General features: G+C 35.8%; 5 protein-coding genes, 1 non-coding gene and 1 pseudogene across 21 annotated transcripts in view; 4 read left to right on the forward strand and 3 right to left on the reverse strand.

The window, feature by feature from the left end:
• Nucleotides 1-311: 311 nt before the first annotated feature.
• hmg20b (high mobility group 20B) lies at nt 312-7387 on the reverse strand. The gene is made up of 9 exons (XM_051094083.1): nt 7300-7387; nt 6584-6680; nt 6195-6416; nt 3724-3844; nt 3565-3620; nt 3382-3448; nt 3064-3279; nt 2855-2987; nt 312-775 (listed from the first exon to the last, which is right to left on the reverse strand). Exons 2-9 carry the CDS (start codon nt 6659-6661, stop codon nt 763-765), a joined length of 906 nt encoding a protein of 301 aa, XP_050950040.1. The 5' UTR covers nt 6662-6680; nt 7300-7387; the 3' UTR covers nt 312-762.
• Nucleotides 7388-9906: 2519 nt separating this feature from the next.
• btbd2a (BTB (POZ) domain containing 2a) lies at nt 9907-18025 on the forward strand. Of its 3 annotated transcripts, none has more exons than XM_051094908.1 (9): nt 9907-10505; nt 10704-10823; nt 12835-12991; nt 13221-13326; nt 13415-13612; nt 13740-13932; nt 14047-14134; nt 14392-14538; nt 17023-18025. In XM_051094908.1, the coding sequence occupies exons 1-9, from the start codon at nt 9907-9909 to the stop codon at nt 17182-17184; spliced, it is 1770 nt and encodes a 589-aa protein (XP_050950865.1). In that variant the 3' UTR covers nt 17185-18025. The 3 variants fall into 3 exon arrangements, with proteins under 3 accessions (XP_050950865.1, XP_050950866.1, XP_050950867.1); XM_051094909.1 differs by having other exon boundaries at nt 9907-10415; XM_051094910.1 differs by lacking the exon at nt 10704-10823 and having other exon boundaries at nt 9927-10415.
• Nucleotides 18026-18447: 422 nt separating this feature from the next.
• On the reverse strand, nt 18448-26492 carry LOC127153381 (elongation factor 2-like; annotated as a pseudogene).
• Nucleotides 20530-20594, reverse strand: LOC127154251 (small nucleolar RNA SNORD37). The gene has a single exon (XR_007825466.1). It is a non-coding gene; the product is annotated as a small nucleolar RNA SNORD37 (small nucleolar RNA).
• A 4139-nt stretch (nt 26493-30631) lies between the features above and the next one.
• On the forward strand, nt 30632-39622 carry creb3l3a (cAMP responsive element binding protein 3-like 3a). Its single transcript, XM_051095496.1, has 10 exons — nt 30632-30784; nt 31043-31156; nt 32905-33139; nt 33341-33474; nt 33639-33749; nt 33839-33945; nt 34169-34237; nt 34322-34406; nt 36078-36174; nt 38199-39622. Exons 1-10 carry the CDS (start codon nt 30764-30766, stop codon nt 38486-38488), a joined length of 1263 nt encoding a protein of 420 aa, XP_050951453.1. The 5' UTR covers nt 30632-30763; the 3' UTR covers nt 38489-39622.
• A 4021-nt stretch (nt 39623-43643) lies between these two features.
• On the forward strand, nt 43644-47965 carry rxfp3.2b (relaxin family peptide receptor 3.2b). Its single transcript, XM_051094208.1, has one exon. The coding sequence runs from the start codon at nt 43806-43808 to the stop codon at nt 45006-45008; it is 1203 nt and encodes a 400-aa protein (XP_050950165.1). The 5' UTR covers nt 43644-43805; the 3' UTR covers nt 45009-47965.
• A 58902-nt stretch (nt 47966-106867) lies between these two features.
• celf5a (cugbp, Elav-like family member 5a) overlaps nt 106868-144179 on the forward strand; it is a 281579-nt gene continuing 244267 nt past the window's right edge. For 8 of the 14 annotated variants that reach the window (XM_051094404.1, XM_051094405.1, XM_051094409.1 and 5 more), the window contains exons 1-2: nt 106869-107315; nt 126861-126943. In XM_051094404.1, coding sequence (XP_050950361.1) covers nt 106904-107315; nt 126861-126943 — 495 coding nt within the window. In that variant the 5' untranslated portion in view covers nt 106869-106903. Of the gene's footprint in view, nt 107316-126860; nt 126944-144179 lie in introns of all 14 variants that reach the window. The other 6 variants (XM_051094408.1, XM_051094413.1, XM_051094416.1 and 3 more) reach the window with 2 other exon arrangements.

Raw genomic sequence — 144179 nt, forward strand, 5'->3', positions numbered from 1 at the left:
GTTGTGGCCAATGTCACCCTCTACTGGATAAACATACAATTCAAAGCTGGAAAAAAAAAAAAAAAGTAAAATAATTCTTGCCAGATTTTATTATCTTTTTTCACCACAAACCTTTTGCATATTAAAATAACTAACAATCCAAAAAAATTAAAATACAAAATAAAAAAAAATGCATTCAAGTACATAACTAAAGCAGTGTAAACTCTTGACACCTGAAATATCTTAATGATTCTTATTGCTAGAATTCATCACGCTTTGCAGTGCCAACAGACTTATGATTTGTTCAAAAGGGAATGCATACAAAACCAACATTATTTATCAGTTTTAATTCAGAAAACATAATGATTAGGAATGTTACTCAATGTTCAGAGTACAATTCATTGCGCAATTCTCATGATCTTGCAATCCAAAGGTCACCAAGTGTAAGATGCTTCACTTTAGATTCTATTACAACATCTTAGTAAAGACAATATTATCTTGTAAAAATCGTAGCATGCTTTTAAACCATGCTTACCATGATTCTAAATGGACTTAGTCTTTCGATGAGCTGCTGTAATCTCAAAACAGCAATAATTCGATGCATTAGATTACGTCAATGAGTTTCGAATCCGCCAGCACCAGTGTTACAATTTAGCTTATTGACGAGTTAAAATTTCAAATTAAACCGAATGGCCCGTTACACCTTGAAAGGCAGAGCTTGAGGGTCCCAGGCCTTCCAAATGTTTGGGACGTTTAGATCCCACCACAGCTGTAGACACGTTTTCAAAGCTTCTCACTAGAGGAAAATGAAGAAAAATAAATAGGTGACTATCAGATAATCTCCACACTAATCTTTCTTCAGAACAACTTGAGGGTGAGAAAATGACCATTTTTATTTTGGGGTGAACATTTAAAGAGATAGGTCACCCAAAAGTGAAAATTCAGTAATTAATTGCTCATCCTCATGACATTCCAAACCTGTAAGAACACAAAATAAGATAAAAGACAGGTAAAGAATTCTCATAACTTCGTAAAATTATGGTTTAATCACTGATGTGGACTATTTTAATCACACATGGACTATTTTAATGCTTTCCTTACTACCTTACTGGGCCTTGAACGTATCAGTTATGTGGCTGTCTATGCAGTGCAACGGTATGCAGATCTTAATTTGTGTCCTGAAGATGAACAAAGGTCTTACGGGTTTGGAACGACATGAGGGTGAGTAATTAATAACAGAATTTTAATTTTTGGGTGAACTATCCCTTTAAGTACTTTTCAAGAGTTCACCTGCTCATCCAGTCCTGATGGTCAACATTAAACAAACTTGGCTTGCTGCCTTCAACAGAAACTCGAACCTGAGACTCGGCTTGAGCTCCGAGTTCAGCCCCCCCACTGCGGTACTACATAGAGGGAGAATAACAGAAATACAGGAGGAGCTGGGGAGGTGGAGGGATGCTGGAAAAAACTGACACTGGGACGGTGGAATGAGTACTGCTTATACGGGCTATTCTACAGAATTGTTCCAAATGGCTGTCCCACAACCAAAAAAAAATACTTTTAATTAAATTTATTATCTATTGAAACCCACAATAATATTTAAAATATCAGTAAGCTTAATATATATAAAATCATAATTTATTGGGTACTTGCGATTGGGAGGTGGCTGTCCCAAACCCTAACCCCTAAATTTCAAATAATGAAAATGATATTGAAATAATTTTTGCATTTTATTCCATTGTTGTTGTTGTTTTTTTTTTTTATTTTTAATTAATTTAATTAATTAATTTAATTAAATTTTTTTTTTTTTTTTTTTTAAGTGAAGTTTTTTGTTTGACATTTTTGTTTTTTTGGGTGTTATCCCATAAAATTGTCACCACCGAAACATTTGGTGGCATTTCAGTAGTGACATCTTTGTTTTTTTGGTGTCATCCCGTAAAACTGTCACGACCAAAACATTTGGTGGCATTTCGGTAGTGACATCTTTGTTTTTTTTGGGTGTCATCCCATAAAACTGTCACTACTGACACAGTCACGACCAAAACGTCATCATTGTTTTGGTAGTGACAAAAAGGGAACACAAATTCCTTTATCTGAGGGAAATAAACAATTGCAGTACAGTTATAAAAAAAATTTGTATTTTAGTATGTTTTGGTAGCGTCTAAGTATGCAAGTTAAAATTCTGTAACGTGATGTGATCCCTACCACTACTAAAAATGTGCTGTCACGACCAAAACATGGGATGTTTTGTCAAAAAATATATTAAATTTTAATAAATAAAAAATAATTTAAATTCTTAAATCAGTATGATCAACTTTTTAGTTTTTACAAAGTAAAATTGTTAAAATTGTAACTGTTATTGAACTACATCTGAAAACTTTTTAATAAAATAGAAAAATATATATATTTACAAGTAAGATGTAAGCAAAATCTTAACATCTTAAAATCTTTACCCTTCTTATTAAATTATATATTACTGTGTTTTGGTAGTGACAAATTTGGGGAGTGGACAAATATTTCAAAACTTTCAGAAAATACAATATGAGAATTAACTGCACAATTACTAGAAATGTGTACCTTGGATATTATACAATTTGCATACGTACAAATTTTGTGAAAAAACGCCATTATTTTCAAGACGTTTCCAACTTTGACTTCGAACCAATTCTGCAGAATGGCCCATATGGGCTTATAATGATGACTGACAGGACTGAATGAATAGGCTCCTCCCGAACCTACATTTGAAACTTCATTTGTAGTTTAACTCCTTTGCTGGAGTAAAATTTTATAACGGAATCTGTACTTGTACTCAAGTACTTTGACTACCACTGGTCTTATGGTACATAGTATTCACAAACCATAAGCAGAAGCTCACCTGTCTACGTGAGCTAAAAGCTCTTGCAGCTTGAGGACTAGGGCGCGATGCTCATGAGGCCTGCTCTCTAAAGCACCACTCAAGCGACTTAGGTACGAGTCCAGCGTTCCAATCGATGGCGTCTCGCCCGTGCCTGAAAAAGAAACAGTTGTTTCCCACTGCGACCAAGGATGATAGTACTGGTATTATGGGTACAGTACAATACTGACCTGGCAAAGGCACAGTGGCTAGGCTGTTGACCAGTGTCTGTTTGATTGCCTGTAGGTGGCGCTGGAGAGCTTGCGTGCGAAGCTCATCCTGGCCCAGTTCAGCCTCCAGTCGCTCTTTGGCGCTGAACATGTCGGCAATATGCTTCTGGAGAACCGCATTCTGCTCTTCGAACTCCACGTTAGCCTTGCGCAGTCGCCGCAGCTCCGCTTCTCGCGCTGGGAAACATGATTTCATTTTTAGGTGAACTATCCCTTTAAGAAATAGCTTTCCATGTTGATGTTTTTTGCTTGTTTTAAGAAAGAAAACAAACAACTTACCTTTGTTTTGGTCCAAAAATTCTTCTGTGAATATAGGAACATCAAATCTGGCCGTTAAGTCTGAGTTCTAAAAGAAAATTTCTTCATGAGGCAGGTTGCAAGAATAATTTCCGCACTTAAAAGTTTCTACTACAAAAATGGGGTGGGAATGTTTTTAGGAATTCAGGCTTTGCTCGTGTTTACCTTAAAACCTGTAGATCCTGAACTGTTGGCGTTGATAATAACAGAAGTCAACTCCTCTGTAAAACAAACATTTCTCATTTTTAATAGCAAATTATAGCATACTCATTAAAAAATGACCACCTGAAAAAGTGTGGAAAAAAATAGTGAGTGCATTCTTACCTCTCTTAATTCTCTTGTCCTGAACTTTTGCACATGTGATCTGATAAGCTTCACTTTTTTGGTACTCCCTGAGTTCTCGTGCATACTGCATTTTGTCTCTTTCAGCTTCGTCGAGGTACCGCTGTTAAAAAAAAAAAAAAAAAATAATAATCAGAAGGATGACATTCCAAGAAACAGTTCACCTAAAAATGAAAGATAAAGGCAAGTTTGTTTCTTCATCCAAACAGATTTGGAGAAATGTAGCACTACATCACTTGCTAGTAAATGGGTGCCGTCAGAATGAGAGTCCAAACAGCTGATGAAAACATCGCAATAATCCACAACACGAATCCAGTCCATCAATTAACATCTTGTGAAGTGAAAAGCAGCATGTTTGTAAAAAACAAAGCTATCATCAAGTCACTTTTAAGTTGAAACCGGCCAAAACATGAGTCCATAATCCATATTAACTCTTCATCCAGTGAAAAAGTCCATCCCTTGTTTTCTTCTAGCATCAAAACCCACCAACATATTTACTTAAAACCAGTGTTGGGGAGTAACTAGTTACATGTAACGGAATTACGTAATTTAATTACAAAATAAATGTAATTGTAATTAGTTACAGTTTCTGAGAAAAAATGTGTAATTAAATTACAGTTACTTTTGAAAAATGCCAGTGATTACAAAGGGGATTACATCTGAATTTTTTCACACACCCACCCCCACTTACAGATTTAATTTACTTCTTTCATAAATTGCACTGACTGCTCTAAAATGAGACACCAATGTTTCAGGAGTTTAGGACACAGAATAGGACACATGCTTATTTGATAACTGTTTTATTTCCTATTTAGGTTTATACATAAACTTTATTTTTTAAAATTGTTTTTTCCAAGGCATTGTTAGATGCTAGTGTTTTCTGTCATAACTATGCAAACATTTGATTTCAAACCCAGTACCCCAGCTATTAAACTATTTCTTGTTATGATTTCAAATCTGTATTTAACCTCGCAATGATTTTCTGAATTTGGGGCGTTGGTGCCAATAGCCTCATGGTTAGTGTGCCGACGTATTTCCCATCTTGAGGCCCTTCCCTCTCTCCTCCCAGCTCTTTCCTGTCATCTCTCTACTGTCCTATCACAATAAAAGGCATAAAAGCCCCAAAAAATGAGTAAAAAAAGAAAGTCTGAATTTGTGGTGGCTGTGTTTTAAATTAAATTATTACACGGCTCTGTGGAATGCTTGATTCTGATTGGTCAGTCAGGACATTCCAAGGTGTGTTATTCCCTGATAACAACTGGTAAAAACGAATAACTCAGACTCATTCAGGGCAGCTTAAGTCATTGTTATATGCTGGATAGTTTTTCTTGGCTGAAGCTTTGGGTTTGATTAGCTAATAACATGTTAAAGCTTAACTCATTATGTAGACAATTTCTTAATTCTGTCATCCTGGTATTGTGGACTTGCTCTATTGTTTCATACAAACGCAGCTGCTGCCATTTTTTTTTTTTTTTTTTTTTGTACACTGTAATGGATTATAAGATAACTAACAAACTAGTACTACTACTTCATTATTTATGTGGTGAAATGTTGTGTAAGCAAAGTGGTATGACTGCACTGTATCCCTAAAATGTCTAGTTTGAACTTGCCGTTTGCTAGCAACTGATTTCTTCATGGAAGCTTTGCGTTCAATTATTTCAACTCAGATCAGTGCTTCGTGTCTAATTATTTTGACACAAAACATCTAAATAATCTATCAAGCAGCTGTGTAATAAGTGGGATAATGTACATCCAGCCAGTTGTTATCGCAAAATAAAGATGTATGTTATCCCTTGCTTATTATAATCTTAATACAAGTGATAAAGGATTTTGAAAGTCTGACAGTAATCCGTGTTGAGTGCTACTGTAAGGTTAACTCTGCCTGGTTTAAATGTTTCAGAATGAACAAAAGTAATCAAAAAGTAATTAAAAGTAATAAGTTACATTACTTTAATAAAGTAATTGAAAAGTTACACTGCTTACTACATTTTAAATCAAGTAACTTGTAATCTGTAACCTGTTACATTTCCAAAGTAACCTTCCCAACACTGCTTAAAACTGTTTTTGCTTGTAAACTGCTTGATCAGTGCATATTTTGCTCCTGATTCAGACGAGAGGTAATATTGTAGAACACAATATTATGGACAGAAGATTTATATTTTAGCCAGAAGCAAATGCTTTTCACTTCACAAGACATTAATTGGTGAATTGGAGTTGTGTAGATTACTATTACTTTTTTTTACTCATTCTGACGGCACCCATTCACTGCAAAGGATCCACTGGTGAGCAAGTAGTGTAATGCTAAATTTCTCCAAATCTGTTCTGATGAAGAAACAAACTCATCTACATCTTGGATGTCCTGAGGGTGAGTGTATATTTGGCAAATTTTCATTTTGGCTGAAATGTTCCTTTAAAAGGAAACAACTGGACAGTCAATTCACACACACAAATACCTGTTTATCATGAGGAGCCAGACGGCTCCATTCTGCTCCGAGTCTCTTGGTGATTTCTGGGAAGGGAAGATCCGGGTGAAGTGCTCGGATGTGTTCCCGTCTCTCATTCAAGAAACGCACGTAACCAGTAACTGGAGCCTTGGGGCCGTTTGGTAACACCTTCTTTCTCTTCTTCCCTTTTGGCCAGCCTCTCTTCTTTACTGGCTGGGAAGTCGACTGGTTCTGTAACAAATCGATTCAAATTGATATGAATCAAATTTGGGAGGAGTGTATGAGGAAAATATGAGTGTGCTTGACTATGCTGACCACAAAAACCTTTTAGAATGATTCAGTTACATAGAAGTGATATATAATAGACAACGTTTTTTTGAAAAAAGTCTTGCTCTTACCTCCTCTTGTGCAGTATCTGTGAGTTGAGAGTCTTTAGATGCAGGAGCATCAGTTTGCTCTTGCTTTACACCACCCATTACATGAATTTAGAAAATTCTGGGACACACACACACAAACATATTAGAACAGAAACATATTTTGTTACTTGAAACATAATAAACGTTATTTTATCTCAGTTATTTTTCTAGACAAAACTAAAACTGAAATAAAAACTATACAGATCTATTTAAAAATAATCTAATAAACAAAATTACTTAAAAACTAACTAGAATTAATAAAGAAAATTTAAAATACGGAAAAAAAATTCAGTTTGTTAATAAATGCTACTAAAATAATACTGTTGGGCAGCACAGCCGCAAAATGCTGTCTAGATAGACATAACGTTTGGAAACACTCCTATTATGAAATCGATCGCTGGCTTATTTACTACGTGTTTTGTTTGCATAAAAAATGTATTAAGCTGTAAATGTGCAAACACACATGCATGTGAGTTGGAGCTTTAAGTGCATTAATGTTTAAAAAAAGACTTTTCTCTGCATCACCGGTTATTATTATTAGCTAAAGTAGCATATTTGGCTAACTAGCCTCTGTTGAAGCTCAGATAAAATAAATGAATCGCGCCTTCATTACGAGAGATTATTTATTTATATTTATACATATCTATTTGTATTTATTAAAATCTCCCGTGAGTTTAATATACAATATTTCCACTTACCTAAATTATTGCCTGTTTTCTGAACTCAAACGCTAGCCCAGCGACGAAACGTTGGTTTGATTGACAGTTCCTTGGTGGTTTTGATTGGTTTGTGGGTTTGGGTAGGCGGGGCGAATGGCAACGCGCTTTATTTGCATTGCGCATGACTGGAAATAAAAGTTATTTTTAAAGCAGTTGTCCATTTTCTGTTATGACTACACAGTTCTGTTTAACATTTAGGCAACTAATTATTAAGTAAATAAATAATGATATTGATATATGAATCAATGAAGTTTGATTTTCGTGCAGGCACCCTTTATTTTCAAAGTTATTTTTTAATCAAACTTAAATGCTCTTTAAAACGTAAATGTGTCACATAAATAAATATCTAGTGATTTTCCTTGACTTTACCAGCATCCTTCCAGTATTTTATGAATATGTAGTATTAAATCATTTTATAGGCTAGAGATAGTTGGGAATTTACATTTATGTCTGATACAAATTCTTGGAATTTTATTAAACACTTAATAGTGTCTTCCAAGTGTTTTACTACAGTAACTATGGCTTAACTGTTTTTTTTATTTTATTTATTTTTTTGCCGTAAAATCACAGTAACTACAAACTTAACCTTGGTTTTGTTACACTTACAGTAATTATAACAGCACCTATGATCTAATTATGGCTTTGTAGAAAAATCATAGTAGATTAATAATCTAATACAAAACGTATTAATAATGTGGGAGAAATACTTAAGCATGGTTTTGTAAAGAAAACATTTAATTCCAAAATTAGCCTAAATAATTGGCATTTATTGTCACTGTACTGAAGTCAAGGCAAATTATTATTAAGATCAGCAATATATTGTTTACACCACTCCATTATGTTAATCAGATATTTTTAATAATTATTTGTATCTATGTTTGTATTAGATTATTTCATTATCGTTAACAGAAAGAAATATCTAGCCAATTTATACATATAAATACAGTGATTTATGATTTCATCTAATTCAAAATTTTAACATTTTCCTTAACTGTGGGGACTGTCAAAGTTATGTCATAGATTAATAAAAGAAAAAAATGCTATATATTAAATATATTATAGTGCTGTCAAGCGATTAATCGTGATTAAGTGCATCCAGAATAAGTTTTTGTTTACATGTGTGTGCGTGTGTATATTTTTTATGTATATATAAATACACACATGCAAGTATATATTTAAGAAAAACATGTTTATATATTAAAAATATGTAAATATGATAATAATTATATGAATGTAAATATATAAGTGCTGTTCAAACGATTAATCGTGATTAACTGCATCCAAACTAAAAGTTTTTGTTTATATATGTGTGTACTGTTTATATTTATGTATATTTTTAATATGAATATTTATATATATGATATAAATATATTTACTGTATAAACATCTTAAATATTTGTGTGCATGTGTGCATTTATATATACATAATAAATATACACAGTACACACACACATATACTATGTACACAAAAACTTTTATTTTGGATGCGATTAATCGCGATTAATCATTGCCCAGCACTAAAATACATAAATGTAAAAACACGTGAATAGTTTTAAAATATATACTGTATGTGTGTGTATTTATATAAACGCAATAAATATACACAATATAAACCTACATTATGTAAACAAAAACTTTTATTTTGGATGCGATTAATCGCGATTAATCATTGCCCAGCACTAAAATACATAAATGTAAATACACATGAATAGTTTCAAAATATATACTGTGTGTGTATTTATATATACATAATAAATATACACAGTACACACACATATACATGTATTTTACTATGTTAATCATTGCAAAAAATACTTTTATTTTTAAAATATATACTGGTGTGTGTATTTATATAAACGCGAAATATACACAATATAAACTTACATTATGTAAACAAAAACTTTTATTTTGGATGCGATTAATCGCGATTAATCATTGCCCAGCACTAAAATACATAAATGTAAATACACGTGAATAGTTTCAAAATATATACTGTATTTGTGTGTATTTATATATACATAATAAATATACACAGTACACACACACATATACTATGTACACAAAAACTTTTATTTTGGATTGCCCAGCACTAAAATACATAAATGTAAAAACACGTGAGTAGTTTTAAAATATATACTGTATGTGTGGGTATTTATATATACGTAATAAATATACACAATATAAACATACATTATGTAAACAAAAACTTTTTTTTTGGATGCGATTAATCGCATTTACATATATTAAAAAAACAAGAACCTGTAAAATTGCACTCGTTGATTGATCCTACGGTTATTTAATGTAACCAGTTACACTTATTAAATGGTTAAACTTTAATAAAGCTCTTAATTTTTGCCATGTGGGAAAAGTTGCTCTCCTAGTTTAATGCCTCTTTCGACAGACACACTTCCTTGAATGAAACATTTCCACGAACACCTGCCTCTGTCTCTAATAAAGCATTGGCTAGAGAATAAAAACATGAAAACTAAAATGAATTGTAGTCAGTTTGGCCAAGTTAATTAAAAGGGGCTCGATGAAGTTCGAGTCTCTCGTGGGAAGGCAGTCATTTGGCCAGTATTTCTGGTTATGCGCTGTTGTGTATGTTTATTCCAGCAAAGCCTGCAGTGTTCACCATCCAAGATGGCTGCGGGTGAAAGCAATAGCCGATCGTCATGTCTAAACTTGTCTAATTCGGGGCCACTTGGCAATGCACCGCCGAGCAACAGCGCCCATTCCTCGCCCGCAAGCAACGGGGGAGCCGTGGGTGCAGCCGCGGGAATGAACCGGAGCGCGGGGAATTCGAACCCCCAGTCGGGCCCGGAGAACGGCGGAGGCGCCGAGTCTGCGGTGAGAAGCACGCCGAGCGCGCAGAACCCTCCCCGGCAGTCGGTCGGTCAGAGCGGAGCGACTTCAGGCGCTGCGTCAAACATGACGGCGACATCATCATCATCATCATCCTCATCCGCGTCTACCGCATCCTCCTCTGCCGACGCGTCCGCTGCCGTCGCCTCGCTTCCCAGCAGCCCGGCTTCGGTTTTGGTTTATCGAGAGCCGGTCTACAACTGGCAAGCGACAAAAAGTACAGTGAAAGAAAGGTTTGCATTTTTGTTTAACAACGAAGTGCTAAGTGACGTCCATTTTTTGGTTGGGAAGGGAATGGGAGTGCAGCGCATTCCAGCGCACAGGTAGGGATGAATAGCGGTATGTTTGTCTGTTTTACTGGAGTCATTTTTCAATCATTCTGTATATTGCACTAAACTAAGCTTATGGCAACCTCTCCCGCTCGATGAATATAAACTAAATCATTTGTTTCGGCGAGGATAAAATCCATATTTGATCCTCAAATGGCCGTATTTACAGTCGGGTCCCGTTGCTCTTCGCAGATTTGCTCTCGCTGTGGGAAGTGCCGTGTTTGATGCCATGTTCAACGGTGGCATGGCAACAACGTCGACCGAAATTGAACTGCCAGATGTGGAACCGGCTGCATTTCTAGCCCTTCTCAAGTAAGAATGGGCCGCGGAATGCTTCGCTGCACGCTTACTGCTCTGTACTGCTCTTCTGTGTGTTGACCCCTGTTGTCATAACGTCCTTCAGGTGCCCTCTGCCATGTAACTGCAGTCAGCAGACCCTTGCAAACGGTTACCATGGTATATACACGTGTTTCTGCCAATATAGCATGCAGTTTCTGTTCCTGGTTGTGTCCTTAAAACAGTGCTTTCGAGTAAGCTTTCGAATTCTTTCTTAGTTTTTGAGTGATTCTGGTGGCTAGAGCCATCATATTTTGGCGGAAATAAACTGTTACCGTGGTAAATGTTTGTAATAAACCAAAACATTGAATTGTACTAGACATTGTGGACAGAAGCTATAACTAGTCTCAAACCAACAATAACACAGGGATCAATAATATCTGTCAGTCAGTCTGCTTAGGTCTTTATGCCTGACTATCTATCTGTCTATCTATTGTCTATCTATCTATCTATCATCTGTCTGTCTGTCTGTCTGTCTATCTATCTGTCTATCTGAGTATCGTCTGTCTGCTTTATCTATCTGTCTATCTATCTATCTATCTTTCTATCTACTTGTCTATCTGTCTATAGTCTGTCTGCTTATCTATCTATCTATCTATCTATCTATCTATCTATCTATCCATTATATATCTATCTGTCTGTCTATTTGTCCATCTGTCTATCTGTCTATTGTATGTCTGCTTATCTATCTATCTATTTATCCATCTATCTATCTACTTGTCTATCTGTCTGTAGTCTGTCTGCTTATCTATCTATCTATCCATTTATATATCTATCTGTCTGTCTATTTGTCCATCTGTCTATCTGTCTATCGTATATCTGCTTATCTATCTTTCTATCTACTTGTCTATCTGTCTATAGTCTGTCTGCTTATCTATCTATCTATCCATTTATATATCTATCTGTCTGTCTATTTGTCCATCTGTCTACCTGTCTATCGTATGTCTGCTTATCTATCTATCTATTTATCTATCTTTCTATCTACTTGTCTATCTGTCTATAGTCTGTCTGCTTATCTATCTATCCATTTATATATCTATCTGTCTGTCTATTTGTCCATCTGTCTATCTGTCTATCGTATGTCTGCCTATCTATCTATCTATCTATCCACTTGTCTATCTGTCTATCGTATGTCTGCTTATCTATCTATCTATCTATCTATCTATCCACTTGTCTATCTGTCTATCGTATGTCTGCTTATCTATCTATCTATCTATCCATTTATATATCTATCTGTCTGTCTATTTGTCCATCTGTCTACCTGTCTATCGTATGTCTGCTTATCTATCTATCTATTTATCTATCTTTCTATCTACTTGTCTATCTGTCTATAGTCTGTCTGCTTATCTATCTATCCATTTATATATCTATCTGTCTGTCTATTTGTCCATCTGTCTATCGTATATCTGCTTATCTATCTATCTATCTACTTGTCTATCTGTCTATAGTCTGTCTGCTTATCTATCTATCTATCCATTTATATATCTATCTGTCTGTCTATTTGTCCATCTGTCTATCTGTCTATCATATGTCTGCTTATCTATCTATCTATCTATCTATCTATCTATCTATCTACTTGTCTATCTGTCTATCGTATGTCTGCTTATCTGTCTATCTGTTTATCTATCTTTCTGTCTACTTGTCTATCTGTCTATAGTCTGTCTGCTTATCTATCTATCCATTTATCTGTCTATCTATCTATCTGTCTATTTGTCCATCTGTCTACCTGTCTATCGTATGTCTGCTTATCTATCTATCCATTTATCTATCCATTTATCTATCAGTCTATCTATCTGTCTATCTACATGTCTGTCTGTGTATCGTCTGTCTGCTTTATCTATCTATCTATCTATATATATCTGTCTATCTGCCTGTCTATCTATCTGTCTGACAAGCAATCAATCTTAAGGCCTGTCTGTCTCTCTAACATCTTATTTATGTGTTTCTGTCAATCTGTAAGTCTTTTTTGTTTCTTTTGCCATTGCAGATTTTTATACTCTGATGAAGTGCAAATTGGACCAGAGACCGTTATGACCACGCTATACACAGCCAAAAAGTATGCAGTACCTGCGCTCGAGGCCCACTGCGTCGAATTCTTAAAGAAAAACCTACGTGCTGACAATGCTTTTATGCTGCTTACTCAGGTAATCACAGGGATTTGAATCTGATTTGATATTGGCACTAGGAACTGACATATTGACGGCTCCATTGTTTCAAGTTTGTTCCCCAGCCATCTTGAGTTCCCATGTTTGACAGCTCCCTTTCAAATCCTAGCAAACAGCACCTCAAGCTTATTGAGTGTGTTTGTTGTCTGCTTTTTTTGCGTGCAGTCTATTATAGATTATATGAAAACACGGTTCCTTTTGCTTGCAGGCACGGCTCTTTGACGAGCCCCAGCTGGCTAGTCTCTGTTTAGAAAATATCGACAAGAACACAGCTGATGCGCTAGCCGCCGAGGGCTTCACGGATATCGACCTCGGTACTGTTCTTAAGTATCAAATATCACAACAAAATACAATCAGAAGAGTGAGTCAGAAATAGACCGTCTTATGTTCCCTTCTGTGCAGACACCCTCGTGGCAGTCCTGGAGAGAGACACGCTAGGTGTACGGGAAGTGCGTCTCTTCGGGGCTGCGGTTCGCTGGGCGGACGCCGAGGCCCAAAGGCAACAGTTACAGCCCACGCCGGAGAACAAGCGTAGAGTGTTGGGAAAAGCACTTTCGCTTATTCGCTTCCCGCTCATGACTATTGAAGAGTTTGCAGCAGGTAATTTTCATCAGATCAAAATGGATCGGCAGTATTTCATTTGACCGTCTAAGCTAAAAGACTAGTCATCGCTGCTGTAGTGAGTGGCGCTAGCCATCACGCTAAACCTTGTGTATGTGTGCGATAGGTCCGGCTCAGTCTGGTATACTCACAGACCGGGAGGTGGTCAGTCTGTTCCTGCATTTTACCGTCAATCCGAAGCCTCATGTGGAGTTTATTGACCGGCCTCGCTGTTGCCTCCGGGGGAAAGAGTGTAGCATCACACGTTTCAGTCAAGTGGAGAGCCGCTGGGGCTACAGCGGAACAAGTGACCGCATCCGGTAAGCGTTTTTTTTTTTTTTTAAACCATTGATTCAGGAAGTGCTGAGACATTGAATGGGAACATGACGTATCTAATATAGGTGGAACACTAAAAGCTTTTTCATTTTCCTCAGGTTTTCTGTAAACCGCAGAATATTTGTGGTTGGATTTGGGCTCTATGGGTCCATACATGGTCCAACTGACTATCAGGTCAACATCCAGGTGAGAACCAAGCTTTTTTTTGGTCAAAAAAAATCATATTTCAATCATAAACTGCCTGCAGTATGTTCACTGACATTCTAACAGATGGTCTTCCTGTCTAAGTGGGCGATTCTTGGCCAGAATCAGTTGCAATAAGCACCAGATTTTTAAGCAACAAGTCAAGTGTTACGACTAATCATTTTTGTAGTTTTGCACTTGGAAGTGTGAAAATGTGGCAGTATGTGAGCGGTAATGGAGCATGTTTTCCTCTAATCTAGATCATACATACAGACAGCAACACAGTTCTCGGTCAGAACGATACAGGCTTTAGCTGCGACGGAACGGCTAGTACCTTTCGAGTAATGTTCAAGGAGCCTGTGGAGATTCTTCCAAGCGTCAACTACATTGCCTGCGCCACTCTCAAGGTAAAACAGACTGAAAATTTGAGTATTAGTCCATTTATATGCTAAAATGGTATTTGAGTTTGTACAAGGTGCTTAAAGTGCTTGAAGTACTTGACTTTTTAAGGCTTGAAAACCCATGAAATTAGCAATGTTCCTGAAGAGGTACCTGAAAAGTGTTGAAACTGATGAATCTATGAAATAAGTGTTTAATTTTGTCGATAAGCATGTATCTTTTCACTCAATTAAAAAAAAAATACCCTTTTTGCTAATTTCAGTTAATGTCTGAAAACAATCAAGCTAAGCAAGTAGTAGTACTGACACTGTTGTGTAAACGTGGCTGAAGATGTGAAAAGAACAATTTATTGGTTTTAGCTTGTGACTTCGATCATTCATTTCAAGCGATTCACTAGCAAAAACCAGATCAATTTAAAAGAGCTGTTCATATTTGAATTTCAACATCGCTTGTTATTTCGACATCGCATGATTTTAAAAAGCACAACCACAGCCAATGTTAAACCACTGCATTGCAGAAATTATTTACTTATTTACCACTCCAAATGGATTGCGTATCGCAAATCATTTGTTTCAGATTGAAACTTCAAATCACATATCATGAATAATTTGATTTAGATCGGAAAGGGTTTGTGAATCATTTCGTGAATTAAATAATTCAAATCAAATGATTCGCGATACGCAAAGTTGTGATTTAAGTCAAATGATTGAGTCCTGATCTGAAACAATGGTTCGTGAATCATTATTTTGATCAGGATTTCAGAGCGTGGATCACGAATCATTTGCTTTTTATCAGAACTTTGGAGCACGGATTGCGAATCCTATGACTTAGATCGGGACTTTGAGTATTGTGAATAATTTGATTCAGATAGGGACTTTGTGTATCGTGAATCATTTGATTTAGATTGGAATGGGTTCGTAAATCATTTCGCGAATTGAAAAATGCAAATCAAATGATTTGCAATATGTGGTTTGAAGTCCAATACGCAAAGTTGCAATTTAAGTCAAATGATTCACGCTCCGAGTCCTGATCTGAAATGCTGGTTCATGGATCATTATACTAATCGGGACTTCAGAGTGTGAATTGCAAATGATTTGATTTAGATCAGAACTTAGTAGCGCGGATTGCAAATCATTTTCTTTAGACCAGGACTTCGGAGCAAATGATTCTTGCTCCGCACTCCAAGTCCTGATCTGAAATGATGGTTTGTGAATCATTATTCCGATCAGGACTTCAATCGCAAATCATTTGATGCAGATCTGGACTTTCTGTATCACAAATCACTTAATTCAGATTGGGACTTCGGAGCACGCATCGCAAATCATTTCATTTACATCGGAATGGGTTCATGAATCATTTTGCATATTGAATTATTTAAATCAAATGATTTGCGATACGCGATCTGAAATCCTGTTCTAAACCAAATGATTTGCGATATGCAAAGTTGCAATCTAAATCAAATGATTTGCTCTGTGCTCCGAGTCCTGATCTGAAATGATGGTTCACGAATCGTTATTCAGAGCGGGACTTAAGAGTGTGGATTGTGAATAATTTGATTCAGATTGGAACTTCGGAGTGCGGATCGCAAATCATTTGACGCAGATTGAAACTTTGTGTGTATCACGAATCACTTAATTCATATTGGGACTTAGGAGCGTGCATCTCAAATAATTTCATTTAGATCAGAATGGGTTCATGAATCATTTTGCATACTGAATAATTCAAACCAAATGATTCGCGATATGCAACGTTGCAATTTAAGTCAAGTGATTTGCGCTCCGTGCTCCCGATCTGAAATGATGGTTCGTGAATCGTTGTTCAGATCGGGACTTCAGCGTGGATCGCAAATAATTTGATTTAGATCTGAACTTCGTGGGTGCCGATCGCAAATCATTTAATTCAGATTTAGTAGCACTTCCTGATCTACACAAAATGATTCGCAATATTCGCTAAGTCAAATGATTTGTGCTCACGCTCCGAGTCCTGATGTGAAGTGATGGTTTGTGAAGACTTATTGCGATAGGGACTTCAGAGAGTGGATCGCGAATAATTTGGTTTAGATCGGAACGTGTTCATGAATCATTTTGTGAATTGAATAATTAAAGTGAAATGATTTGAAGTCCTGATTTAAATCAAATAATTTTGTGATACGCAAAGTTGCGATCTAAGTCAAATGATTTTGACTTATGATGTCTTCAGTTGCGCTAATACTTAACTAAAGTCTACTGGCTATTAATTTTCATAGGAATCCATGGTATGTGGAATTTTGTGTAAGAGTGAAAGATTTTCCCACATAGATTTTGCATTAGGTTCAAGTTTGAATTCATTGCATTTACTAAGAGGAAGCTGCTTGGTTTTAAAAGTGTCTATTGGACAGTGGACCTTTTTTGACCGCACATGTAGTTCTCTTGAAACAATCATTAAATCAGTATCATTTAATACAGTTTTCCATGAATTATAAATGAACCATTGATGGATTGCTGCTTTTGCAGGGACCAGATTCTCATTACGGGACCAAGGGAATGCGTAAGGTCACCCACGAAGCTCCTGCTACTGGTACCAAGACCTGCTTTACATTCTGCTACGCTGCAGGCAATAACAACGGCACTTCCGTAGAGGATGGACAAATCCCAGAGGTCATCTTCTACACATAATGACCAAGCAGAATCATCTCACGATCGAGGACTCTCGCATTGCATTTTGTGGCCAATTCACCGGTCTCCATGTAGGCCGGCGACCAAATACTGATCTCTCATTTCTAAAGGTTTAGTTTCTAAGATTTGAAGCATGAGAATTCAGTCCTTTCCAAGTGTACTTAGGGTACAGATTCTGTTTCTACCCAAGTAGCACCACGTAGTACCACCTTGATGTTATGACCGGCCAATGTCATTGCTAATTAACGAACAAATAGGTGAACTTCGTCATGCTCTACTACAGGTACCGTTCAACTCTAGAGGGTAACTCTCTTCCATTCGTACATTTATTTGAATGTTGACGATGTCTTTTGGTTCCACCTTTGACCCTTGATTGTTTAATGCTCATCGGTCCCTCAAATCACACTAATGCACTTCAGCCCCACAGTAAGATTGGGGGAAAATACACTACATCTAAAGACGTCAATTCATTGTAAAATGGACTGTTATGTACCCGTTTTGAGTGGCCTGCACCCCTTGCTAGAGGTGAAACTCCATTTCTTTGACAGCAGTGTGAACAGTAGATGTTTAAAAGGTGTTGTTTTACCATAGTTGCCCTTCTTGTAGTGATAAGCCACAAGAGCACTTGCATTCACAATGCCACTATGTATAAAAGCTCTTAAGTATTGCAGTGAACATTTCTGTTACCGATTCTGGATATTTTTTTCTTGAGGTGTTGATATAAGGAAGACGAACAGGAAACAGCTTCATGAATGTACCAATGCTTACCTTGTAAGCGCTGTAAATATAATGTCCTTGTCTTGTTTCTGTATGTAATTAAAGTCTGCACCCCTAGTATGGATCACAATGGATAAATTTATGCAGCATACACCATTGCTCATACAACTTAAATGTTTTTTTTTTTGACTCTCAGAAGTCAAATAAGGCTGACCTTCAAATTTAGGGTTTCTTCTTAAAAGGCTTTACGACTTTTGCCCAACAAGTTAGGCTGCTTTTTAACTAGTGCACCTCACATTCACTTATTCTTGTTCCAACCACAAATGTTTGGACAAGTATAGAGTGCTGAAGTTTAATACTTCAAACATGCACTAATAATTGCCTGAGTAGGCAATGTTAATTAGAGTTGACATGCAATCAATCAACTTTAACTGATGAACCTTAGTCATAATAGCTGGCATATTTAATGTGGCACAAGTGGAAAAAATAAAAACAGGAGGGATGGAACTACTTAGCACACACACAAAAAAAAGCAGAAACATTACATTGCTGATCAAGTTTGATTTATATTTCACGCTTACAAAACATGAGTCTTCAAGAAGTATACATTTCTTACTTTGACATAAATTGTTAATATCATCTGATATTGCATTAAACACAGAATACCCATGTGTATTAGTATACAGGTTATGTACATAGTGCAATTCATTACACTTGACTCCGAAAAGTCACCATTTGCCTGTTGGTTCATGAGACAGATGAGAGGTGGCATCTTAAAGCAATGGTCAAGTTTTGATTTTACTGTTTGAATTAATGTAAACAATCTCCTGTAGTGTTCTTGCCTGGTCCCTTTTTATGAGGGAGGAAGATAAGTGCAACACTATAAGCAAATCTACAATTTGTCCAAGTAGTTGTCTAAAGCTGGAATGCCTTCTTTGAGCCCCTTGCGCTTTTGAGTGTCAACCACAATCTGGGCAGGCTTGGGGTCTCCAGGAAGGATCTGCCATTGGTCACACACTGTGGGAAAGCTTGACCAGATGTGTTGGAGCAATGGTCAGCAGTGAAACCTGTGTAAGGATACAAGTTTAGGCCTTGCAACTTAAAATACACTAAAGGGAGAAGACAACAAAAGGTTTTTTGATTCACTCACCAAATGATTAATTGACAGGCAAGTAGGCTGACCACAAACATGGGTGTTCCTATAACCTGGGACTCCTCAAATACAAGTCCATGCTTGCTGTTCAGTACACCATAGATGCCACTGACTCTGGGCACTGTAAGTGGATGACATAAAGTTAAAAGTATGGTAGAAAACACCAACTGTAGTTGCACAGATGACTGCTTGCCTACCTCAATGTCAACCAGGTACATAGGCTCAAAAAGCCTGAGCTCAGCTGTGAGCCGACAGGCGTAAAGGAATGATCTGACCACCACCATGGTGGATGGCGTCAATGTGCAGGGTCAAATCATGAAGGTCGAAGCGAAGGCCATGTATGTTCTCCTTGCACAAGACTCCCTAAAAAGTACAAACACTTTTAGAAACAGCTCCAAGACACAAAAATCAACTAAATCGGGGTGCCCAAACCCAGTACTGAAGTTGTCCTGCAGAGTTTAGCTCCAACCCCAATAAGACACACCTGAATGACATAATCAAGTGCTTACTAGGCATACTAGAAACTTCCTGGCAGGTGTGTTGAAGCAAGTTGGAGCTAAACTCTACAGGACACCAGCCCTCCATGACTGAGTTTGGGCACCCCTGAACTAATCCAAGGGTGCCCAGTCTTGCTCCTGGTGGGCCACCTTCTTGCAGAATTCAGCTCCAACCCCAACCTCAATTAAACACACCAGCTTCAAGGCCTTCATAAAGGTTTTCAAGACTCGAAAGTTCCAGGAAGGTTTACAGGAGCAAAACTCTTCAAGAAGGTGGCCTTCACACCTGAACAAGCTAATCCATATCTTCAAGATCATTAGAAAGCTACTAGCAGGTGTGTTTGATTAGGGTTAGAGCTAAACTCTGCAGGACAGTGGTCTCCAGGACTGAAGTTGTCCAGCCCTACCTTAGAGGAACAGGAGAGGACACTCTAGGTCAGGGGCACCCAAACTCAGTCCTGGAGGGCTGGTGTCCCACACAGTTTAGCTCCAACATGCCTCAACATACCTACTGGGATGTTTCTAGTATGCCTAGTAAGAGCTTGATTAGCTGGTTCAGGTGTGTCTAATTTGAGTTGGAGCTAAATTTTGCAGTCCAGAAAAGCAATTCCTAGCTCCATTCATGTATATTCCAAGACCTACAACATACCCATGGCAGCCTCGTCATCTCTAGGTCCTTCATAAAGCAGCTCACAACGGTACTTCTGAGCAGCAACTAGTGAGGGCAGGTGAATGGTGATCATCTGAACCAAAGCTTCTCCTGCTGGCAGCCAGCGGCGCATCACAGCCTTCAGCAGGGGCTTGCCCTCCTTGTCCTCAGGATCTAATTTGATGTCCAGTTTTTCCAATCAGCTTAGCGGTTTCCTCCTCCTTGAAGTTCATGATGGCATCAAATATCTACATAGTGGGAAAAGTTATAGCTTCGTAAAATATCCATATGCACAAGGCAATTACAAGGCAAGTAATTGACAACGGCCATATCAGACTCAATTTTTCATCAAGGTAATCAGGTCAAAGTGAAGAAATTTTAAATCATCATTAATGGCTTGGAAAGCAACTATAATATTATCACTCATAGTGCAGATTACTTACTTTGAAGAGGGGGTCCAGGATGAGTTGGGCAAAAGTCCTAGGGAGCTTTTTCTCCTAGGCAGAAGTCACCGTGCCCAGGGGAGTCGATCAGGTTGTAGAGGAAGCCTGAGCCATCTCTGCACTGCTTAATGAAGGCCAAATCATTATCAGTGAACACCATCGCCTGCGAGTTGATGGTGATGCAACAATCCTGCTCGTCCTTCCTCACATCTGTGAAGCGGATTTCTCTGGCACGGGCTGAGGCGATGCTACCAGCTTTGACACTAGAGAGACTGTCAAAGTGGACTTGCCGTGATCGACGTGCGTAATAACAGACATGTTATGGATATTGGACTTCTTGTCCATGATGGCACGAATCTGGTCTACTGTGAAATCCACCTGGAGGAAAAGCAGGACATTCAAAATAATATACTTAAAATACGCTTCACCTAAATGTGCACTCAGTGCCAAAAAAACAATGGTTTTAGACTATAGAGTGTTTTCACAACACATCAACTGGCCATATCAATGGCACTGAACATAAACAATGCCACTGAACCGAATGAAACTCACATATTTTGCTGATTATTACTGCTGAAAATGGTCAGATATGGTCATGTTTTGGGCTGTACTAATTGGTCGGATTGGGAAAAACATTGAGTACTATAGACAAATCAAGTAGAAGAGTGGGGGGGAAAAAAAAAAAACAAAAACAAAAAACCTGCATTTGTTCAAACTGAACCAGGATTTCCAGGGCAAGAATCTTGACAACATTCGTGTTTGTTCTGTTCATTAGACATTAGTTACGCTAATGTCTTAAGTAATACTGCTCGTACGCATCTCTACCACCTATTAACTTTAGTTTGTCAAATTATTGTGCTTTTTCCTGCTTACGGAGTCCTTCTCTATGATTTAGCAGCTTCCACAAGTTTTTTCTGTGGTTTACAAGCAGAAATTACCAGTACACCCAAAGTTCTGGTTTGTTTTAGTAAAATGTACATTGTGTTTTAGTTCAATGACTAGTAACACTAAGAGCTCATGTAGTCATGTGATCTCAAAATGGCAGCACCCATGAGGGGGCATGAAAAATTAAACTCTACAGCATTGATAAAGTAATATACAGTAATCCTGTTATGTTACTGTACATTTAAATATATCTTAGTCTCGTTAACGTGTTCAAAATTTTATTTGCAAAAACAAACAACTGCAAAACAATGTGCAAAGGCAAATATTACAAAAACTGTCTTGTTTACACAACATGTGAGAATCAATACAGCTGACAATAGACTTTAACCCTTTCATGCATGCATTATGGAAAACATTATCTAGATTTTTTTATGATTCTTTTTATTATTTTAATATGACGCTAAAATTGAAATCCTGAAAATTCAGTTTTATTAAAAAAATATTTACCTGACATCATGGAACAAAGGAGAAAAATGGGACATAAAGCCACAGCTGACAATATGTAATAATGTGTTTTTTTAATGGCATGTTATGCTATTTATATCAGTTCAGTTATTAAAAACAATAATATTACAATATAATAACAATAAAACACATATTGTAGGAAGTGGAACAATAACAGTAGTTACATATATGCAGAAACCTATTAGCAATATAGGCAAATCATAAAATCAAATCAAAAATTGCTGATATTAAGATCTTATTATATTTTCATCCTTATCTTACTTCCACTGTCCTCTGGGATATTCTCTATTATTCTGTACTAACTCCTTGAGCTGTGCTGTACTTGATTGGCAGGCAAAATGCAAATCTGTCTCCATATGTATGTGTAAAGTGGCCATTTAATGTTATAATAATACATTTTATGTTGATATATTTGTTATAATAAAATATAATTTATAGCATCTTTGGAAAAAATTGAACAGATATACTAGCAGATTACAGAAATCAGACTTTATGGAATTTGACTCCACTGTTGAATGACGTCCACATACTTGGACAGTTGGTTTTTGTTGAATAAAAACTACATTTTGCTCAAATATTTTAGTTTATAAAATACTGACATATCACTCTAAATGGAGTTAAATAACTGTCCACAAATGTGGACACCATGCATGAAAGGCTTAATAAATTAAGGGTAACCAGGCCAGGCAGCACAATGGGTAAAAAGCAAAGTATAAAGTGCACCATGACATCTGTTTATCATTTCACTGCAAACAATGTATTAAAAATGATGATCAATTCATCTAACATGTCACACAAACTTCTAGACTAGGTAGAATTTAATTCATATACTGGTCAGGGTTTCAGAAGTGTCTTGTACAGCATCCTCACTACTAAATCAAATTCACCAACTCTAAACCTTTAAATCGTGATAAAAATTCAAACTTTAGAAGATTATTAACGCATAGTGTAAACACCATCATCTACGACTTACCATTTTGCCCGATGTTTTTGGATTCGTTTAATGCTGAACTCCGTTTTACACCACACAACACGCTGAGAAACAGGCGGGTAAAAGACCGAGGAGTTCAACTCTCATGAATATATATCAAGCACGCAGCGACGTATTGTACGTGATGACGTCGAGCCACGACTCCCATTTAAAGGTGTAGTATGCTGATTGCTGTCTGAGGAATGACAGAAAATGTTGTGAGCTGGGTATACGATAACATATAATTTAATAACAGTAAATAGGCACATGAAATTATACAAAATGAAAGAATCTGATAATTTAAACTTATTCCCTTCATATCGATTCAGAATCAAATAGACATTCAACCAGCAGGTGGCGCCTCATTACTAAATTCACAAAGATTCTGCTACAACCTCTCTAAAGACTTTCAAACTTTGATTTACACACTCTCAATCACTTAATAAGTCTCTCATGCGGTTGTGATTGGATAGCAAGGAACTGTGGGGGAAATTTAATACTAACGGTGATGGGATGGGGTGTATATTTAACAGATAATGCACCATTAGTAGCCTGTTATTAACGGTGATACTGTTTCTGTGTTTTGGCTGGAATTAATCAAAGCCTCAATGTGCATATCCACCCTATCTGCCCTAAATAGTATTGAAATTTACTAGTATCACATAGGATTTAGGGTGGATTGTATGCACATTGGGACGCAGGGTAAATCTACTTTGCTTTATCAGGTTAGGCCATATTGAATTTAACGTGAATGTAAACGAGGCTCTTTCATAACTGTTTTATGAAGGTTTTGCCTGCTTAAAATTCTTCAGAAAGACGTTTTGTCAGCTATACCTTCGGTATGCTGTTGAAAAACAGTATGCAGTAAGTGCACAACCAGTCAAAAGTTTTTGAACAGTAAGATTTTCAGCTGAAGCCTGCATTTTTTTGATCCAAAGTACAGCAAAAACAGTACAATATTTTTCCTGTTTAAAATAACTGCTTTCTATTTGAATATATTTAAAAATGTAATTTATTCCTGTGAATTCAACGCTGAATTTTCAGCATCATTACTCCAGTCTTTAGTCACATGATCCTTTAGAAATTATTCTAATATGGTGATTTGCTGTGTAAGAAACATTTTCTATTATTATTATTATCAATATTTAAAACAGTTGAGTACACATTTTTTTTCAAGATGATGAATAGAAAGATCTAAAGATCATTTATCTGAAATAAAAAGCTTTTATAACATTATACACTATATTATATTATAAAAGCTTGGGGTCAGTTATTTTTATTTATTTTATTTTATTTGGAAAGAAATGATAGAAATTAATACCTGTATTTAGCTATGACGCTTTAAATTGATTAAAAGTAATGATAAAGACATTTATAATGTTACAAAAGAGTTCCATTTCAGATAAATGCTCTTCTTTTGAACTTTTTATTCATTAGAGAAATCTGAAAAAATTCTTCTCAGCTGTTTTTATCAGAATAATACTAATAATGTTTTCTGAGCAGCAAATCAGAATATTAGAAGGATTTATGAAGGATCATGTGACTGGAGTAATGATGCTAAAAATTCAGCTTTGAAATCAGGAATAAATTACATTTTGAAATATATTCAAATAGAAAACAGATATTTTCAATAGTATAAATATTGAAAAATTTTACTGTTTTTGCTGTATTTGGGATAAAATAAATGCAGCCTTGATGAGCAGAAGACTTCTTTTGACAAAAAAAAAAAAATACTGTTCAAAAACTGTTGACTGGTAGTGTATGTCTTGTCAAATCAAACATGCAGGAGGGAGTTTTTTGTCGTGACAGGAAAAACACAAAACATTTATCTTGAAATCTACCTTTGACATATTTGCGAAAGGTCAGTATCTGTTCGGGTCTAATGGAGTACGTGTAAGAAAAGAAAACCTTCATTACATTGATGGAATTTATGAAAATGTTTGAAAACTTCAAAATAAAGATTAAGCTTATATTTCACTTACAGTGACTCCTTTTTGAAAATAGTGTAAACATTTTTTGAAAATGTATACAATTTGTACAGTACTGTGCAAAAGTCTTAGGCCACTAGTATTTTCATCAGCTAAAACATGGTTTAAAGTCAGTTAAAGTCTGTCTGTTGCTGTAGTGTGTCAGTAGGAAATATCAGTTTACATTTCTAAACATTCATTTTGCCATTAATTATAATAATCCAGTGAGATTTTTGTATGGAGCACAGGCTGTTGTCAGACTCCTTGTGCAAACAGAGATCTGATCTCTCCATCATTCAATCCAGTCTGTCTTAAGAAACAGAAAAAACGGAGAACAGACTAAATCCAGAAGAACTGTGGCAACATCTCCAAGATGCTTTAAGAGACCTACACCTACAAAGCTACAGTACTGTTAACATTTTTAGGCAGTTAGGCACATAAAATGAGGATGCTGTCAAAAACAATGTCATAAATAGATTTTCTTTATGAATTAACTTCTATTAACTAAAATAAATAAGCATTTGATGTGACCATCCTTTGCGTTTAAAGTAGCTTTTGCCCTAGGTGCACTTATGCAGAGTTTTTCTGGTAGCTTTGCAGATAGGTTATTTGAAACATCTTGGAGATGTTGAAACAGTTCTTCTGGATTTAGTCTGTCTCAGTTTTTCTGTGTCTTCATGTCACTCCAGAGACAGATGTCTGTGTGGAGCACTGGCTGTTGTCAGACCGCCTGTGCAAACAAAAATCTCACTAGATTATTACAATTAATGGCAAACAGAATGTTTGGAAATGTAAACGGATGTTTCCTACTGACACACTACAGCAAAAATTAGAAATAACTCACTTTAAACCATTTTTTAGCTGGTGAAAATACTAGTGGCTTAAGACTTTTGCACAGTACTGTATAAAAACATTTCTAAGAACTTTACAAACTGAAATTTTAAAAGATTTCACCTTCGTATAATCATAGACATCCTTATTCATCAATGACCTTTTATTCTCAGGGAGTTTAATGCCCCTCAAACATCACTGTAGAACTGGTCCTGCCTGCAAGATTGGCATTCAGTGGCACTTCTGTAACCCGCCAAAGCTTGCAGATAAACAGTACGTTACAACTGGATTGAATATGTAATTCAGCACATTGCATGCTTTGGCTCAGGTCATGCATTTGCTTTGAAGCCAAGGGCATAAGAGCAGCTTGATGCATGCACTCAACTATAATGACAGATTTTGCACTTCAGAGCGAGAATGTGTCATTTCTAAACACTTCGTGCTCTATTTTTGTTTGTCTTGCAGGCTATTCTACAGGTTCGTAGGGCCAGTGCATCCAGATGGCTACAGTGCCCACGCGGATTGCATGTGAAGTAGAGAAAAAAAGTATACAGTTGCATTTGTGCTCTTACCGTCTGCGCGACAACAATCTTCACTGTTGTTAAGAGGTGTGCGAGAGGAAGAAGAGACTGCAAACACGCCAAGGTCATGGGTTCACTGAATGCAACCATTTTAACCGAACCGAGAACAGACGGTTTTTGACAGTGACACAATAGGACACCATCAGTCTGAGATGAAATCAAAGTGACAGAAAAGAGCAACTTGGTCAGGCGCATGAGCCTTCAAACCGTCTGAGTGGCACAAAAGTATCAGTCAATAAATGAAGTGAGCTGAAAATATCTATTTTTTTCAGTCGGCGCATTTATGGCATGATGGTTGCTGCCGCTGATTCTTAGTTAAGTACTTTTAAGTGTCACTGGCTATAAAGCGATCATGATTTTAACCCCAAGGAATAACAGTCAATTTTATTACGGTTACTTCTTTTAAATTAAAACATCATTGATGACGTATGCAGCCTGAATGGTCATGTGACATGCGTTTTCGGTTGTGTAGTGTAGACTGAGATCGCTTCACAAACGCAGTGAAAACGTCAGTGTAGATGAGGATTGTTTTCCTTTTAAAACCCCGTTTTAAAACGCATTAGTGTAAACAGGGCCTCAGAAACTATGTCCATCCACACTACACAACTGAAAACGCACATCACATGACCATTCATAATGAGCATGATGTTATTGTTTATATGGGATCTTAAAGGATATGCAGAGCGTATGTGGGCAGTCATGCCATCGTTTTCAGATATCTCCATTTTGGTTCGTTTACACTGAAATGCAACCCCAAAGTTTTCTAACTAAAACAGAGTCTGCAGCATTTTCGAAAGTCTCAGTTTTTGAGGGTTGAAAATGCCAGAGTAGTGTAAACGACAGGCGTAACCGTAGCAAAAGTTATGCCTGTTAAAACAGAAATGCACTAATATAAATGTAGCCTGAAATGCAACCTTAGAGTTTTCAAACTAAAACTGGGTCTACAGCATTTTTGAAAGTCTCTGTTTTTGAGGTTTGAAAATGCCGGAGTTATGTAAACGACAGGCATAACCATAGCAAAAGTTATGCGTTTTAAAACGAAAATGCATTAGCGTAAACATAGCCTCAGGCCCCGTTTACATTAGAGCAAATGTGGGCAGCCACACCATCGTTTTCAAAAGTTTCCATTTTAGTCCGTTTACACTGAAATACAACACTGGAATTTTCAAACTAAAACGGGGTCTGCAACGTTTTGAAGTCTCAAAAACTGCCGAGCAGTGTAAACGACAGGCATAAACGTAACAAAAGTTATATAACATAGACTTAGGCCCTGTTTACATTAGTGTGTTTTTGTTTTAAAACAGCATTTTAAAATGAAAACGATCCTTGTCTACACTGGCGTTTTCACTGCGTTTCAGAAACAATCTCTGTTCCACACTACTCATCCGAAAATGCATGTCACATGACCATTCATAATGATGTTATTGTTTAGACCGTCATCAAGGATATGCAGAGCGAATGTGGGCAGCCATGCCATCGTTTTCAAAAATCTCTGTTTTAGTCTGTTTACACTGAAACACAACCACGGAGTTTACAAACTAAAACAGGTTCTGAAGCGTTTTTGAAAGTCTCTGTTTTGAGTGTTGAAAACAGCCATGCCATTTTTGTTTTAAAACAGCGTTTTAAAATGTAAATGATTCAAAAGTCTCAGTTTTAGTCTGTTTAAACTGAAACACATCAAAAGTCTCAGTTTTAGTCTGTTTAAACTGAAACACATCACCGAAATTTGCACCGGGGTCCACAGCGTTTTCAAGTCTCGAAAACGCCAGAGTAGTGTAAACGACAGGCGTAACTGTATCAAAAGTTATGCATTTTAAATCTAAAACACACTAGTGTAAACGTAGCCTTAGGGTTTTATATTACATTACAACTAAAAAAAATGTGTTAAGTTTTGCTAACATTCCAATTAAGTTACGAAAACGTAATTTTTGAATGTTCTCAGTGTGCAGTTTTTCAATGTTCTCAATATTCAAAATGTCATGTTTTCTTCAAAATGTTAAAGTTTTTTTTAGTTATGCAATTTCATTTGATCATGTTGCAAACATTATAAGAATGTTTTTTGAATGTTCTGAAACAAGTAGTAACATTTAAAAAATGTTAGACGAACATCCAACTGAAACGTTTCGAAAAAAAAAAAACATTCCATAAACGAAGTATAAATAATGTTTTGAGAACAGTATTAATGATCACATTTCTTTGAACGAACATTGTATTAACATTACTCTCAAAACGTTCCTAAACGTGTCATGTTCCAAACCTGTACGACCTTTGTTCATTTTCGGAACACAAATTAAGATATTTTTGATGAAATCCAGGAGCTTTCTGACCTTGCATAAACAGCAACACAACTGACACGTTCAAGGCCCAGAAGGGTAATAAGGACATCGTTTAAATAGTCCATGTGACATCAGTGGTTCAACCGGAATTTTACGCAGCAGTGAGAATACTTTTTGTGCACAAAGTAAACAAAAATAACTTTATTTAACAGTTTCTTCGCTTCCTAATTAATGACAGAATGTCATTTTATTGTATAAATTTAAGTTCAGTAACTTAAAATGTTGTGTAAAATGTGGAAAAAGTGTTACTTGTAAAGCAGCAAAGGTGTCCTTGCCCGAGTGATTAGGGCTTAATAGAAACGGTGCGGAAAAATCTGTGCATCACATTCGAAGCCTCGTAATTTGCCATTGATTTTTATCTAACTGTGATGTTTCAGAATGGCTTTCGCCTGTGTAAACAATGCTTTTATAAGAAAAAGACATTGACTTATTGAAGAAGAGGGGAAAACATACAGGAAAACCATCCGTCCTTCAGTTTTCCTTCAAACTTTCCCCGAAATTGACACTCCATGTAGGAATTCCGCCGTCTAATTATGTCTCTTGTGGAGAGGTACGTGAGTGCTCTGTAAAACACCGGCTGGTGCTTTGAACCGTGTGCGTGACGCTGCTAACTTTGATGGTGAGTAAGCGCAGTGGACATAACTTAAATCCGACGGTGCCATTAATGCCTGTTTAAAGTTTCCCTGCATACAAATGACACTCTGCCTTAATTGATGACTGAATTTTCGCTTGCTAACTAAGTGTAAGCAAAGATACGCCTCTGGTAAATTTCAACGAAGCCTGATGCACGATAGATCTACCCTGAGAATGAGAAATGATTTTTTAAAGCTGCAGTCTACACAATAGATGATTTCTCGTAAATCACGATAGCTTTCGAAGTTGGATGGGCCTGTTCAGCTTCAAACTTTTGTGTGGCAGGTGATGAAATAAGAGTAGATGGAGATATACTTGCTTTAAGAGAAGACACACTGTGCCTGATGAGCTGATAGTTGTTCCTGCGTGACTCAAAGCCGCTCTGACGTCAAGAACAGGTTCAGAAATGGATTTTAAAAATTCAGTCGTACACAACAGTCAAATCTCGTCAACACAGACAAGCAGTAGGCTAAGGTAGGCAAAGTCTAATTGTAAAAATAACAGATGGCAACAGATCCTTACCATTCAAAAATACAATAAATAATAGTCTGGTGAAGTCTGAGAAGCAGTTTGACTAATAACAGAATTATGGTTCATTCAAATTATTAAAAACTAAATAAAAATGAGTCAAAAGTATTTTACATATATGCATATATACATGATTCAAAACAGCCCAGATGTCAAGAAACAGATCTTTACCATTCAAAAACAATAAATAAATAAAAATAAATCCAAAATGTAAAAATAGTAATACTGATTCTAATGTTTATAATGTGTTTCTGTATTATCAGAACTGTGTGAAAGGTCAAATTACCTCAGACAGAGAAAATACGATCTTTGAACTGGCTCTGCATCATGTGTTTTCCCATAACAAATGCCTGAAACTACTTGTGAGCGCACTGAAACACTAAAGTAACTTCCAGGGAAGTGCAGTACACTCTTGGGGGACAATATGTGCAAAAATAATAACTTCTAGTAGTAAATGGGAAAAAAAACAAGGTTTCACCATTATATTTTAGATGTGAGGTTGCTCTTTTGATGCACTTTACCTGATATGACTTTAGTTTTACTACATGGAGTCGATTTTATGAATGCTATAGATTTTTACTTTATATAGTCTACTGCAGAAGTGGAAATATGTTTGGTTGAAATACAAACTGCACTGTTTCTCCAGGGTGTTCCTATGTTTTTTTTTTATCTTACATCCCAAGAACAGCCAATCAAATGGAGCCCTGAGGATGATGACCTGATTGTTGCGTTGGAGTTCGAACTTTGTCCTGGGTGAGCAGAGGGACACAGACTAAGTACGGATAGACAGATATTTTTGTTTTGTCCCATTTTTTGGCCTTTTTTCAAGGATATTTTAGACTGCGTTACCCCTGGGTCACGACAATGGAGCACTATTCGGACCAGGTAGGTCCTAATGTTTTGAATTGTACTGGTTTTGCATGAGAAATTAGTATTTAACGTAGCCTATGTTATCTAGCCTGTCTGTGTAATATCTCATACAGAGCAAAGTTCAGAAAAATGGAAAAATTATCTTTTCCGTCTTCTTGTTTCAACATTTGCATTCAACTGTTTTGGAGCTTTGCTCCATTTTCTGTCTTGTATTTTCCATTGAATCCCACTGGGAACAAATGATACGTACAGCAAATATTTTCACTATCTCAGGGTGGTGAAGGGTTAGAACTCCTCGATTTGCTCTTTGATAAGAATGACGGCATCTTACGGCATGAGACTATGGGACCACAAAGCGATCAGCTTTGGCCAGTTCAAGATCCTCAAGTAAGTCTGGCTCCTTCCAAGTTTCTTCAGTTCTTCTGATGTTAACATATCAAAAGGGAAAATTCACCCATAAATGAAAATGATCATTTACTTACCCTCATGTCATTACAAATCTTTTTGACTTTGTTCCTTGTGCAAAACACAAAAGAAGATATTCTAAAGAAAGTTTTTGTCCATATCATAGGGATTTCGCACTGCAAATAAATGTTGTTTACACACAGTCTACAAGAGAAAATAATAGTTGAATTTAAAATATAAAAATGACCCTGTTCAAAAGCTTACATACACTTGATTCTTAATACTGTGTTGTTACCTGAATGATCCACAGCTGTTTTTTTTTTTAGTGACAGTTGTTCATGAGTCCCAGACAGTTAAACTACCTGCTGTTCTTCAGAAAAATCCTTAAAGTCCCAAAAATTCTTTGATTTTCCAGCATTTTTGTTTATTTGAACCCTTTCCAACAATGACTATATGACTTTAAAATCCATCTTTTCACACTGAGGACAACTGAGGGACTCATATTCAACTATTACAAAAGGTTCAAAAGCTCACTGATGCTCCAGAAGCAGGGGGTGAAAACTTTTGAACAGAATAAAGATGTGTACATTTTTCTTATTTTGCCTAAATATCATATTTTTTTTTTTCATTTAGTACTGCCCTTAAGAAGCTACAGAAGACACTTACATGTTTTCCAGACAACATAAAAATAAGTTAAAATTACCCTGATCTTCAAATTCAAAAAGTTTTCACCCCCCGGCTCTTAATGCATCGAGTTTCCTTCTGACGCAACATTGACCGTTTGAAGCTTCTGTAATAGTTTAGTGCCTCAGTTGTCCTCAGTGTGAAAAGATGGATCTGAAAATTATACAGTCATTGCTGGAAAGGGTTCAAATACACAAAAATGCTGAAAAACCAAAGAATTTGTGGGACCTGAAGGATTTTACTGAAGAACAGCAGCAGGTAAACTGTTCAGGACAAACAGAGTTGCCAGTTTTTCAAAACAAAACCTGCCCAATTTCTACTCAAAACTAACCCAAAAGTAGCATAATTGCATTACGAGGGAGGTTCCTCAGTAAAAATTGCGTTACAAGGGGTAAAATAAATGTTTTTTGGTGGCGTTCCTCTGGTAAAATTAGCATTCCAGGGGCTAAATATTACATTAAAAACAACCCGCGGCAACAGTATGAAAGTAGCCCAATTCTGCGGGAAAACCATGCACTTGGCAACACTGAGGACAAACAAGGAACTCATAAACAACTATCACTAAACAAACAAACAAATAAACAGCTGTGGATCATTCAGGTAACAACACACTTAAGAATTAAGTATATGTAAACCTTTCAAAAAGGGTCATTTTTATAAACTCTATTTTTTTCTCTTGTGAAATATCTTATTCAGGTCAGTACTAAATAAAAAATAACACACATTTTGTATGACCCCTCTTATTTTGATAAAATAATTAACATTTTTTGCAAGGTGTATGTAAACTTTTGACCTCAACTGTATATCATATATCATCAATGATATACAATATGATATGAATCCCACGACACAACCAAAACAGCTCCGATCACGGCATCCTCAATTCACCAGTTGGTGATATCTGTAAATGCTGCAAATAAAGATGTCGCAGTTTCCAAAATTTGGACACCATTGACTTTCATTGAATGGACAAAAACATTTCTTCGAAATTCTTCAGAATATCATCGGGTTCCATTTCAATATCTCACCATATTTTTAATCACCAGATGATGATGCCTGCCCAGGGTAATGAGGACTTCTTCAACGCACTTTTAGGTGGGTACGACTCTGTTTCCGGCTCTCCAGTTTGGTCGCCCTCTCCCAGCGACAGTGGAATTAGCGAAGATCCTCATTCGGATCACATTGACAGCCCGCCGCCAACCGCAAGCCCTACTATGGAGCCTCACGTGGTTGCATCCCAAGCGCGACACAATCTCGACACCAACTTCCCATTTAATTTCAGTGAGTATCAGGTATTCATAAACCAAACCTTCCTGGTAACTCAAGACTCTGTAAACACAGATGATTAGCCTCCCACTTATTGATTCCCTGCATCGTGTGCTGTTTCGCTACACGTCCTGAGGATAAGCCCCAATTCCTGAGCTTTGTGAATCTCTCCACACGCAAACAAAGAAGGATAAATAGTATTATCTGTTGCTGCAGATGGCTGGGAGACTGGCTTCTTCCCAGAGAGGGCTGGAGGGATGCAGCGCACATCTGAAACGCCACAGGCACAACCGACCACTGGATTCCCCCTAACTGTCAAGGACCTGCTGCTATCTGGCACACCAGAGCCTGTGAGTATGCACTCAGGCGTGAAGCTAGGTAAAACACACAAGGCAGAATAGGGAAAAGGTGAACCTGAGCGGGGATGAAAGGTGAACTCGATAGGTTTCTGACCATCCGAGCACATAGAGACGTTGATTGGATTTGTTACTTTCATGTCCGTTTGATATTCTAGGCCACAAAGGTGACCCAGCAGTCGTACCAGGAGCTGGTTCTCACAGAGGATGAGAAACGACTACTTGTCAAGGAAGGAGTGACTCTGCCAAATCAGTTCCCGCTCACCAAGGTACGGTCAGGTGGCAGTTACACCACAATAGTAGAGCCCAGCCGATTGTCTTTGTAGCTCAGTGTTTCTGCTTCCCTCCCGTGATCAAGTACGAGGAAAGGATTCTGAAGAAAATCCGCCGAAAGATCCGCAACAAGCAGTCGGCCCAAGAGAGCAGGAAGAAGAAGAAAGAATACATCGATGGCTTGGAGAGCAGGTATCGACTGTTGCGATCAAACAAATGAAGCACAAGCGGAAGCTACGTGCGTCGAGTAAAAATCATAATCTGAGTTGATGAAATTTGCAGCTACTGAACACAAACTGCCCTGGCAATATACCAGGTGGAAGTTCACCGCTGTGTCTCAGAGTGAACTTGAGAGTGGATTTGATTACGACCTGTTTTCTTTTACATGATTCTTATGGGAAATCTGTTTTTGTAGGATGGCGGCGTGCAGCGCGCACAACCAGGAGCTGCAGAGGAAAGTCTTCCAGCTGGAGAAATGCAACATGTGAGGGAATCATTTACTTGGTAATCTTCACAGTCCATACAGGCTCATGAAATTGAACTTTTTACCCCGCTTCCTTCATTTCAGCTCCCTGATGGAACAACTGCGTCGGCTGCAGGCGCTAGTCATGAATGGATCCAACAAACCGGCCCAGACTGGGACCTGCATTCTGGTGAGGGTTAAAAGAAGTGATATTAGCACATGAAAGATCCAGGCATGCAGTAATCATGCTTTGGGCATTTAAAATCACACATACATACACATTTTCTTTGGCACTTGCCGCTGTTTTTTCTTAGCGCAAGTCGATGTGTTTTCACCACAAACATCTTTAAATCAACACAAAACCAAAACGGACTCAGAACATGTTCTTGGTCTTTTTTGAATGATTTATCAGTACATGTTTTACCTAAGAAACAGAAAAGTAAAAAAGAAAATTTTTGCATCTTGTCAAACTTTTTTAACTGTTCCTGTGCTAGTATATATATATATATATATATATATTCAATATATATATATATATATATTCATACAGACCAATTTATACTGCGTAAGAAAAATAAGGAGCATGTTTGCAAAATGATTATTCTTTAATGAGTTAAACTGGATTACAATGAATTATTGAAGAATGGTCTGGAAAACATTATCTATGCCTTTAGATGTATAACCCATAAGAGAAACATTTTCAATTTAAATCAATTATTCACAGATTCATAAATATTGTTCCAAAGCATTTTAACAAAAAACAAATGCCTTACACCCACCTTAAGCAATCCAAATTCTGTGCCAAGAAAAATTCCCTTGAAAGATGCAAAACAAAAACAAACCGTACACTGTAAGGAGGGAAAGATGAAACAAGACTCATTTAGATTTATTAACATTCCAAGATTTTTCTCCATACAGTGGTGGCTAATGGGTTGAAGGTCCAAACTGCAGTTTCAGTGGACCTTCGAAGGGCTCTACTCGATCCCAGTTGAGAAATAAGGGTCTTATCTAAGGAAACGATTGATAATTTTTAAAAGAAAAATACAAATTTATATACTTTTTAACCACAAATGCTCATCTTGCACCAGCTCGACTACGCAATCACGCACGCGTGGCTTAGGCGGAAGTACGGACCCAGTGTTTACAAATGCGAACATGTAAAGAAAGTCAAATGCCCTTTACATAAAAAAAGGTAAAACAACGATGTTGGGTGATTTTGAAGTTGGAGGAGACAATAAGATAGAGTTTTTCCACCTTATCCCTAGCTTGGTAACCCAGAAAAAGAACAAACCGCGTGTGACTTTTCCAACATAATTACGTAATGCATTGAAGAGCTAGTGCTAGATGAACATTTGTGGTTAAAAAGTATATACATTTTTATTTTTTAAGAAAATGAGAGATAGTTTCACTAGATAAGACCCTTATTCCTCGGCTGGGATCATGTAGAGCCTTTGAAGCTGCATTGAAACGGCAAATTGGACCTTCAACCCGTTGATCACCATTTAAGTCCACAATATGGAGAAACATCATGGAATGTTTTTCTCAAAAAACGGAATTTCTTTTTGACTGAAGAAAGAAAAACATCTTGGATGACATGGGGGTGAGTAAATTATCAGGAAATTTTCATTCTGGAAGTGAACTTTATAAGCACAAGACTTTAACTGACAAATGCTCTTAAAGCCATCACCAATGTTCCTCACCATGAAGGAGGCTGGGGAACTAAATTATCACGTAACAAGGAACTCCAATCTACAACTACTTGAGAACATACATCAAAAGCGGCTGTTACTTCAATGTTGTGCTTCACTAATGGCCTTCCGTGCTGCTACGCTCAAGCCTTCCATCTGCTTCTGTCCCTCAGGTGCTGCTTCTGTCTTTCACCTTGATTCTGCTGCCCAATCTGAAGCCCTTCACAGATACCAAGGTCAGCCAACATGAAGACTTCAGCCCACTGAGAGGTGAGTTTTCTGGCTGAAACATCTTTTCTATCCAGTCCTTGAGGGGGAAAACCCATTAGAACTATTTTATATCCTCTCGTAGCAAACTTGAGGAAAATGTCATGCTTGAAGAACAAGGAGTTCTTGAATCTGTGTAATGTATCATATGGTTGACAAGCCATTAGGCTTGGAATGAAACCTTGTGACAGTTATTGGAAGTAGTGAGAGAGGTAGCGACGACTGGAAGAATGGCAAACAGCTTAGTCATGTTTCCTACACGTTGAATCAACGGCGTGGAAGAAAAGCTGTAATTTGTCCTCATCAAACAGCTGTCAGTGTTTCTGAAGGGAATCAATTCTTATTCTGCAGGCTAAGCGTAGGTCATGGTTAAAGTTTGGCACACTTGGTCACAGTCTTGTTCGATTAAGGTCCTGTTGAGCACCGCAGCTCTTTTGAAGTGGATGGTTGAAGTTTAGAAAGAAAAGAACAAGGGGAAAACGAGTCACAGCGTGACCTGTCTGTGTTTATTTCCTCCGCAGACATAAAATAGCTAGAAATTCACATTCTACTACCTGAAGCTAGTCAAAACCAAGGTCAAGAGTTTGATTATGAGGGACTGACAATATGTACAGTCAAACCAAAATTTATTCAGACACCTTTAAAATTTCTCACTTTCTCACAGTTTAGAAAATGCTAATAAAATGTGACAAGAACTCAAGAGTTAAACTGTTTTAGCACAAATTCATCTTGATAATGTCAGATAACTTTGATATAAAGGTCAGACAACTGTTAGTATGACAATATTTACATAACTATCAATACTTTGTTCACCAGTTACCAAGCAATGCGTAATTTTGTTCACTCTGTGGTGTAAAAGGGTCGCATTTCCAATTTAAAAAAAAACGCTTAAGCAAAACATGGTCAGGTCAAAGTGTCTGAATTATTTTTGGTACCAAATGGTGTCTAAACCATTTTTGGTTTGATTGTATATATTAAAAAGAGTTTTTGTATTATGGGTGTTTCCTAAACTTAGAGCGCTTTTATGTCATAAAGGTTTAGTAAAAACAGATTTCAATTTTCTAGTCTATGAAGGTCACAAAAACAAAAGTTTAATCATGCTGTTGTAAATTATTTTTTGCAAATTTTCAAATGCCATTTATGTACACATTTTTAACCCTTGTCAAATTTCCAAAATGTGAATACAATCTGTCATAAAACTACACAGAAAAATATTATAATCTTAATAAATATTGAAATAACAGTTAACTTTGTGTAAAATGTTTTCTATCATTTACAACCACTTTTTTTTTAAGTTGACTATAATGTCAGTAAAATGCTTAAGATAAAATATGAGACATCATGTATGAAGAAACTAAAGAGAAATTAAGTTAAATATCATTTGTGAACATAATATTTTCAGTCCGCATCATTTCCAATGAGCAAATGAAGCAAAACGTGTGAAAATACTATTTTTGTGTAGCCTATTTAAACTGCTATCTCAGAAATTAGCCTTAGCAAGTCAAAGGGAGTTTGTTATTTTATTTACAAAAACAAAATGTTTACAACGTAATTTCCTATATGAAAATTAACCACGGTTTTACTACAGTTAAAACCAAAAAAACACCATGGTAGCCACAAATAAACCATGTTTTTTTTTTATACTAATTATAGTTTAATCATGGTATTTGTAGTACAACTGTGGTTATACAAATGGTAGTGGTTACTACACTTTTACTGTAACAAAACCATGGTAATTTTCGTTAGAGTTACGTTACAAAATCTAATTAAACGCAAAATGCAATGTGGTGTTGTTTTGGAAATTACACTGTGGCGGGAATTTGATTAAAACGATGACGGAATCCTTTCGTGATCTGTGCATAGATTTACAGTTATTCATTACTTAAACTAATGAGAGTCTACATCTATATTCTAAACGTCTAAAAGTGCAAAAATATCAAGTAGCGTTTAAGAAAGATAGCACAGACATACGTTTCACAAGATGTTGTTTGAAGTCACTTTCTTACATTTTCCTTAACCCCTTTCAGTTCATTCTTCCCGCGTGCTGCGCGCCCTCGAGCATCCGTTCTCCGTGTCAGAAGACTCCAAAATGCTCCCGCGCTTCTCTGAGGATAAAAGTATGGCGGAGATAGCATCGCTTCTGGGAAGACTTCACAGGAGACCGGAATTCACCAATTACGACCCTGAATCTCACAACCACAGTTTAGACCAGCATGACGACCATCACCATGGAGACCCCATCACTGGGCATGTAGCGACAGTGACCTTGAATCCACGACGTGGCTCAAGGCGGAGTCCTCATGCTGATGATATTTGAAGGGCAGAAGGGGATTTACCCGGGGATTTGTCAAAACTCCTTCAACAGCGCTTTTGAAGACGGGAGCCAGCTAACAGATTGCTGGAAGCTCTTCTTTCTGCTGAAGTAATTTTTAAGAGATACAGAAAGCTGCTTATTTATATATTATCAAACTTTGGATGAAATAACAAGTCCAATTTTATCTGTTGATTTGGAATGCTGCAAATGCATTTTCTCTCATTTTTAAGCTTGCCAGAAGCGCATAATATTTCTTTTTTCCTAAAAATGCAGTGGGGTCCAAACGAAAATGTGTTTTTTTTTAAAACGAGGCATAATTATTTTTGCTAGAATAACTGGCCGACTGAACACTATCGCGCTTGTTACAAGGCTACAGGCTATAAAATACTGATATTAATTAATTTCATAAACTTACCTGTATATTATCTTAAAATCTCCGCTTTGAAGAAATAGTCCACTACAACGTACAAAACAATCGGACTAGCAACGAGACGAATGCTGAAACAATATTCCTACGATATTAATAATGCTCTGAGATAAAAAAGCTGAGGTATTTTTTTACTACAATCGATAACTGAGACGCAAGATGGCGACAGCTGCGTTTGTCAATTAACCATGGCTTTACTATAGTAAAAGTGTGGAAAAGTGTATTTTTTTTTAGCGTACTGATTTGTATAACCTCAGTTTTACAACAAATACCTTGTTTAAACAATGGTTAGTGTAGCAAAACTGTGGTTTAACTATAGTAACTGTGTTTTTATGGTTATATTGGTTGTAAAACCATTGTTAATTTTCGTAAGAGGCGCGAGAAAAAGTAGCGCCGGTTTCATTTAAGCAGATGAGCGGAGTGATACACAGCGGTGCCATAGAAAATATCAGGCCCCTGGATGACGAATCAGAATCAATTCCAGAGCGTTGTGGAATAAAATCTACATAAAAATATTGTCATAATTTGAGTGACAATAATAATAATAATATGATCTTATAAATCTGACCGTTAATATGATCTTATAAATCTGACCGCGTTAGTACAAATTAATTAAAGAGGTCAGGTTTAAAATGTTAAATATTTTATAGCTATTTAACTTTTTTCATATTACAGGTTATTAAATATCATGAAAAAAAAAAAAAAAAAAATCCCAGATGTGGCATCACACTTTTGGACTCCACTGTATATCACTAGAAGTTTGAACCATCTGCTCTGCCCATGTTTTTGCACTACAGCTGAGGTGAATAATAATACAAAATCCGCTCATTCCAATTCATGAATTTTACATTTTGAATCCTTCAGCAAGTTTGTCCTAAAGTGCTGCTTTGTGTTTGTCCCCTCTTTGAAGACCGTTTTGCTTTATGGGTATTAATCTGAAGGCTGAGGTAATTTTTTATGGACTAAGAACAAGTTAGTGTGCGTAAATTGCTTTTGATAACAAATGTGCTTTTTCAATAAAACTCTGTGTTGAATTGCCTTTCAGCCTATTTTAGGGGGTTGCTTTGTTGCTGCTTTTTCCAATAAATGTTCTAAAGTACGTCTTATGAAATGGACAACTCTCTGTCTTCAACGCCGGGTCGACGTCAACGCATAAATGCCTTTCAGCACAATTTGGATGTCACGAGAGACAGAATGAGGCCAGAGCAGATGAGAAGAACAGGTGAACAATCTCAGTTAAAAAAATGAAAATAAATAAAGCATCCAGTTTTTATGTGACTAGACCACTTATCAATGTAAAGTCAAATATGAAAGCAGTAGTTTGTGTAGAATTCTATAATATACAAACAAATCAATATGTAAATGTCAACTTGTTTTTTTCTTTGACAATTTAGTGTCTGTAAAGTGAATAACCTTCAGTGCTCAGAAATGAGAAAACAGTGTAGGAGGTACTTCAAGTCACTTTCAGTTACAAAAACTTAGAAAAAAATAGTATAGATTATGCATAATTTTTCTATAGTGCTCAGTAATAATATTCAAATGTAACAGGTTCAGCAGGTTTCTGACTATTTTTCAGGAAGGTTTCCATCTTATTCAGTGCCTCTTTAATCACACAGAGAGATAAACTCAAATCTTTCATCCACAGGACTGTGGTGTGTCTCTTCTCTTTGACGTCTCCCTTGGGCCCCTAGCCTCAAGGTCTGCACGTCTATCACACCTGTCAGAGAGACGCTTTTTTTACTTGATTAATCTGGTGCTGATTTGATGCACGAAGTTTGTACAAATAAATTTCAGACTCTCTGCTCCTCAAGGCAAAAACTGAGCAATTCTTGGCTCGGTAATCTTCTAAATTAACCCAACAACTAAGATGAAAGACTCCATAGTCTGAAATCAATAAGTTATCACTTTCATTGTGTGGATTTCTAAGTTTTTTTTTCAAGATTTGTGGAATGTAATTAAAAGTCTGTGAATGTGGAAAAAAAAAAAAGATTATGTGTGACCGAAGAGTTATCAGGGATGGAAAGATAAAGTTTGAAATAAATTCAAGTAATTGAATTGGACTGAACTGAATTGGAGGTGGGCTCAGCATAGAGAGTAAGAGAGAAGAAGTGTGTGTGTGTGTGAGAGAGAGAAAGAGAGAGAGCGCAATATATTTTAACGTGTGTGTGTGTGTGTGTGTATGTGTGAGAAGTGACTATAGTATGACAAAACATTATTTCAACTTTCTTAACAGTGAAATAGTGTGACAGATCTTATATTTTCAATATTGTGTAAGAAAATTAAGACTAATTCAAAAAGTACTCAAAAGCTGAAGCACAACATGTAAACACTATAGGTCCCGGACCTCCCATAAGCATTAAGGTACCCCCCATAACACCCAAAATATATACCTGGGGGTCCCCTGTTTTTTCAATAAAAATATAATACTTAAAACATAAAACTAGTGAAAATGGAAATGAAATTTGGAAAGATTCGATTGCTGTATTAAATTTAGACCTGATCACGCTAAATCATATTTTATTTCTACGCGTTTTTACAGCGTTATAACCAATCACACAAGACTCTGTTGAGCTTAGAATGTAGTGGCCAATCAGAGGCGTTCAGAACAATCATTGCTGAAACCTGGAGTTTTGTTCAGATTGAACTCGCGAATTCCCTCATCATAAGCAACAAAGTGCAGATGTACGAACTATGTAAGTGAGATTTTTTTTTTTTTTTAATCATACAGTGTATGGACAGCTTCATTGATTATAAGAAGTGTATTGAGTGCTTAAACACTAGCTAGACTGACTGTGCTCATTTAGAATGCGTTCTTTCACTGCGTGATTCAGTCTATTTAAAATGCAAAATTCAGGATATGTGGGCAGAAAATGTATATTTATATCATTTCATATAGTTAATCAGTATCACACGTTTTTGTTTTTCACAAAGGACAGATGTTCACAAATATTGATTTTATACAACAGTTCAATAAACCAGAAGATATTATTAAGAGACTTAAGTTATAAACACCATAGCCTATTTTTGCTCTATTTCGCCAACAAAAATCATACCGAACACAGCCACTGCACTGTTTTGCGTCTCTAAACAACATGAAAGGTGTTTCTTTCCTGAATGAATCAAACGTTTAAATGATTCGATTCAATCGCAATGACTCACTTAATTAATTAAAAATAATTAACTGTGACTTACTAACACCTACTGGCGGTTGTAATTCCACATTTGAAGTACCTTTTCAAACCCCCCAAGAGCTTTGACACAATTCGAACACTGGTTGTGATTGGTTCATGTGATAAATCCCGCCTCTTGTGTTCAAGTGTTTCTTGTTCCGCGGTTTTCCGGCGGAATTCCGCTACTTTTGCCGCGGGTTGTTTTGATGGCCGCGGGTTGAAGCGACCGCAATAAAGTCATATTTAGCCTCTGAAATACGAATTTACCAGGGGAACACTGACTAAAAAACGTGTATTTTATCCCCGGAACACGATTTTTAACAGGGGATCCCCTTTGAAAGTGGTTGGGCTAGTTTTGAGCAGCAATTGGCCGCGTTTTGGTGTAAAAACCTGGCAACCCTGGTTGTGCGTTATGCGTTCGCGAATCTGTTTGAATGAACAATATAATGGCATTAATGGGAAGACTAATTTAAAAAAGTAAGTAAACAACTCACACACTTAGATATATCCGTGTTTTTACGTCAAAATGAAACTTAAAAAGTCATGAAAACATGACCTGTAGAGTTTTAAGTGAGTAATCAGCTTGGTGAAATTTAAAGTAAATCTCTGTTTCTGTGACCAATAGGCCTATTTACCGAGCTTTGATGACTGATACGAAAAATTCAGAAATAGTTAAAAGTTATCTATTAAAAGGAATAGCTGAACATACATTTACAAATAAAATATGTGTCCTTGGACCACAAAACCATTTATTAGGGCAGGGGTGGGGGCCGGTGTCTCTACAGAGTTTAGCTCCAACCCTAATCAAACACACCTGAACAAGCTAATCAAGGTTTTCAGGATACAGGTTGAATCAAGATTCCCCACCCCTGCATTAGGGGATTTGTACATCATGAAAGCTGAATAAATAAGCTTTCTATTGATGTATGATTTGTTAGGATATGACAGTATTTGGCCGAGAACTATTTGAAAGTCTGGAAAAAAAAGAAAATATTGAGAAAATCACCTTTAAAGTTGTCCAAATGAAGTTCTTAGCAATGCATATTACTTATCAAAAATTAAGTTTTGATATATTTATGGTAGGAAATTTATCAAAATATGTTCATGGTGCATGATCTTTACTTAATATCCTGAAGATTTTTGGCATAAAAGAAAAATCGATTATTTTGACCCGTGCAGTGTATTGTTGGCTATTGCTACAAATATACCCGTCCTACTTAAGACTGGTTTTGTGGTCCAGGGTCACATAAATAGTTTAATTTGCTACTGCCTTAAATTGTTATTTTGGAATAAATCTAAAATGCTTACACACACTAACTTGATAGTGTAAGTAATATTTATTTAACCAAGAAAATGTGACTGGGGCATGAATGATTTAACAAAAGAAAAAAAAACTTTGATCAGTTTGCCTTCTCCTCTCAGATCACCACCGTACACCACCGGTATGTATGCAACTGACATAAAAGCGGCGCGTGCCTCAGCAGCGCGCGAGCGCACGTCATGCTCATCGGAGTATAAAAGAATGTGCGCGCGCTGCAGAGCGCACAGAGGTGCGCGGGAGAGAGGGACTGATGAGACCGCGCTCTCGCTGCCAGTGAAGTAATTATACATGCCGGCAGTCAAGGTGCGGTGGTCGCAGTGAACTTGAGATAAATTACATGAATGGATTTGTTTCTCCATTTGCATCACTTCACCATGACAACGGACTGAGTGGGAGCCTGCCATGGAGAGGAATAACACCACACAAACTCTGGAGCTGGGAGAATGTGAGCACACACTGGACACCAGTGCGGCGCTGGACAACTGCACGGATGCCGCCAGCGGGAACCTGTCTTTACGTTGCTGGCTGCATTTGTTGACTAAGGAGTCTAGTTCAACTCTACAAGGTGATGGGTCTAGTTTGGCTGTGCGTGTGATGATCGCCCTCATTTATTCAGTGGTGTGCGCTTTGGGACTTGTAGGCAACTCTCTGGCGCTGTACCTGCTGCATTCGCGTTACCGGCAGAAGCAGTCTTCTATCAACTGCTTTGTGATGGGTCTGGCTCTAACTGACCTGCAGTTCGTCCTAACTCTGCCGTTCTGGGCCGTCGACACTGCATTGGACTTCCGTTGGCCATTCGGCAAAGTTATGTGCAAAATCATCAGCTCGGTCACCACTATGAACATGTACGCCAGCGTTTTTTTCTTGACCGCCATGAGCGTGGCCAGGTACTATTCCATTGTGTCCTCGTTGAAGATGCACAGCCGCAGAGCGGCGGCGGCTGCGGCCAAATGGATCAGCTTGGGCATTTGGGTCATATCCCTGATAGCAACTCTTCCACATGCGATTTATTCCACAATAGCCCAAGTTGCGACAGACGAGGAGCTGTGCTTGGTCCGCTTCCCTGAGACGGGAAGCTGGGACCCGCAGTTGCTGCTAGGACTGTACCAGTTGCAAAAAGTCCTGCTTGGGTTTGTGATCCCACTGGTGGTGATTACCGTTTGCTATCTCTTACTTTTAAGAATCGTGCTGAGTCGTAGGATTAGCGGCGTGGCTGGCTCTGAAAGTGAGCAGGGGCGGCACAAGCGACGCTCGAAGGTCACCAAATCCGTTGTGATCGTTGTCCTGTCGTTCTTCTTGTGCTGGTTGCCCAATCAGGCCTTGACTCTGTGGGGCGTCCTTATAAAGTTCGACCTGGTGCCCTTCAGCAAGGCCTTCTACAATGCCCAGGCATATGCTTTCCCGCTGACTGTGTGCTTGGCCCACACAAACAGCTGCCTGAACCCTGTGCTCTATTGTCTGATCCGACGCGAATTCCGGGCCGGACTCAAAGAGCTCCTGCTGAGGGCCACCCCGTCCTACCGAAGCCTTGCCCGGCTGCTCCCACGCAAGGCCAAAGTAGCCGAGGCACCTCCCGTACTGGTTCTCGTGCAGATGGATGTTTGAAAAAACGGATCCTTCACGTTCATCTTTGTTTTTGATTGACAGGACGAAGCAGGCGTGAGGAACGTCCTTTGGGAGCTGCCCCACTTTTCCTTCCGCTCATTCAGAAACACTTTTGCGCATTTGTCTTTCTCTCTCAACTTCCACGTACCTTTTGACGCGCGACTGCTTTCACATGCACCTCCGGTCATCAGAGCGGCTAGGGAATTCTGGACCCATTCACCTTTGTTTGCTTTGGTGCATATTAGTAGGATTTTTTTTCCCGAGACAGCCTTCAAGGGAGCGATAAATTATCCATGTGTGTTTTTCAGGCTTTGAAAAAAAAGAAGAAAAAAATGTTGAGATGTAGAGGGGTCTAGTCTTCTCTTTGTATGAGATATAAAAATAAGTATGTGGGGGATCACTGGTTAGTCCATCCATCATTTAATACACTGTCAGTTATGAATTCACTTGCAGTTGTGTAGAATTTAATGAAGTTTCTAACTCTGGTTTGTCTTTTGGTGTATTTATGTTGTGCAAAAGGCTAAACTAATAAAATACCTAATTGTAGTTAACTTACAAAATAACCATTTTGTGAATTACCATTGACCAGTCAAACTGTGCAAGTGATGATTGTGATCATTTCCTTTCTGATTTGAAAGAGAAATTATTTTCTTTTCTCTTTTCAATTTCACACACAAATATGTGCTTCTAAATGTGATCCTGGACCACAAAACCAGTCATAGGTTTCCATTTTTTAATGAAATTGAGATTTATACATCATATAAAGGCTGAATAAATAAGATCCACTGATGTACGGTTTGTTAGGATAGGACAATATTTGGCTGAGATCTGTCAAATCTGTAATCCGAGAGTGCACAATTCAAAATATTGAGAAAATCGCCTTTAAAGTTGTCCAAATAAAGTTCTTAGCAATGCATATTACTAATCAAAAATTAAGTTTTAATATATTATGGGGCAGGAAATTTACAAAATATCTTAATGGAACATGATCTTTACTTAATATCCCAGTGATTTTTGGCATAAAAGACAAATCGATAATTTTGAACCATACAAATATACCCGTGCTACCTACGACTGGTTTTGTGGTCCAGGGTCACAAATCAGTTAAATTATTATAAAAACACCACAACAGAATACCATATTTGAGCTATTAAGGTATAGTTTACAATAAAAAAAAATCTATTTACTCACCCTCATATCATTTTAGAAAACACTAAAAGAGATGTTTAGCAGAATGTTCAAGCTGCTCTCTTTTTCAAACTGTAAACGACTGTTGACCATGGTTAAATAAGGGAAAAAGCAACGTAAAGCATCATAAAATGTGTCCATAAGCCTTTTTAAGTCATATCAAAAACTTTAAATTTAAGTCAGTGCACATTGATAGTGCATTGAAAAAAAGTTTTGAAAGACATGAGGTGAAGCAAATAACAAAGCCTTCTTATGTACTATATCCTCAGGGACATCATCAAAAAATACAGCTTTGGCATCAAATATCTTTGTAGGAATATACTATACAATAAATCGTTTTGGGACTCAAATTCCCATTCTTAAGCCATCAAACAGAATAAAAAATTCAGTCTGAGATAATTAGTTATATGGGTTTATTGACAACCAAATATAAGGCAGAGCTAAAGAGTGTTAGCTCCATATTGACATTGTTTATTTGTTTTTGTTTATATTTGCCAGTTATTCTTTCGTCCTAAATATATTCTTGCATTATTTCACAGTCAATATATGTTACAGTGCTGTGGTAGGCTTTATGGCTTTAGTGATTTGGTACCATCTAATACACACATCTAATCTTGTACATGCCTTGCACGCAGGGAGAATATCTTATTGTAAAACGATTTTAGCCTGGCATCATTAATCATTAGTCCTACAATCTTTTGAAACTCTTCCAAGGACATTGTTTCTCTGATTGAACTTTTTCAGATGAGATAGGTTTGATGGTTTGAGCCACTCTCAATGGTTTATCTTCTCAATGACAATGCCAGGTCATGATTTAAGAAGGACTGGGGCAAGCTGTCACACTTATTACAGTGGACATTTTTATCATTATGGTGCAGAGGAAAAGACACCGTTCATTAAACACATACTGACCTTTTGATTTAAAATTTAAGGACACTATATTAAAACCGAATTTTAAGATAAATATATACTAAATATCATTTTGGTATATACATAACAGTTACTTAGCACCAAATAAAAAAAAACACGATCATAACTATTGTCATTGTCAAATATTAATAATAACCTGTACATTTATACCACTTCCATGCATGTGACAGCTTGCACCAACCTTAATGATTTGACCCTCATTGTGGTGAAAACCCTCCTGTGACCGATGGATACTGTGGCTACATGTTCAATTATTAATCTATGACTTGTTACCATAAATTATTATATAAAGAGCTCATATCTGTAAGAGAGAATCACCCCAGCTGTGAGATTCTCTTTCTAGGTGTTCAGGGCATGTAGATGAGCTGTGCGAGAGACCATTAATGAGCCAAACTGATTTAAAGATCTGAATCTGAACTGAACTGTGCTCTATAATTACTCGCGGTGACATTTTGGCCCAATGTCGGAGTCGGTGATGTGCTTTGTTGTCAGTATATTGAAGCCCTTTGGGTGTGTTTTTGCTTGCTGAACTTACTTTAATGTCTGTATGAAGTGTTATAATATAATGTTGTTTGTAAAAATATATATTATACTAACTAAATTTGCAAAAAGCTCTTTTAGACCAAAATAAATCTTGCATACATTTTGATAAAACAAGGTTTTAAATGATTTCTTATGGTGTAATTTACCTCAGTTTTACACAAAAAAAACTTTTTTTTAAAAAACGGTTTTATAAACACAAAACTCCAGTCATATCAGCCTAATAAAAAAGTCTCTTGTTGATTATGGCAATCTCTAAAGTGATGCGGGTAACATGATGCTATAATATCTCTTGTTGCTTACGGCTACAACATTTCATAAAATGAAACTGGTAATTGAAAACTTATATGAGTTGCTACATCCACGCCACTAGGTGTCAGTATCAGTCCAGGATGCACTTCGCTTCCTGTCAACTCTGATCTGTCCTATCATAACAAATGCGATAATGTCAAAAATAAAAATCTTACAAAAAGAAACTCTTGCAAGATGCTACATCCACACCACTAGGTGTCAGTATCAGTTCAAGACAACTTCAATATTAGCCAGTGCAGCCAAGAGAGTCATATCATTCAAATCAACTGAATTAAAAAATATCTCTTGTTGATTAAGGCTACAGTGTTTCTAAAACGACGCAGGTGATTGAAAACTTCTATAAGGTCGGCACCAATAGCCTTGTGGGCAGCGCGCTGACATAAAGTGTTGTTTTGCTATGAGCGTCCCGAGTTTGAATCCCGACTGGAGGACCTTTTCTGATCCCCTCCCCTGCTCTCTTCCACTTTGCTTCCTGTCAAATCTGATCTGTCCTATCATAATGAAGGCAAAAATAAAAATATAAAACTTCTGTAAGATGCTACATCCACTCCACTAGGTGTCAGCATCACTTTAAGACAACTTCAATATCAGCCAGTTCAGCCAAGAGAGTCATATCATTCAAACGAATTAAAAAAATATCGCTTGTTGATTAAGGCTACAACATTTCTGAAATGACACTAGTAATGGAAAACTTTTGTGAGGTCGACGCCAATTGCCTTGTGGGCAGCACGCTGACATAAAGTGACGTTTTGCTACGGACGTCCCGAGTTTGAATCCTGACTCGAGGACCTTTCTGGATCTCGCCCCCCTCTCCCTCCCACTTTACTTCCTGTCAATTCTGATCTGTCCTATCATAATAAAGGCAAAAGAAAACTTTTTTACGAGATGCTACATCCACACCACTAGGTGTCAGTTCAAAACAACTTCAAGATTAGCCAGTCCAGCCAAGAAAGACATTCAATTCAAATCAGTCTAATATGTCTACAGCATTTCGAAAATAACACTGGTAATTGAAAACATTTGTAAGATGCTACATCCACGCCACTAGGTATCAGTATCAGATCAAGACAACTTCAAAATTAGCCAGTTCAACCAAGAGAGTCATATCATTCAAATCAACCGAATTAAAAAATATCTCTACATATCTACAGCATTTCTAAAATTACACTGGCAGTTGAAAACTTCTGTGAGTTCAGGGCCAATAGCCTTGTGGGCAGCGCGCCAACATAAAGCGCTGTTGTACATCATCATAACGCAAAAATAAAAATCTTAAAAATAGAAAACTTCTGTGAGATGCTACATCCATACCACTAGGTGTCAGCATCAGTTCAAGACAACTTCAACATTAGCCAGTGCAGCTAAGAAAGTAGTATAATTCAAATCAACCTAATTAAAGATATCTCTTGTTGATTACGGCTACATTCTTTCCAAAACAACACTGGTAATTAAAAACGTTTCTAAGATGCCCAATATGCCTGTTTCCCTACTACGTAGTAGGTAAAAAACACTATGCGAACAAAGTAGTCTGAATTTATATTTCTTAAAATAGCGGGCGAAAAGTACTCAAATGATGTAGAGATTCTTAAGTGCGCATCCAATAACCTCATCACTATTCCATGAGGCTACAAAACTGATGCTGTAGGTCACATGACAATGACAAGGCAAATGTAGTACATCCAGAATTAATTAATGCTACACATTCATACTGTATAGTACATACTTTTTTAAAGGTGTCATCGGATGCTAAGTTCACTTTTACATGTTGTTTGAACATTAATGTGTGTTGTCAGTGTATGTACAAATCTACCCTATAATGATAAAAATCCATGAAGTGGTTTTAAATTAATCTGTAAAAATAATATTTCCTTTTTCAAATCGAGCCATTCTCAGATGCCTGTCGTTGTGGCGTCACACCCACAGAGGCCGCTCCCATGATAGTGGATTGACATGAGCGTCTTACCTCAGATCAGCTGTAACAGTCCAACCTCCATGTTTTGATGCTGGAGCAGGGATGTAAGTTAGACAAGAAATGAGCTATTGAAGTGTTGTGTTGCTGGTGTAATAATGAACGTAGTGGTCGTCATTTACTCCCGACATCTGAGCTGCTGAAGATGCAGTGGATTATGTTTGTTTGTGAAGGGAATGTGCCTCACGATCTACGTATATCCGTATATGTTCACGCGAATCATTCATGATCCTTACAGCAGAAGTGAGTATAAAGGTTTTTTATGAATCTTTGCGATCCCCTTTCCTAATAATGTGCTAGTTAGCAAGTTTAGTGGCTAAACACAGCTAAAGTAAACAGGCTCGTCACTCCACAGAGAGAAGAGAGGGGCGGGGCGAGCAGAGCTCATTTGCATTTAAAGCAGCCTCGACCAGAATGGGATGATTTTGGCAGAGCTGATTTTGGCAATTCAAAAAGGGTGTTGTTTTACACTACCATTGAGAATTTTTAACCAAAGTATATTATAGACTTTTCATTAAGACCCTAAAGAATCATATCAGCTTGTGGAAAATGGACATCCGATGACCCCTTTAACAGTCGCGAATTCCGTTCTTCATCAAATGTAGTACGTACTTAGTTTGTCGCAAAGTTTGTTTTTTATCAAATGTAATAGGCGTATCTACTTTAACAATATTGGAATTTACATGCACCTTATACTATGATCTATTAGCATTAGCATTTAGCATTAGACATTTACATTATTAGCATTTAGAAACATTCGTGGTTCCAAGGAGACTGTTTGTTTTTGTTTGCTTTGTAAGAGTTCGGCACAAACGCGATTCATTCATTAAAGTCCCTGGTGAAAAAACCAGCATATGCTGGTAGGTATGTTTTGATGCTGGAATGCTGGTTAGGTAGGTTTTAATGCTGGTTTAAGCTGGTCCTTAGCTGGTTTATGCTGGTCCTTAGCTGGTTTATGCTGGTCCTTAGCTGGTTTATGCTGGTCCTTTGCTGGTTTATGCTGGTCCTTTGCTGGTTTATGCTGGTCCTTTGCTGGTTTATGCTGGTCCTTTGCTGGTTTATGCTGGTCCTTTGCTGGTTCATGCTGGTCCTTAGCTGGTTTATGCTGGTCCTTAGCTGGTTTATGCTGGTCCTTAGCTGGTTTATGCTGGTCCTTTGCTGGTTTATGCTGGTCCTTTGCTGGTTTATGCTGGCTGGTTTATGCTGGTCCTTTGCTGGTTCGTGCTGGTCCTTTGCTGGTTTATGCTGGTCCTTTGCTGGTTTATGCTGGTCCTTTGCTGGTTTGCTGGTCCTTAGCTGGTTTATGCTGGTCCTTTGCTGGTTTATGCTGGTCCTTTGCTGGTTCGTGCTGGTCCTTTGCTGGTTTATGCTGGTCCTTTGCTGGTTCATGCTGGTCCTTAGCTGGTTTATGCTGGTCCTTAGCTGGTTTATGCTGGTCCTTTGCTGGTTTATGCTGGTCCTTTGCTGGTTTATGCTGGTCCTTTGCTGGTTCATGCTGGTCCTTTGCTGGTTCATGCTGGTCCTTAGCTGGTTTATGCTGGTCCTTTGCTGGTTTATGCTGGTCCTTTGCTGGTTCGTGCTGGTCCTGGTCCTTTGCTGGTTTATGGGTCCTTTGCTGGTTCATGCTGGTCCTTTGCTGGTTTATGCTGGTCCTTTGCTGGTTTATGCTGGTCCTTTGCTGGTTCATGCTGGTCCTTTGCTGGTTCATGCTGGTCCTTGACCAGCAACATGACCAGCAAAAACCAGCAAAGGACCAGCATAAACCAGCATCAAAACATACCTACCAGCATATGCTGGTTTTTTCACCAGGGGTGCGTGTAGTGGTTTTTACAACTCCACTGCCTCCTTGACGCAACCCATCAAAAGGATTATAAACGCGGCAAAATAAGCCTTAAAAGGTTAATAGAGGTGCAACAGCGCGTTCGTATATATGCTTTCAATGCAGAGTGCAAATGGCCGTGCATTTGTTTATGTTGTTAACTCAATGTGAGCGAAATGAAACTGTCTGTCTGAACCCGAAGTTGACTCTTTCCCCTCTTCCCCCTCCGCAGCGCACCACGCCCACTTTTGAAGCATTTTTTAAAACTGTGGTGAGAACTAACCAGTGCTGAAATAGGGGGGTTTCATGACCCTTTAAAGCATCTGCCATGAGCAGCTAGCATGGCTATGCTAACAGGCTTAGCTCCTTTGAAACTTTAAAGGGATAGTTCACCCAAAAATGAATATTCTGTCGTTAATTACTCACCCTACAGACTATTTTATCAGTGTCCTTCCAACCATTCTGGGCCTTAAATGTGTCAGTGTTGCTGTCTATGCAGGGACAGAAAGCTCTTGGATTTCATCAAAAACATCTTAATTTGTGTTTTGAAGATGAACGAAGGTCTTACAGGTTTGGAAAGACATAAGGGTGGGTAATAATGAGAGAACTTTCATTTTTGGGTTAACTATACCTTTAAAACTCGTGCAAAATGGACTTACAGTCCCACTGTAATCATTAAACTTGAGCAAAAGCAAACCAACAAAGTATGCACTTAAGAAAAGTGTGCACTTAACTTTGAAGAGGACTCAAAAATAATGAACACTCGCTCCCCAAAGCAGAACCTGGATATGAGGCTGAAGATAATGGCTTTCTATTCTTTTGACAGGGGCTACACACACTCTCCAGGCATGGCTAATTGCATAGTGTGTTATTATGGGATGGACCAGAGGTTCAGTTCCCTAGCAACAGGCATTTTAATTTTTCAGCTGGACCCAAAAAATCAGCCCCAGCACCTAGTTTGAGGGTAAAACCACCCTCCTTTCTGTAATTGAATTTCGCCTGCTGGATGTAAAATAAATGGCTGATCTATTTTTCTCTTTTGTGTTAAAAAGTTTCAAAATCACACAAGCGATAAATACGGTGTGTGCGCCTTTCACGGCTTTGGATTCTGGATTTTTTTGTTATGCGTTTTGATTTCCTGCTGAGGGAGATAAAAACAGCACTCAATCAAACATTTGTATGCTCTATTTTCCAGTTGGATTTGTCAGAACACTAGGTGTCACATGTTCAGTTTAACAATTCAGTAAACAATGTGAATCTATCTGGAAAAAAAAGTTTTATATTGTTTTCTGGGGCCTTTTTTTTTTGGAGATTTAGCTTTAGTTGATGAGAAAAACACTGAAATAATAATGAATAAGTCGAAATATTATTGTGTTGGTTTATTTAAATAAACTGAAAGATAAATTTAGAGTAAAAATGCAAAGGGGAGACTTTGAAAAAAATATTTTAATATTATTTATATATGACTATGATATAAAGAAAATTTGAAATTAGCTTTAATTTTTTATATTTTCATTTTGTTCACTAATTTAATTTATTTTTACATTTGTTTTTTCATATTTTTTGTATTTTTAGTAATTTAGTAATTTTACTATATCAGTTAAGCTTCAATTACCTTTTTCTTCTAATATTTATGTTTCATTTTATTTCAACTTTTGTTTTTTTTTAACGTTTTGATTTTTAATACCTTTGAAAATAATATCTTAGTATTATTTATATTTGACTATGATACAAAGAGCAGTATTTATTAAAAATTTAAATTAGCTTTTATTTTTATGTTTTCATTTTTCAATTTGTGTTTAACTAATTTAATTTTACTTTTTTTTTTTTTACGGTTTTGTATTTTTAGTAATTTAATAATTTTACTATATCAGTCCTGGTTTAATTACGTTGTTTCATCTAATATTTATATTACATTTTATTTCACCTTTTTAGTTTTTTAATTTTCATTTTTAATAGTTTTTTTGACTTTGAAAATAATATTTTAGTATTAATTATATATGACTATGCGGTACTTATTAAAATTTTTAATTAGCTTTATTTTTATATTTTCATTTTCAATTTGTGTTTAATTTGTTTACTTTTGTATTTTTAGTAATTTTATGACTTCAGTTCAGCAAGGTTTTTCATCTAACATTTATATTTCATTTTGTTTCAGCTTTCTTTTTTTACATTTAATTTTTAATAGTTTAGTTGAAAAAAAAACACTGATATATTAATGAAAAAGTGTAAATATTATTGTGTTGGTTCATTTAAAGATTATGTAAATATAAAAATAAACTGGAACTGGAAGAACAATTTACATCAAAAAGGTTCTTTTCAGAACCACCATTCTAGACATTCAAATGAACATTTCAATTTGGACAAAATGATTATTATGATCTTGGCAGTTAGGGGAGCCAATAATGGCCACCCCGAGACGCCTCCTGAGGCGCTACAGTGGAGAACCACAGCAGGATTCACATCCTCATGTCTCAAAATCTGAAAACTAGCTGCTGGTGTCCTTATTCTTTATGAAAGTCTATACTATGATTCATTTATAGACCTCTGTGCAGCACTGCAATCATTGAAATTCAACGAAATGATGAATTATGAAATCTGTCTGCGCCTAGTTGAGGTAAAATGTAAAGGGGGGAACAACTTTTGTGTTAATGAGGCAAACTTTGTGAGGTTTAAGCGCCAGAAAATGAAAGAGGGAGAGAAGGGAGCATACCGAGCATGAGAAAATCAGAGATAAAAAGAAAATCAAAGGTGATTCAGCACTGTGTAACGTCAAGTTTTGATTCGGGGTCCATCAGTCAGAGATGAAGGCGAAGACCTTCTGGTTTTAAGTTGGAGTTGATTACTCAAAACGGTTGCAGCATTCTTGTTATCTACTGATTCTGGCTTGTTCTCAGTGTATGTGGATAAAGGCATATATCGCTGAACCTCCTGCCTGTGACCTTTCATTAGGTCTGTTTGAGCTGCTGGGAGCATTACGATGGTTAATTGTTTCTCATTAATGGCTGATTAGGACCTTCGAGGGGAACCAGGAGAAAACTGACATGCTGGACGCATGTGCACTTAATTAAGTATACAGTAATTAAGACTGGGGCTAGTTGTCACAGTTTGCTGCAGTGACTGTTTCTCAGGGTAGGTTTATTGTTAGGAGTCATTTGTTTGAAAGTCTTGGCTACAAACAAAGCTATTGAACATTTCCATGTTTATTGAGCAGGAATAAAAAAGATACAGTTTATTTGACGCCCTGATCAATAGCGGGTCACAATGAAGCTTGCCATTAAACAGCCTGTTATAAGCTTCTGGCTACACGAACAGGTAAAGTGCTAAAAAAAAACAAAGGCAACTAATATTTAAATTAAATAACTAAATGTATAAATAAGTTTTTGTATGAATTGCTTTCTAATAAATAAGTTCCCCCCACAAATTAAGACGAAATTAAAAAACTAAATGTATGACATATAAAAATGTATTATATATATATTACTTTAAATAAACAATTTAAAATAAAGAATCATTTTTATGCTCAATTATTTTTTTATTATAATTTAATTAAAATTATACACCCACACCCATATATATATATATATATATATGAAATAGAATAAATATATTTAATTTTAAATATATAATTAAAGTCATTTTATGCTCAATTTATTTTGTATCATAATTCAATTACAATTATATACCTATATATATATACACACACACACACACACACACATATATATATATATATATATAAATGATAGTAAATATAAAATTAACCCATTTATCATTTTTATGCTTTTTAAAAATATTTTTAAATAATTTCTAAAACTAATTCTTAATTGTAATTTAACTATATAAAAATGTGCTATATTTTTACACACACACACACACACACACACAAATATGTAAGTTCATATATTTTTACTTTTTAATATATTATTTAGTATATAAGTTCAACATTAACAGCAAAAATGTAAATGATATACGAAGAAATATTTAATTTAACAATGTATAGTTTTACATTTAATTTATTTTTAATTGTGACAAATATATTATACATATTTAATATATCATACATATTTTATATTTTATATATTTATATTGATTATAATTTTTTTGCTATACTATTAAAATAAAATTAAACAATTGTAAAAAAAAAATAAATAAATAATAGTAAATATAAAATGCATCATGTTTATGCTTTTTAATAATATTTAAAAAAATATATTTTAATGTTTTATAATTTATAAAAAAAAAATATTGTAACTGAACTATATAATAAATATGATATATTTATACAAACACACAAATATATGAGACATGTATATTTTTACTTTTTAATATATTTAGTATGTAATTTAAATAAGGTAAACATTAATAGCAAACAATGTAAATGATACAAATAAATATATAATTCAACTGTATAACTTTTACATTTACTTTACTTATAATTGTGACAAATATATATATATATATATATAAAATTATTTATGAATTTATAAAAATAAAAAGACATTTTTAAAATTAGATAGATAAATAGATATTGTCATTTTTATTAGTTTCTGTTCGTTTTTTAAATAATCATGATGTTATGTATTTATAGTATGTTACGTATTTATAGTTAACATGATATATTATATCATTTTTTATTATTATAGTTTTAGTCATTTAGGTACATAAAGTTAAACTAAATAAAAAATTTGAAATGTTGCCTTGGCAACAAGCTGAAATAAAATAAGTATTTAAATATTATTTTTAATATATATGTGTATATATGTATATATATATATATATATTATAGTTTCTGTTTTTTTTAAATATGTCTATATAATGTTTAGTCATATGTTCACTTCTAGTTATAGCCATTAAAGTACATTGTTGCCTTGGCCACAAGCTGAAATAAAGTTTATTTATTTATTTGTTTGTTAGTTATAGTTTAATAGTTTAATGTTTTTAGTATTATTTAAACATAAATGCTCACTCAGTGACAGACTTTCCTACATTTTTGACCACACACCTGAATTCACGCAAACCCCCATCAAACATTTCAATCTCGACCCCCAGACAAGGTCCTAAACTTAATCTGACACGTGAGCCTGTGGGATCTATTGAAGGCAAGACAGAGCCACGCTCTTTGGAGACCCAGACGATACGCTTCGACATAAGTGGATCATGTGAAGGAGATCCGTCAGGCGAAGCTCAATAGGATTGCCCGCTTCACAGATACTCAAAGTCACTCAAAAATCAAGACGCAACTCGCCGCTACTTAGCTTTCCAACCAAGAGGTGTCAATGATAAATGCTATCTGCCGTGACCCAGCCTAATGCACTCAATGGCAGCCTTTTCACAGTCCCGATTATTTGGCGAGGCGGCTGATTTCCGCAATGCGTCCTGAATGCCGCATCCCTCCTTCGTCTGTCGCGCCCGCACCGGCGAAGTCCGAAAACCCCCAGAAGTCCAGGAGGAAATTCAATTACTTCCTCTCGGCTCGAAGAATGAGCTCATCTCCATATTTATTAGGACACTGACCAAGCCAAAGCCTCTGCGTTCAATTACGTTTATTATTCAATAATGTGTTCCCACAAACTCTTTTCATTTCCAGTGTGACACAGACGCTCGACTATCGCCGTCCCTCTCGAGATTTCTCAAGGGCCCTGAGAGGAACTTTGATGGGGCTTGAAATGAAAACCTCAACGGTTTTCAAAGAAGTATAGCGACAAGCTCCTTTATCCCACACACTCCTACCTACTCCGGCTGAGTGGGAGAGAAGCCATGATCAGCCAAGACATGAGGGCTCTGTGACTCAGAAAGCCTTTCTAGCGCCAGTGATTTCAGGCGGCTTTCTTCTCCTGAATGCATCCGTATCTAAAAACAAGCTTTCGTCGGAGTGCGTCTTTTATAGTCTGATGATATGAAACGCTGCAATAACGAACGAACGGAGGAGGAGAATGGAGCGATATTTCTCTGCTCTGCCCTATTTTCACGTCAATTGCGCCGAGTCTTCGCTTTTTCTGAGATGCGGGCTCACAATTACCATGTGTCAGTCAGGCATGGCGAGGAAGACTCATTCAATCAATCACCTCTACAGCAAACGGTCTAAAAAAATCCCTAAGCAGGTGGAAACAAAGACTTTGAAGATGCTACTGAGTAGCCTTGCGAGCAGGTGCTCAGAACCGTTAAGTCCATTTAAACTGATATATTTCAGCCAGGTGGATTTTGTTTAAAAAGGATAGAGCTCTTTCAAAATAGACAAATGCTATGACAGAAATCACAATTAACATGTCTATTTGGTTCAAACAGTACGCATTATGCAAGGAATAACTGACTTCGTTGAATGCACTACTCCCGCGTTCTTCTTGTTTCGGCTCGGGAGTTTCCGGTTAGCGCTCAGCGCACCTACATACAGACAGTTTCTCATGAGAACGCAGATTATTGCTACATTTTAGGACTGGCATTTCTTTAAAAAACTATTAATCATATTCTCTGCATTAACATTAATCATCTTCAACCTGCTGAAATGTTACTATAAATTTTCCTTCTGTATGTGCATTCTGAATAATTAATAAATATATTTCCCCACTAACCCGCCGCATTCTCATAAACAGTATTTTTCTTTTACTGATCATATTTCATACCTGATGGATGTACAGTTTTGTTGCAGTAAAACCATGGCTAATTTGTTTGTATGCGCTGGTGCTCTTTTTCCAAGCCCATACTGCTTATTCCATTGTTTAAAACGGCTGAATGAATGTGTGGTAACTGCCTTATTTAACGTTGTTAAACATTTAAATAATTTTAACAGTAACACCACAGTGCGACTATTGAATATTCATATTTTGGCATAAGGCTACATACAGTGAAACTATGATAGAATATGACATGGAATAGTGACTAACATATTTAATACAGATAAATAAAGGTTCATTATGATCTTATTTATCAGATCTCACAAACTGCAGCGTCGCGATTAGGCCACTACAGAGCACTGACACCCTGTGGTGAACAATCACGTATAACTACCAGCCACCGCTTTCTCAGATCGGTTTATGTTGCAATAAAACTTAACGTTCCGTTGAGTTTGGAAAATTCTGTACTCAGTAATCATCCGAATATGTCTTCTCCTGTCTCTGAACATGTCAGAATTTGAAATCATCCCACGAAATCTAATTTTATCAGGCGTTTAAGTCAACTAGATGATTACAGCGCATTAAAAATGTACCGGAAATAACTGACCCGCAAGATTTCAAAACGGATGTGCTTCGTGAGGCTCAGTACAAGTAGTCCATTCTTCAAAAATAATGCACATCTGAGGTGGTGATGCGGCCGTACATGGGTGTGCATTATTTTCGAAGAATTCAACGGACCGAAGTCAATTATTTACAATTTTGCATTACTCCCTGAAAAAGTAACTTATTACGTTACGTAGTTACTTTTTATGGAAAGTAATGCTTTACGTTACTTTTGCGTTACTTTTTAAATCTGGGCAGGGCCTAATGTAATGCCCTTTTACACCAAAAGTGAAATTAATTCACCTCAGGCTGAAAGAAAAGTACATTTATGCAGGAGATCACTCTTCAGCTAGGAAAAAATTAAGCACAAATGTTAGTTTATCTAAAGTAGTTTTTTGTGAGTGAGATGAATTAATGCATGTTCACATTTAGTCTATACTGAATACAGTAACATCATGTTTACTCCCAATTTCCTGACAGGAGACTTGTCAATCAATAAATGGGGAAAAAAGTAACTGGCGTTATTTATTTGAAAAACTAACTCAGATGTTTTGTTAAAAATTCAAAAGTTTTGCATTAATTTACTAGTTACTTGAAAAAAGTAATATTATTGCGTAACTTGTGTTACTTGTAATGCGTTACCCCCAACACTGGTTACCACACCTCAAGACCATCCAAGATTATATATTTCAAGGCATTCGTCCGTTTTTGTTTTTTTTTGTCCTTAAAACGCTATTGTGAGTAGGATTAATTTCCTATAGGCATCTCATCCAATTCCAAAACGTCATTTTAGACCTCTTTGAGCCGTTGATAGCAGAATAACGCTGTTGATAATTTAAGTTTAGTCAGACAGACAAGCAGACCGACGGAAAGAGAGAGAGAGAGAGAGATGAATTACCTCTCTGTGCTTCTCTCAAAAGTGATCGGCAGCAGTGTCTCTACTAACAGTGGAACTTTAAGATCATTTTCTTCAGGAACAGCGCCGTTGTTAACTCGCTTGAGAAAAATGTCACGTAGTTTTTAAGTTGTTAATCGCCAGAGCAGTGTTAACAACATTAGGTATGCTAACATGTGTGCAAACTGTATGTGTGTGTGTCTGTAAGGGAGAAAGAGTGGGAGAAATAAAGTATGTGCCTTCCGTACATAATAAAACGTAATTTTGAGGTAAAACCATGGAAATAATCTTTCCTTTTTATCTTATTGTTTACTATATTTATTTATTTGGCCAGTGTAGTTGTGAGTTTCGGTTAATTTGCTGTTTTAGGCTGTAAGGACCTTTGAAATAACTGAAATCATAAGCATTCAATGGCCCCATATTATAAATAATAAAGCAATAATCTTTATTGCATTATATAATAAAGCAATAAGCTTTACTGACTTTATTACAGCTAGGGGCGTTGTTATAGCCTAAAAAACCCTTGGCTGTTAAATTCACTGTAAACTACGGCTTCACGGGGCTTACTGCTTTTAAAACGGTTATTCCATTTATGTAGTAAGGTTTCACAAAATAAAACGGAGCAAATAAAGTATAATGATGGTAATAAAAACATTATTCTTCCACCAAGCAATGTAGTTCCTCAGAAACAGTTGTGGTTGCAACAAAGTGGTTGACCAGCAACACACAAGCGTAAACAAAGGTGTATGTTTGCGGCTCAACCAATCAGAATCAAGGACCAGAATCTGTTTTATAATGTATCATTTAATATCAAATTTATTTACATGTATAATATTTCACGTTTTTTAAAAATAAATTAAGTTTAATTATAAAACTGATAGTTCCTTGATTCTGATTGGTTGAGCTGCGTTCAAAGCTGTTGTAAATTACTCTACAAACATACACCTCTGTTTACATTTGTGTGTTGCTCTGCAACCACTTTGTTGCAACTACAACCGTTTCTAAGGAACTACATTGTTTGGCGGAAGAATAATGTTTGTATTAATATCATTACACTTTATTTGCTCTGTTTTATTTTGTGAAACCTTTCTACGCATATGGAAAAACCATTTTATAAAAGCAATAAGCCTGGTGAAGCCGTGGTTTACAGTGGATTTAGAACAGCCTCGCATCGTGCCTAACAATGCCCCAGCTGTCATAAATTTTACTTTAAACCATGGCTTATATATATATATATAAATCAGACACACACACACCAGTGTTATTTCAGTATATTGAGATACTATTTTATTAATATTTTTAATTACCTTTTTATTTTTTTGAAATATTTTTTTGTTTTCATTTATTTTATTTTGTTTAGTTTTAGTAAAATTACATTTTTAGTAGGTTATGTTTTTTTTTAAATGACTGTTTATTAATTTTTTAAGTTTTAGTCATTTAAGTACATCAAGTTTAACTAAATAAAAAATGTTAAATAATGTAATTAGAAATTATATGTGAAATTATTTTTTATATATATATATATATATATATATATATATATATATATATATTTTTTTTTTGAGAAAGTCATGGGAGGGATAGATTTCCTTGTAATGGACAATTGCCCAGGGACTTTCATTCAATAACTTCCCATTGTCGAACTGTCATTAAACTGTTCCCAAGGATCAACAATCAGACATTACGGCTGTGCGCATACAAGGCATCTGCAAAATTACTTTAGCCTCATTAGGTTCATAAATAATGTATCTTAACACTGGCCTATTTGGCAGAGCAGTGGGAAGCTGACCTTTCTCGGCTGCCCCCGGCGTCGATAACGATCGTGTCCAGCACAAAGACAATAACAGGGCTGAAATATCACCCAGTGTCCCTGCCTTATCTTCGTCTCTCACCGTGCTATGAGTCGAACGCAAAAGTCACCATCAGCAAAGACAGCACAGCCTTCACGACGGATATCAGGCCCGGTTAAGTCAGAAGAGAGAAGACAAAACCAAGCGAATCTGCCACTCCTGTGGCGACCTGGTATCTCTCTGCAGTATTCAAGCTGTAAATGGCTAGTCTGGTGCTTTGTGTGATTGCTTGACCTCTGGGCTCGTGCCAGCAGGGAGCGAATCTTCCTACGCTAGCGCGAACATCCAGCGGAAATGACAGTGGGCGGAAAGTTGGTACACATCAGGCTGATTAGCTGTGACTTGCTGAGAGCGTTTTGCAGTGCTAAGGTGTTCAGCTAGTTTAATCACATAGTACAGTGACGAATATGGAGGAGTGGAGCTTGACTAACTTATATAGCGTGCTAGCGACTGGCGTGAGGATGTAAATGAGTAAATATAAGTGCTTGTTCTGTATTTATTTAGACATTGAAATGGTTGAAAAAAACCTGTAGAAAATTCTGTCAATGTATATTCACCCCGCATGTTGTTCCAGACCCACATCACTGTCTTTCTTCTGAGGAACACGGGAGAAGACATTCTGAAGATTAAAGCTTCCACTCTTCAAAAGAAAATACCATGTGGTCTGTGCAAAGCCTATGGATGGAAACATAAGGAGTTTAACGATTCTGGTTCCTTGGTTCCTTTAAAAATATCTTTGAATCTAAGGGAAAATCCCTGCTTAAAAAAACATTTCACAGAAATGCTTATGGTTTCCACTACAAATACCATCACAAACCTTCAAGTATTAACTATTAAAACCATTAAAAATGATTTCCTGTAGTGTGTTTTGGGACATGGCATTTTCACTGTCCCACAAGATAAAAATGAATATTATTCAAATTTTAAATGCAGTAAATTGTTAAACATTTCTTTGTCCTACATGGACCTGTTGTTATAAATGCTGCAGTGTTATTCAATTTTTTACATTTTTGAGCCAAATCTCAAGCATGAAGCACAGAAGTTGCTGCTAGTGTGAACGCAGAAATACGGTGTATTTCCACTACAGCGTGGCGAGTGGAGCGGAGCGTTTTCCATTCATTCCTTTGGAAGCTGAGCGTAAACACTCTTGAGGTGCATTATGGGATTGAAAGCGACACGGAGAAAGCGTTGAGAGCAGCTGAGAGCGTTGAAAAGGTGGGGCATTCCCGAACTTTATGCAGATCTCGAGCGCAAACGCCAGGCGTCAACCAACCGTTTTGAAAAGTAGATTCTGACGCATGCTTCCAAGTGTTTGCGGAACTGGTGGATTACTAAGCTGAAATCACATATCATTGAACAAATCATGCAAAAGTAAATGCACTTTGCATGCTTTCATTATATGCTAGTGTTTAGTTTGCAAGACCGCCATTAAAAGTTGAAGATGAAACATAAACAGGGTGTAAACATTGTTTTCAGAGGCGTGCTTTGCATTAAATTTCACATGCCCCAAAGCAGTGGCGTTGTAGTGTTGCCGGCAACAAAATACAGTAGAACCAATGATGCTGTCTACACTGGATGCAGCGCGGCTCTGATGACCACATAAACTGTTCCACGTTTGGCCATGATTGGCCACACAAAGTTCAAATGATTTGCACGTGTGTTTTGGGTTTATTCTAACATCTTCAAGTCCGATAATGCTGACAAATCTGTGTTTTTAGTGTAGTAAAAGTGTTTTAACTGTAGTTGCAATGTTATATTGAGTCAGATTTATCGTAAAACACGGATAAAAGCATATATAACCCCACTGCTATTAGTATTTAAATAGTATGTTTATGTTTATCAGCCTTCTTGTTCAGCTGGCGCTGTATTGGATGTCCAGCTCCACCTTTCTGTGAACTAATGGGTGGAGTTATTTTTAAAGTCGGTGGGTATTTGATAAATATTGCATTTAATTCACTTCATCTGTGATATCTCCACCCAAACACCTCCAGCGAGGGGGAGCTAAAGCTCCGCTTGAGGCCTGTTTTCAACTCTGCCCCGAGACTGCTCTCGGCTACACGCCGTATTTGATTTCATCTTCGTCTGTAGTCGTAAATGAAGTCGAACACACCTATAGTTTTCTTATAGCTTTGCATTAAATTTCACACGCCCCAAAGCAGTGGCGTTGTAGCGTTGCTGGCGGCACTGAGCGTGGTTTTGATGATGTGTGATTACAACTAACCAATACACCAGTTCCGAGTGGCACTCAGCAGCAAAATACATTAGAACCAATGATGCTGTCCACACTGGATGCGGCGCGGCACGACAAATTCCCCACAGTAAACTGCTGCAGAGTTCTATTTATGAAGTGCTCATTTGAAAAAGTTCAAATGACGCCACTGCTTTGGGGCGTGTGAAATTTAGGGCAGAGCACGCCTCTGTTTACACCATATTTGCGTTTCATCTTCGTCTTTTAATGGCGGATCGCAAACTAAACACCAGCATATAATGAAAGCATGCAAAGTACATTTACTTTTGCATGAGTTGTTCAATGATGTGTGATTACAACTTAGTATTACACCAGTTCCGCAAACACTCGGAAGCATACGTCATCTACTTTTCACAGCGATTGGTTGACGCCCGGCGTTTTGCGCTCGAGATTTGAATAAAGCACGCCTCTGCCCATCCTTTTTTACACTCCCAGCCGTTGTCAACGTTTCATCTTCATCTTTTAATGGCACCCGTGAACTAAACACTAGTATATAATGAAAGGATGAAAAGTGCATTTACTTTTGCATGACTTTGTCAATCATATGTGATTTCAGCTTAGAAATCCACCAGTTCCGCAAACACTCGGAAGCATACGTCATCTAATTTTCACAGCGATTGGTTGACGCCCGGCGTTTTGCGCTCAACAATTTGAATAAAGTTGAGGAATGCCCATCTACCAATAGAAAACAATTAAAAAAAGTTGTCAACGCTTTGTCCGCGCCGCTTTCAAATCCCATAATGCACTGTAGTGGAAATACGCGTTTACGCTCAACGTTCCACTAGGAATGAATAAAAAACCCTCTTAAGTTTGACAGGAACACTAAGGATAAAAGGCTATTAAAAGCACAGTTAAAACAGTTCATCCCACAGAGAAACTCTTCTGTTAGCAGTGAATCCTCTGATTCATTGGACTTTGGAAAAATACAATACTGCAATCACTCAGACCGTCAGGAGATAAAAACATTAAATGAAGGGGTCTCAGGTATGTGCTACGTCTTCACAACTTAGATTAGCATTAGATTACAGGGTTGAACACTAGGACAGTGCTTATTGGAAGAGTCATTTGTTGTAGAGGGCAAAGAGGAGATACAGATTTCAGACACTGTGATTTCAGGCAATGACTGAACAGACTCATTATTCTAAATGAATGGTCGCTTTAACCTTCATTTGGTGACTTTTATTTTTTTTTAAAGAGAGAAATGAAAAGATAAGATAAAGTGTTTGGGAATGAGATGGTTGGATTTGCAGACTTCTGTAGGTCAAAGAGGATCTGGCACTCAAATGGACGTTCGCGCAAGCATAGTAGATTAAACTTGGGGGTCATGCTGTCTTGCTTGGGGGTCATGCTGTTTGATCAGGCCATGCCTGATCAAATATATGGAAATGCATTCCCCACAGCTCGAGCTTCTGCTTTTGCTTGCATCTTCTAGCCGTTCAAGGCCGAGATGTCATTTCCTAACTTTTCCACTTATTTTCAGAACAGAATTTCATATAAGACTGCAGGGATTTAGAAAAAAAAAAATAAATGAAATAGGGGACTAATTTAACAGCAGGGAGAGTTGGTTTTCAATTTTACACTTACAGGTGTCCAAACTAAATAAAATATGTGGTGAGCGCTCTCCACATCTTTTTCATATTCCGAAGGCAACACTCGATCAACACCAGTTATTTTCCCATTGTTTGCATGGGGACAGCTGAGGATAATGAGAACCAGTTGAGCAGACATTTTTTGATAAATACACATGTTAACGTGGATTCACCAGCCATGGTTTATTAATGTCTTGTTTGTCTCATTAAAAAAATATGAAGCTGCTTCAGCCTCAACAAACATGAATGATTATTGCTCTATATTAGGTATGTAAATCGAATCAAATTTTTAATTGAACATGGTACTGGCTGTGAAAACCCCCAAAATTAATACAGTTTTAAAGAGGTTACATTATTGAAGCAGGCATACACACTGAACAATTACAACTTTAAAAGACATTTTAGAAAGCAATATATTGTTTTTATGTCATCTCACTGGCGTACAGCCACCTATTTTTAAGCTTCAGTCTGTTTCTTACGCAAAGCTAGTTTAAGCAAAAAATACAGTTGGCCCAGTGAAGTCCGATTCGTGAGTGAATGACTCTTATGAACCGGTTCTTCTAAGTGGATCAAAACACCCAGAGTGGCCAGTAAAATCCGATTCGTGAGTGACTCTTATCAACCGGTTCTTTAAGTGAATTAAAACAAGTCCGATTTGCGAGCGAATGCCGGATCTTTTTAGTGAATCAAAAGTGCTACGAGTGAAGCGAATGACTCTTATGAGCTGTTTCTTTTTAATAAATAACGAGTTTTGAATCTGTTGAACAGTTAGTTACTCAGTTATTTCTCAGTCACTGGTTTACTTAAAAACGAGTCATATTTGTCGAGTGGATAAACCAAGAACTGCTGCTGTGTGAGATTCAAATCGTTGTAGTTACTGAGTGTTTGTTCACTATAGCAATATGTAGATATAAAAATAGAAAAGAAGATGAATAAGTAAACTACTGGTTACCTTTTTTGTTTTTAAATAATCATACCTGCTAACAAACAAACAAACAAACAAACAAAAACAATAGAAACCATTAAAACATTTGTAATGGTTTTACTGGCTATAGGAATTGAATTGGTTTTAATGCTTGTTAAAACCACTAAATCCTAATGGAATATGTGAGTAGTTGACAAATAGGAGGTAGAAAATGTTTATTTTGTAAAAGACGAAAATGTTTGAAGAAGAAATGCATATATTTCTGTAGTGTGAAGTCTGATCTTTGAGAAAGGGTCACTACTTTCATCAATTCTTTCACTGTTTTATTTATTTATTTATTTATTTATTACATTTATTACTGAACGGTACTATAAATTTGTCCTATGGTGTGACAGCAAAAATTAAGAAAAACAACTTTTAATATTATATAAATAGCATAAGAGAGATTTATCTACATTGTTTGACACTTATTTTCATGTACTTTTTATTTTATTAAATTAAATTAAATTAAATTAAATTATAATTAACATTCTTTTCCCCCATGATTTGTTAGACAATTTCAAGACAAACTCACAAAAAGACAAACTTTGCTGTCATCCCTTCAACACTGCTGAAAATTATACAATTTTAAGATGAGTGATATTTATATCTCCCCTATTGCACTACTCACCTTTTTTTAAAAAATATAATTTGAGATAAAATCAAATCTGTGCTTCTTTTATGTGTGTCACACCATAGGACATTATGTCACACTAAAGGGCAGTAACAGTTATATTTTAAATATTTAAAATATTTCTATTTAATTTTGAACATGTCAAAGGAGAAAGAAAGTTTCATTTTGATACAAACAATATCAACGTTTTTTTTTTTTTTATTAAAATACAAATAATTTTCATCAGTATGTTACTAAAAGTCTTCTAGCCCAGCTAAATATAATTGATTTTCAAACTATATTCATTAAAGTATGAATAATTTTTTTTTTTTTTTTAACTATATGTCTACTCTTTTTAAGGCATCGTTTTGATTCTATTTACTTACTGTATTGTTCTCTTAGGATCTCCTCCCTTCTGGTGGATCCCTGTTAATTTTCTGTCTATATTTCCGTGTCCTCTCACTTCCACTAATTTCTCTCCCTCAGTTCTTTCTGTTTCAAGAAAAGTATCATATTTTATACTGACTTTAATGACACTGTATAACAGTACAAGTTTTCTGCAAAAACCTTAATTAATTATCTAAAATCCTTCTTAAAGGCACCTGACATCTTTATCCTACGGTGTGACGTATCACACCGGAGGACATTTTCTGTCACAACAAAGGATGATTTAGCATTTTGTGTCAATTTATGACCTTGCTGTTCGAAGTTAACCTGTCATTAATAGTTAGCAAGACACATTTGAATTCATTTTCCATGGTAGTTTAACTTTCAGTTTTTAATTTAAAAATAGAATTTAGGGGTGTCACACCAAAGGACAACAATTCGTAACGCTTTTGTAGTGGTTCCAAAAAAAAAGTTAAATATGTGAACAATTCTGAGAGAAAAAGGGGCTTCAGTAACATGATAATGACTAGGGTCCTTCAACTAATTAAAGTTTTTTCTGGAATTGGCACATTTAAAGTCAGGATATGGTGTCACACCAATGGACATAGTTTTCAAAGACAAAAAGTATTAAGTTCCTGCGCTTTCAGAAATATGTATAGATGAAAATAATGATTGCCATTTACCAAAATAGACACTTGTAGAATTATTCTGGAGGTATTTATTAACATTTTTATGCTTGTCAAGCGCAATGATCGGTTATTTTCTAAAAAAAAAAAAAAATACAGTTAATATAATTTTAAACCTTAAACGCTCATCTTGTTTAGCTCTGTGTGAACTGTTTTTTCCGATCATGACAGTAAGGGTACGTCTAAAAACTCCCGTCTTATTTTCTCATCCAATTTTAAAATCGTCATACATCGCTGTTTTTACCTTTTTTTGTTTTTTCGAAAAGGGTGTTTAATCTTCTTTGCATGTTCACTTTATAAACTCTGGGTTGGTACTTCTGCAGCGATGTAGGACGATTTTAATGTTGAGATGGGAAAATGAGAAAATGGGAGTTTTTAGATGTGCTTTAACTGTTATGATAGGAAAAAACTGTTCACACAGAGCTAGACGAGACAAGCGTTTAAGGTTAAAAAGTATATAAATTGTAATAAAAAAAAAATAACGTTTCGCTAGGTAAGACCATTTTTCCTTGGGTGGGATTGTTTAGAGCCCTTTAAAGCTGCATTTAAACTGCATTTTGGAAGTTCAAATTTGGGGGCACCATAGAAGTCAAATACATTTGCAATCCACTGCACTGCACCTCCACTGTTTTTCTATATAAACATGCACTGTGCAGACATGTTTGACTGTTGTGCTTGTGTCTTGCATATTTTCCAGCATCTCATGCATGACATGTTGTCATAAAAACACAACACTCAATTTAAAAGTAGTTAAAATTGTAAACTTTCAGATCGCTGTAACTTGTGTTTTTTTCTGTGTATGTGTTCCACTGCCCTGCATCTCGCAGTTTGAAAAAACATGCTTGTGTTTTTTCATTCCACTACCGTGCATCTCATCTCATGTTTTTAAGCGTGAAAACACATCCTGTGTAAATCCGTCCTTAGTGATTTTGATCTTTCATGTTTACGCTTCTTAGTATATAGCTTATATCTACAAGTCTACGCTCTTCTAGACTTCACAGTAATGTAAGGATTAGGGCTGATTTAGAAATGATATTTTTTACTTTGACGTCTGCCATCTTCAGAAGATTTGCTTTTCTGCTGTACATCCACTCTGCAGCCATTGATCAAGATATGAAAAGATGTTTTCACTCAATGAGTTATTAATATTTTATCACAGTGAATCATTTATAAATTATGCATGGCCCAGAATGCTCAGAATGTCCTAACTTGTGTCTGTCAGATGATTCATGGTGTACGTAAATGTAGGACGCAATCTAGTGTACCAAAACTAACATCACATAAACAAATATATGGAGTGACAGATTATCTCCATGCGTGATAAAGAACTTAATTCAAATTTCCTGTGGTTTTAAATTAGTGCATAAATTGAACAGATTAATGATGCTGTCTGACAGTGTGTTGAAACGTACCATGGAAAAAGATAAAAACAGGACAAAAATAAATAAAATTGTTGAGGTTGTACTGGTGACAATGGCTTGAAAATAGAGAAGACTGAAATTGTTGTGACATTACAGTGTCATTCAATGTAGCCATTTTACCATCCATTAGAGAGAATGAGTTCCATCATCAAAAAAGGAAAGTGTAGAGGATTGTCACTGCTTCTGCAAGCACTGAAAGTGCCACCAAATTTCAATGTAGCCTTAATGGTCTATGGGGAAAAAAAACCCCAAACTAAACCAGGAATCAAATTTGGAGGTCTTTTAGAGGTCTTTGTATCATTAAAACATCTCGCAAGTTTCAAAGCTTAAAACATCCTTATTATAAACAAAGCATTTATTTAATTTGTTTAGATCTGAGGTCCAAGATGATGTCACCTGGGCACAAACATATGCATAAACACCGCCTCCAGAGCAAGAAATCGACGGATAGTCTTCCTCTCACTATAGGCCCCGCCCACCGGTGTTCACTAGCTTAACGGCTGACACGCTGAAGGCAAGTGTTGCGTTGTCTATGTTGTCTACACTGGGTACAGTATACAGATGCACGTTCGCTTTCTGACGCAGTCCACGCGCTTAAGTCTGTCATCAATAGGACAAATGGAGTGAAAGAACGTTTGTTTTTTGATGCATTTGGCATGAACAGCTCGTTCACATCTTTGTACAGATATCAGAAGCATCCCAGGGTAAGGAATGAGTGGATAGTTCATTTTTAATAGCATACCAGATTGTCTCTGAGTATTGATTTGAGCATGTTGTTTTGTAAACGAGGCACAGTGTCATGGGGAGTTCACGATGAAGCAGTACTAGATCTGACTGCAGCTGCATCACAAATGGTAAGTAAATGATTTCATAATGCTTTGTCTGGAAAAAACTGTTTTATTTTGATCATGTTGTCAAAACTCTCACGTGCAATGTCAAGGGAGTGTTGATACTGTTTCCTATGTAATAATGTTAGCCAATCATAAAACAGTGGCGGATTCCTGACCAGCCTTAAAGGAGAAGTACATTTCCAGAACAACAATTTACAGATAATGTACTCACCCCCTTTTCATCCAAGATGTTCATGTCTTTCTTTCTTCAGTCGTAAAGAAATTGTGTATTTTGAGGAAAACATTTCAGGATTTTTCTCCATGTAATGGACTGATATGGTGCGCCGAGTTTGAACTTCCAAAATGCAGTTTAAATGTGGCTTCAAACGATCCCAAATGCGGTTGTAAACAATCCCAGCCAAGGAAGAAGGATCTTATCTAGCGAAATGATCAGTTATTTTCATTTAAAAAACACTGTTTAAATGCTTTTTAATCTCAAACGCTCGTCTTGTTTTACTCTCCCGCTCAAGACAGTTATGGTATGTCGAAAAACTCAGACCGTATTTTCTCCGTCAACTTCAAAAATCATTTCAAAATCATCCTACATCACTGCAGAAGTTTAGACCCAGTCTTTGCAAAGTGAACTTGCAAAGAAGATCAAACATCCTTAACAAAAAAGGTAAAACAGTGATATAGGACCATTTTGAAGTTGAGGGAGAACATGAGATGGGAGTTTTTCAACATATCCTAACTGTCATGAGCTAAAATTCACAGGGAGAGTAAGACAAGACGAGCGTTTGACATTAAAAAGTATATAAATTCTATTATTTTTTATGAAAATAACTGATCGTTTTTTTTCCATTATCCATTATATGGAGAAAAATCCTGAAATATTTTCCTCAAAAGACATAATTTCTTTACGACTGAGGACAGAAAGACATGAACATCTTGGATGACAAGGGGGTGAGTATATTATTTGTAAAATGTTGTTCTGGAAGTGAACTTCTCCTTTAAAGGAACCCGCCCCTTAAAACAGGTCGTTTTAGACAGAGGGGCAGAATGAGGGTTGAAAATGTTTATTTTTCACACATATTTATTTGTGTTTTTTTTTTTTGTGCAAAAAACTTTATTAACATTATAAGTAAACCTCAAAGAACGTATAAAAATAATTTTAAAAAATCCATGTCATGACCACTTTAAACATCATGGAATAGCAATGGTTGAGATTATGTTTTCAGACTCAAAAACCAAAAAGTGTTGCTTGTTCGATTAATAAAATGAACTGTTTTGGAACATTTAGTAACAACATAATCTCATTTGGTGCAATCCACTTACATTTGTAACATAAAAGCCTACTTTATCCAGTTGTATTGGAACCGCATTAGTAATTCTTCTTGGCACAAACTACCACTCAGCAGGGCATTGCCAGTTCCCAGCATACTTTGCATGCAAATGGATAGGAAGAGTAAATGTTGAAATTAAGTTTTATTTGGTGGTTTTGAGCAACATTAAAAAAGAGGCTTGGAAACTTGTGAGTATTGAATGTTTGCATATATATATATATATATATTAAATGTAATAGATTACAGATTACAAGTTACCCTATTTGAAATTTAATAAGAAGTGTAACTATTTCAATTACTTTATTAAAGTAATGTAACAGAGTACTTTTTGATTGCTTTTCTAAATTTCTAACAAATGTTTTCATCTCTTAAATTAAGATTTTAATAATTTAATTTTAAAGCACAGAAGCCACAAAATCAGACTTTAACACCTCTTTTTACGTTGTGATTGTTCTGAGGTTAAACACAGATTTAAAAGCATAACAAGAAATAGTAAATATTAATACAAGTAGTATTCAGATGTAACCCCCATTGTAATCAGTAACTAATGGATTACAGTTACTCCAACACTTTTCACATACAATAATTTAATAATTAAAAAAATACTGTTAATAATTTCACACCTCATGGAAAAGCTGAAATACTCCAACTTTCCCATCTCTGGTCCCTTGCGTTGGTTTTCGGTGCAGATTTAGAACAAACATGAAAAGCCAGGGTGAGGAAGTAGAAAGAGAAAGTTAAAGGTGGGTTGGAGAGAACGCCGGGTCTCTGGGGAGAGGAAAAGGGGGCAGAGATGTGTAGCGTCTGGATGGATGCTTGGCAAAGAAAAAAGATTAGAGCAAAAAGGATGAAAAAAAAAAAAACGAAACAACAACAGAGCTGCATTCATTTTCTTAATGGTGCCTGAGCCTCTGACCCAGGGCAAACCCGTTGGGGTTTCAGGGGGAAAACAAGGCCTCCAAAACCAATACTGATGGACCATCTCTCCCTCGTCACTTTGGCAGGACATCAGCGGTGGCGGTTAACCTTTTCGTCGTGCCTAAAGGCGGCAGAGGTTTGCTTTGAAGCTCGGGACGGATGCAGACAGAAGACTTTAATTATGCCCTGATTAAATGGGAGTCTTTACACCACGATGGCGTTCGCTCGTTGCCTCCTTACCCCTCGATACTTAATCAGCAGCTGTCAGAAAAGCTGTAGATCAAAGACACAGCAATTTATCAACAGCAGCACACGGCCTCCCCGCAGGTCAAACCCGTGGGGGACCGTCCGACCCCCTCGGTTCCACACACACAAGCCCCCCTCCAAAAAATAAGCACAAAAATACAGGGGTTATTGCGGGTAATGGATTCCAGCGCACAATGAAACTAAGTGTGCCAACAAGCTGTCATTCATGTTTGCTGAGTAAACGGCATCTCGCCCGTGCTGACAGTACAATGGAGGCCCGCGGATGGCACATTGATTGCGTTAGCTGGAGGATACGCGAAATGTGCGCATGCACCTATGTGAGAGTGATGATTGCTATTCATTGTAATCTAGTGCCTTGTCCTTGACAGCCCTCTTAAGAGATTGCAGACGAGCTCCCAGAGGGCAGCACTGAGGATGAGGATGTCTCTCCAGCCGAACGGGTGCAAATTGAATCCGCTGGCAACGATTAGCGATGGAGCAGGCATGATGCACTTCGGCCGTGTCCCTTTTCCCGATGAAATGTGCCTTTGAAGTTCACCTGACACACTCGTTTGTGACCGGGGGGATAAAATGGACTTCGGAAAAGTATACCGCTGAGCGGGAGCTTCAACAGGGAAAAGTATACAATGGAAACAAACATCATTTAATATTGATTCACTCTCTTCAAGGACAAACACGCCTACTGATTAGGCTTTCTAAAGCATTTGAGCAAAGTTTAGGATTATGAAAGCTTTTGCTATGTAAAGAAGTCTGGCATTCGTGACTTTGTTGAGCTTTACACCAATGTCTTGTTAATCTTAAGTACCTGTTAAGTATCATTGCATCTTTCACATCTCCGAAGAGTCTTTAGTCTTATCAGATTTATAAAAGAAAGATGATCTCCAAATGATCAAAGAAAGATCGAACTCCTGGAGGCGTGCTGTGGGCGAAGTTAAAGAATCACAGGCGCACGCAACTTTTGCATAGCGATTGTTTTCTTAACACTGGGTTTCCTTGAGAAGCTGAGCAAGGTTATCTTTCCCTCACAACCAAAAACACTGATTTGGTGACCTAGAAACAAAATGACAAATCTTGTGCAGTGCTGCCGACGATTTCCGTAACTCGAATGAAACATGTTGATGGGCACACTCTCGCTCTGGTTGATGTGTGCGCGCTCTTCCTGGAGAAGTGACCATATAAGGAATTCTGCCCTTCATGATGTCATACAGGGCCATATTTGAAAACGACCTTATGAAACTTATGCGAACCCTGAAGGAGTGTATTTGGGACAGAAATTCTCTATCATACATCCAACACGTTTTTTTTTTAAACTTCATTTACCATGAGAATCCAACTCTTTAACGGTAAATAAGTCAGAATGCATGAAATAGCATTAGACCTCCCCTTTAAAAAAAAAAAGGTGATACCACAGAAGAAGCATTTTAGGTTCCACAATGAACATTTCTTTTTTAAATACTGTAGAAAGGTTCCATGAATAGGGGCTTTCGCACTGTGTACACTGTAAAAAACGATTTGTTGAGTCAACTTAAAATAATTTGTAACCTGGCTGCCTTAAAATTTTAAGTTCAGTCAATTAAAAAAAAAGTTTATTCAACTTGAAATGTTAAATTATACTAAGTGACAACTTAGATATTTGAGTTGAATCAACTTAAAATTTTAAGGCAGCTGGGTTACTTACCCATCTGTTAAGTTTAGCAAACACAAATATTTAAGTTACTTAGTACAACTTAACATTTCAAGTTGTATAAACTTATTTTAGTTGACTGAACTTAAAATTGTAAGGCAGCAGGGTAACAAATTATTTTAAGCTGACTCAACAAATTGTGTTTTTTGTTGTTTTTTACAGTGTAGTTCTAGGAACTCATTTCTAGGAACTAGCCAGCATGGTGGTGAAGCAGGAGTTAAGTTAGTTCCCCCTAGGACTAAATCCATTTCTCGTTCCTGCGGTGCGAACGTGCCAAAAAGTGTGAACTTCCGCCAATAGTTCTAGGAACTATTGCCGCATAGTTCTAAGAATTCAGTTCAAGGAACTAAGAAGTTTGGTGGTTCCTAAAGAACCAATTTCCCCCTCAGGCCGTTTTATGGCAGCAGGAACTCTGAAGTGGTCGACAACGACATCCGGTGAATTGAGGACGCCATGATTAAAGCTATTTTTGTTGTGTGCCAAAAATCGGACAACTTGCAGAGTTACATATAAAAGCTGAAAAAAGAACACAACGCTGCAGACAACAGGTAGCTAAATGCCGTTATCGCTGTTTTCCATGTTTGTGGAGTAAACATTTTTACGCAGCTTTTTGAAAATACAGAGTAGCTGGTGTTTCGTATGCATTTGGCCAATCAGTGTACACTTATGAGTCCCGCTAAACGAAGTTCCTAGAACTAAATGCATTCCTAGTTCCTGTGGTGCAAACACACCAAAAATTAGGAACTTCCTCCAATAGTTCTAGGAAGTATGAAAAGGTTCCTCCAGTGAGAAAGCCCATATAGAAGAAGCATTTTAGATTCCGCAATGATCCTTTAAGTGAACAGTTCTTGTGAAATAGGAAAGTTCCATGGATAGGGGCTTTCGCACAGCAGAGTTCTAAAAACTAGCCACCTTGTTGTTTTCTAGAGAACCAATTTCCCCCTCAGGCCATTTTCCTGGTTGCATTCGCTCCAGCAGTAAGAACTCTGAAGCGGCCAACAGTGATGTCTTTATACGCAGCATTTCCAAACATCAACAACTGGTGAATGCAGGACGCCGTGATCGAAACGTGATTGAAAGAGCATGAAAATCTATCTAAATCTCCTGTAACAACTTAACAAATGGACAAATAAATAAATAAATATTTATTATATTATTTAATATTATGACAGTTGTTTTTTTTTTAAATTTATGTTGCTCTGGAGTTCAGTAAATACTTTCTTAATTTCTATCGGTAGTCATAACATTAATGTGCAAAAAAAAAAAAAAAAAAAAAACTTTTCTAAATTCAGTTGCAGTGTGCAAGAAATTTACCTTATACCTTATTCGTATGGAATGAGTTATGACTTCAAAGTGAATACAGAAATTTACTTTAATTTACTCACACAAAAATGAATATTTTGTCATAATTTATTCATCCTCCATTTGTTCCAAACCTCTCTGAGTTTCTTCACAAGACATTATGAAGAATGTTAGTTAGTAGTAAACAGTTGACCGTAGCCATTGACTTCTATAGCATGGAAAAAATACTATGGAAGTCAATGTATACCATCAACTGTCAGCGTATAAAATACTATAGTTTTCAACTTTCTGTTAATGGTTTAAACTGCCCACATGAGATATGTACCAATTATTTTTGGTGTCTCAGTCACTTTAATAGAGCGATTTCTTTCTAAAATAAAGTTAGAATTTCAAGCATGTTTTTTCACATTTTACACAGTTCGGAATAAAAATAATAAAAATGAAATTAGTTACAATGCAAATAAATCATATTTGCTGCGTATACATTACAAGTGCATCTCAACAAATTAGAATATGGTGACATGCCGATCAGCTAATCAACTCAAAACACCTGCAAAGGTTTCCTGAGCCTTCAAAATGGTCTCTCAGTTTGGTTCACTAGGCTACACAATCATGGGGAAGACTGCTGATCTGACAGTTGTCCAGAAAACAATCATTGACACCCTACAGGAGGGTAAGCCACAAACATTCATTGTCAAAGAAGCTGGCTGTTCACAGAGTGCTGTATCCAAGCATGTTAACAGAAAGTTGAGTGGAAGGGAAAAAGTGTGGAAGAAAAAGATGCACAACCAGCCAAGAGAGCCTTGAGAGGCTTGTCAAGCCTCGATTCAAGAATTGGGTAAACTTCACAAGGAATGGACTGAGGCTGGGGTCAAGGCATCAAGAGCCACCACACACAGATGTGTCAAGGAATTTGTCTACAGTTGACGTTTTCCTCTTGTTAAACCACTCCTGTACCACAGACAATGTCAGAGGTGTCTTACCAGGGCTAAGGAGAAGAAGAAATGGACTGTTGCCCAGTGGTCCAAAGTCCTCTTTTCAGACGAGAGCAAGTTTTGTATTTCATTTGGAAACCAAGGTCCTAGAGTCTGGAGGAAGGGTGGAGAAGCTCATAGCCCAAGTTGCTTGAAGTCCAACTTAATTTTCCACAGTCTGTAATGATTTGAGGTGCAATGTCATCTGCTGGTGTTGGTCCACTGTGTTTTTTGAAAACCAAAGTCACTACACCCGTTTACCAGCTTTTTAAAGATGCTGATTTCATTTTCCAGAAGGATTTGGCACCTGCCCACACTGCCAAAAGCACCAAAAGTTGGTTAAATGACCATGGGGTTGGTGTGCTTGACTGGCCAGCAAACTCACCAGACCTGAACCCCATAGAGAATCTATGGGGTATTGTCAAGAGGAAAATGAGAAACAAGAGATTAAAAAAATGCAGATGAGCTGAAGGCCACTGTCAAAGAACCTGAGCTTCCACACCACCTCAGCAGTGCCACAGAATGATCACCTCCATGCCACGCCGAATTGAGGCAGTAATTAAAGCAAAAGGAGCCCCTACCAAGTATTGGGTACATATACAGTAAATGAACATACTTTCCAGAAGGCCAACAATTCACTAAAGATGTTTTTTTATTAGTCTTATGAAGTATTCTAATTTGTTGAGATTGGTGAATTGTTTTGTGAATTGGTGGGTTTTTGTTAAATGTGAGCCAAAATCATCACAATTAAAAGAACCAAAGACTTAAACCACTTCAGTCTGTGTGCACTGAATTTAATACACAAGTTTCACAATTTGAGTTGAAATAACTAAATTACTGAAATAAATTAACTTTTCCAGGACATCCTAATTTATTGAGATGTACCTGTATATGCACACTATTTTTAAAAAGTTTGGGGTCAGTAGGATTTTTTTAAATTTATTTTTATTATTATTATTATTATTTTTTGAAAGAAATGTATATAACTTGTATTCAGCAAGGACACATTGAAAAAGAATGACAGTTTTGACAACTTAATGGTAAAATGAAGCTCTATGGAAAGCTTGATAACCTTTTCAGTGTGACCAGAGTGCATTTTCTGAATCATTAAGAAAAGTATTGAACTGTTTACTGTCTTCAAAAGTTAATTCCTCAGATAGCCGAGAGAATGGATGCCGCTGGCTGTTTGGCTCTGTCTCTCTGTCTCTATAGAACCCAAGGCCTTTTACATCACATTTTGTCAAAACCAAGAGCCTGTTGAATATTGTTTAATAGCAGGTGGAAACTATTTGAACTGTCTGGAGGTGTATTTCGAAAGAATTTTCATGTGAGTGCTCATTCCTTTCGGCGGCAATTAATTTAAAAAATTTTGGAGGAAGTGAGGGTGTAGGATTTTGAGACATTTTTAGGTCTCCGCGTCTCCTTGTGCCACCTGTCAGCTGAGGTCTGCCAATTACCACACACGGCTTCAAGACTGATGCATTGCACAAAACTTGGATTAACAGCCAGGAAATCCATGATAAACATTTGTAAGCCAGTTGGCAGTTGTAAACTGAAACCGAATGCCCCGACGGGCATGAAACATTCCCTCGCTGCGCTCCGATGAATTAATGAGTGTGCTCTGACTGGCATAAGAATCTAGTCTCTTATGATAGCACTTCAGCTCTGATCTAATGCAGTCATTTAAAATACCCCTGACCCAAATATGTCTCATTGGCTTTCATGGCACTACAAAATTAAGGTAATATGATTATATTGTAAAAAGATAATAAGGTAATAGGACTGATGGCCAAAAAGTCTGAGAGCAATATATATTCATATTTTAATCATACATAAAAACTCATTCTATCAATAGTGTATTATAATGGACAAAATATAAAGTTTACAAATATATGCCAATATTTTTAAATTAATGATTATTTGACAGTAACACTGTTATCAACTGTTTTACTTGTTTCAAAATTGACACTAACTTAACCCTATTTATTCCATGGAATGTCTGGATACTGGATTCTGATTGGCTGGCAGGTATGCAGTAAAACCGTTTAATGCACAGGTAGTTCCAAGTCAGTTTAAACTCCGTTCTTTATTAATGCGCTGCTTTAACGCGCACACACACACACAAACACACACAGAGAGAGAGAGAGAGATTGCATTGTGCTGCGCACATACATAAACTTGTTATCAGCGCTTCCCCGCGATTCTTATTTATAAAATAACCTAGATACTAGATGGCTACATTATATTCCTCAGCAACAAGGGGGTAAAACTGATGTTTTTGAATAAATTCGTTGTTTGTAGAGAGAGATGCGCAGATGCACAGCATGCAGGCAGGTACACACACACACATGTTTGTTTTTGTGAATTGTGGGGACTTTCCATAGACTTCTATAGATTTTATGCTGACCAAACGATATTGTCTATCCCCTAACCCAACCCTAACCCTAAACCTAGCCCTCACAGAAAACATGTTTGCATCATTACACTTTTAGATAAACATCATTTACTATTTTTAAGAATTTTTTAACATTGTGGGGACCGCAGGTCAACAATTTCAGGTTTTACTATCCTTGTGGGGACATTTGGTCCCCACAATGTAGCAAAAACAAGTACACACACACACACAACGGTCATCTCTCTCTTTCTCGCCTTCTCTCTCTCTCTCTCTCTCGGTCGATCGATAATGTACTGAAATAAATGCTACAAATTCATTCAAATAAATGTGATCTTACCGCACTATTTCATCTCTGTGTCTGATTTGAAGCAGAAAGAATGCAAGAGCTGCATGTCATAACTGATGAAAATAACTGTCTTTTTTACCCATTTGGTCAAATATTGAGCTGCAAAGAGCAATACTACTTTTAACTTGTCTATAACTTGACAAATGACCATGGAATAAACGGGATAATCAACGACTTGCCATGCATTAAAGGATTTTAAACGCACTTGGCGTGGGGCGTTTCTGGAGGCTCCACATCGTGCATTTAAAATCCTTTAATGCAGGACAAACCGTTGATTAATCCTTACTTATTAGATTTAAAAGCTGCTTTTTAAACAGTTAATCAGTTAATAAATTGGTCGAGTAAATGATTCAATGACTCATTCATATGGACAGTCACATGTTTTGTTCCTAAATGAATCAGTGATTTTAATCTCAAATGACTCTCATAAGTGTTATTGTAGTATCACTGAGATACTACTATAATTTTTATTTTTATAGTTTATATCCTTCATATTTTATATATATTTTTTATACTTTTAATTTTAGTCAAAGTTTAGGTCATTTTTTTTGTCCCTTTTCACGTTTTTTTTTTTTTTTTTTTCAATGTGTATATGTAGTTTTTATTAATTTTATTTTAGTTTTAGTTCTTATATATGGAAGCCCATTTCCGCCACTGAATCAAAAGTAAAACAAGGTAATTGTGACTTTTTATTCCACAATTCTCCCTTTTTTCACACAATTCTTACTTTTGTCTCGCATTTCTGACTTTTTTTTCCTCAGAATTGCATAATATAAACTCGCAGTTGCAAGTTATGAAGTCAGAATTGCATGATATTAACTCGCAATTGCAAGATATAAATTCAGAATTGCAGGATTTAAACTTGCAATTGCGAAAACAAGGTAATTGCAACTTTTTATCTTACAAATCTGACTTTTTTTTTCTCACAATTGTGAGTTGACATCTCACAATTCTGACTTTTTTTTTCCCTCATAATTGTGTAATATAAACTCGCAATTGAGTTATAAAGTCTGAATTGAAAGATACTATATATAGTAAAAATTGCAGGATATAAACTCACAATTACGAGAAATAATTTCAGAAATGCGAGATATGAACTCACAATTGTGTGAAAAAAAGTCAGAATTATTAGATAAAAAGTTGGGGTCAGTTCTGTGTACACTATGGCACGCAAAGTTTTTTTATTTGTTTTTTAATATTGTGAGATGGCAGAGCGCAGTCTGCACTCTGAAGTACTGTAGCTGCTCACTTAAACGATCTTACTCATCTCAATCTGCTCAATCTTAGTGATGTCAGTGCCCTAAATCAGTGGTTCTCAACTCCAGTCCTCGGGGCCCAATGCTCTGCACATTATGTATGTTTCTGAATCTTACACACTCAGTTCAGTTCATGGATCTTTCTCCTAACGAGCCGATGATCTGAATCAGGTGTGGTAAATGAGGGAGACATACAAAATTTGCAGAGCAGTGGGCCCTGAGGACTGGAGTTGAAAACCACTGCCCTAAATGATGTTATAATGGACTATTTTACTTCCAGAGATGAAGGATCGGATGATGAAGTTACTAAAGAGGAGGAGCCCGATGACAGTATGTTATGAACACTGTGCGTGAACAGTTGCGCTGCACTCGCTTTTCTAAATGTAAACTACAAGGTACACTATTCATGCTCTCTAAATATACAAGGGGTGATCAAAAGTAAAAAAAAAACAGATGTTAGTCTGTTTGTGCAATGATGCAGTATAGCGCTCCTGACTTGACAGACAGCTCACGTTAAACCCGTGAAAGCCTTCTCACTTTAAACCCATTTTTCTCAAAATTCCATTCTTGGAAATCATAGCTATTAGCCAACTTAAGATAGCACATAAATTTGGTCACGTTCAAGCTATGGAAAAAATAAAATCAGTTTTGGAAACAGCTTTCATATGGTATCAAAACCTAAAATAGGTTTCCTAGATCGCATCACATATTACAATGGAAAAATATAAATGATAAAAAAAGATACATTTTAAAATAATTTTAATGTATTTATTAAATATTATCATTCTATTATTTCAAAATAATGTACATGCATTGTAAAGTGATAACGTGCTAGCTAATTATATATGTTACACAATGTTGTATTTACATTTTTTAATATTTTAACATTTTTGCACTGGGCGAACAACGGCATGTGCATCCTGATTAAGCTGTCAGTCACTTTCTCTATGTGCTTTCATATTTTTTTTTCAGCAGCAATGATTCATTATCATGAGGTTCATCAGATCCATATCCCCTGTGTCATTTGGTGGGGGTGTGTCATGGGCAAGCTGTTAAATCGTACGGTGGAAGTAAGCATGCTCAGGCAGCTAATGACGACTAGGTGGGAATCAAAGACGTGGCTTGCTTTGCAAGTCAATTAGAGGACAGAAGCAGGACGGATGCAATCAGGATATTTGCGGGAGGCCTTGGCTGCTTCCCTCTTCACCTGTTTTCTGGAGGCCATGTCAGGATGTCATAGATCAGTATTCAAACGGCATGCAAACACACTTGACACAAAGTTTGGATCTGTGTGCAAATCATTTGAGTCCCACAGCTTATGACTGTTTATGAGTGAGAACGAAATTTAACAGCTTGTCCAACACACTGTGGAAACAGATGTAAGACATGCTCAACAACTGTGAACAAGATTGGGGAAGCTACTGTATATTTGCTAAACTACTCATGATCAGTGGAGTAGGATCGTCAAAGGACCTTGAGGCAGGAATCGCAGAGCAGAGAGCAAAACGAAACACCGGTCAATAAATAGAAGTACAAAATGAGGATTTATTAGCAGAAGCTAGAGATTACGGTTTATAAAGTTTTGAATATAGATATTTTTCTTACACAAATGCATCGATTTGCTTCAGAAGGCCTTTATTAACCCTCTGGAGCCGTGTGGAGTACTTTTTATGATGGATGGATCCACTTTATTGGGCTTCAAAATCTCAACAGCCATTCACTGCCGTTATAAAGCTTGGAAGAGCCAGGACATTTTTTTTAATATAACTCTGATTGTATTTGTTTGAAAGAAGAAAGTCATATACACCTAGGATAGCTTGAGGGCGAGTAAGTCATGGGGTAATTTTCATTTTTGGGTGAACTATCCCTTTAAAGTGTATGAGAAAATGAGAATATTGGTATCTAAAAGTAATTTTTAAAATATTTAATTTAAATAAAGCTATTAAATAAAATATAAAAAACTTGGAATTAGAAATGCTGCCTTTGCAATTGCAGTAAAATAAGTTTAGTTACTAAAACTATAACTAAAATAAAAATAAATCCAAGCTAAATAGAAATATTTAAAAAGCAAAAACTAAAATTAAAATGAAAACTTTAAAATTAAAATAAATATTAATAGAATATCAAAATGACAAGGATTTAAATATATCTAATTAATTTAATATTTTAACACAAAAAAGGATTTTTAATGAATGATTATGTTTTTAATTATGATCATTTGTATAACTAAATTGAAAACTCTAACAAACAGCAGCATTTAACTAAATATTTCATTATAGACCAATCACAAAATGCCACTTTTTCTTCAAATTTTCATTTTCAGTTCTTTTTTTTTAATTTAAGTTTTTCATCTAATATTATATTTGATTTCAATCTTTTTTTCTATTTCTATTTCAGCTTATATACATATATATATATATATATAAACATTTCTCAATGTACCGTTGTACTGTTAAAATTAAACCAGAGATGTGGCACTTATTTGTCAGTAAAAGCATCATACTTGAAAAGCTAGTTAAGTTAGTAGTACATGTAAGTATCTTCTATAGCTTCTGAAGGGCAGCACTAAATGAAAGATATTTAGGCAAAATAAGAAAAATGTACACATCTTCATTCTTTTCAAAAATTTAATGCATCATTCCTCCTTCTGGAGCATCAGTGAGCGTTTGAACCTTCTGTAATAGTTACATATGAGTCCCTCAGTTGTCCTCAGTGTAAAAAGATGAATCTCAAAATCATACAGTCATTGTTGGAAAGAGTTCAAATACACAAAAAATGCTGAAAAACCGAAGAGTTTGTTGGACCTGAAGAACTTTTCTGAAGAACAGCAGGCAGTCAGAACAGCGGGACTCATGAACAATGTTACATTGCCTATGCCTAAAATGTTTTTCTATTCTGAACTGTGAAGAACTATGGAAGCCTGTTTGCACTTCAGATTCTAAGAATAAAATGATATTTGTCAGTAAAAGCTGCATACTTGAAAAGGTAGTTAAGTTAGTAACATCACCTGAAAAACTGTGAGACAGACCTGACATGTCTTCTTTAAAATCCCTGTTATGTCTTGATAATGACACTTCAGACGGATTTGAGCTGCGGTACATTCCAATGTAGATTACAGTGTTCAGACTGTTCTCATTACAATCAACCTGTCAATCAAACATTTCACTTACACCCTTACTAAAGTAAAGCGCGCCTACGATAGTAGTTATTTTGGTATGTGCCAATCAAAAGTGCTTTTTTTTTACCCGTTTGAACTTGAAACTATTAGAAATAAACACCATGTGCCCTCCCATCTAATAACATACAAGATGTTTTTCCAAAACGATAAGCTACGCATGACACCCAACATATGCAATATCAGTCCACCATAAACCTCCTTATTATAGCTTTCACCGAAACCAAAGGAAATGCATCAGCTCACTTTGAAAACAACATATTCGCATGACTACATTTTACCCAGACTTCCTTGTGCCCTACGGTCACCATCAGAGCGGCGTGTTTTTTGGTATCAAGCGAGTGGCCTGTGTAGATAATGAGGTGCGTTCAGGTAGAGCGGCCCTCGAGCCATCTGCGCCGATACGTCTGACATCTACTGTAAAGGGATTTCTGGAAAGCCTCCCTCTGTTTCGCCCCCTATTTCAAACAGTCATATTAGGCGAGTTATCAGCGTGACAGTGGCTGCCCGAGGCCCAACATATTGATCCACTGACGGCTTTCTGATAGAGTCATTCATAGCAGAGGGTGCCAAATCTCAAAACGAAAATCCATTTTTCATACTGTACACTATAATATTGTGATGCCTAAATTTACCTGCAGCTGGTTTTAAATTTTTAGCATTATTTTAAAATGTATTGACACATGGAGGATTTTAGCAATGTCCTTACTGTCTTTCTGGGCCTTGAATGTGATAGTAGCGTTGCTGTCTATGCAGGGGCAGAAAGCTCTCGGATTTCATCAAAAATATCTTAATTTGTGTTGTGAAGAAGAACAAAGGTCTTGCAGGTTTGGAATGACATGAGGGTGAGTAATTAATGACAGAATTTTCATTTTTTGGGTGAACTATGTCTTTAATGTAGTATAAATCTGAAAGTACCATTGTTTTGTATTTTAGAAACACTTTTTTTGTGATCTACCTATTGTAATCCACACAGGGGGTTAGATTATGGGGGATGTTTTGAAAGTTTTGGCTTTGACTGAGACGGAGAGATACAGCGAGTGACAGAGAGGAAAGCAGAAATGCATACATCTCTTTTTACCTAATGTGTCAAAAATAGTCTGCATGTTATTTGTCAGCAAGCCGGGGAACTTCAACAAGAACGGTGGCTGGAATGGATTGCAGGGTTCAATAATTGCCTCACACATGCACATGAGTTCAGATTTAAAGTTTTGTCAACAATTTGCCACACTGACAAACTGCAACATTATTTCTGAAGTTGAAGTGGAAAGAATATTACAGCGCAATGAGACTTTTCTGGTGTTGTGTTGTGTTATATATTTAAAAAAAGCACTTTTAAGGGCTGGCAAACAATCAGAATTGTAAAAACTGTAAAACAACTTTTAAAGGGATAGTCACACAAAAAATGAAAATTCCTATATTAATTACTCACCCTCATGTCGTTCCAAACCAGTAGGATCTTTGTTCATCTTCAGAACACAAATTAAGATATTTCTGATGAAATCCGAGAGCTTTCTGACCCTGCATAGACTTTCCTGAACGCGCCTCGAAGATTGATACGGAAGAGAAGAAATTGTTGAATGAAGTCGTTATTTTTTTTAAAGTCGTTTTCTTTGCGCACAAAAAGTATTCTTGTAGCTTTATAACATTACAGTTGAACCACTGATGTCACATGGACTATTTTAACGATGTCCTTACTACTTTTCTAGGCCTTGAACGTGTCAGTAGTGTTGCTGTCTATGCAGGGTCAGAAAGCTTTTGAATTTCATTAAAAATATCTTCATTTGTGTTCTGAAGATGAAAGAAAGGGTTTGGAACGACATGAGGGTGAGTAATTAATGACAGAACTTTCATTTTTGGGTGAACTATCCCTTTAAGCTGCTTGACGTCAGTTGGCATATATAAAATATCTAGATGCTATTTAAATTTGCTATGTAAATATAGCTGCAAGCAGCGATTACCGGGGTTCAAGCGCTTAAGGCATTTAAGCATATAAGGAAAAAGACATTTTATATTATTAAGCAAGGCTGTACCCACCTACATCAATGATTAAAAAAACATTTTTGACAAATCCAGATAATTTACCATAGAAATGTGATGTTTTTTAATGTTTATCACTGTTATAAAGCCATGCTGTGGTCCGATCCCCTTAAAACATTGCATGCTTGTTTACAATCACCTGTCGCATAGGTTTCGTTTTGAGTTTTCATTTAAGCTTTATAGGATTTTGGGTAAATTTGGACAGGCCCCTTTTCTGAACAACCCGTTATAGCTTCCCAAAAGGCTAATTTCAACATTTTATTTTTGATAATTATTAGCCTAGAGCAGGGCTCACCAGACCCGGTCCTGGAGGGCCAGCGTCCCTGCAGAGTTTAGCGCCAACCCTATTCAAACACACCTGAACTAGCTAATCAAGGTCTTACTAGATATACTTGAAACTTCCAGGCAGGTGTGTTGAGGAAAGTTGGAGGTAAACTCTGCAGGACACAGGCCCTCCAGGAACAAGTTTGCTGACCCCTGGCCTAGAGAGTCCAGAGAATTGTACTGCAGTGTTTTTTTTTCTAGATTAAGCAAAAAAACCTAGGACTAATTTGCAAAAGTAGTTTTTTTACATCTTCTTAATCACTTAACAAATGATTTGATTGACAGCAGTGGTTCTAGAGGCAAAATTGTTCGGAATGAGGAATTCTGTCGTATGATAAGAATATCGTGCGTATGTGCGGAAATCCGCCCAACGTACATTTGTTTACGCCCTTGAAAAATGCGATATCGCCTCCCAGTGGCTGATTTCTTTAAAATTTCTCTCGGACCATTGCGGCCATAAGTCTAACAGGCCCACCAAGTGTTGCCTCCGTTAACCTTGTCTAACAGGGTGCTCAAATTTCGTCAGCCAATGGCGCCCATGTTTTTTGAGATACGCAAATGACCTTGTAGGCACTTGTAAAGGTGTCCTGCCCCTTTCAAACGTTTTGGCGTCCCTTTGCGACAGTGAGTTGAATGTTCAATATATATATATTTTTTTGATAATTATTGATATTCACTTTCCAGAGAATCTTTCTGTACTGGTTTGGTTCCGACTGAGAAAAAAACCCTAGATTTTTAAAAAAATGCAAAATCCTTTAAAATTTTGCAGGCTCACGGATCTGTCTGATGTAAGCCAAGGATTCCATCGACATAACACACTTGAGGCTGCAACTGATGGAGTGATTTTGTACTTTTGATTGCTGTAGCGCCCCCATCAGGCCGATTGGGACGAGCCTTGGTTACATTGTAGGCGATGTGAGTACTACCATCCCTCCAAGTTTCAAGTCTCTACGACTTACAGGTTGGTCCGCATGATCAGTTTTATGTGGAGATCGTTGATCCGTGACCATTTGAACAATTACAATAGGGTTTCAGCGTTATGTGCTTGAACCCATAATTATAGGTCAAAAGCCATAAAAAGATAAAATCTGTAGCAGGATTTTATAGCTGAAATGAATAGCAATTCCTTGGCTTAATTAAAGTTCAACCCAACAGATGTGCTATAAGCTGGTGCTGTGATTAAGTTGCCACTCATAGAGCTTTTTAAGAATGAATGCTCTTTGCCTATTAATAAATTCAATTAAATGAAGCAAATTAATATAAGCATAAATCAACAGCATGCATATATATATTAATATGTCTGCTTTGCTCTTACCTTCCAGATTTTAATTACAAGACAAGTAGAGCAATAAATTCGAGTTCTGAAAGTTTGACCAACTTTCAATGTCAATTGAAAGTCACGTCAGTCCTGTCAATAGTCACCAAACGGCTGTCAAAATCCTCTGAGGAATGTCAATCAAGCTTGAGGATTGTCTGGATGGGCTGACAGAGACCGAAATGAGAGGTGTTTGCCAGCAAAACGTTCAACATTTCTGATTTTTGCCCTGCTTCGCAACTTACCTCATAAATATGCAAATGAACCCTGAAACCATTTTTTGGATCTAACATGTAGAAGGATGTTGGTAAGCCTCCATGTAACCTTAAACAGGTGCTGGCGGTGCACTAGAGAGTCTGTTTTGAGCTACAAATCTCTTTATGTGACCTGGAAGGTAACAGCACATTATTACTATATTTAGACAACATGTTAATAAGGTTTGAACTTTCGAGTAAATTCAGGAAATGGGCCAACTGGCATTTATAGCTTGTAAATGAATCCATTAACACTGTGTCATGATGGTAAAAACTGTAGTACAGAAAATCAGAAGGCATATAAGGCCATTGCTGGTTGACAAAAAAATAGGATTATGTTTAAAGCCAACCCGAAGCCTGTCTTTGCTTTCATATTAAGAGGAAACCAGCTAAAGTTGCGCCTCTGGGGAATTGCAGCGCGCAATACAAACTCTCCAACCGAATTTGCAGACGAAAAAGTCTGCTAGGGATGAAACAGACTTTGTGTTTGCTTTTCTCAGTTGCATATATCTGGCCTCCGAGGCACACAAAGAGATGCAGTGGTATCTCAGAATAGCTGTCGAGGCACAAGACAATGGGATTCGAGTGCCGAGATTTTGCGCCGAACCGCTGAGAGATGCGTGAACCGTCGAGAGATGCTTTTCTGCATTTCCTGAACCTCAACAACCTAATACAGTGTCGCTGGGAACAGCTGCGTCCTATTTATGAGTCCAATTATGCGTCTTGTGTTTGAAACTCCAGAATAGCTCGATATACTTTTGCAGCTCATTGCGTTACCAGAGATCTTAATAAAAGTATTGAAAAAAGTCACAACGTGACAACCAATCATTCTGTAGTAGGCTTTTGCAGTTCTGCAGTGGGTTTAGTCAGAATTCAATTAGCTTTGAAAGGAAGATCCTGTCATGAAAAGCAGGATGTGTTTGAATCCACCCCACCCATCTTTAATGGGCAGTCACGCTGTCGGAAGGAGAAATATTTTTCGTAACCTGCTGAGTCTGAAATCACTTCAGGTTGTGCAAAACAAGGCTTCAATTGCACACATGCGTCAGCAGCCCATTAACTAAGAGTGGGTGTTGTACAGCACAGCTGAGATCTTTCAAAAATGATTGATCTGAAGCAGTCTTACAGTCTGATCTGAGTTGCTCCAAAGTAAACCTAGGCTCACTCGAAAAACATCATTCTACCCACACTTTGCTAAACTCCAAAAACGTACCTTAACATACTGTACAATTCACTGCCGTTTCCAGATTATGATTATGTAAAGTTGCCAAAAGAAAGTTGTGATCTCGAAACACTGTCACAAAAGTGTATATATTTTGATGTTTATGTCGCCTAACCAGCTGCATATATATGGCTTTTCTCAAATTGTAAACTTGAAGCTCACCCGGTATAGAATTTGATGTGTTCTGGTACAAGTCATGATGAAATCGTAATAAAAGAGCTGAAATTCATGTAAAAACAAGGTAAAATTACATGGTTGCTTGAGCAAATGCTTATTTATCTCACTCTTTTCTTAAAGGGGTCATCGGATGCTAAGTTCACTTTTACATGTTGTTTGAACATTAATGTGTGTTGGCAGTGTATGTACAAATCTACCCTATAATGATAAAAATCCGTGCAGTGGTTTTTAATTCATCTGTAAAAATAATATTATAAAAATAAATAGCCGTTCTCGGAGGCCTGTCGTTGTGGCGTCACACCCACAGAGGCCGCTCCCTTGATAGTTGATTGACATGAGCGTCTTACCTCGAATCAGCTGTCACAGTCCGCCCACTTTGTTTGGTTGCCGGAGCAGGGATGTAAGTTCGACAAGAATATCTCAGATTGAGCGATTGAGGTGTTGTGTTGCTGATGTAATAATGAACATAGTGGTCGTCATTTACTCCTGACATCTGAGCCGCTGAAGATGCAGTAGATTACGTTTGTTTGTGAATGGAATGCACCTCCCGATCTATATAAATGTGTCTATGTTCGCGTGAATCATTCATGATCCAGCTTCACTTACAGCAGAAGTGAGTATAAGGGGTTTTTCAATGAATCTTTGCGATTACCTTTCCTAATAATGTGCTAGCAAGTTTAGTGGCTAAATGCAGCTAAAGTAAACAGGCTCGTCTCTCCACAGAGCAAAGAGAGGGGCGGGGCGAGCAGAGCTCATTTGCATTTAAAGCAGCGCAGAGCTGATTTTGGCAAGGTAAAGAGGGTGTTGTTTTACACTACCATTAAGAATTTTTAATCAAAGTATATTATAGACTTTTCATTAAGACCCTAAAGAATCATATCAACTTGTGGAAAATGGGCATCCGATGACCCCTTTAAAGGGTTAGTTCACCCAAAAATTTACATTCTGTCATTAATTACTCACCCTCATGTTATTCCAAACCTGTAAGACCTTTGTTTTTTGTTTTCTTTTGTATTTTTTTGTTTTCTTTTCTTTGTGCACAGCAGCCCATTAACTAAGAGTGGGTGTTGTACAGCACAGCTGAGATTTTTAGAAAATGACTGATATGAAGCAATCCTACAGTCTGATCGGTGGATTCTCAGATCTGAGCTGCTCCAAAGTAAACCTAGCCTCACTGGAAAAACATCCTTCTACCTACGTTTTTGCTAAACTCCAAAAATGTACCTATACATACTATACAATTCACTGCTGTTTCCAGATAATGAACACTACAGACGGTAAAACATCAACTTTCATTCCCATTCACGCAGATTATGATAATGTATGATTCCCAAAACTACGTTGTGACCTCAAAACACTTATACCAAAGTGCATGATTTGTAAACATATATATTTTGATGTTTACGTCACATAGCTACATATATGGCTTTTCTTAAACTGTCTTAAACTTGCTCGGTAGCTCACCCGGTAAAGCATGTGATGTGAAGCGAATGGGTACGAATCATGACAAAGTTATGATACAGAAGCTCAAAGCCATGTAAAAAGTAAAATCTAGGGCTGTCAGTCGATAATCTAATTAATTACATGATGTTTCGATTAATTAATTGAATTAATCGCAAAATAAATTTGACTGAAAGTAAACACAAAAGATTATTTAAAGCTATTTTTGTGTTAAATGAGAAAGTATCAAGTACACATTACAAATTGTAGCTTAGAAAGAAATATTTTATTTGATTCAACATAGAATTTATTACACACAAACATTTAGGCTGCAACTGCGTAACGCAAATGTGAAACATAAAAGAAGATAATCTGAAAAAACATCTCAGTATTTTTTGAAAGTCATTGGTAACCAAAATAACTTTGTTACCAACAGACTTCAAAATACTTTCTTTTATGTTCCACAAAAGAAAGGTTTGAAATGAGGGCAAGTAAATGATGACAGAATTTTTCATTCTAAATAAGAAACTAAATCTGCCAGCATGTGGCGGTAAATGTCTTTATGCCATTCATTCATTTGATTCGTTCAAACAGCTAATTCATTCAGGAATTAAGTAAATGGTTCTTTTAATAAATGGGCTTTTGAATCATTGATTCACATGATTCGTTCAAAATGCAGATTCATTCAGAAACTAAACACTACTGTGATGCACAATTATTCTGCTATGGCTTCAAAGGTAATATGTTCTCTGCAAAATTGAGCAAAAACACAATACTGTGTTTAAAATATAACACAATATCAACTTCTCATTGATAGATCGGGACAAAATCAGCACTTGTGTCATATTGCTCTTGCTGCTGTGTGATTATGTGTGATATGTGATATATATAAATATGAGACAAAACAGGGGCATTTTTTTGCACCAATATCTTGAATTTTAGGGCATAACTGCATTTGTGGAGTTGTTGCCCTGCATCATATTTGTCAACAGTAGGTCGAACAGAAGGTCTTACAGGTTTGTAACGTCACGAGGCTGAGTAATTAATGACAGAATTGTAATTTTTGCATGAACTATCCTTTGGTACAATTTATGTGATTCGTCAGTGCTTGAAGATGAACTGCAAGTCTAAAGTCTGTATTGTGTAGAAGTGCGCCTATGTATATCTATGTGGCCTCTTGGACTACAAATCAGGGTCACTCAAGCCATGACAAGTAGAAATGCATATAAAATATTAATTATAGGCAGTTTGGAAAGGGGCCGAGACTCAATCACACCACAGGACGCTGACCAAGCATCCCGTCTCAAATGAATTCCTTGGGTACCGTATAACTCCTGCTTAGTAAATAGATAACAGTGCAACACGGTGAGACAATCAGGCTATAAGGCAATGGGCGCATTAACGTGACAGTAAGTTTAAGGGATGATAAATGGCTCGTGGGCCATGCAGGAGGGAATACCTAATGCATGGCCCTCACAATTGCACCCCAAAGAGGTTTAAAACCCAGTTAGAGGCAGTAATGAGGCATTGCCTCAGTCAGAGAAAAGGCAGGGGAGGAAATAAGTATGTTTTGTGTGCATACTAAAAAAATATAATAGAATAAAAAAAAGTTTCAGTGATACTAATAGCATCTGTTTGATGCCTCTGAGCATTCGCTATTGTTTTGCAGAGCGAGATACGCGATCTCTCTTGGGACTCGTCTGTTCAGTCTACAAGGCTGAATATTTTAGACAGGTTGTTGCTTTTATTTATGTACAGATGTACTTATTTGTTTATTTATCCTCTCTTTAATGATCGCAATGAAACCAACGACTTGAGACTGTTAATTTGTTTTCAAGGCTAAAAGAAGAACTTGCCCAATTAACTATGAAAGAATAATACAATGACAACAACAAAAGCCCTATTCAAGCTATTTGGCAAAAATACAGGAAAATAATCAAATATATGCAAATTTCCAGTGTGTAAAATGTTAATGAGGAAATAAAAGCAGCTAAATGTATATATATATGTATATATATGTGTATGTACATATATTTAAAAAGTTACATTTTTGCCATATGAGAAAAAAAAAAACAAGCTCTGCTATAACTTAAAATGACAGCGAGAGCTGCGTGTAGAGATAATTTGAATACATTTATACATCCACTTCATGAAAATTTAATTTCCCTTGATGTTATCGTCGCTCTTCAGATGTCACCCCACTCCTGTCTGAAACGCTGTTATTTGCTCACGTTCAGATTGAGGATTGGGATAAAAGAACAAATGGGTGTATGTGTATAATTTAAAAATAAAGTTTCTCACAGCTTGACTATTTTAATAAGACCCCTGATGATCAATTCTGAAGAACACTGGGCTTTGGTGGAGATTGACGGGGCGTTTTTCTTTCAATCGCAGTGGGGAGTGCAGGTTTCTAATCTCCATTTTAGTTTATCAAAGTCTTATCTGGCTTCTCAACAGGTGAATCAGAACGAGTTTGTGATGCAAGAATCAGTTATGATGAAACCAACTGAGATGGGGAAAGTGCCCTTCTAACCTGTAGTAAATTAGTAGGAGAGATTAGTGAAATACTGTGTGGTCAGAAGAAACCGAATATGTTTGGAAAAAAGGCATAACACGGTAACATCAAAACCTATAAACAGAAGAAAATACATTTTTATGGAGTGTCCCAGTCAGAGTCCTCACCTCTACATGATTGAGATTTTTTGGTGTGACCTTAAAACGGTGATTCATGCCAGGCATTACAAGAATATTACAGAACTGCAACAGTTTTGTAAGACGCTGGCTGTTGTGCAGGTTTGATATGCAATTACAGGAATCATTCGGTGGTGGAGGTTACCAGTGCTGCTGAAGGAGGTCAAGCAAGTATATAATCCAAGGGTTCACACAGCGAACTTCAAATGTGTACATGGTGTGTTTAATATAGACAAGAAAAAGTATCAATGTTTTCTCTTGCTGAAGAGCAGATCAGATGTAATGGCCAATCCAAAGGGTTCACATACTTTTTATACCATGCACTGCAAATGTATACATGGTGTGTTCAATACAGACAAAAAAGAAAGTATAATTTTTTTTCTTTTGTTGAAGTTCATATCAAATATAAATGGCCAGTCCAAAGAGTTCACATACTTTTACCGCAGATGCGCAAATTCACTGCTCTTTCTCTTGAGATCTCTCCTGTTACTGAAGCAGGCCCACCAGTTATAAAATCCTTTTCCGCCATGCATTGCAAAAGTTTACAGGCTGTGTTCAATACAGACGTGAAAAATGAACTAGATTAACTTAACTGTAATGGCCAATTCAAAGGGTTCACATACTTTTTCCGCAGAAGTGCAAATTCACTGCTCTTTCTCTTAAGAATGGCCTGCTACTGAAGCAGGCCAACCAGTTATAAAATCCTTTTTCGCAATCCACTGCAAATGTTTACAGGCTGCATTCAATATAGATGTAAAAAAAAAAAAAAAAAAAAAAAAAAACTAGATTAGCTCAAATTTAATTGCCAATCGAAAGGGTTCACATACTTTTTTCGCAAATTCACTGCTCTTTCTCTTGTGATCTCTCCTGTTACTGAAGCAGGCCAACAATTATAAAATCCTGAAAAACGAAATATTCCAAGGCACTTTACTGAAGAGACCAGTGCAGCACTCTGGCCTTTGTTATTTAGTTATAAAATCCTTTTCCACCATCCACTGCAAATGTTTACAGGCTGTGTTCAACACAGATGTGAAAAACAAACTAGATTATCTTAAATGTAATGGCCAATCCAAAGGGTTCACATACTTTTCCACAGAAGCGCAAATTCACTGCTCTTTTTCTTAAGACTTCTCCTGCTACTGAAGTAGGCCAATCAGTTATAAAATCCTTTTCCGCCATGCATTGCAAATGTTTACAGGCTGCATTCAATATAGACGTGAAAAACGAACTAGATTAGCTTAACTGTAATGGCCAATTTAAAGGGTTCACATATTTTTTTCACAGAAGCACAAATTCACTGTTCTTTTTCTTAAGACCTCTCCTGCTACTAAAGCAGGCCAACCAGTTATAAAATCCTTTTCCGCCATGCATTGCAAATGTTTACAGGCTGCGTTCAAGTAGATTTGCTCAAATGTAATGACCGGTTCACATACTGCTCCTGCAGATGATCAAATTCACTGCTCTTCCTGTTGAGATTTACTTACACAAAATTGCATCATTTCCAAGACAAGTTCACTTATCAAAGTCGCATCTGTGCCACCCACGGTGTGTATAACTGAAACCTGGAGATGTACAAGGATCTTTCAGAGCCTAAAAGCATCTAACAGATTATAATGACGGCAAAAATGGAAACTTTCGATTCAGCATTACATCAAGCATTGCAAGTAGTCAAGATCTAAACTGTGTTTCTAATGGCTCAACATTTTGCTTTTAGGGGAGCAGTTGATGCAAAAGTTAAAATTTGGAGAAAATTAGATGAAAATCTCATCTCATTCAAGATATAAATGAGTTGGCATTACATCACTTGCTCACCAGCAGACGAACATGCAGTTTTTAACTTCACAAGATGTTAATTGATGGACTGGAGTCATGTGGATTACTTGTAGATTATTGCAATGTTTTTATCAGGCGTTTGAAGTTTCATTTTGACGGCACCCATTCACTGCAGAGGATCCATTGTTGAACAAGTGATGTAACGCTGAATTTCTCCAAATCTGTTCCGGTCTACAATTTGGATGACCTGAGCAGTGTTGGGGAAAGTTACTTTTAAACATAATGCATGTTACTCCCTAAAAAGTAACTAACTGCGTTACTTACTTTTTATGGAAAGTAATGCGTTATATTACTTTTGCGTTACTTTTGCATTACTTTTTAAATCTGTGCTTGCTTTCTTGTTTGTTTTTAATATAAACAGTTCTATTAAACATAAACTTTTACACCTCAGTCTGAAGGAGAAAAAAATATCATATCTGTACTTCTGTGTTACTTTTTAATGTGTTACTTTCCTAGTTACTTAAAAAAATAATCTGATTACATAAATCACGTTGCTTGTAATGCGTTACCCCCAACACTGGACCTAAAGGTAAGTACATTTAAATTTTTGGGTGAACTATTTTTTTAAATGCCAGATATTTTATCTATTGGTGATTACATTTGGAAGCTTGCCTCCTAGAGTTCGCTCAACATCAAGGCTTTTTCTTTAAAACCTCTAAGTGGTTTCTGACCAGTTTTACCCCTAAATGAAGCATACTTGATTTAAACCATTCCTTTTGTTGTTCTATTGATTTCTGCAGTGTAAAAGCAAAGATTTACCAGTCCGCTGGCAGATAGAAGTACCTCATACTTGCCATCAGTAGCTGCAATCTTCTATCAGGGGAAAAAACCCTAAGAAACCTCTTACTGTGGGGTTTGATGGTCTCTGGAGGAGACCCTGGTATTCTTTGATGTCTGGAAAGAAGACTACTTTAAACAGTAACTGTCCTCAGCACATATGAAAGTTTATCTTTTGAATTTTTAAGACATGAAAGATGCAATGCCATGTAAAAGTTAAGAAGTTACAGTAGAAGAACATGAGATAAAATGCAACAAAGATGCAAGCCTGACGAAATTAAAGATTCATGTTCCTTCTACGACGACCTAGATGACATTCTGGGAGCGAGTTCTTGTGCTAATCTGACAGATGTTGTCAAAGGAGAGAAATGTGGACTTGCAAAGTGATGAAAAGAGCACTTCACATCCACACTCACCCATCTGTTTACACTGCAAACCAATTTAAAATGATAATATTCCAGCCGAGACTATGAGATTCATAATGGCACAAAATACATTACAGACACCATTCCACTGAAATGCTTTTCTTTAGGACATTAAAGGAAACCATGGATATTAAGACTTTTATGACTTAATATAACGTAAGTCTCTTATTAAAATATGTAGTGGAAAATTTTGTTTTATACAATTTGGACTATGGGGGGTGCCATTATTTCGATGATGTGAAATGGCTACACTATCTGTTGCTATTTTTACCACAACACAAGTTAGAATACACAACTCGGAAAATAAAACACTGATACGATGCCACATTGTGCGGCTTTTAATTGTAATTTTCAGTTGATGGGCAACAAGAGAAGTGATGCAAGTCTTCATTGCTTTCCTAGTGATTGAGAATAGAAGAAAAAGAATGGGGACAACTACCTAAAGACCCGGGTCTTTGTTCTATCCACTTTAACCCTGATGCCTTTGAGGCTTTTAGTAGACCACAGCTACCGAAAGAGCTAGTAAATGGCAGAGACAAGAAACGCTAGATGCCATCCTGGCAGGACATAAACAAGCCGACGCTTGTCATGATGCCAAAGCCACTGAAGGAGTTTCTCAGCATGGATATCACTTGATATTGTGCGAAAAAATCGATGGTACGGCATTTGGTTTAAGTCTATGCTTATATCCATCGCCACCTGTAAGCTCTTTCAGTGGCTGTGGTCATTCTATAAGTATTTTATTTTCTCGAGTTTTGTTGTGCTAAAAATAGCAACAAGTAGCTGCAGTAGCTCACCCAGTGCAACCATTTCATGTCATCGAAACCAAGGCACCCCCATAGTCCAAAATATGTCTAAAACAATGTGGATTTTTAAATAAAATACATTATAAATCTTTTATTGCGTTTCTACTACATATTTCCGTATAAGACATCATGTTATATTAAGCTGTAAGTGTTCCCTTACAGCTGTTTTCAACATTGACAATAATGGGAAATGTTTCTCGAGCAGCAAATCAGCATATTAGAATGATTTCGGAAGGATCATGTGACACTAAGTGGAGTAATGACTGCTGAAAATTCAGCTTTGCATCACAGGAATAAATAATTTATTTAAATATATTCAAATAGAATATATACAGTCAGGTAATTCACACAGGCAACCTTCATCTCTCTCTCTCTCTCTCTCTCTCAATTGCCATATTTATGTCGCAAAACAATTGACTAATATTAAATGATTTATAACTTCCATCTTACCTCGCTGTCTTTCAATGTCAAACTAGCTTCGCGCTGTCATTCGCGCTTTGCTTCTGTGAACAGTAACCCCGCCTACTTTGATTTGACTGGCCATCTCGGTTTTTTTGACATTGACCAGCCATGTTAGACCGCCGAGGCAGACCACAGGGATGGGCGATACCACTCATTTTGTTTTCGATGTGATACTGATACTTTTAAGGTCAGTATCATCGATGTCGGTACAGATACTTCTAAACTTAACTTTAAAATTTTACATTTATTAAATTACTAAGAATAAAATATGTAATTATACCCCTTTAACTTTATATTTGAAATGTATTTTAACATTTAATATGCCTTAATTGCAATTTATTAAATAATATTTTACTTCATAAAGGGCTGCCAGTGACAGGCTGTTGCACACATAAAATGCAATTTCTATGCGTTTTTAATGCATAAAATGCATTTTTATTCTGACAGTGTATGATTTATATTAACATTACTACAAAATATAACATAATCAATTAACTTTAAACGTTAATTTAAATAAATGTAATTACACAAATTATGTAGGCTACAATTTCGATTTGTTTATTGTGAAATAACTCACACATGTTTTTTTTTTTTCTGTCCTCTAATAAGCATTGTTCTGGGCTGCCGTTCCCGAAAGCATCAATGATTTCTCATGATACTTTTGGGAAACGCAACCCTGTTTGAATGCACTGTCTGAAGTGAGTGAATGATCTTTTTGATTGATTGGTTCTGTCTTGCAACATTTGCGCGCGTTCAGATGAGCAGGAAAATAGTTCTATCCTGCAAAATTATTCGCTAACATAAGTTATACGTCTAATTCAATGCATATTGTACGCATTATTGTTAAATAAACAAAATCGCTGGTAAATAAACAAAATCGCTGGTAAACACAGCTTGGTGTCGATATTTTTTGTTTATGGATACTTTGTTTATGGATACTCACATCAGTATCAATATATCGATTCTTCAGGATCCATCCCTACAGACCAGGTTAAAAATATAACTTATATAAATAAGTAAAATAAAATAAAAATTTCCGTCGGTGTCTATGGTGATTACGGCCCTGGCACTTGAAATGGATCAATATTCAACACTGGGAGCCCCAATAGCGTGACTGCAACAGTTTGTTCCACTGTTAGAGAAAAGTTTTCTGGCACAGCAGGTAAAATCTCGGCTGACCACCGACAAACACAGATGTGTCTCTTCTCATCCACTTTACAGCCAACCCGGGTCCAAATCTGGAGTTCGCCCGCCAGATATGCACTGCAAAAAAATCACTTTCTAATGAGTTTTAATTAGGCTCTTTTGGCATGTTTTCCAGTTAAACAAATAAAAGTCCTTAAAACTATTTTTCACTGCTTAGAATTTTAAGTCTTGTTTTCCCAGATTGTGCATTGAATATAAGTTTAGTTTGTGTTACTGCACTGGGAGATTTTTTTTTTTGTTTTTTTTTACTTGTTTATACTTAAAATGGAACAAATAGCATCACCATCAAATCTGTCCTATGCTCTTAAAGCACAAAGTTTGTTTTCTTCATCTTGTGAGATGGCTTTCAATCAAATCACAGTGGCATTTGATATTTTAGCACTTCCATGTTTTAAGCTGATCCATCAGCACCCGATGTCAGCAGATCCATCAGCACCCACAAGTCTGAACCGCATCCAAGAGACAAATAAGGCAACAGCTTATGTGGGCATAATTCCAGCAATTATTTGCTTAGCTGGAATTTTTTTTGATAAAGTGATTACCGCCCACATAGCTTTTAGGCGATTAACCATTAAGGTAATCTTCAGGATAGCCACATTAAATAAATTAATGAAACAGCACCTCAAAGTACTCCAAACATTTGGACAGACTTAAGTCATTAAGCATGTCTTTGTTCAACTTTGAGCAACATTATTAAAGCAACAGACGTTAAAAGAATGTAATTTAACGTAGTATTAACCTGCGTTTTGAAAATCGCGTTTGGTCAATGTATTCAAGTCCTAGCTGAGACAAACCAAGACTAAAAATGAATATACGGCTCCCCCCAATGTTCAGCACATGCTTTGCAGGCTGACATTTTTAGATGTTAATATTAAGTTAAACTTACCCTCCAGTGCCAATCACATTCATCTTGTGAAATAAACTTCACAAGTTACTGTTACCGAAAACTGAAGACTTTTTCATGATTTCTGACCAAAAATATATGCACATTTTAAGTAAATATATTTAAATAGTTTAAACAGCTCAACAAGATGAGAAAAGAAAATACATTTCCAGTCTTAAAATACATGATAGAAATCCTTAGACTCACAATTTCCACAATAGTAAGCAGCACAAATGTTTTTAATATTGATATTAATAAAAATGTTTCCCCAGCAGCAGTCAGCCTGATCCTGATTTCTGAAGGATCACATGACACTGAAGACACGAGTAATGATGCTGAAAATTCTGCTTTGCTATCATGAAATTATATATTAAAATATATTTAAATAAAGAAAAGTTCTTTTAAAACTGAAAAACATTTCGCAATGTTTTTGCTTGTATTTGTGAGGTGATTTTGAAACATTAATTCATAATATATATCAAAATGATAAAAATCCAATTTTAAAATACATAATCAAAAATACATGTTGGACAATATTTATATATTTAGACTAAAAATCTATAGAAATACAGTGTTGGGGGTAACGCAAGTTACATAATCAGATTACTTTTCCCCAAGGAACTACTATTACTATTACTTTTTTAAGTAACCAGTAAAGTAACGCATTACTTTTTAATTTACAAGAAAATCTCTGATTTACTTTTTCATATAAGTAACGGCAAAACATGTTGGACAATATTTATATATTTAAACTAAAAATATATAGAAATACACAGTGTTGTGGTAACACCTTACAAGTAACATTTACTAGAAAATCTCTGATTTACTTTTCATATAAGTAACAGCAATATACATATTGGACAATATATATTTAGACAGAAAATGTATATCAGTGTTGAGGTAACACATTACAAGTAACACGAGTGATTACTTTTTCCCAAGTAACTGGTAAAGTAACGCATTACAACTAACACGAAGATATCTTATTTACTTTTTCATATAAGTAATGGCAATACCCGTTGAACAATATTTATATATTTAGACTTAAAAAATATAGAAATATATAGTGTTGGGTGTAACACATTACAAGTAACACAAGTAATAAAATCAGATTACTTTAAGTAACTAATAACATTACTTTTTAATTTACAAGAAAATATCTGATTTACTTTTTCATGTAAGTAATTGCAAACACATGTTGGACAATATTTATATATTTAGACTGAAAATATATAGAAATATATAGTGTTGGGGTAACGCATTACAAGTAACACGAGTTATGTAATCAGATGACTTTTTTCATGTAATCAGATGACTTTTTGCAAATAACTAGTAAAGTAACACATTACTTAGAAATTTACAAGAAAATATCAGATTTACTTTTTCATTTAAGTGACGGCAAAACATGTTGGAAATATACAGTGTTGGGGGTAACACATTACAAGTAATACGAGTTATGTAATCAGATTCCTTTTTGCAAGTAACTAGTAAAGTAACACATTACTTATAAATTCACAAGAAAATATCTGATTTAATTTTTCATATAAGTAACAGCAGTTACTTCGTTTTCCCATTTACTGACTGACAGCTCTCCTGACGCCATGCTGAGAGAAATTAGGGAAAGCAAAAGTAATGTAACACATTAATTTTCATAAAAAGTAACTAACACAATAATTTTTTCCACAATATTGTAATGCATTACTTTTAAAAGTAACTTTCGCCAAGCCTGGAAAAATAATTTTTTTTTTTTTTTTTTTTTTTTTTTTTTTTTTTTTTTTTTTTTTGCCATATGGGATAAAAGTATGTATCTTTACATAAACTGACTTCCAAAAATAAATATTCTCTCAGGAAGACGAAGCACAGTGTTTCTCTGCATGTGGCTGCATCTGTGTGGGCTTGAGATCATAGATGAACTCGCTTTTGCAGCCGTGTCCGATCTTTGTACATGTTAGCGGCAGCACAGTGTGTTAAGTGCACCCTTCAGCTGTCTACGGCTCTCCCCTGAGCCCCAGCCACTTACCGCAGACTGGGTAGGCCAAGCTTGACTGCCTCTCCACACCCACTGAGTGCTTAACAACCAGCGGCTAAAAAACGCTCACACGTTAAATTGTAATGCTACTTCTTCAGTTCGCGCTAATAGCGCTGGTGTCATTGATTTCTTGTCGCACCCCCTCAGCCAGGCGAAATACTAATGGCGGTGGTCAATAAAGCACATGAACTGGAAGTTCTCACTCTTCACACTTCTATCAAACTAAACATAGCTGCCACATTCTGCATCACCACCAGTTTATTTAAAGAAATAGTTCATCCAAAAAATAAAATGTACCTTCAAGCCATCCAAGACAAAGATGAGCTTGTTTCTTGATCAAAACAGATTTGGAGAAATTTAGCATTATGTCACCTGCAATGAATGGGTGCCTCAGAATGAGAGTCCAGACAGCATAAAATAATCCACAAGTAATCCACACAACTTCAGCAATCAAATACCGTCATGTGAAGTGAAAAGCTCTGTGTTAATAACAAACAAATCCATCAATAAAGGATTTTAACTTTAAACTGTTGCTTCTGATTCAGATTCAATGTTTAACTGGACAAAGCAATATTATAGGTAAAGGTCTCCATAAGCAACAGTTCAATGTTAAATTTGTTTCTTACAAACAAACAGCTTTTCATTTCAAAAGATGTTTATTGATGGACTGGAGTCGTGTGGGTTACTTGTGAATTATTGTGATGCTTTTAGTCAAAATGAAATGTTTACTAACCATTTTACTTTCACCAGAAAAATAAATAGAGCTGTAGTTGATTTTTATATATCAATTCTTGATTGGATCATGAAAAAGAGCATTACATACCTATGGAAATCCGTTTGCACCACTGAATAGAAAAATTAAAAATGTTATTGCAACTTGCTATCTCACAAATTTTGAGAATTGTGAGAAAAAAAGTCAGAATTGCGAGATAAAAACTCGCATTTGTGAAAAAACAGTTTTTTTTTTGAGATTTGAGATAATCTCAAATTTGTATAAACAAAAAAAAAACAAAAACAAACTTTTTCTCGCAAATGTGACTGACTGACTTTTTTCTTAGAAATGCGCGATATAAACTCAAAATTGTGAGTTATAAATTCAGAATTGGAAGAACTCACAATTCTGACTTTTTTTCTTAAAATTGCGTAATATAAACTCAATAAACAAACTTATTCCTCGCAATTGCAAGTTTTTAATCTCGCAATTCTGACTTTTTTATCAGAATTGCGTGATTTAAACTCACAATTGCGAGTTAGAATCATAGTTTTAGGAAAAAAAGTCAGAATTGTGAGTTTATATCTTGCAATTCTGACTTTTTTCTTAGAACTGTGATATAAACACAATAAATAAAAAACTTTTTTCTCGCAAATGTGAGTTTTTGTCTTGCAATTCTGACTTTTTTCCTCGCAATGGTGACTTTTTCCTCAGAATTGCGTGATTTGAACTCACAATTGCGAGTTATAAAGTCAGAACTGCAAAATATAAACTCACAATTCTAACTTTTTTTCTTAGAACTAATATAAACTCAATAAATAAAAAAAGGTTTTATCTCAAAATTCTGACTTTTTTCCTCACAATTCTGACCTTTTTTCATAACTGCATGATATAAAACTCATTATTGAGTTATAAAGTGAAATTTAAAGACAGAAAAAAGTCAGAATTGTGAGTTTATATTTCGCAGTTCTGACTTTATAACTTGCAATTGCGAGCTTATGTAATGCAATTTTTACTTAATTTATATCTCACAATTCTGAGAATAACACTCAAAATAGCAAGATGTAAACTCGCCATTGCAAAAAAAGAGTCAGAATTGTGAGACAAAAAGTCAAAAATGTTTAAATTTTATTTATTCAGTCGCGGAAATGGCCAGGTAAAAAACAATAACAATGACGACAACAACAACAAACAAACAAACAAAAAAAAAAAAAACGCCACCCCCCACACAATTACAAAACTGATTCATCTGGAGATATTAATTTTTTTTTTCCCCAGTCACATATCTTTCTGAAAAGCCCCTTTTGAGTGTGATATTGATCTGTTATATAAAAGTTCATTGCCACTTCCTGCCATGAGGATGAAGTGTAGATATTGCTCCATCACTTGTAGTTATGAAATTGCTCAAAACAGAGCTCCTAAAAACATTAATACTGTCAGTTTACAAAAGCCCACTGTGTTTCTCGTTCTTTTCACAAATTCAACATTCACACCAGGGTAGCAATGTGACAGCTATTTCAGAGAACAGCATAAAAAAGACTAATTTCTGTTAATTAAGCAAGTGTTTGGGACTTGTTTGCATGAATGGTTACATGAAATATGCATGCAAATGGATACATATTTTCCAGTTATTCAGGCGTAACTAAACAAATTCCTAGTAGGTCCTGCAAGGATATCATAAGTAGTGAAATTTTTAAGAATGTTCTTGTTGCATTTTGTTAATGATGATCTAAGCAGGCCTTCTAATGGCAACGCTTAACTACAGTTTAATGTAAAGATGCTGCTATTCTCACTGATGAAAGCAAGCTGATCAAAGGCCATTCTTCTATGTTTTATAAATAAAAAAGCACAAAAACAAAATCAAAGGTCTCACTGTTACGTCTGTTTTACGTCTGTTACGTCTGTTTTTGGGACTGACAACTAACAACTCTTTCAAGTTGTGTTGTATATCTAATAGCAGACAAAAGCTGTCTTCATGGACAGGTAGCTAAGGTCAATTCCCAGCTGCATTCTCTGCCTTGAATAACACTTGTAACCATAGTGACAGATAATGTCTGCATATGAGATTAATTCTCAGATGGCTACCTTACAAAAATGCACTAACACTTTTTTTTCTATGCGTGTGTACCATCATAATTTTGCTGGGTTGTCCAATGCTGGCTACTTACTATAATCAAAAGAATACTGTCATGCCAAAAAAACAAACAAACAAACAAAAAACTTTCATGTACAGTTGTATTTACATATTCAAAGTTACAAAGAATATAATACCACTACATTGTAAATACATAATTAAATAAATAAATTAGTTATTTTAATGAAAAACACTTCTGTGGAAAAACTTTAATATTCCACAGTTAATATTCTAGAATTGGTTAACTGTAAGTGACCGTAGCAAATAGGCTAAAAAAGTACATGCAATTTTTTTTTTTTTTTACTGTAAATTATTGTGAAAATTATGTTTAATAAAACTAAAAACTATGAACTATAATTTACAGTGAAAACATTAATTATATTGTAAAAATCAAGTCAAAATTCCTCTTCAAATACAGTACGAACCAGTAAAAGTAAGTACCTGAGGCATGTGATTTTATTATATTTTATTTAAATATTTTTGTTGGTTTTAGTGTCCGGGAGTAACTACTTTATGTGTAACGATGTATGTAACAAAATGCATGTAGCGAAATTATGTAATTTAATTACAAAACAAATGTAATTTTAATAATCAGTAAAAAATAACCATGGTTTTACTATAGTAAAAGTAAAGTATTGAAAACTATTTGTATAACCACAGATTTACTACAAATACTGTGGTTAAACTGTTTTATTTTATATTTGGGTTTATATATATGCTTTATTTTTTTATATATGCTTTTTATTTTTTTAGCTGTTTTTTTTTAATGGCATAGATTTGATTTCAAAAACAGTGTTATAGCTAACTATATCTTATGATTTTGAATCTGTATTTAATCTCAGAAGATCTCAAAGTAAATTAAGTGTTAAAGTCTAATTTTGTGGTGGTTCTGCTTTAAAAATTAATAATTACAATCTTAATTCAAGTGATAAAGAATTTTGAAAGTTTGACAGTTAACCCTGCCTGCTTTAAATGTTTTTAAAGTAAGTAACAGTTTAGAAAAATATTAACAAAAAAAGAAGAGAGAAAGTAATCAAATGAAATCAGTTATATTACTTTAATAAAGTAATTGAAATCGTTACACTACTTATTACATTCTAAATAGGGTAAGTTGTAATCTGTAACCTATTACATTTCCAAAGTAACCGTCCCAACACTGGTTGGCTCTTATTTTTTAAAGTTATGTACATAGTTAATGTTATGTATATAGTTAATGTTTATCGCTTTATTCTTTGTCTATACATTTGATGTCCGCCAAAACAGCTTAAGTCATAAGTAGCACAGGTATATTGCAGCAATAGGCAACAATACATTGTATGGGTCAAAATTATAGACTTTTCTTTTATGCCAAAAGTCATTGGGATATTAAGATCATGTTCTATAAAGATATTTTGGAAATTCCCTTCCATAAATATATAAAAACTTAATTTTTTATTAGTAAGATGCATTGCCTTGTGGGCAGTTCGCCGACACACAGCGCTACGGGCGTCCCGACTTCGAATCCCGGCTCGAGGACCTTTGCCAATCCCGCCCCCTTATCTTTCTGCCACTTCCCTTCCTGTCAATTAATCATCTGTTCTATCACAATAAAGACAAAAAGAAAAAGAAAAAGTAGTATGCATTGCTAAGAACTTCATTTGGACACATTTAAAGGTGATTTTCTCAATATTTTTATTTTGTTTTTCTTATTTTATTTATTTGTTTGCACCCTCAGATTCCAGATTTTATTGTCCTACCCTTACAAAGTTTTTTTCAGCTTTTAAATAAATTTAGAGGCTCAAACGGACCATGAACGTCTTTTGTTGTCTTCCTTTTATTCAGAACTTGAATCCTCTGTGGAAAACTAAAGTGTTTTTCGGAAATCCACGCCGAGTGTAGGCCCGATAGCCAGGTTTGGTCACTGGGTGTCGCTCTGGAGCAATAAATGGCGCGGTGTCTCCCCCACCCTCTAAACATCTCCTCCGACTGTGTGTATGTGTGCGTATGTGTAGCGCCGAGAAAGTAAGTCTGTGTTTCCAGCTGACTGCTCGCTCTCTCTCAGTGTGTGTGTATGTGTATGTGTGTGTGTTGTCATTATTATTATCCAGTCTGCTCCCAGCTCAGAATGGCCAGATTCACTCAGACTGAGACAAGAAGGGAGCAGCACCCACAGCCGCCCCATCCCGCTTACTCCAGCCTGCTTTTCACTGGACCCGGGGCAGCACCGACCCAACATCCACTCCTCCTAATCCCGCACCAGCACCAGTACGCTCAGATCCCATTTCCTAAACCCATGAACGGGTCAGAATCCATCTCCATTCATCCGGAGAACGGCACCATGAAAGACCAAGATGCCATAAAACTCTTTATCGGGCAAATACCGCGGAACCTTGAGGAAAAAGACCTGAAACCATTATTCGAACAGTTTGGGAAAATCCACGAATTGACAGTATTAAAGGACCGATACACCGGCATGCACAAAGGTAAACGCGTGATTCCCTTAATAACAATCTGTGATTCTGGAGGTGGTAAACACTACAATATATTGTACTGTAAAAAAAAAAAAAACAATATTTTTGTCTCATGCACATCATCCATTAGTGACGCATGCGTTGTTGTAATATTTATTATAAATTATACGAGTCATTTTTGTGGTCCACTGTCATGTCAACATTAAATACATATACTGAGGTGAAACTGTAATATCAAGCCCCTTGAGCCATTATTTTGCACTTCGTTTAAAGACAACTTACATTCTTAGTTTGAACCTTTGCATTGTTGCTTGTATGAATTACTATGTATTTCCATCATCTTGCCGTTCTTAATGGGTGTTAATTTGGGAACTGGGGCAAAGAGGCTACCAAGAAAATTCATATTTAAAGAGTCTTTCTTTTGCCTCTTCCATCCTTTTCAATGGGGAAATACTCCCACCACCCCACAGCATCCTTGTGCAGTCTGACACATATGCAGTTCTCGCAAATGAACAGGCGTTTGATTATGATTATGATTAAATGTATATTAATATAATACTAAGAGAAAGGTGTGCAACATCTGACAAAAAACAGAGCTGTTAAAAGCTCCAAACAGGTGCCAGAGTATAATGAGACATGCACAAATAGTAATAGAACAATAAAACGTGCAGCCTTACTTATCTGATCGTATTTGCACTTAAAACACGTTCGGTTGTGCGTCATAACGAACTACGGCGCGTTCTACATTGTGGCGTGACGTTCTATTTGACAGTTGACATTGAATACGTCATATATCCCACTCAAACAAGAAGACAAAGACTAAAATTAAACCTCAGTTTTGGTGTAATCTCGTTCTCGTCATTTATTCTCCTCAAGCGATATGTGTCGGAAACACAATATTCACATTTGTCTTCGTTAGTGTCAGTTACTATTAGGCTTCATATCAGTGGTGTGTTTATAATTATGCTAATAAGGCTGTATTTGCTCAAGCGTTCATCCACGATATTTACCCCGTGAGAAGCCTTGCTTCATATGGGGTTTAACTGTGTTGAACATGTCAGAGTAATAATGAGAATATATACAATCATTTTGTGGGCGAGAGTTGTGCGTTTTCATTTGGCTAAATTAAACCTAAGCAAACAGTTCGAGGTGAAATGTTAATTTTATTCTTAATTTTAGGTTTCACTGGCAAACGGTTAAGCACTAGAGAGGATATGCATGATTAAAAATGTGCAGCACACAGAGAAAACTTACCACAAGTCGGCCGTTATAAAAGCGCGCCAATTCTGAGGAGAAATGGCACTCAGGCGTCTATCCTTCTTTGATCAAATAGCATCAGGGGTGACATGTAAGTTGTTATGTTATTTGAGGTATTAACTTGTGTAGCAAATAATACAAGACAGAAACACCAGAGAGGATCCAATCTGAGTTGACTGTTCCTCAATAATGATGGTCCTCTTGGGCATTGATGGATGTCAAGCCTATGTGGATACACCTTATCTAGTGCATTACGGTGAGCTGAATAGTCACATCAATTAGACGTCTAAAAAATATAGAGCTTTTCAGTTTGTAGTGCTAAACCCAGAAGAGAATTAGCATTTTCAAGCCATTGGGTTCCCTCAGGAATTTCCAGTGGGGTTTTAAAAATTGTGATTTTCCATTTATAAGTAAAATAAGGTCTGTGGTTAATAATACTTCAGACATTTACATTTTGTTATGCATAAATTACACACAGTTGTACCTCAGATGTGAATTTTGAAAGCGTTGTTTTCTCAAAATGCAAATTGGTAATAAACAAGATGTAACAAAGAAACAAAGAAAACACTATTTCTGAAGACCGACTGTCTATTTTGCTATTTCTGAAAACCTTCTGTTTATTATGTCTGGTTGCGTACATATTAGCTGAACGTCCTGTCATTGCCAGATTACAACATCACAGGCCTATTTTTTTCATCCTAAACTACCTGATTGTACTTGCGATGTAGTTGCCTCTGGGACAGGAACTGAAAATGAGTTCTAAAGGATCGTACGGAGAATTGGTTCTTCAGGATGGAATTTCTTTTCATCTTATGTATTATTCTATGAGGGGATGTGAAGATAAGAACAAGTCAGCAAATATTTACATACACTTTTTGTCAGCTTATAGAGATTGTGCAGTCTTGCGAGTAGTCTCAATATGGACTGCATTGGTGATGTAGACCCCAAGGTTGTTTAAATGTTTGGCTAAAACATCGCTGAGGATGCTAATGTAATTTTTTTATTTTCCAGAATGTGACAAAGGAGCGCAATTGATGAATGTTTGTGTTAATGCCTCTACTCGCTGTGTAGAGCCTACTGTTTGTATTTATGCATCTGTTTCATCATTAATTTCTTTTTTAAAGGGTTCGGCAGACTAAAGGGATCACGTGTAGGTTTCAAAGTGGAGAACATGTTTCGGCGCTAAGTCAGCTTGCTAATCCACACAGGAAAACACAGCATTAGTTTGCTAAGCGCGGTAATAAACCATGACCATAATGACGGAGGAGGATTAGCAACTGTAGTTATTGTCTGAGGTTGCGGTCGTTCGGATCACTTGGTTTGTCCCTCTACAGTGGCTGCTTCTTTGCAATTAAAGCATGCTGTAGTCACCCTAGCCTGCGGTGTTCAGTATGAACAGCTATTATGAGGTCTGTTCAACGGGTCTAACAAATGCTGTCTCTTGATTTGTATTAACAGGTGAGCTTTTCCCCTTCAGGCTTTTCACCTGTGATCAGTTGAGCTCAGCATTTTATTAAAGTTTTTATATTTAGTACGGAGTTGGAAATGGGTTTCACGCTCGCAGATTTGCCTGCAAAGCTTGAGACACTAGCTGTATTTGTAATCGTGCATGAGCGTTGGTATATAGATCTCTTTCTGCGTTTAGCATAAATAGACGATTGCTGCGTTGCTTTGAAAGCCTCTTACACACATTTTAGCACTCTGCAGGTGAAGATGTCCAAGGATAAGCTTGTTCTATCTTAGAATACAAAAAGCATTCAGAACACTATGCACAAATACAAGGTTCTTCAGGCCTAAACCTGATTTAGATCTGATTGTCTTTGCTTATTGTGTCTCCATTCACATCTGCCACTATAGAGTGTCAATGCTTAACTGCTTTCAAGGGACCTATTGTGCTAATGCATTTATGAGAGATTGACAAATAAGATCGAGATCTTAAAAATAATCTTATGAAGTATCAAACAGTTTTAATTTCCGTCTTTGTGGTCCTTGAAAAAGGTGAAAGCCAGGCTATAGAAAGGTTCAGTGCCTATAAATGTATATGTAACCTTGTTGGACAGTGATTTGAAAGTAGTTTCATGCTATTTCCAGTATTGCAAAGAGTTAAGATAGGAGATTTTTCAGAGGCCTTGCAGCAAAATGACATCACAAATCCCTTTTAATAGAAAGATAAAACCTATTTTGTATGGTTTACCAAGAACCAATGTTGGGTTCATAGTAGCATCTTCATATTTGTAATTCATTTGTATGAGTGCACTTCGTCCGTTTTAAATTGTTTTCCAATAAAACTTCATGGAATTGGAGTTTTGTGGTTTTTATTAAATTCTATTTGTTGCAAGGCTTTCTAAAAGCTTAAAATATGTACGTTTGCATAGTTTTTCCTCTTAAGTGGACCAAAAATGATGACTACTTATCTTGTTTCCACAGGTGTTTGTCCACAACGGTCGAGAGTAGAAATGTAGTTCACGCCTGTGATGTAAACTTAAAGCTACAAGTCTTTTGAAGACTTTTGTTTCATCCCAACTTCAAGTTTCAAGGAAACATCTCAACCAATCAATAAAACCTGCACCTCACTCTTAAAAATAAAGGTTCTTTATTGGCATTGATGGTTCCATGAAGAACCTTGAACATCCATTAAACTTTTCAAATGCAGAAAAGGTTCTTTAGATTTTTAAAATGTTCTTCAAAATGGTTCTTTTAAGATGGGGTGGGGAACGTTAATCCTGGAGGGCCAGTGTTTCTGCAGAGTTTAACTCCAACCCTAATCAAACACATGTGAACAAGCTAATCAAGGTCTTCAGGATACAGGTTAGTATTTTTGTCTTCAGGGTTGGCGCTAAAGTCTGCAGGGACACTGTCCCACTAGGATTAAGGTTCCCCACCTGTTTTAAGAACTGTTCACTGAAAGGTTCTTTGGAGAACCAAAAATGGTTCTTTAATGGCATCACTGCAAAAACATTTTTTGGAACTTTTATTTTTAAGAATGTTGTTGAGTGATTTTCATTGGCTCTTTAATAAGACAACATCATTGGCTTAAACATATCCAGTGGCTTTTTTAAAAATAATCTGACCGTCCGAAGACCCAATCTTCTGTAAATACTGTAATACGCAACAAGGCCAATTCATAAAAAATGCAATACTTCAGCAGCTCTCCTGGCAGGAACCGTAGCTCTGAATGTCAGGATGAGATGTTCCCTCCTCTACCGGCAAGCTTTGCTTTGAGCTACTTGTCTTTTCATGTGAACTGGCCACTTATCTCCCCTTTACCTGCTTTTAGATGGACTTTACTCCATGCAGAGAAGGTTATTTTTCTTTTTAGGTGGAAAATGTGTTTTTTTAAGGCCATTACCATTCATCAGGAGATGGCACTTACCGTAGAGTATTCTAGACAACCCTCGGTGGAAAGAGGTTCAGTGACCTTCCGTAACATGTCCGTTTTGTGGACCGAGCATAAAACACAAAAGCGAAATTATTGATGCGCTATTCTAAGATGCTGTGAATCTCTCCCTCGTGACCGTTTTTACGGCGGATAATAAGCTGGTCTTCAAACATGTCATAATGTCTGCTGTGTTTGCTAATAGAAAAGCCCACCCGATTCCCTGCTGCTTAACCAGATCGGTCTTTAAATCAAAAACACTACTGCTACTGCTGTAGGATTCAGTGAAATTAACTATTAAACACTGTATTTAAAAGAAAAAACTTTAGTTTTTAATGTTAAAATATTTTCTTATAACACTACCAGTCAAAAGTTGATTTGCTGTTCAATAAACATTTTTGTTATTATTATTAATGTTTTTTTGTTGATTACTTTTTCGAGGATTCCTTGATGAATAGAAGGATCCAAAGATCAGTATTTATCTGAAATTAAAAGATTTGTTTTAAAACTTTCTTTGTGTCTTGACCAGGGCGTTCGTTTTCTGTACGATGACATAACTTCTTGCTTAACTAACATAGTATGATTTGTCGATGGAGAAATTAACTAGCTATTTTCCCAAAACCATAGTAACTTTGTTACATATCTGTCATTTGAGCCACACTGTTTTACAATATAGATTCATTGTTAATGGTGCCAAACAGTTGGTGGAGTAATAACTTTGCTAATTAGTTGGTTGAAGATCAGATTAATGTCAGATTGTTGTTGTAAATAACAAACATCACATTTGAGGACTACTTGGATATTTGTGTTCTGTTCTTTTGCTGTATTCATCAAACTGTGCTACAAAGCATAGTTGAGCGCTTTGTAACTTTGTAATGGTTTTAACTGTAGTTTAAAAAAACACTAGCAATGTTTCCATCACCCTGTTTTTATGCACATTTTTGAAGTTTCGCATTAAAAACGAGTGATGGAAATGACAAATTTCAAATAGAAACCCCTTAATTTCCCAAAAAGTTTTTATGCTCACGTGAGGTGGTTTTTGACTTGTGCGAAAAATGGTTCATGCGAATAATGGGAGATGGAAACGCATTTGCCGAATGAATTCCTTTATAACTTTGCACTATGGGAAGACACTATGGGACGGCATAACCTGACTAACCAGCGGACCAATCTTATTGCACAGCATCTAAAATGTTATGGTCATTCTGAAATGCCTGAGCAAAGTCTGTCGTCAACGTATTCCTGTATAATTTCCTCTCAGAACTGTCTTAACACGACAACAGGCGTCCACCTCCGAAAGCAATGACTGCATTTATTGTATTTCGTCTCCTCACTCTGAGGCACACGTAATTCGTTATAAATGAAAACTAAATTATATTCAGTGGCTTCTCCTACTTTTCTTAGTGATATTTAGTGCCAGTTTATCAGGAAGTGATGATTTTGTTCTCCTTGATTCGTTAAAAGAAAATGATGCTTATTCGCAAATGTTTTATGCAATATTCCAAAGTTAAATTTGCAACCTTGGATGAAACCCCGGCTACTGAATCACTGAACTGAAATATAACTGAATATAACAACAGAACCTGCAAACATACTAGCAGTGCTTTCGGGAAACACACCCTAGCCTGACATAAACTGTTTCAGTCCAAAGCTGCGATTTTAACTTTATACGCAAAATTGGATATCGCATAAAACATTTGCGAATAAGCACCGTTTCCATCCAACGAGTCAAAGAAAACAAAATAATCACTTCCTGACCAACTGACATGAAATATCATGCTATGCAACGAGATTGGTCCACTGGTTAGTCAAGTTATTCCGTCCCATTGTACAAAGTCACATGACTTTTTTGATGCGCACAAAGGAATTCAGCAAATGCGTTTCTATCTCCTGTTGTTTGCATTAACTCCTTTTCACACAAGTTAAAAACCTCCTTGAGTGAGCGTAAAAACATTTATGCGTTTTTTTTCAGAAATATGGCATTTCCATCACTTATTTCTGATGCGATACTTCAAAATGCGCATAAAAACAAGATAACATTAACATTTGCACAACCAGTGGAGTAAGTTTAAGTCTCTTTGGCTGACCAATAGCAAAACCTGTTTGGAAACAATCATTACTCGTTGAAAATATCCAGACTTAGCTGCTTAGCTTGTCTCCCAGACCCATTTTGCCTATTTTCCAGCTGGTCAGACTGAAAAACCAGTTGTACATTTGCAATGCAGGAAAACCAGCCAACACCAGCTGGTTTAAGATGTTTTATTCAGCAAGTTATTTTTTTGGTGATGCTATTGGTGCAGAAATTACTCACTTCATCTTGGAAGATTTTCTTGGGCCATTTCAAAATGGAGGTCAATTCGAAGGGATAAAGCTTATTAGTTACTCTTTTCTGTTTACTGTTTTGCGCAATAAACTTTTACAAGGTCAGTCCAGAGGTGCTGTTTTTTTATGGAGGGAAAGGGAGAATGACGACAGAGAATGAAATGTATGATACACCGGCGTGACTGTTCTTTCCGACATTTCCTGCAGTTGAACTGTTGTTCTGGTTTTTCGAGCTTCCTGAACTAAAGATTTATTGTCGAGAGGAAAATAAATCAACACTCAGCACGGTTGACTAATGAACAGCGAAAGAAGGATCCTGCTGCCGTTGATGAGAACGGCTTGGAAATATGTAAATGCCTCGTTGGAATTTGAGCAGAAAAGCCTTTTTCCACTTCCTTTGATCTCGGGAAGGAGGGCATGGCCATTATGTCAGTCAGAGAGCTGTGACAAATGCCATGCACGCACACACACACAGAGCTGGAGTGGACAGGGAAAAATGACAGTAAGGCAGAAGGCTAAGCACAATAGATGAACAGACTGAGAGAGATGGAGTGATTGTCAGAACCACTGAAAACAAATGGTGCCTTTAATCCGGAGGCACCGGAGGAGTGACGGGCCCTTCTGACAGGATGGGAGAGCCAGATCCACCCCAGCAGACAGGAGAGGGTGGAAACAAAAGGATTTAATATGAAAGGGGAGGTGTGGCGGGGCAGATGTGGGACACCATCACGATGTTGAGAGTTTGACAGGATAAGACTGGTTTGCATTAGTATTTAGGTATTCGTACCCAAAGGGTAGTTCTAGCCTGCTAGATCAGTGGTTCTGAACTGGTTTTGCTGAACATCAAGTGACGACCCAACACAGTATCAAAATTGTTTACCGTAATAGTCGTTTTAGTATCTACAACATGTAAAATTAGCGATAGTTCACCCAAAAATGAAAATTCTGTCATTAATAACTCACACTCATGTCGTTACAAACCTTTTTTGTCATGCTGTTGTAGTTTTGCAACCTGTCCAATGTCAGTTTGACTAACTTTTACCAATAGCAAATTATTTTTTGCAGAATATCGTTAAGATTTCTGACCCTGCATAGACAGCAACAAAACAACAGTGTTTAAGGTCCAGAAAGGTAGTAAGAACATCGTTAAAACAGACCATGTGACACCAGAGGTTCAACCGTAATGTTATGAAGCTTACGTGTCAGTCGTTGACGCGTGTTCGTGAGTCTACAATGATGCATGTTTTCGGCTCATATATAGATTTTTTTTTATTTTATTTTGCGTGATTTTTGTTCATATTTTATTACGGTGTTGCGCAACCTGTGCTTTGTCAGTGTGACTAGCTTTTACCAATGACAGACAATTTTTAACAGAATATCGTAAAGTTTGATTAGATTCATGACGATTTGATGCTTTGACGTAAACATTTTCTTCAAACTTTCAAATGTTGATAATGAGTCCAGTTGGGTTGTATTTTCATTCATTTTGCATCATTTTTTTGTAATGCTCTGGTAGTTTTGTAACCTGTCCAATGTCAGTTTGACTAACTTTTACCAATGGCAAATTATTTTTTGCAGAATATCATAAAGTTTGATTAGATGCATGATGATTTGATGCTTTGACGTCAACGACACAAAATACAGAAAGCATTTTCTTTGCACTTTCAAAAGTTGATAATGAGTCCAGTTGGGTTGTATTTTTACTTTTATTTTGTGTAATTTTGTTCGTGTTCTTGTAGTTTTGCAACCTGTCCAATATCAGTTTGACTAACTTTTACCAATGGCAAAAACATTTTCTCAGAATAACTTACATTTTTATTAGATCCACAGTGATTTGATGCCTTGATTTTAAAAACAAATAATCTGTAAAAAAATTCAGCAACACTTTTTAAAGTTGCTAATTAGCCCAGTTGTATCCCAGTTTTTTTTTTGCGAAACTTTCTTACAAATTTTTTAAAGAGTGTTGAGCAACCTGTCCATGTCACTGGGTTTCCATTCAAAGTTTCCATCCAAACTTAGGTGCAAAACTGGAATTTCACATAAAAAAATTTGTGAATAAGTACTGTTTACATCCAATGAGTAAAAGAGAACAAAATCATCACTTCCTAAAAAACTGGCACTAAAAAACTTTTTTTTTTTTTTTCAAAATTTTGTTTTCATCACTTCCTAATATGATACTTCAAAATGTGCATAAAAACAGTGCGAGTACTAAACATGCCAGATGCCAGATAATTTTTGCCAAAACATCATAAAATTCGATTAGATGCATTATAACGAATTGATGCTTTGACGTTAGCGGCAATAAATATGGAAAGAATTTTCTCTACGAATATTGTCAACTATACACAAAGATAGTTTGTGACCCAATGGTTGAAAAACGTGCCTCACCAAAAATTGGTAACGATTTGTAAAATTTAAGTTTTAAGATGTCAGTATAGCAACTTTTCTTAACTATCTTTTTTCTGTGGCATCACATGCACTTGTAAGTGTAGAAGTTGTAGAAGAAGTTCTCCAGAATCTTTCCCAGATTGCTTCATCTCTTCCACAGTCCTGCGCGTTATTGAATATGGTTGTTGTTTTTATTTTAGTATTGAAAAGTGATGCTACGACATGAGCATGGCTGAAAGGTGATCTGGGAGAGGATGTTATCAGTGAGTTTGTGGGACCCGTCGGGGATGTGCGGAGAGGCCTGCTGCTCAGCAGGGCTATTAATAGAAATCTGTGGTATTTCCGAAAATAGGTTAAGCTGCCACTGCTGGCATCACTGCTCGCATGCCAGCCATCCTCTGAAGACAGAAAGAGAGAGAGAGAGGAGGAGAAACAGATGTAGCCTACTGAGGAAGTGTCTTTGTTCCGTCGTACCCTTCTTGCACTCGGTGCACCATCAGAGCGTTTCTAGCTGAGGACTTCCCAGCATGCCGCAAGACACAGTGTCACCCAACGATATTTCAAATTCACAACACAATAGCGGCTCTACACCTATTTGAGGCTTGCCATGACAAACAAGTCTTGCATATGTATAAGGAAGCCACTATTCGGTACCCATAGGTGTTTTTTTTATACCCACGTTTGCAATATTCCAAAATTATTTACTATTTTTACAAGTGTGGATTTTGGTTGCATCAGATTTTTCAAGTGATATCAAACTTATGATTTCTAGAATATCATTTTAAAGCTCCAGCTTTATGTTAGGTGACGTGCGTATAGTTTTGCTCTGGTACATTGAGGTTGAGCACATTTAAAGGTGGCTGCCTTAATTAAGGTTTACAGGTTACGCTAGCGCGCCGCTTATATTACAAGACTCATTACAAAGTAATTAGGCGAGGGCAGGGACAATATTGTTGTCTGGACAATGACTGAGAGAGAGATTTGAAGGAAATCAAGCCAACGTATGTTTTTTTTTTTCATGGGAGGCAGTCAATGCATTAATGCGTTTAACATGATACACGTTAACTGCAAGTGACTTTGATTACTAAGCTCATTTATGAGAAACGTTTATGCATTGTCATGCACAAATGCTACATTTAGATAGATTTAGCAAACATTTAGATACATAAATTGCTTTTTTTGTTACTATGATCAGTTTTATTTGCCTGGATAACCTGTATCACAAAATACTACTTGCATTTGAACAATGTACAGACTTCTTTTTTTAATCACTATTATTAGTTTTATTAGCTTTTCTTACCTGCAACATAAAGTACTATGCTTAATTTTATCAAGATGATGCACTTTGTACAAATCAGTATATTGCGATGCATTACAATAATACTGAAATCCAACGAAGCCATACCTTATTTTTTCTCTTGAGCTCAGCATATGAAGTTGTTTTCTTGACTTCTAGACTAAATGTCCTCTAACAAAGCTAGTTTTGCTTTTTTGACATTTAGACTTAGTTCACCCAAAAATTAAAATTCTGTCATTAATTACTCACCCTAATGTTGTTCCAAAACCGTAGGACCGTCATTCATCTTCAGAACACAAATTAAGATATTTTTGATGAAATTTAAGAGCTTTCTGACTCTGACAGCAACTCAACTATCAGCAAAATTATGCCATTTTTTACAACAAATCAAGACTCACAAGTAGGGCTTTATTTGATTATTAATTAATTAATTAGTTAATTAATTTGGGACCCTGAACCACAAAACCAGCCATAAGGGTCAGTATTTTGAAATGGAGATATCATTTCCATTGATGTATGGTTTGTTAGGGTAGGACAATATTTGGTCAACAACTATTTGAAAATCTGTAATCTGAGGGTGCAAAAAAAAAAAAAACTAAATATTGAGAAAATCACCTTTAAATTTGTCCAAAGTTCCTAGCAATTACTATTCAAAAATTAAGTTTTGATATATCTACAGTAGGAAATTTACAAAATATCTTCATGGAACAATGCAGAATACCTACTCCGCCATGTTGCCGTCAAATACAAAAGCTGCCATGTCAACCTGCTACTGTAAACAAAAGCTTGCAATGCTTGCTCCACCTCCGGGGTCTTCTGATTGGTCCACTGTTCTGGAACTGACATTGATGAGTGGCGCTGCGTGTGTTGACATGGTATAATGACACGGTATCTTATGGTGTGTTCACACCAGACGCAAATGTAATTATTTGCACGAGAATATTACATACAAAGCCAATGCAAAGACACGAATAGAGTCGAATTTGCACCGTAATGTGCAGCGCGTTTGCCACAAATGCATGATATTTGCCTCAAATGCATCTTATGCGCAAGTCGAAAAATTTCAACTCGAGTGGAAAAATCCATATAATGCTAATTACACACACAGTAGTATGTTTTTAATGGGAGAACCGGTATATTAGGATGGGATAACCGGAATAACCGACATGGGAAAATTAAGTTGGTTAGAGGTTCTGAATTTCAGTGCACTGTAAAAAACAAACAAACAAACAAAAAAACATGATTTGTTAAGTCAACTTAAAATAATTTGTTACCCTGCTAACTTAAAATTTTAAGTTCAGGTCAACTTTAGTCAACTGAAAATGTTAAGTTGTACTAAACAACAACTTAAATATTTGAGTTGACTAAACTAAAAAATTGGTTTGTTAAACTTAACAGCTGTGTTTGTCACCTGACTGCCTTAAAATTGTGAGTTGAATCAACTCAAATATCTAAGTTGTCAATCAATAAAACTTAACATTTCAAGTTGACTAAACTTTTTTTTTTTTGGTTGACTTAAATTTTAATGCAGCGGGGTAACAAATTATTTTAAGTTGACTCAACAAATTGTTTTTTACTGTGTGTGCGAATCTGTCTTGTTTTGCTTATTTAGATTTGCTATGAATTTAAAAAGATACAATGATCTGATGTTTTGATAGAATACAGTGAGAAAAAAATTGATAAATGTTTGCGCAGTATGGCAATACACAGCCAATTTTTTCAAGTAACAGCACAGCAGTTTAAAGTTCAGTGCTTTGTTCTGAGAGCTAAACTTGAACGTGTTGGGAAAGAGTGGGAGGTGTGAATGACGGGACTGCTCGTGAAGTTGCAAAGTGCTCAGGCGAGAACGTGGAGAATGGGGGCACGGAAGCAGATTTAGCGCCAAGACCTTCGCACTTAACAGGCACCTCACAGTTCAGGGCTTGCACACAATTATAAGGGGGGGCAGGAACAGTGGTGCGACGGGCTTAGCTTTTACTATTAAAAACAGCAAATGGGGGCTGTCAGGAGTGGAGGGAGGGAGCGGCACCTTCAGTTCAGCTTGCTTAATTACTGCTATGCCTCTCTACCTCCCCATGAAGCTCTACGCCATTCCTCAGACCCGCGGGCCTCATGGGCCTCTGTCTGTGTGATTGCTTATTAGCATGGGGGTTAGATGTCATTTTTGTCCTGGAAGAGAGAGGCACGTTTTTGCTGGCAGTAGCTACATTTGACTTTCGTCTGTCAGGAGAAGCAATTTCACAAGGCATCTAAAAGTCTAAGATTACTTGTGAAAATTCTCCTCAGTTTGTAGTATTAAAATTTTGGTAACACTTTACAAAAAGGTTCATTAGTTAACTACATTAATTAATATGAACTAAGAATGAACAGTACTTCTACGGTATTAAAATCACAAGTTGTGGTTGTTAACATTGGTTAATGTACTGTGAACTAACATGAACAAACAATAAATGACTATTTTTATTAACTAACATTAACAAAGATTAATAGTGTAATAAATGTACTGTTCATTGTTTGATCATATTAGCTAATACATTAACTAATGTTAGCAAATGACACCTTATTGTAAAGTGTTACCCAATTTTTTTACTTAATTTTTTATTAATTATGATGTTTTAACTAAATGTTTTTTATATATATATATATATTTTTAAATATCAGCATAACATAATAAAAAATGTAATTAAAACAGTTAATTAATGAATAAGAAATAGTGTAGAATATTTTATCTCCATGTCCAAAATTTTACATTTGTATTTATTTTCAGCATTAAATGGGGGAAAAAATGATTTTTTTCAGATGTTGGCAGTAGCAACATTTGACTTTTATTTATTTATTTATTTATTTATTTATTTATTTATTTTTATTTTTTTTGAGAAATTACTTCAAAACACATCCAAACCACTAGTCAAAATGCTCCTCATTTTGTATTATTAAAATTAAATTTTAATTAAAAAAATAAATTACATAATTTTTTTTTAAAAATGATCAAATTAATTATAATATTTTAAAGAAATTTTATTAGAACAGTTCATTAATGCACTATAAATAGTGCTAGAATATTTAGTACTTCTTGTATCATGATTGTTTTTTTGAATGTCCAGAATATGAAAATTACAATTTATTAAATTAAGATTAAATTGGGAAAAAAATCCCAGATTTTCAGAAGACTGATGCATATTTTTGTTGGCAGTAGCTACATTTGACTTAATTAATTATAATATTTTAGAGAAATGTCATATATATTAGAATAAAAATTAAATTAAAAACAATTGATTAAAGCACTATAAATAGTGCATTATTTCCCCCCAACATTTCTAACATTTTATTAATGTCCAAAAGTTGAAAATTGTGTTTATTTCCAGGATTAAATTGGAAAAAAGTGCAGATTTTCAGAAGAGTGAGGGACAGCTTGGTTGGCAATAGCTACATTTGACTTAATTGTAATATTTCTGATAAATATTATACAGGCCAACAATAGCATTTTTTTTAGATATAGCATCCATATAACATCTATATAAAAACAATTAATTTACACACTGTAAATAGTGCAGAATATTTCATTTTCATTGTACATAACACTTTATGTCCAAAATTTGTATTTGTTCCAAGGTTTAAATGTGAAAAAAAAAAACAGAATTTCAATGATTTCAGGTTTTTTGCACCTCACTCTATTTATATTCCCATTCAGTGAAGCGTTTTATCACAAACTATTCACCTCCATATAGAAAAAGGATTATATTAGCTCTAATTTTGAAGTAAAATCCATTCCCTACTAACCGTGCAGCTTCCTTTGTTAATTTTTAAATCGCATTTGATCAAACAATACAGATTGTTATCAAACAATGCGGTAGATCATTTCCACACTCCGTCCTCAGGGTGCTGCGTCAGCCGTTTCCATGCGTGATCTTTTTATGTCGAGTTTCAAATAATTTCATCATGCAGCCCAAAATTGCGCGCCTGGTATGCAACAGCAGGGCAGTAATTTGTACGTGTTTGGATTCCAATTATGAATTTGTTGGTGCCTATGGGCTGCAATCGCACTATGCATTAAAGTGAGAGGTTTCGAATTAAAATGTTTCCCTCGCTATCTGTTTTATTGTCACTTTCTCTCTCTCACGGACACACTCGCATTATTCTTTTGCTAATGTTAGTGGGGCAACTAATTTACTCTGGATATTCTGCATTGTGAATGTATCCAATTTGGTTCATGAGAAATTGCAAGATCAGATGTTCGGCACAGATTGAAAAGAGCCCGTCTTGGCGGGAGGATTTGAGACATAACAAAGCTTTGATGTATTTGAAAGCACTGCAGTGTTAGTGGGATTGATACAATAATAAATATCACAGAACACAAGTGACTTGCTTGTTTGCCTGTCCCAGCAAGTCTTTTTGAGAAAACAATGTTTTGGCCAAGTCTCATTTATCAACCGTTCATGACCCCAGGTCCTTCACATAGTGGGTTTTGATTAGTTATTAGCATTTGGCCATTAATATTTGCTGTTCTTTAAGTTGACATCTGTTGACCTTAGCCAGAGTAAAAGGCTCATTTAATTGTACGCTAACGAAAACAAGGCTACAACGGACTGAACTCCAAGATTGTAGTGACAAAACATTGAAAAATACCTTTGACCTACCAGGAAAGCATGACATATTGAATTGCCTGCTTTCTCCACCACCATTTATGTTTTCAGCAAGTAACTCTGACTAAAAACTGTAGTCAAGTAGGGGTGCGTGATATTTATTGTCTACGAAAGTTTCAAAATTATTTTAACAGTGTGTGAGCACTATTGAGTATGTACGGCCATGTCAGCAAAACTCAGATGTGAACAGCACAGATTGCACTGAATATGTTGTTCTGCTAATTTATGCTGTCTAAACCATGTAAAAAGCATGTGGAAGCTGCTAAATCATATAGGGAAGGACTTAGTAAGCAGGAAAGGGTGCAATAGTTTGACAAACCGAAGTTAATAGGTTGTATATTAAGGTAGGAATAGGTAGGATAGGTAGGATATTAAGTTACTATTTCACCTACTTGACTGGAAATGATAAGAACAAACACTGATGTTGACGAGATTCTTGTCCTGGAAATCCTGGTTCAGTTTGGCCAACCACAAACACCTTTTGTTTCCCAGACAGTTTTTTGCACTCCTTGACTTGGCAGTCTATAGCACTCCAAATGTTTTTCCCGGTCCGACCGATTAGTACAGCCCAAAACATGACGATAATTGACTATTTTCAACCTCAAAAATAAAAGTTTTGTTCGGTTCAGTGGCATTGTTTACGTTCAGTGCCGCCAATATGATTGATGATTAATGACGCGCCCTGAAAACACTCAATACAATATAGTTAGAATATCCACACTCTTAAAAATAAAGGGTCTTCACGACGGCATGGAAGAGCCTTCTCTGTCTAAATGGTTCCATCAAGAACCTTTAACATCTGAAGAACATTTCTGTCCCACAAAAGGTTCTTTGTGGCAAATGAAGGTTCTTCAGATTCTAAAAAGGTAAGAAAGAGCTGGTTCTTTAAAGAACCTTTGACTAAATGGTTCTTTGTGGAACCAAAAATGGTTCTTCTGTGGCATCACTATGAAGAACCTTTTAAATCACCTTTATTTTTAAGAGTGTAATTCAAGAAATTAAATAAAAAAAGGTTGTTTTTTATATTTATAAGATATGATATATTTAGGCAATCACTCAAGAAAGAGTGCCATTTCCAAAATATCAGTGCGTGAGCACAGTTGTATTGTATTGATTATATATTATTATAATATATTATATATATTATAAGCATAGTGCTATTGTCAGTTTACAACTGCTGTTATTCAGTTAAATAAATTTATGCGCTGCGGATTTAATATGCGCTTTATTTACATGCGTGTAGGTTATGTGCATCTCAGAGTGACTCTGTTTACAGTAAATGCTGCAGCACACACACAGTTATCATTTACTGTACATGCACGGACCGTCTTGAACTTCATCTTTGCATATTCTGTGAGTCTTTGTAGGCCCATCATAAAGAAGTGGCCGAATATATAAGATAAAGTGGACATTTGAATGAAATGTTTAGTCAATATTGAACAATCGTTAGATCACGCAGTAAAGTGTGAAATATATTTTTCGGCTGTTGGCGCCCTCAGCAGGCATTTGTTATAATACGTAATGTATATTAGCTCCATTGTTTATAATACATTAAGTATGAACAGTTAAACAGTTCAATAAAATTATATGATTACTTGCTATTAATACTTTATTTGAACTATTTTTTTTGCCTCGTTTTTTGTGTATTTTAAGTCACAACAAAAGTCTGTTTTTATTGTTTTTATCACAAAAATGTAATTATTATTATCCGATTACTTGATTAATCGTCAGAATAATCATCCAATTACTCGATTAATCGCTAGAAGTATCGACTGATTACTTGATTAATCATCAGAATAATCGTCCGATTACTCGATTAATTGCTAAAATTATCGGCTGATTACTTGATTAATCATCAGAATCATCTGATTACTCAATTAATCGCTAGAATAATTGACTTATTACTTGATTAATCGTCAGAATGATCGACCGATTATTCGATTAATTGTCAGAATGATCGGCCCATTACTCGATTAATCGTCAGAATAATAGACCGATTATTCGATTACCAAAATCGAATCGAAAATTAATCATTTGTGACAGCCCTACTGTGGTGTTTCATTCATTCCTGAATAAATCAGTTTTTGAATGAATCATTTGAGTCAATGTTTCAGTGATCCGTTGCTTCGGTTCTAAATGAATCAGCTGTTTTGAGCAAATCATTTGAATGAATTATTCAATGACTCACACTCATTAAGAGAGAGACCTACCGCCGCCAGTTTTAATGTCATATTTATTTATCCATTTATATAAACCAGCCAAGACAAAAATACACTCAGGCCCCTAGAATGGAGTATTCGGGAACCTGTTTGAAATGATCAATTTTAGCAATTCCGTTTGGTGACATTAGTTAAAGATACACTTCATCTTTAAGGAGTATAAACACACAGTGTTTATTCTGGTGCAGTTGAACATGGGTGAAGAAAGAGAAGGTGACAAGGCAGAGAAAACGAGACGACTGACTGCTTTGAAGTTACTTTCACAACTACAAAACTGTGATCCTCACATCGCAGTTTGATTGTTGCCAGCGAGTCTGTTATATCGGGCAAATCCGAGACTTGCTTTACTGTAAATACGTCTACCAGTTTGCACTGTTAATGTCATAAAAACTAATGGGCTCAGGGATCTTCTTCTTGCAAAGTCTCCTGCTCTCTGATAACCTGCGGCAGAAGGGTTATATAACGGGTGCGTATATATGCATGTTTTTATGAATTCGCATCTCTGTCTGGGGACTCAAGAGACTTGAAGTTTCTCTTCCTAGTTCTCCGCCACTGTTCGCCTCTCTGTCAGGGTGTCAAGGGTAGTCAGGGCTTATTCCAGCCGGCCCGAGAGTCTCGGACAGGGACGGCTGGCTGATCTATGGACTTGCTCAAACACACACCAGCACACGTACGCAGAAACACACACACGGGCACATCCAGTGTAAAGCGGACTGGACAGGCTCCCCCATGTTAGAAAATAGACTGTCTGTATTTAGCTTGTCTGCAGGGACTCCTCACGGCACCTCTGGCCCTGTCATTGTAAGGGACGCGGAGGCTTTGTGCTGGCTCGTTTTTCCTGTGCTGGCGAGCGGTGATACTCGATAGGAGCACAATGTTGTGGGTGGACTTGAATCTTGAATTAAATGAGGACCAGTTCCTTTCGCTCTATGATTCAAACCTTTGATGCTTGCATACAGGACCATCTTGGGTCTGCAGCCTCTTGAGTCGCTTTCCCAGATTTATTTTCAGGTGTGGTAAGTGAATCAAACAAGATAACTTTCAGAACCCGTCACTTTCAGTGTTCCTCAGTGGTGGAACTGACTAACATCCTTTCGAAATAGCAGAAACCATCACAATCTTCTGAAATCTAAAGACATTTCTAGAAGCAAATGAATAAATAAATCCAAGAAGTAACTTTCAGGAAACTCTGAGGCACCAAGATCAACATATTTGGCATCACGGATGCAAATATGGCATCAGAAACATCGCTTTTATGTTTATTTATTTATTTATGTTTTCAGAGAACTTCAGAAACCTTCAGAACTTTTAGAAGTAGGGCTGGGTGATATGGCAAAAATGTTCATATCAGTTGATATCAATAATTACCATGATGAATTTCAAATATTTATTTCTTTTAATTTTAATGGCAGATTTTTGCTCCTAAGTGGAAGTTATAGAAACCAGAACATTAACTGTGGTTTTAAATGACTTTTTATGGTCAGAACATGACAAACAGTTCGTTTTTGAATTCTTTACACTTTTCCAGTCATTTTTCCTTAACAAAATAAGTGTCAGTCCGGACCAATAGCCTCACGGTTAGTGCGACGACATACAGTGCAATTGCGCTCACGGCGACCCGAGTTCGAATCCCGGCTTGTGGTCTTTTGCCGATCCCACTCCCCTCTCTCTTCACCCAATGCTTTCCTGTCTGATCTACACTGTCCTGTCCAAATAAAGGCATAAAAAAGCCTTTTTTTAAGTCTTAAGTCTTTTTTAAGGTTTAAGTATAGACTGGTCTAACCCTTTTAGAAAACTTTTTAGTGAACAAGTCAAAACCTTCAAGCAGCATTTGTATTTCTGTTGTTCCTTCCAACCCCATTTGAAAGTCACTTTGCATGAAAGTGTGTGCTGTAAATGAATAAATGTAAATGCTTTTGTCCTGATTGTCTGGCCACTGTTAGTTGTTTGGTTACTTGAAATGACTTTGGCCACCCGTCGATATCAGGCAGTATTGAGTTGGAGACCACTGTCTATCCAAGTCATTGAAAGTCTCCTTTCCTTTTTGTCACACAGGCTGCGCGTTCCTCACCTACTGCGCCCGCGAGTCGGCCATCAAAGCCCAGAACGCCCTCCACGAACAGAAGACACTGCCGGGGGTAAGTCGGCTGCCAGCCTTTCGCCTCACCTCTTTAAGAGGGCCACCATGCCAGTCAAAGCTAAAGCCGTATGTTTTAGACAGAGAGCTAAAGCCTTTGGAGCAGAAATCAGTCGATAACCCAGCCTTTTAAGATCAGGCTTTGAGCCGTTTCATGGTACTTCTCCCCGGGGACGTTTGCAAGCATTGATCCGATGCTTTCAGCGCGGGGCTTGGGGATGCAGTGATAGCAAATGTCAATTCATTTGTTCTCTCAATTTTTCCAAACTGCTCCATTTACGCAAAAAGCCAGTGAGTCATTGTTGCCCAGCTGCACAAAAGTATTCCAGACGCACAAAAATAAACATAGCGGGGTGCAGCGAGAGCGTTTCCATTGAGGGTTGTGTGCTTCTGGGGATGGCTGGCAATTGCGACGGCATTCAAAGCACAAAACACACAAGGAGGGCCGACAGTAGTCTTCACGGCCGTACACAGCCAGAGTGAATGGTATAACAATGACATATTGTTGCTGTGCTGCCAGACAGACATCTCCTGAAGTAACCTGCAAGAAACTTGGATGCACAGAGATCAAGGTTAATGCAAATATGGGACCAGAAGAATTGCTTTTGTGCTTTTTTTTTTTTATTTTTGTTTTGCTTTGCTGTGTTTTGTTTGTTTTTTTTGTTTCGCTTTGCCTTGCTTTTCCATTGCTTTGTTTTTTTTATTCTGTGTTTTGCTGTATTTTATGTTATTATATTTTTTCAGTTTTTTTTTATTTTGACATTACATATTATATTATTATTTATTTGTTTGTTCATTAATTTGGTATCGCAGTTGGAAATAAAAGCAACATTGCTTTTGTACCTTTTTTCCTTTTTTTGAACATTTAAGTTCTGACATTATTTTTTAATAACGTTTTGTTTTGTTTTTTGTTTGGTTTTATTTTGCTTTGTTTTTCACTTTGCGTTTTATTCTATGCTTTGCTTTATTTTAAAAAGTATTATATTTTACTGCTTTTTTATTTTGACAGTGCATATTATATTATTTATTTGTTTGTTAATTAATGTGGCATCACAGATGGAAATATGACTCCAGCAACATTGCCTTTGTGCCTTTTTTCCCCCCTTTTTTTGAAAATTTAATTAGTGACATTATTTTTTTAAAGCATTTTTTTTTGTGTATTTGTTTTGTGTTTTTGTTTCGTTTTGTTTTGGTTTGGTTTGTTTTGGTTTGGTAGTTTGGTATCATTTTGGTTTGCTTTGCTTTTCACTTTGCTTTTTGTTTTGTTTTATTCTTTGCTTTGCTTTATTTTACAAATTATTATGTTTTTATTTTAGTTTTATTTTTTATTTTGACATTACATTCCAAAATGCATTTATTTATGTGTTTGTTTGTTTTTTCTTTATATTCCTCTACAACTTTAGATTATTATTTGTGGTTAATTGTCCCAAAATCCTTAATAGTGAAGTTTCTTCTTTATTCCTCTTTAATTACTTTTTTTTTCATGATAAATTCTTTCATCAGCAATTTAATGTTGGATAATTTTCAAAATATCAGAATTTCTTAGTGTTTCCTCTTCTTCTCAGTTTGGCATGATGGTTGAATTTATATTCATCCATTGGTATGACAGAGGTTCAAGAATTTTAAAGTAGAAATATTATATACACATTCAGAGATGTCTAAGGTTGCTGACCGTTGAAACCTTTACGTAAGAAGCCTGAAAGTAAAAAGTTTTAAATGAGAAGCCAATGACAAGTAGTATCCAACATTCGATTTAGTGCCACTATGTCAAACACACACCCACACATATTTTTACCCCCAGGAGAACATTTGAGCCTGAAAGGAGAAAAAAAAAAAAGATGAAGGAGGGGGCAATCAAAATGTGACACATGTCATCCAGGCGTGTTGAGAATATATCACAACTTCCCCGTCGCACTGTGGGGTGGGAGAAACACGCGCGCACATGTACACAGACTTGCTGCATGTGTGACATCATTGCATCAGCTTCACTTACCAGTGTTGTCATCCCATGAGACAACTGCGAATAAGGTAGTAGGTGTTTGTTGAAGAGTCTGAGAACTACAGGCGTGTTTTTATGTTCATGTGTTTGCCTGCTAGGAATAGGACATGGTGGTTGACTAGCTCCTCTCTATTTTTTCGTGAATGTATATTTTGGTTTTAATATTTCAGCGGTGGTGCTCTAATTAGCATGCTGACAGTGTGGCACGAGTTAGCTTTTACAGTTTGCACTGTAAAATCCTCCCAGGAAAAGGTGCGTCTTCTAAATTTAACACATTCAAAACACTGCGTCTGTAGCCATACACATTTAAACAGACATCTTTGGCTGTTGCATCATGTTTTTTTAGGGAGTTTTTAAATCAGCGTGTCACATTTTTAAAAAAGCATCACAAAATCCTTTATTCGGTTGCGCTCTAGATATTTCCGAACACAAGAACATGTCTTAAATACCCCCAAAGAAATGTGTCCAATCTGGGTCAGGTGAACCTGAAACTGGTCTAATTATTCAGGGCTTTTTCTTAAAGGGACAGTTCATCCAAAAATGTAAATTGGCATTGTTTTCTTGCCCTCATGTCGTTCCAAACCTTGTTTTTTTTCAATGAAGGCCAGCGTTGTTTCGTTCCAAAACCTGCGTTTCTTTCTGCAGAAAATAAAAGAAAATATTTTCAAGAAATCTGGCAACCACACCGTTTTTATTCCCATTAACTTCCACTGATTTTTTTTTGTCTTTGGAAGTCAGTGGGAACTGATGCCAAAATATCTTCTTTCATGTTTACAGAAAAAAACTCTTTTTAAGACTGTTACAGGTAACCCACAAATAGTCTATTTTGAAATTTTGTGGTTTGTGAACATGCTCTTTCCTCTGTGTGTATCTGCTAAAGTGGCCTGCGGTGATTCTTGGCCATACAGCCTATCCCTAAATCTTGTCCCAACAACCCCCACCTCGCTACGTTGATGGTAAGCAGATATGCCAGTTGTTTGTTTGCTAAATCCTGCTTGATATGCAGATTGCCAGAGGCTACAGAGTAATTCATGTAAACTAGCGTTCTCTCGGAGAGGACCTATAAGTTATTTATGCTTCTGTTTGGTCCTTAACTCTTGACTGACCGTCCCTCTTAGCAAAAACCTTGATGGGAGATGATCAGGCTTTTGCTCCAGCGTTATTTATATACTATTAGAGTTTCTATTAATAATCGATTAATTCAAATTTTGCTTTTGATAGATTTTTAATGATTTCTTTTGTCACTTTTATTTGTTTTTGTTAATGAATATCTCTCATAATCAAATAGATTATTAGAAGTGTCCATTGTGCACTCCTAGTGGCATCAAGTGGAATTTTAAATATAATGACTGACAGTTTTACAGTCTTGAATGTGGAAAAATTTGTTTTAGTTTTCCTGTTAGTGTTATTTTGGGCTGCACAAAAAAGAGCAATGTTTACTTCATCTTTATATTTTAAAGAAATTATTTAAATAAATATTTGAAGAAAATATTTGTAGTTAATTTCATAAGATATCTCGTTGATTCTGTTATTCTAGATTTTTTTATACTTAATTACAGTCTTAAATGTGGTAAAATATTGGACAGATAACCGATATCATACCGATATGTTGTGCATCATAACGTAAAAACTTATCGCAGGGGGCTAAATTGCACTCAGCTAGCAGTTGTGCATGAAAAACCCTAACCCTAATGTAAAAAATTTGATAATTTGTAGATTCCGTTTTCTAGAAACTTTCCAGATCTTCTTTTTATTCTTTTTCTTTTTCTTCATTACAGTTTTAAATGTGAAAAAATCACAGTAAAATATTGGTTTGATAACCAGTATCGTACTGATATATTGTGTGTTATATTGTAACAAGTTAGGGAGATGAATTGTGCTCAGGTAACAGTTGTGCATGAGAAATCCTAATCCTAACGTTTATTTATTTATTTTTTTTATTATTTAAATAAATATTAAAGAAATCAAATTATCTTAATAATTAGTAGATGTTTTTCTAGGATTTTTCCAATTTTCCATTTTTTTTTTATTCTTCATTACAGTCTTAAATGTTGAAAAAGCACAGTAAAATATCGGTTTGATAACCGATATCATACCGATATACTGTGCGTCGTATCGTAACACGTTATCATAGGGGGCTAAATTGCACTCAGCTAGCAGCTGTGCATTAGAAACGCTAACACTAAGATTTTTTTATTACAAAAGTAATATGTATATATTTAAATAAATATTTAAGAAATTCATTTTTCACAGATAATTTGATAATTTGTAGATTCTGTTTTTCTAGGATTTTTTTCAGATTTTCTTTTTATTCTTCATTAGTGTTAAATGTGGAAAAAATCACAGTAAAATATTAATCCAATCACCAATATATTGTACGTTATATTGTAACAAATTATCGTAGGGGGCTAAATAAATGCTCATCTAGCAGCTGTGCATGAGAAACCATAATCCTAACCTTTGTATTTTAAATAAATATTTAAGAAAACAATTTTTCGCAGATACTTTGATAAGATAATTTGTAGATTCAGTTTTTCAAGTATTTTTCCAGATTTTTATTTCTCATTACAGTCTTAAATGTGGAAAAATCACAGTAAAATATTGAGCCGATAACCGATATCATACCGATATATTGTGCACCATATTGTAACAAATTATCTTGGGGGCTAAATAACATTCAGCTACCAGCTGTGCATGAGAAACCCTAACCCTTTATGACCTTTATATTTATATTTTTTGCAGATAATTTAATAAGATAATTTTTTGAAAATTCTGTTTTTCTAGCATTTTTCCAGATTTTATTTTTACTCTTCATTACAGTCTTAAATGTTGAAAAATCACAGTAAAATATCGGTTTGATAACCGATATCATACCGATATATTGTGCATCATATCGTAACAAGTTATCATAGGGGATTAAATTGTGCTCAGGTAGCAGCTGTGCCTGAGAAACTCTAACACTAAGCTTTATATTTTATAAAATTATTAAAAATATATATTTAAGAAAATAATTTTTCACAGTTAATTTGATAGATAATTTCTAGATTCAATTTTTACAGGATTTTCTCAGATTTTCTTTTTATTTTTCATGACAGTCTCAAATGTGGAAAAAAAATCACATTAAAATATCGGGCCTATAACCAATATTGTGTTGATATATTGTGTGTCATATTATAACAAGTTATCGTAGGGGGCTAAATTGCCCTCAGCATTAGAAACCCTAACCCTAATGTTTATACATTATATATATATATATTTATATATAATATTTTACTAATATTTTTCCACATTTAAAACTGTAATCTGAAAAATCTGAAAAAGTCCTGTACAGCTGTACATGGGAAAAACTAAAAAATATATATTTAAATAAATACTTAAGAAATTATTTTTTTCACAGATAACTTGATCATTTATTGGTTTTGTTTTTCTTTTATTCTTCATTATAATCTTAAATGTGGAATATTGATATATTTTGTCATATTTACAGAAAGCTAAATTAACTTTTTGTGCATGAGAAACCCTAACCTTAACCTTTATATTTAAAAATAAAATCACAGTAAAATATCAGGCTTGATAACATTTATTGGTTTTGTTTATCGTCTAGCACTCAGCTAACAGTTGTGCATGAGAAACCCTAACACTAACCTTTATATTTAAAAAAATGACAGTAAAATATCAGGCAGATAACCGATATCATACCGATATATTGTGTGTCATATTGTAATAAGTTATTGTAGGCGGCTAAACTGCACTCAGCTAGCAGTTGTGCATAAGAAATAATAGCCAGTTGAGTAAATGGCCACGTTTTTCTGGATGGAGCTTCCCCAGAGCGTATCTCACATGTAACAATTGCCAAGATTGATCAAACAACGTAGATCCTCCCAGTCTAATTCCAGCTGGGATTTCGCAGAGCCTTCAAGTTCAATGTACTGCTAAGAATCGCTATGACAGGGGGGCACATATGAGCCCCATTATAGTAGTCGGAGGACACCCTAAGGCAGAGGAGGAGCAGGAGGAGGAAGTTGGGTGAAGGCGAGGAAGGCGTTCTGACAGCTGTCCGCCTCGATAGCACACTTCCCCATCAGTGACCTCTGAGGAACATCAGCTCCGCAATGTGCGAGATGTGGTGATAACATCACCATGTATACATGGCAGCTTGTCAGGATCATCTAGGGCTAACGGCGACGATCTGTGTATGTTTGTGCGTAGCAGGATGGGTGGTTGATTTTGTTGGTGTGTATGCGTGGTCAGTGTCCGGATGGCCATTTTGGGTCATTTTGAAGTTGAGTACTTTAAAACAGGGGCGTAGAAATGATCTGAAATGTGTGGAGAAATATTATAAAGCTTGAATGACTGAATATTAGTTTGGTGATGTAACCTTCGGGCAACTGATTTGGCAGGTGAGCGCTAGATGTCGTATGATTACTTTTTAATGGTTCATTTTGTCCCTGACTGCAACAAAGAAAAACAAAACTCTTAAAAAAGTTAATATCCATAATGTAATAGAAAGTGAAGCTGGATATTTTTGAAAGGGGTTTTGCTTAGTCTTTGCTCTAGTTAAAAGCAAATAATGTAAAAAAACAAAGACAAAACAACTTTAATAAATAATAATAATAATAATAAATGATTGGATTTTTAGTTAATATAATAATAATAATAATAATAATAATAATAATAATAATAATAATGTTGATAATGAATACATAAAAGTAATTATTGTTATCATTATTATTAAAATAATTTTTGTTAAAATGTTTATTATTAATAGCAGCAACAACATTAATTTTATGTATTATTATTATTATTATTATTAAAAAACAACAACAACAATAATAATACATTTTATTTGTTAATATTATTATTAATAGTAATACAACCATTATATTATAATAATAATAATAATAATAATAATAATAATGTTGATAATGAATAAAGAAATTAATTGTTGTTGTTTTTATTAAATAAAAAATATTATTAAACGTTTTCATTATTAATGGCAAAAGCAACTTTATTCATTCATTGTTATTATTATTATTATTATTATTAACAATACAATAATAGTAATAATAATAAAACATTGTATTTATTAATATTATTATTAATAGCAATGCAACCAATTTATTATTATTATTATTATTATTATTAATAATAATATGAATATAAATAATAATATGAATAATAACATGATGATGATTGTTATGATGAATACATAATATTTTTGTTATTGTTATTATTATTAAAATAAAAAATAATTTTAAATGCTTTTATTAGTAGTAGCAACAACAAGAACAACAACAATATAAATTTTATTTATTTGTGATCGTATTACTATTAATAATAATAAAACAATTTTAATAATAATAGTAATAATAATATGAATTGATGTTGAATACATAATATGCATATTATTGTAATTATTATTAAAATAAAAATATTATTACATGTTTTTATTATTAATAGCAGCAGCAGCAACAACAACAATAGTAGTAGTAATAATAATAATTATAATAATAATAATAATAATGATGATGATGAATACATAAAAATACTTGTTATTATTATTAAAATGAAATGTTATTATTATTATTATTATTATTATTAGCAACAAAACAACAACAATTTATGCACACTATTAAACTATTGAACTAACTTACAACTTATTGCCAATGTAAGGATATGTGACTAACAAGAACCAAATGTACCATTACAAAATTCAATTTTCATGGCAATTTTATTGATGTCACTCAGCATATGAATGTGAAATGGTAACAAGAACACTGGAACAGCAACAAAAATTAATCTCAGCAGTACTTTAGGTGTATTTATACAAAGCATGCGCCTCCGTTTCCAAGCAGCTGGTGAAAAAGATGATTCATAACTGCAAATTGAATTTGTTGCATTATAGCAGCTAACCATTTTTAGAATCTATCTGAATTGCTTTTAATCCAGCAATTTAAGTTGCAAACAAGGTTACAGTAAAGATTCGAAATGTATAAAAAAATCTACACGGACACATGTGAAGATATTTATGGCACGCCTGCAAAAGTATGAAGCAATATGTTTATTTTTTTTTAATTAGATGCAGTATGCCAGCAAATACAACCATCTAGACTGGAAGAGGAAATACCACACTGAGTCAAAACAATGTGAAGTGAAAGAAAACGGTTTGTTTTGACACGCACACAACACCTCTGTCAAGCCTGCTGTGCATTTTAAAATCTAGTTTGGCACGGCATAACTATATAACTACATAAAAGGTATATTTTTCCAACTGCATCTGTGAGAAATGAGGCACGCTTGCAGATGTGTCTGTGCGGGAAGGCCGGCCACGCTTGGAGAAAATGAGAGCGGTTTCGGCGCGTATGAGCTCATGCTGTCCGCGGGGCTCCGCACCCCTGCTGGAATTGCAAATTCACCTGCTCCTCCGGAGTCGGCTCTGCCCCGCTGTAAATCCGGTGTAATTTAAGGTGTGTGTTTTACGCCCAGATCCGTTGCTTGTTCTCACATCCGTCTGTGGAAGACGTGTGAACTGGCCAATTTTCGTTTTTGCCAGGAGGAAAAAAAACACCAGTCCCTATTGTAGAAAACCTTTATTTCCTACACTCTTAAATATATATGTGTGAGCCTGGACCCCAAGAAAAACAGTCATAAGGGTCTTTTTTTTTTTTTTTTTAATTGAGATTTCTGATCTGAAAGCTGAGTAAATAAGCTTTCAATTGATGGTTAGGATAGGGCAATATTTGGCAGAGATGCAACTATTTGGAAATCTGGAATCTGAGGGGGCAAAAAATCTAAATATTGAAAAAATCACCATTAAAGTTATTCAAATGAAGTTCTTAGCAATGCATATTACTAATCAAAAATTAATTGCACTCCATGTTATTTCAGTAATATATAGCATGATATTGAATGTACCATGGTAATTCTCTAAGTAGTAAGATCATGCTTTGGTAAATCAAACCTGAAGTAGCAAGTCAAAATTATGAGGTAAAAGTTGAAATGATCAAATTATGACTCGTAATTGTTAAATATGACTTGTATATCTCATAATTTTGACTTTTTTGTCAATTTTGTCAATGTTTTTATCTTATAATTTTGACTTTGTATCTCATAAATGTCTCTTTCATATTTGTCATAATTATGTTTTAATGACATAATGTCATACAATTTGGAATTAAGAGAAAAAATATGACATTGTGTCAAAATTGACATATGGGAGACATATAAGAGAGACATTTATGAAAAAAGTCAAAATTGAAATATGAGAGACATACGAGAGAGACAATTATGAGACATTTATGAGTCAAAATTATGAGATAAAAACAAAACTGAAAATTGAAACAAGTCAAAATTGACATATGGGAGACATATGAGACATTTAAGTCAAGATTATGAGATAAAAAAACACAACTGACAAAATTGAAAAGTCAATATTGACATATAAGAGACATATGAGAGAGACATTTATGAAAAAAGTCAAAATTGGAATATGAGAGACATATGAGAGAGACAATTATGAGACATTTATGAGTCAAAATTATGAGATAAAAACACAACTGAAAATTGAAACAAGTCAAAATTGACATATGGGAGACATGATGAGACATTTAAGTCAAGATTATGAGATAAAAAACACGACTGACAAAATTGAAAAGTCAGAATTGACATGAAAAACATGAGAGAGACATTTATGAAAAAAGTTAAAATTGAAATATGAGAGACATATGAGAGAGACAATTATGAGACATTTATGAGTCAAAATTATGAGACAGAAACAAAACTGAAAATTGAAGTCAAAATTGACATATGGGAGACATATGAGAGAGACATTTATGAAAAAAGGCAAAATTGAAACATGAGAGATGTAAAACTGAAAATGTAAAAAATTCTGATCTGAAAGCTGAATAAATAAGCTTTCAGTTGATGGTTAGAATAGGACAATATTTGGCCGAGATACAACTATTTGAAAATTTGGAATCGGAGGGGGCAAAAAATCTAAATATTGAGAAATTGCCTTTAAAGTTGTCCAAATGAAGTTCTTAGCAATGCATTTTACTAATCAAAAAATAAGTTTTGATATATTTATGGTAGGAAATGTACACAATATCTTCATGGAACATGATCTTAATATCGTAATGATTTTTGGTGTAAAAGAAAAATCTATAATTTTGACCCATACAGTGTATTGTTGGCTATAGCTACAAATATAACCGTGCTACTTATGACTGGTTTTGTGGTCGTCATGGTTTCATAAAGAACATTTGTCATCCATGGAACCTTTATATTCCACAAAAGGTTCTTTTTATATAATATTTTTTCAAACATAGTCATTTTAAAGGAATAGCTCACCCAAAAATGAATTTTGCCAAAAGTTTATGCACCCTTCAGGCCATCCAAGATGTAGATGAGTTTGTTTCTTGATTGAAACAGGTTTGGATATATGACATCTTTTTGGTTTGGATTAGCATTACATCACTTGCTCACCAATGGATCCTCTGCAGTGAATGGGTGCCGTCAGAATGAGAGTTCAAACAGCTAATGAAAACATCACAATATCCACAAGTAATCCACAGTTCAATAAATATCTTTTGAAGTGAAATGCTGTGTGTTTATAAGAAACAAGTCCATCATTAAGATGTTTTTAACTTCGTCCAGTAGAAAAGTCGTCTTTTCTGAATCAGGAGAGAAATATGCACTGATCAAGGACCATTTATAAGCAAAATCAGTTTGAAACAGTTCTTGTTTTGGATGTGTTGGTGGATTTTGATGTGAGAGGACAACAAAAGATAGACTTTTTCACTGGATGAAACATGATTATGGATTACAAACTGGCCAAAATCATTTTTTTTTAAGTTGAAATGCGTTAATGATAGATTTGTTTGTTACAAACATGCAGCTTTTCGTTTCACAAGATATGGACTGGAGTTGTGCGGATTACTTGTGGCTTATTGTGATGTTTTTATCAGCTGTTTGGACTCTCATTCTAACAGCACCCATTCACTAAAGAGGATCCATTGGTGATATAACAGCTAAATTTCTCCTAATCTGTTCTGATGAAGAAACAAACTCATCTACATCTTGGAAGGCCTGATTCTGAGTGAACTAATTCTTTAAGAACCGTTTACTGAAAGATAAACTGTTCTTCTATGGTAGTGTTGCGAAAACCTCTTTTTGAAAGCGTGTACCTGGTGTAGTCTTGTTATAATGACAAAACGGCAACTAATGTGACTGCCAACTCTTGTAAACTAACAAGGCTCCGTTTTTAGCTTTTTGATGGACATGAAATATGTAAGGAACGCAGGAGGTGTTACCCAGAGTGTGAACACTGTGTGTGCTGACAAAGCTGTATATTTTTCTCAGAATAAACACTGTGATGGGATGCTGACGGCCGCTCCTATCAAATCAAATTAATGAAGCGTGATTGGCATGACTATTATAAATACAGTGGGCCCCGAAATCTAATTTAAATCGAAAAGTTTTGGGAAGTTTGCAGCAGGGAAAAGTTATTACGCACAACGAAGAAGGAATATTTCAGATTCTGCACTATTTCTAGGTCACTAATCAGTGCTGCTGTCATTAAAGCAGAATGGGAGCACAGCAAACACTTATTTATTTCCACAACTTTTCACCCAAATGACTATCTATCTATCTATCTATCTATCTATATTAGTAAAAAGGCATATTTTCTTATGGTATATAATACATATTTTTATCATATATCATATTTATAATTGTATTTTAATAGGTTTTATTAATATTGGCAATGCTTTTGAACTCCTCTGCATTTTCCTTATATTTATTCTAATAACATTTTTATTGTTTCATCATTGTGTTGTTATAGTTTAATGAATAGTTTTAACAGTAATACATGCTACTGAATAAAAAGTGAATAAATACATAATTATTTATATTTTATAATTTTTATATTTTAATAATGATTTTAATACAGTTTGAATTTTGTTTATTTGTCTTTTACTGTGTTGTATTATATTTATACTCCCATTTTTATTTTTTGCTGTAAATTATCATGAATTGATCTTGTTTATTTGTGTTTTAAAATGTTGTTTTTGCTATATTTATAACTTAGTTTTTTATTAGTTGAATTAATAGTTTTAACAGTAATTACTGACCAAAAGTTAGATAAATATATACATATACAGTTGAGGTCAAAAGTTTGCATCCCCCTTTCAGAGTCATTAAAAAATGTTAATTATTTTACCAAAATAAGAGGGATCATGCAAAATGCATGTTATTGTTTATTTAGATAACATAACATATTGTTTATTTAGATAACATAAAATATGTTTACATAGTCCACAAGAGAAAATAATAGTTATATTTATACAAATGACCCGGTTCAAAAGTCCAGAAGGAAACACGATGCATTAAGAGCCGAGGGTGAAAACTTTTGGAAATTGGAGATCAGGGTACATTTAACTTACTTTGTCCTCTGGAGAACATGGAAGTATCTTCTGTAGCTTCTGAAGGGCAGTACTAAATGAAAAAAATTATGATATTTAGGCAAAATAAGAGCAATTTACACATCTTCATTCTGTTCAAAAGTTTTCACCCCCTGGCTGTTTTCATTCTGAAGCATCAGTGAGGGATTGAACCTTCTGTAATTGTTGCATGTGAGTCCCTCAGTAGTCCTCAGTGTGAAAAGATGGATCTTAAAATCATACAGTCATTTTTGGAAAGGGTTCAATCACACAAAAATGCTGGAAAACCGAAGAATTTTTAAATGAACAAAAAGCATGTTCAGAATATAATATAAATACAGCCATTGTTGTTGAATATTATGTAACCAGACTAAAAATGGCTTTAGAGTAGCATGCACAAACAATAGCAGAGCAAATCGCCTTTATTGTTTAGCCGTTGATTTTCATCTACAAGGCAAACAGTGATTCTCCATCTCTGATAATCTCTAATATGATTTTCAGCATTTGTTTGCCTTTGGAATTTGTAAAATGTGTAAATTTGAGCGCATTTCCTGCTGTCTGCCTGTCTCTCTCTATTTGTCTGTTTCTCTCTCAAATACGCTGATTCATTGACTTGACAATGAAGTGAGCTGGTGGATCGTGGTGCTCTCTGATGGGTGGATATTTGCGTCCGAGGTTTGTGGTAATGCAGTTACATGGCCGGCAGTGTGTGATGAATAGAAAGTCTCCAGTGCCGTCATATGAGAAATCACAGCGGAGCTGCATGCGAGACTCTGCTTCTCACTTCATGAAGTTTTATAGTGCCGCTTCCCCTGTTATGGCTTCTACCACAATGGAGAGATGCAGACGTATGACTGCAGCGTTACACGGGGTGTGTGTAATGGCACAGGGGTGTAATGTACATAGTAAAAAGCCATTGCACTAGAGTGATCCTCAGGGATTTCACTCCCCACAACCCTGAAACAAGAGAAAAAGCGGAATTAACACAGTCTTTTCTTTCTTTCTTTCTTTCTTTCTTTCTTTCTTTCTTTCTTTCTTTCTTTCTTTCTTTCTATATCAGTAAGTGTTAAGTGCTGTGGTGTTTTAAGTTACCATGTTATTTCAGTAATATATAGCATGATATTGAATGTACCATGGTATTTTTCTAAGTAGTAAGAGCAGCTTTTACAGTATATACACTTACCATAGTATTTCTGGCAAAAAAAAAAAAAAAATCATGCTTTGGTAAATCAAAATTGAAGTAGCAAGTCAAAATTACGAGATAACAGTTTAAATTATTATATTATGACTCGTAATTGTTAAATATGACTTATATGTATATCTCATGATTTTGACTTTTTGTCAGTTTTGTCAATGTTTTGATCTCATAAAATTCTCATAATTTTGACTTTGTATCTCATAAATGTCTCTTTCATATTTGTCATAATTATGTTTTAATGTCATAATGTCATAAAATTTGGAATTAAGAGAAAAAAATATGACATTGTGAGATCAAAATTGACATTAAAACAAAACTGACATTACAACATAATAAAGAGACATTTATGAGACACAAAGTCAAATTACGAGATAAAAAACGAAACTAATAAAATTGGCAAAATGTCAAAAATGATATTGAAACATAATTATGACAAATATGAGATAAAGAGATATTTATGAGATGCAAAGTCAAAATTATGAGATAAAAACAAAACAGAAAATTTAAACAAGTCAAAACTGACATATGGGAGACATATGATAGAGACATTTATGAGATACAAAGTCAAAATTATGAGATAAAAACACAACAATGACAAAACTGAAAATTGAAAAGTCAAAATTGACATATGAGAGACATATGAGAGAGACATTTATGAGTCAAAATTATGAGATAAAAAAAACTGAAAATTTTAAAAAGTCAAAATTGACATATGAGAGAGACATTTATGAGATACAAAGTCAGAATTATGAGATAAAAACAAAACTGACAAAACAGAAAACTGAAAAGTCAGAATTGACATATGAGAGACATATGAGAGAGACATTTACAAAAAAGTCAAAATTGAAATATGAGAGACATATGATGAGACATTTATGAGTCACAATTATGAGATAAAAACAAAACTGACAAAACTGAAAATTGAAAAAAGGACATACAAAGTGAAAAATTAACATTAAAACATAATTGACAAATATGAGATAAAGAGACATTTATGAGATACACAGTCAAAATTATAAGATGGAAAACAAAACTGACAAAAAGTTAAAACTGACATACAAAGTGAAAATTTGACGTTAAGACATAATTATAACAAATATGAGAGAGACATTTTTTGAGATACAATGTCAAAATTATGCGATTTAAAAACAAAACTGACAAAATTGACAAAAAGTCAAAACTGACATACAAAGTAAAAAAATGACATTAAAACATAATTATGACAAATATGAGATAAAGAGACATTTATGAGATACAAAGTCAAAATTACGAGATTAACAACACTGCCAAAATCAAAAATTAAATCTAATTTGAAAATTAATTATGAGATGACAACAAAATTGACAAATCTGAAAATTGAAAAAAGACATTAAAACGTAATTAAGGAAAATATAAGGTAAAAAGACATTTATGAGATACAAAGTCAAAATTATCTGTACAATATATGTCTTACATTATCTGTTAATGTTTGTTCTGAAAGTAAACTAGACTACTCCTTTAAGAGAAAAAATGTATCTCATAATTATATATTTAATGTCTTTTTTTTATTATTTTTTACTTCACGTGTCAATTTAGATTTTTTTTTCAGTTGTTTAATCTCTTAATTTCATAATTATCACTTGTTATCTCATAATTTAAACTTTTTGTCATAATTTACATTTTTTTGGGAGCAGTCAAGGTTTATCTCATAAGTTTAACTTTAATCTCATAATGGACTTTCCCATAATTTTTTTAATTTCCTTTTTCAACTTTATCTGTTTCGACTTCTAATTGTTTTTATCTCTTAATTTCAACTTTTTATCCCATAATTATAACTTAGTTTATTATAATTGAGCATGTCATAATTTTAACTTTATTTTTGACATTTTTTTGTCATAAGGTCAATTTTATCAATGTTTATCTTTTTTGTTGATTTTTTTTGTTACAAAGTCAATTTTGTCGGTGTTTATCAAATAGTTTCAACTTTTATATACTCATAACTCATAATCATGACTTTCTATCTCTTTGTCATATTTGGCATAATTATGTTTTAATGTCAATTTCAACTTTGTATCTCAGTTTTGACATTTTGTCATAATTTGCCATAATTATCTATTTTAATGTCATAATTTTGATTTACCAAAGCATCATTGTGGCATAATTGGGCTTCTTTAATTCATAGTAGAGAGTGCCCTGCAAAACCACATTAATATTTTCTTTTCTTTTCTTTTCTTTTCTTTTCTTTTCTTTTCTTTTCTTTTCTTTTCTTTTTTCTCTTTTCTTCCTCCCTGCACTAGATTTGCCAGATGTTTCGCCAAACCTCACCGTCCCATGAGCCATTTGCTTATTTTAAGGTATTTAGTGAAAAGCTGGCGGTGCACTTTGGCACGTTCCTGTGAGAAAGAACAACAAAAACAACACATAAACGAGCTAATGGCTTCCTTATCTGTGCTGCCGACAAGGCTTTTCTTAATTGGTTCGGATTTGAGAACGGTCCCATTCCCGCAACTTTTCGCCTGGAATTTCTTGTTTTTACCTTCTGTTTCACTTTTAAGCACAATTTACGCTTCAGATTAAAGCGGAGTTTAGCTAACCCCGGGAACGTTGCCAGTTTCTGTCTTCCGTTACAAATATGACCCTCGTAGTAATGGAAAAATGCCTTGAAAACAAAATAATCCTGCAAAGCGGGCTATTAGTTAGCCGCTCTTCTGGCACGAGTGCTTTTTCGTTGGCTGTATGAGTTGGTAAAAAAAAAGTAAATGAAATATTAATGCGTTTATTTGGGTATTTGTAGTCTATTTCAGGTTGTGGCTGGACCGGGGAGCAGCCGTCTGTGGGATTGAGTCATGTGACGATGTGATCTGGGTTAGCCGTGCGAAACGCGTGTGTATGTGTGTGTGTGTACGCGAGCCCGAGTTTGTAGTGGTTGTACTTTCGGCACATCGCTCTCTCTCTTGGGTCTTGTCTGAAGGAGTCTGGCTTCAGGACAGGAGGAATGAGGGCTGAACGAGGGCCCCGGTGAAGACCCACATCTCCCGTCTGCCAATCTATCTTCCTGTCCCCTTAGCTGCTGTGCGAGTGCAGGTGCGGCCCAGCGAGCTCTTAGCTAGAGAGAAAGGGAGGGGAGGATGCCGGAAAGACAAATAGCGGCCAGTTGTTTCTGAAGGTTTTTAGAGGCTGGAGACGGGGCGCTGGAATAGACGAAGTGTCACACCGAAGTAGGGTCATTTTTTGGGTTAGGGTTGGGTGTGAAGTTACTGTGTGATTGTTGAAGTGTGTCAGCTTATATTGTGGTAGATTTTCACAAACAAAACAACCTTTGTTATTTAAAATTAGGGCAAAAAAGACACATGAAATGTATGTTATGGCCAAAGTAATTCAATTCAATTCAATTCAATTCAATTCAATTCAATTCAATTCAATTAAAGTTTGAATAAAAAATTATATTTTTAAAATATAAATTTTTGTACTGTCTTTTGTAAAAAAAGGTAATTTAAGTAAAATATTTAATATAGTAAATATAAAACGTAAAGAAGAAAATTAATAGTAAATAGTACAAATTAAATGTACTAAATTGCATTTCTGTACTAGTTCGTGTAAAATAATAATAATAATAATAATA

The sequence above is a fragment of the Labeo rohita genome, chromosome 22 (assembly GCF_022985175.1).
Source record: "Labeo rohita strain BAU-BD-2019 chromosome 22, IGBB_LRoh.1.0, whole genome shotgun sequence".
Classification (NCBI taxonomy): domain Eukaryota; kingdom Metazoa; phylum Chordata; class Actinopteri; order Cypriniformes; family Cyprinidae; genus Labeo; species Labeo rohita.

Excerpts from the sequence above, each read along its gene's own strand:
- hmg20b (XM_051094083.1), bottom strand. The coding sequence starts at position 6,661 with ATGGGTGGTGTAAAGCAAGAGCAAACTGATGCTCCTGCATCTAAAGAC. Across the intron at positions 3,845-6,194 it reads TGGCTCCTCATGATAAACAG|CGGTACCTCGACGAAGCTGA; the intron begins GTATTTGTGTGT and ends TTTTTTTAACAG. Across the intron at positions 3,621-3,723 it reads GGACAAGAGAATTAAGAGAG|AGGAGTTGACTTCTGTTATT; the intron begins GTAAGAATGCAC and ends TTTGTTTTACAG.
- btbd2a (XM_051094908.1), top strand. The coding sequence starts at position 9,907 with ATGCGCTGTTGTGTATGTTTATTCCAGCAAAGCCTGCAGTGTTCACCA. Across the intron at positions 12,992-13,220 it reads CTTTTATGCTGCTTACTCAG|GCACGGCTCTTTGACGAGCC; the intron begins GTAATCACAGGG and ends TTTTGCTTGCAG. Across the intron at positions 13,327-13,414 it reads CTTCACGGATATCGACCTCG|ACACCCTCGTGGCAGTCCTG; the intron begins GTACTGTTCTTA and ends CCTTCTGTGCAG.
- creb3l3a (XM_051095496.1), top strand. The coding sequence starts at position 30,764 with ATGGAGCACTATTCGGACCAG. Across the intron at positions 31,157-32,904 it reads GGCCAGTTCAAGATCCTCAA|ATGATGATGCCTGCCCAGGG; the intron begins GTAAGTCTGGCT and ends TTTAATCACCAG. Across the intron at positions 33,475-33,638 it reads TATCTGGCACACCAGAGCCT|GCCACAAAGGTGACCCAGCA; the intron begins GTGAGTATGCAC and ends TTGATATTCTAG.
- rxfp3.2b (XM_051094208.1), top strand. The coding sequence starts at position 43,806 with ATGGAGAGGAATAACACCACACAAACTCTGGAGCTGGGAGAATGTGAG.